This window comes from Oenanthe melanoleuca, chromosome 7 (assembly GCF_029582105.1).
Source record: "Oenanthe melanoleuca isolate GR-GAL-2019-014 chromosome 7, OMel1.0, whole genome shotgun sequence".
NCBI classification, from domain to species: domain Eukaryota; kingdom Metazoa; phylum Chordata; class Aves; order Passeriformes; family Muscicapidae; genus Oenanthe; species Oenanthe melanoleuca.
The window spans coordinates 28364148-28505286 of record NC_079341.1 but is presented as its reverse complement, the minus strand read 5'-3'; the positions used below and the strand labels follow the sequence as shown (position 1 = coordinate 28505286).

The 141139-nt window shown below is 46.1% G+C and overlaps 6 protein-coding genes and 1 long non-coding RNA gene across 12 annotated transcripts; 3 read left to right on the top strand and 4 right to left on the bottom strand.

The window, feature by feature from the left end:
* Positions 1-25759: 25759 nt before the first annotated feature.
* C1QL2 (complement C1q like 2) lies at positions 25760-30891 on the bottom strand. The gene is made up of 2 exons (XM_056496780.1): positions 29986-30891; positions 25760-29590 (listed from the first exon to the last, which is right to left on the bottom strand). The coding sequence occupies exons 1-2, from the start codon at positions 30622-30624 to the stop codon at positions 29411-29413; spliced, it is 819 nt and encodes a 272-aa protein (XP_056352755.1). The 5' UTR covers positions 30625-30891; the 3' UTR covers positions 25760-29410.
* Positions 30892-56911: 26020 nt separating this feature from the next.
* Positions 56912-84050, top strand: STEAP3 (STEAP3 metalloreductase). 2 transcript variants are annotated; one of them, XM_056496773.1, is made up of 5 exons: positions 56912-57125; positions 71829-72303; positions 72757-73284; positions 74836-75000; positions 80723-84050. In XM_056496773.1, exons 2-5 carry the CDS (start codon positions 71830-71832, stop codon positions 81011-81013), a joined length of 1458 nt encoding a protein of 485 aa, XP_056352748.1. In that variant the 5' UTR covers positions 56912-57125; position 71829; the 3' UTR covers positions 81014-84050. The 2 variants fall into 2 exon arrangements, with proteins under 2 accessions (XP_056352748.1, XP_056352747.1); XM_056496772.1 differs by lacking the exon at positions 56912-57125 and adding an exon at positions 59853-59975.
* On the bottom strand, positions 60270-68954 carry LOC130255777 (uncharacterized). The gene is made up of 2 exons (XR_008840985.1): positions 60895-68954; positions 60270-60771 (listed from the first exon to the last, which is right to left on the bottom strand). It is a non-coding gene; the product is annotated as an uncharacterized LOC130255777 (long non-coding RNA).
* A 5191-nt stretch (positions 84051-89241) lies between the features above and the next one.
* On the bottom strand, positions 89242-100894 carry C7H2orf76 (chromosome 7 C2orf76 homolog). Of its 3 annotated transcripts, none has more exons than XM_056496783.1 (6): positions 100824-100894; positions 99174-99325; positions 97452-97502; positions 94962-94999; positions 94746-94827; positions 89242-91761 (listed from the first exon to the last, which is right to left on the bottom strand). In XM_056496783.1, exons 2-6 carry the CDS (start codon positions 99304-99306, stop codon positions 91685-91687), a joined length of 381 nt encoding a protein of 126 aa, XP_056352758.1. In that variant the 5' UTR covers positions 99307-99325; positions 100824-100894; the 3' UTR covers positions 89242-91684. The 3 variants fall into 3 exon arrangements, with proteins under 3 accessions (XP_056352758.1, XP_056352757.1, XP_056352759.1); XM_056496782.1 differs by lacking the exon at positions 100824-100894 and adding an exon at positions 100576-100807; XM_056496784.1 differs by lacking the exon at positions 100824-100894 and adding an exon at positions 100490-100660.
* A 179-nt stretch (positions 100895-101073) lies between these two features.
* On the top strand, positions 101074-104076 carry DBI (diazepam binding inhibitor, acyl-CoA binding protein). The gene is made up of 4 exons (XM_056496785.1): positions 101074-101179; positions 101263-101380; positions 103015-103077; positions 103781-104076. Exons 1-4 carry the CDS (start codon positions 101171-101173, stop codon positions 103852-103854), a joined length of 264 nt encoding a protein of 87 aa, XP_056352760.1. The 5' UTR covers positions 101074-101170; the 3' UTR covers positions 103855-104076.
* Positions 104077-112419: 8343 nt separating this feature from the next.
* Positions 112420-116661, top strand: TMEM37 (transmembrane protein 37). Its single transcript, XM_056496781.1, has 2 exons — positions 112420-112536; positions 113336-116661. The coding sequence occupies exons 1-2, from the start codon at positions 112516-112518 to the stop codon at positions 113906-113908; spliced, it is 594 nt and encodes a 197-aa protein (XP_056352756.1). The 5' UTR covers positions 112420-112515; the 3' UTR covers positions 113909-116661.
* A 95-nt stretch (positions 116662-116756) lies between these two features.
* Positions 116757-140495, bottom strand: SCTR (secretin receptor). Of its 3 annotated transcripts, none has more exons than XM_056496775.1 (12): positions 140282-140495; positions 136728-136854; positions 132466-132576; positions 128498-128601; positions 128106-128203; positions 126995-127127; positions 126036-126189; positions 125887-125947; positions 125319-125388; positions 122400-122725; positions 122180-122221; positions 116757-121230 (listed from the first exon to the last, which is right to left on the bottom strand). In XM_056496775.1, exons 1-12 carry the CDS (start codon positions 140321-140323, stop codon positions 121188-121190), a joined length of 1311 nt encoding a protein of 436 aa, XP_056352750.1. In that variant the 5' UTR covers positions 140324-140495; the 3' UTR covers positions 116757-121187. The 3 variants fall into 3 exon arrangements, with proteins under 3 accessions (XP_056352750.1, XP_056352749.1, XP_056352751.1); XM_056496774.1 differs by having other exon boundaries at positions 121138-122221; positions 122400-122538; positions 122634-122725; XM_056496776.1 differs by lacking the exon at positions 116757-121230 and having other exon boundaries at positions 122129-122538; positions 122634-122725.
* Positions 140496-141139: the final 644 nt, after the last annotated feature.

Genomic DNA, 141139 nt, shown 5'->3' with positions numbered 1-141139 from the left:
CAGACAGCTGAAAAAGGAAACTCCATGGTGGCTCATCAAGCTGCATTTGTCTGGAAAGGAGGAAAGGTGGGAGCAGGGGAAGCTGGAGGAAAGATGTAACACCAGGGGCTGATGGAGAGGTGGTTGCCTGTAGCTGCTGTACAGAAATAGCACTTAGGGCATAGGCATAGCCTGGATGCAGAAGGATTGGGCTGGCAACCAGACATCCACTAGGACATGTCAAAAAGACAGGCTGTGACTGATTTGGGAGAGCAATGCTGGAATGCAAGCTGCCAACTTTCTCTGCTATGGAGACAGGCTGAGAGAGTTGGGGCTGTTCAGCTGCAGAAGAGAAGGCTTAAGGGAGAACTTAGAGCAACTTTCAGTACCTAAACAGGCTACAAGAAAACTGGTGAGGGGACTTTTTATAAGGCCTTGTAGTGATAGGAGTGGGGGAATGGCTTTAAACTGAAAGGAGGCAGGTTTAGGTTAGATATCAAGAAGAAATTCTTTGCTGTGGTGGTGGTGAGGCACTGGATCAGATTGCCCAGAGAAGCTGGAGATGCCTCATCCCTGAAAATGTTCAAGGCAAGGTTGGATGGGGCTTTGAACAACCTGGTCTAGTGGAAAGTGTCCCTTACCAGGGCAGGGGGATTGGAACTGGATGATCACAGAATCCACAGAATTCTGTGAATTCCCTAAGGTCCTTTCCAACCCAAACCACTCTGAGATTCTATGATTCCCAGTGACATTTCATCCTCAATGGAATCTCTTCAAACTTGTATTTTCCTGTAACAGAAATACTCTCCAGAACAGTCATTCTTGCTCTGTCTTCTTCTTGGACTTGTGTTTTCAGCATCTCTGTTTAAAATCCTGTCTCAGAGGTTTGACTTGCCTGTGGTGAGCCATGCCCAGGAGCACTTCACCAATTGCTGTATGACCAATGGTCCTGGTAGTACAGCACAGTTTCAACATCCTTGGCTCAGGTGCAAACACAATTTCGTAAGTCTTTTGATTTTAACAGCACGTTGCTGAAGTGGGGAGGAGGTGGGTAATTCATCAGCTGCAGAATTCTGAGCTGTAAGACATTGCTCTCTTCATGCTCAGTGTGAAGAACAACGTCAGCACTCAAGCCTTGTCTTGTGCAGCTCCTCACCCCAGCTGTCAGTGTGTGACCCCAACCACTTGTTTTTGACCTACTGAGTCTTTGCAAAAATTCTCCCTGATGGATGCCCCAAACTTCCCAAACCTTCACACACTGCTGTCAGATGTAGGCAGATTTGACTGTTATTGCATGAAACAAGATACTAATAGCTAATAGGCAATTTATTTGGTGCTGTCAGCTTCATTATTATCCACCTCAGAGACATAGCCTAAGAAAACATTAAAAAAATGTATGGGCCAGATCCTCATCTCTGCAAATCTGCCTCATTATCTCTATTTGTGCATGGAAATTTTCACAATCTGACAATTCATGTGAAGGACCAATGTGAGCTTCTGGGAAAGAAGCACTTCATCAAAAACAGGTTTGCCACAAAGCACTTTGGTGTGCAAGGTAGGAGTTAAGTGTAGAGGCAAAAGGGTTCAGAAATTACAAACTAAGCTTAATTTCTCATTCATATTGAAGACCAGCTCTCCCATGGGTAACACTGAGTGTAAGAGCAAGTCAGTGCTTGAGTGGCTTTTGACATATGTCATGTTGGGGTTTTTTATCAAACTCTGGTATAGGAAAAGCTGGGCACTCAGACACATGATCTGTGTTTGCTCAGGTCTTCCCAAAATGATGCTGGCCTGTGGCAAGGATAGGGTGGGGCACAGTTTTCCATCAAGGACCCCAGCATGTTTTGGGTCCCTTGAATACCAACATTCTGGATGTTCCTCAGAGCTGGAGGTCTGGTGGTCTGTTCTCACACAAAGCCACCCAGTGACAAAAACAGTCAAAAATTAGCAGTCACCCCTCACAATAACAACATATGTAATGGGTCCAGGAGTCATAAAAGACATAGCACTGCTGAAATCCTGCCCATCTTCTTTCCTTCCACCATAGAGTGGGACATTCTTGCACAGGCAGCTATTCTCAAACATGCTTCATCTTGCTGGATGCAGGAAGGAGCATCCCCAGTGTTCCACTCCAGGACAGGGAATGCTTTGTCACTATGCACCTACCACTAGTGTAAAAAGGCAACCTTGTGGACTAGCAGGAACTTCACCCCATTCTTCTACATCCATCAGCATTAGTTCATTACTTCACGCCCCAAAATTTTCTGCTTGTAAGTCTCTTTGAAGAGGTCTAAGTAACTTTCATGGTGCTCCATCAGAGCACTGGGTTTCAGGGCTATTCTTTTTTCCAAGCCTTTCTGGTTTTGCATTCCTGGTGACAAGGGCTGGCGCAGTGCATAAAGACAATTTCATACCTGTTTATTATGGGGAAGGACACATGCATCTGTAACTGATTTGACAGGAGACAGCATGACAGCTGTTTTACAGGATTCTCCATTGAAATAGCAAATGAGAGGCTTGCTGGCATATATGGGGCATATTTATATCCTAAACAAAAGGGCAATAACATACATAGTGACAAGCCTTGTTTGTACACATCTTTCAGCAAGTTTGTGCCAAGCGCTGGCTCCCAGCCAGCTCACAATCTGGCACAGCCCCTCCGACTCCGAGGCAGCTGCATCAATTTACACCAAGGAAGAAATGAGGTATAATTTTCTCAGTTACACACCAGAATTACAAGAGGTGGGGTGTGGGGAGGGAGAAAACAGTGATGTGCAGGAGGGCTGGGGGCGAGCAGCATCTCGGGTTGCCACGTGCTGGAGAGGGATAGTCTGAGCGTGTTCACCAGGCTGGGCTGCTGCATTTCTGGGGGGCTGCAAGAAAGACAGAAACATTTTAGAAACCACCCATTGCTGCATCCAGCTCTGGGTACAGCAGCCCATTGTTTTCAGCCTGTTTAAATGGGAGGTTAAGAGGGGAAAGCTGCACTTCCATCGATGCTTCCACACAGGGAGATGGAGACGGGGCTCTCCCAAACCCCAGGGTCTCCAATCGTTCTGCAAACAGCAATCTTCTCACGCAGGGAAAGAGATATGAAGATCACCTCCAGGCCTCACTTAGTCCCTGACCATCTGTGTAATGCCAGAGGATGCTTCAGGGAAGAGGCTGATGGCCTGTGGAGGCTGAAGCAGGACATTAGTGATCACGCCACCGAGCTGGATTTTGGCTGAAACTAGCAAGTGAACAACCTTTGCCATACCATTAGTGGGGGTTTTTAACAGCAGCACACTCTCTGGAGCACAGTAAGTATTAATGTCATTTCCAGACACCAGTTCAACATGCTTTCTAGAGGTCTTCTTTTAAATTGATTTTCATAACTCAATGAGCAAATTAAAAAATAGTGTGGGTGCTTAGTCCTGCTCTTTAGGGAAGGCTTTGCTTCTCCATGGGTGACTCCATAGCTCCTTGCTGCACCAGGCTGTTGTCTTGGCTTAAACATTTCACATTGTTTCAGCAAAAATAGAAAGAAGTATCTGTTATTGTTTATAGCAATTCCAACCATAATAAATAATGCCCTGCCTTTTAGTAGATTAGTACATCTGCTAATAGTATATAACTATACCTTGTCACACCCAGCCCTGCCCAGAACTGCTATTGAGTGTATGGGATTTTCTGTATTTCCAACCCAAACCCTGGTATCAGATCCTCACATGTAGCCAGAAAGCTGCCCAGCAGATGAACACTGTCAGAAGGTTAGAAATTATAGTGGCAAATTCATGTAATTTTGCTTTCACTCTGTCCAAAAAAAAAAAAAAAAAAAAAAAAATGCATAACACAGGAAAACACATGGGACATAAATCTTAGCAGGAAGCTCCCACAGATCTATGTTCTTGTTTACATAACAAGTTTTATGATGATCATTTTGATGTTGGCTTGTTAGTCAAAGATAGGTATGTTAAGAGAAAGGTTTGGCTTGGTTTGTTGTAATTTCTGTTAAAGCAGGAACCAATACATAATTAATTTTAATTTTAGCCTTGTAATACTAAAACCAAATTTCTTTTCAGAAAACTGAGGTGGCTCTGCCTCCAGCTATTACAGGCAACAATATGGGTATTGTATGCTAAAAACATCAGGAACAATGGCAAAACAAGGACTCAGTGTAAACAAATGGATGAGGCAACAAAAACTGAGTGAGACATTTTCAAACACTTAATGATTACATGTCAAAACACAATTTAAATATCACAGCACCTTATGTGCTCATGAAGAGGAAAACAAAATGACTGAGAACTCCTGGCTAAAATAGTCTTGTTCCTGGCACTGATTGATACTCTTGAATGGAAGACTTGATGGATTATGATTTTTGCAAGAGAATCATTACACGCCAAGTGCACAAATAGAGAAGTACAGCTTGTTGACACCTCTGTGCAAAATAAAGCCATTCTAGAAATTTTGATTCATTATATCTCTATTAGGAATCAATCCACCTGACCTAAATTTTGCATCATAAATCAGATTAAGAAACCCGTCTGGATCTCAGCAAAGGCTGTACGCCCTTGGTTTAAAATCACTCCACTATATCCAGCACACCATTATTATTCTAAATGCAATAATCCATACTGTATAATTTAGGTCAACTTGATTTCAGACTAGGCAAGAGCATTTCTACCCACTCACCTGTAGAAGAATTTAATCATTTTAGGGACACTATTTGTCTTTTTGTATATGGGCTATTTGTTGGGGTTTTTTAGTTCCTTATTCACTTACTGCTTGAGGTGTGGGGAAAAAAATTAGCACAACATTGATAAAATACTACGGGAAGATCATAAAGCAACTTTGGAGAACCTTAAAGTAGAGCCATATCGTTTTCTTACATGGGTAATTACAGTAAATTGGATTTACACAGCTAAGTAGAGAGTCATTGATTTTTCCTGGCTGGCCACAGTGCTGAAGAGAAGCCAGGTGGGTTTGTGATGCTGCCTAAAAAGACTTTGACAGCTGAAAATCTTCCCCCCTGAAAGTGTTTAAGAGTGTATAGGTCTGGCTGAAAGTCAAAGGGAGTTGCATCCAAGTCTGAGATGCTTTTTAAACTATCCCCATTGGTATCAACCTGGAATTTGGAGTGAGTTTTAAAAGGAAAGCCGGTAGCATTTTCTGCATAAAATTAGACAAGTTCATTAAGCGTGAGGAATTTTTGTTTCACTTTGAGGAGCTGCATGGCTCGCTCCTCTTTGAGCTGCACGAGCAAACCCAGGGGTCCAGCAGCAGCCTTTGACGATGAAAGGGCCACGAGCAGAAACAAAATGGGGTTTTGAAAGCTTCAAGCCCATGACAGCTGTGAGAGAGCAATAATTCAGGAAATGTCTTGGGTAAAATCAACTCGAATGACTTGATGCTTTGTTTTATCATTACGAACATAAAGGAGTTTCTTTTAGTTATCAACCAAAAATCTCAAGGGGTTCCCCAAAGATTTGCTAATAACATGCCTTGAATAGAAATGACTGCAAGTGACAGTAAAACAGCGATTGGAAAGGGACATTTTGCCCACAAATGTCAGTGCTGTCACTAAAACACGAGACTCCCCAGCTACACCTACACCCTGTTCCCACAGACTGCCTCTAAATCCAACAGGGCAAGTCCCTCTCCAGGCTTCAGTCTGCTCCTCCAGAAAACAAGGATGTCCATGCTGGCTGTCTGCATTCCTGTGGAAGTAAGTTCCTGGGAAACCTTCAAATGAGGCCATTTATTGCTACAGCCCCATGGTTTTTATACCTTTGTGTGTGTGGGAGGTGGGGAATAAAATGTGCTGTTAGTGTTGGATGCTTTGCTAACTTTGCCAAGGGGGAGGCACCAGTGGATGGGAGCTCAGCCCTGTGGGCATCTCCCTGCCTGGGGAAGCTGGTCCCCATCCAAACACCATGCTGCCACCAGGCAGAGTCAAAATGACAAGTGCTTTTCTATAACATTCAACACTGAGTTTGTGTAGACTCATTTCCAAAGGAGATGGCCCCAGACTCCGATCCCAGGACAGGACCAATCCCCAACCCCATGGATGGACAACACCCTGACCCTACCCTTGCCCCAGCAGAGCCCCCTCAGCCTTGAGACAGCTCAGCATGAGCCCAGGAGAGCACAATTAAGTACTAGGGAAGATGTCAAACAAGGAGATTGTCAGCTGTGCTAGCTGGTTATATTTATACCTGCAGTGGAAATAGACTTTAAAGGGAACATAAACGTTCTTGGCTCCTTTCTCAACCATTCTTTTACCTGCCACAGTGGTGTGAAGGGACTAAATAAACACTGAAAATCTTACTTAGTCTGTATTCTGCTAAATAAGACCCTACTTTTTATCTTTCTAACACAAGACAATGAATTCTCTTAAGACTTTTCTGACTTTTTCTAAGTCCTCACACAGACTTTCTTAGCAAAGAACTAAGTTATGCCTTTCTTCCAGAACATTGGGACAAATGACAAGACTAGATAATAGGTCGTCCATATCCCTTAAGTATAAATGTATTCACTGACTGCCTATGAGGAAGTTGATGAAAGCTTTAAAAATCTATAAACAGTAAAAATAACATTTCTGCCGTGGGGAGACCTGTGACAAACAATTATCCCTGCAATTTAATAGCATTTTTTATCTAAATGGTTAATGCTGGAGAAGAAAAACTGCCAGTGTCACACTCCTCAGTTGCACTGTTGCTGCCTCCCTGAGCACCCAGTTTAATTTTTTAATCCATTCCCAAACTCCCTCATGTTACCAAGGTTCCATGAGGGGTGGTCTGAGGATGCTCTGGGAGCATCATGTTCACATCACCTAATTCCCCTGTCAAACACTGCAAAGCCCCATTGTGCCATGTCCCCATCACTGGAAATACCAATGTTATTTTCACAGAAAATAAAGACTTCCTGATGGACACGATTTCAATAATAAGGTCTTGGCTTTTTTAAAGGGGAAGAAATAATCCATTCAAATGTAGAATGATTTCTTTCTCAGAATGTTTCAAAGTCATGTCACTCTATCTATTACCCAAGACAAATTACTTTGACAGCACTATCTACTCTTGACATTTGAGTTGTCTCTCTAGCCTATTATATTTTAACACAGGCATAAAATATTGTTCAGACAGTATGGTTAGTCTAAAAGAGTAAATCTAACTGCTTTGAAATGGCCTATTAGGAGACGAACTCTCAGTTTAGCTGCAGGCAGAGAATTAATCCAGTGCTTTTCTTAGTTCTTCAATGGCAATCTTTTCTTCCCGCTAACTAAACGCTCTTTATTTGGAGGGATGTAAAAAGAGAGTGATCTTCAGAAGGAGTGGGAGCAAATTAAACAGAAATCAGAGGGGAAAGTGTCATTAAGGAGGTCTGACACATGACATCGTTAGAGGACATATCTGGGCTCTCCTGTTGTGGCAGAAATGGAGATGGGGTTGAATTTTCTCTTCAGTCTTGAGAACAACTATGTACACAACTTACTCAGCCTCCTGCATGCCTTAAAATACACCACCTGCCTCTGCTGTCTGGGCTGGCACGTTGCAAATATCCAGTTATAAAAAAGAATAGCCTGGGGGACGCCTTCCCAGGGCACAGCTGCTCCTGAGTCCTGAGCAGGGGAGCACTGGGGGTCCCAGCCCTGCTCACTCACACGGGCTCCAGCTGTTCACAAAGGGATTGTGGCTGTCTTACAGCTTCTCCTTCGGCCATGGGAGTGGTGTGAGCCTGTGCTTGGCCACATCATCCTCTTATGCATGTGGAGATATGAGGTTTGTAATAAACAAATGGTTGCAGCTGCTTCAGAGGAATTAATTTCAGTTCTTTCCTCGAGCTTCTCCTCTCCTTAGAACCTGCCAGGGCTTAGGCAGTGCTTGCCTTTACATCACAATTTTAATGTTTATCTACTTAATGTCTGCTATTCAGCAGCTCCTTCTGTTGCCACTCAGCAGCTCCTGCAGGAGAGAACCTGGAATTAGAGCCACACACATACTCACAAAGCCCAATTAAACACCAGTATCTTGCTGCCCTCCAAGTGTGTGATGGGGGTTTTGCACAGGTCAGAGACATCCCAGCTATGGACATCTTCCACCCGGTGTGTGCTGCTGGAAGCCGGGGCAGATGGGCACAGAGAGGGGAGCGTGGCCGGGGAGCGACCAAAAGCCACCGCAGCGTGCAGGTATGGGCACGGAACAGTCCATGATGCTGAACAGGCACCAAGCCGGAGGTGCCGGGGTCGGCCAGGTGCTGCTGTCCCCATGTCGCTGTCCCCAAGGTTGACCCCATGGCTGTCCCCATGTCACCATCCTCAGCGCTGTCCCCATGTCGCTGTCCGCAGTGCTGTCCCCAGCACTGTCCCCATGTCGCTGTCCCATGTCGCTGTCCTCAGCACTGTCCCCAGCACTGTCCCCATGGCTGTCCCCAGCACTGTCCCCAGCACTGTCCCCATGTCGCTGTCCCCATGGCTGTCCCCAGCGCTGTCCCATGTCGCTGTCCCCAGCACTGTCCCCAGCACTGTCCCCATGTCGCTGTCCCCATGGCTGTCCCCAGCGCTGTCCCCATGCCGCTGTCCCATGTCGCTGTCCCATGTCGCTGTCCCCAGCAGTGTCCCCATGGCTGTTCCCAGCGCTGTCCCCATGGCTGTCCCTTGTCGCTGTCCCCAGCCCTGTCCCCTTGTCGCTGTCCCCATGTCGCTGTCCCCATGTCGCTGTCCCATGTCGCTGTCCCCAGCACTGTCCCCAGCACTGTCCCCAGCACTGTCCCCAGCGCTGTCCCTTGTCGCTGTCCCCATGGCTGTCCCTTGTCGCTGGCCGCGCAGGGACCCCGGCCGGGGCTGGGCGGCTCCGCGGGGCTGCGGTGGCCGGGCCGGGCTCCGGAGCCGAAGGCAGCATTGCCACCCTGTGGAGAGAGGAGGGCAGGGCCGGCCGGGCCGGGCTGGGCAGGCTCCCGGCGCTGCTGCAGCCTCGGCGCCCCTCGGAGGATTCCGGGGAGCAGTGAGGCTCCCCCAGGCCGGGGGACCGCGGTCTGTCCCCGCCGGAGAGCTCAGCCCCGGAGCCCTGCAGCAGCCCCCGGCTCCAGCAGCCTCTGCTGCGGGTGTGCATTGCCCCAGGGATGCCCAAAGGGATGGACATCCACTGAGACCCCCGAGGTTTCCCCGTACTCCCGAGGAACAGCTCGGGGTGAGAGCACGGAGTCCTGGCAGCGGTACATCTGTGCCCTTGGCAGCTGTGCCAGCCGGGCCCGTCCAATGGCTCCAGAGTTTGCCAGGCCCTGTGGTACATCCACCCGGAGCACTGCATCCAGGTCTGGGGTCCTGAGCCCAGGAAAAATGTGGAATTGTTGGACTGAAGCCAGAGGAGATGCCCAGGGGGCTGGAGCACCTCTGCTGCAGAGACTGGCTGAGAGAGTTCAGCCTGGAGAAGAGACAGCTCCGGGGAGATTTCAGAAAACCTACCAGTACCTAAAGAGGGTTGTTATTAAAAGGGAGAACATCTTTTTACACAGGCAGACAGTGTTAGGTCTAGGGAAGATAGTTTTCAGTTAAATACTGGGAGAAATTGTCAGTGTGAGGCACTGAACAGGTCCCAGTCCTGAGGAACAGGAACAGGTCACCCAGAGGAGTTTTGGAGGCCCCATGCCTGGAAGTGCTCAAGGCCAAGTCGAATGGGGCCCTAAGCAATATGATTTAGCAGGTGGCATCCCTGCCCATGAAAGGGGGATTGGAATGAGATGTTCTTCAAGGTCCCTTCCCCTTCAAACCAGTCATTCTATGAAAAAACAAACAACAGTGTCCAGAGATTCTGCACATCTCCTGTGACAAGTGCCAGCTCCATTTGCCATGTGGTAAATCTGCCTTCATTCCCCTCACTCCTGGCTGATGGTGAGGTTGCAACTCTTCTGTGCTTCCTGCATCGTTAAGTCACTTATTGCCAAAACACATTTATTGTTGTGACAGCTTTGCTTTGTGTAATTATCTGTTTATCAGCCACCAGCCTTGACGCCTTCTTTTTTATTCATCGTGCCTGATTAGTCTTGAAGATAGATATCAGGTTAAACGAGCTTCCTGGGCCAATCAATCAGCTCCGGAGACAGTGCCTCTTGTTGCTCAATGAAACTCCCCTGCTGCCCTACCTGTGTGGGGTGATTGCCTTTCCCTTCCCCCGGGACTGCAGCAAAAGGATCCAGGAGGCATTTGTTTTGCTTTTGTTAATTGAAAGGTGAAAATTCTTCTAATTAATGATCCTACTACAGGGCCTCATTGTGTCATTATTCCTTATTGATGAAAAAGGCATCAGATAAATTAGGGCAGGCACGTTAGGACCTTCACAGCGTGCCTAAATTGCATGTGCTGGCTGGTGAAGGACTGAGCATAAAGGGGTTCATTAAGAGTGACTGGGTGACCACAGGGATACCCAGGATTACTGTCCCCTGCTATTAGATGTGTCTGAGCTACACGCCCTGTTGGTAAGCCAGGAGCTCTTTGTGCCCTTCCTCACGTCCTTTCAGGAGCTGACCCAGCTCTTTTGCTGGTAGGTAGAAAATCCTGACCCCCCTCATTCTTCATGGTTATAGTTATATGATGTTCTATCCTTCTTTTTTTTCTCACCCAGCATTGTCCTCTAACTCAAACAGTTCCTTCTGTGCCCCCATGTCTTTGTCAGAGAGAGCACCCAAAGACAAGAGCTCCTGTCCCTGCTCACTGAGCACTCCCAGCCTCCTCTGCAGGATAACCTCTCCCCTCTGCTCTCTTTCTATCAGTCTTTCTCTGAATTCCAGGCTAAATTCATCTTTCTTGCAGATGTGTGACCCACATATGCAGTATTCCAGGCAAGGACTTGTACAGACCTTGTGTGCTGGCAATGATATCTCATTTTACTGTATCTGGGGAAAGTCTGGGTTACTGCTGCCTTTCTGATAACTGGGCCAAAGAGGGTCCCCAGTGTGTACCAAAAGCTCCCAGCATGGTCTCCAGTGTCCAAACATGGGACTTTGCACTTCTCACGTTTCACTCCATTTCTGCTGCTTCTTGGGAAAAAAAAAAGAAAAAAAAAAAAAAAAAAAAAAAAAAAAAGAGAAGCAAAAAAAAGGAAAAAAGAAAAGAAAAGAAAAAAAACCCTAACCAAGCTGTGATTCTGCTGTCCACTAACCAGATCTCCTGAAAGTATCTCAATGGCTAATGAAATAAAGAAAATGTTGGCTTTTTGGGTCATTAAAGAAATGCCCTTATGTCCTTAAAGAAAAATCTGTCCCAATCTTTGAGGAAAATGTTTATTAAGTTCCTTGCTGGCTGCTGGCTGCCTGTACATGAATTCCCTATCAACCTTATTTGTTCATCTGTTGAGAAACAACTTTTCTAGTTTCACCAATGACTTCTTGTAAAGTACTTTCTCAAGACTGTATTTTCAGGGAGGAGATTTACTGCCCTTGTGTTGAGGGTGTTTGTTAACTTAGCCAAGAAGACACAAATCAGGTTAATCTGGCACGAACTTCCTGGCAACACCTTGCAGGATTTTGCCTTGCCAGCCTTCCTTTTAAACTGTTTGGGAGTCTGAACCTTTGTCTACAGAAATCAAAGCTGCCTTTCCTACTGCTTGAATAGTCCATGAATCAAATGTTCCTTCTGACAGCAGCCTCTGAAGTGTCAAACAATTCACCATGCTCAAGTCTTTCCCAGATTTCTACTCTGCATGTTCCCACCTCCCACCCCAGCGTTTTTTTCCCCCCAAAGATGAGGCAGACACTTCACTTAACCAGTCAGAGGTTAAGAACAGAATGTGAAATGACACTTGAATTTTTTAAAAAATTGTATTTGAAGGGAAACTTTCTTCAGCTGCATGAAACCCACCTTTCTGCACAAAACTGAAGAATTTAAAGTCTTTAAGAATTTAAAGACTTATGGAGACATTTCCTCTGAAGCATCGATCCCCTTGTCCCTGCTCAGCGTGCAGAACAGACTGGGCAAACACTTCTGCTGTGGCTGGGGTGGCACAGCACAGGCTACAGCCAAGTCAGCCCCAAACTTGGCTGAGATGAAGATGACACCTACTGCTGTCTGCTCCCAGCAGTGTGAGCAAGACAGGCAGGAGACATCACTGGAGCACAAACTGCAGTCACGAAGGTGTCTTCAGGGCACGCGAGCTGTGCACGCACGCAGCTGCTCAGTGCAGAATGTCTCACCTTCTGAACCACTCTGAGCCAGGCACGGGGATTCTGCAAGCCAAGCAATTGTAGGGGAGGGAGATCCAGGGAAGACTGGCATTTTTATATAGGCAATAAATCCTGCTTCATGAAGAAACACGTTGAGGTAAAATTGCCAGTGGCTGTTTTAATAAGTATTTATGATACATAAAGGGATTTGATTCATAAATGCAGTAATTATGTCTTTACTACAAAGCAGTACAAATATAAAGCCTCCTACCTACTACACTGAAACTGTAATTGCATCTCATTAAAGAATATAAGCAAATCAAAATTAAAAACTTGAGCGGGGGGGGGAAGCTAACCAAGGTCTTGGTAGTTAGACATTATTGGCTTTGTGTTGTGCCATTCAGCCTAAATACCTCGTAAAATGGGGTGAAGCCCTGAAGAACTGGGTGGTGTTTGGGCAGCCCAGAAGATGGCTTTGCTCACCTAGGCAGCAAGTTTCCAAGGAGACCCATCCACATAAAAGGCACAACAGAAACCCTGGGTTTAACCTCAGACAAATGGGAATTCCATCAGAACCTTACCTGTGGCTGCAATTGCACCATGCCAGCCATGGCAGAGCCACAAAGGAAGATTAAACCCTTCCTAGTGCAAACACAGCTGAGGGACAGGCTGAAATAAGCATTTCAAAATATTATTGAAGTGCACACCTCTGAAGACAGATTCTTTTGTGCTGTGGCAACAGAGAGGTGTAACATCACAGTATTCCTCTACTGCAGGCACCAAGTGGGTAGAGGGTAAATTAATGTCACACAATAAAATAACAGCCCTGAGGTTCAGGCACTGGTCACAGAGGTGCCAGAGCCTAGTGATGGTTTTGTCCTCAAGGATAACCTCACTACACCTGGCCTTTGCCAGAACTCCATTTCTGAAGGCTCAGCCTTTTACCCTCTGCTCCCTCCATCAGTGTGGTTTTTGGGGTGAGGGTTTCTCCTTCCTCCCATCTGCATCTTGTCCCTGGGCAGTTTGGGTCCCTGAAGGCACCAGGCTCTCCTCACTGTGTTCAAAACAAGCTCCTTGTGGTCCAGTACAGCTTTTATTGCCCAAATCCCTCCAGGCCCAACACTGCCCACCTCAGTGGCCACCCCCCAGCACGGCTGGAGTAGTGTCCCAGTTATCAATCCAACTTTCCTACCAAATGTTCTTTGCTCTAATCGCTTTCTTAAACTACACAAACACAATCTCTGCACCACGATCAATTATTTAACAGAAAATGATGCATTGAGTTAGAAACTAAATACCATTTAATATGCTTCAGGAATTCTAATTGAGAGATTTCACTGTACTGCTAATGAAAACTTTAACTTTGCGGTGTTTTCAAATCTTCCTTGAATATAGATAAGCCAATATCTATATACATTCTTTTAATGTCCAGAATTATTTTGCCATTTTAATGTAATCAGTCTTTCTATTTTGAAGAGGATGCCCTTGTAGGTTATTTGTTTTCCTTCTGTTTTGCAAATTGTTCCCTTTTCAGGATTGTTTGTTTAGTGTCAAGAGGTTATTAAACAAACCAAGCACAGTCCTTAAACTAATCAGCTAGAAGTGACAATAGAGATCAGGAATAATTCAATATTAAAGAGGTTACTTTTAAATTTGATCTGAAAATGTAACGCATTGGGGGGAAGGGGAAGCACATGCACATCTCTTATTAAAGTAGAAAAGATGATCTGGAGGGACCAGATGCCTTAAAAGCATGAGCCAGGAGCCTCCATTGATGGGAAGAGTTGAGTTCCAACACACCACAGCCAATTTCCACACTCATACATGTTCTCCCCACTAGAGTGACTCAAGGAAAAAGCTCCACAGGCCTTGCAAGCAGGTGAGAGCTGCCTTTCCACCAGCTTTTGTTATCAGTTTTTTCAGTCTTTGGGATCTTTCTCTAAGTATGCTGCCACCACTTAGGGTGCCTCCTGACTCCTGACCTCAACACTGCAACTGGTCTTTCTACCAGGTAAAGGCTGAGGGGTCTGTAAGTCTGGATGCCCAACAGACTGCTCATTAGCTAATTAACACAAATCACTGTGGATCTCTGCCCATGCAAATTTTGGCACTTTTCTCAGTGCCTCCTCTGAAGTTCATTTAGCACGCTGCCTTGGGCACAGTGATGCTCCCCATTCTTCCTCTCTCCTTCCTCTGGCCCACAGCTGGCCAAAACACAGAAAGGGGATGAGAAGAAAACCATCCACTAACTTCTGAAGGAGTTTTAGGCTGAGTCATTTTGGCTGGGTGCTAATTCTTATGTAGTGAGGACCATACCTCTGCCAAGGACTCAGTGAACTCCTGGCACTGTAAGTAATATTTTCCATCCCAAGGGCTTTACATCCTTTCCACAGATTTCTGCCTGTGGAAGGCAGTGCAGGAATGAGATCCGTGATGGCCAAGGGTCCTCTTGCAAACACAGTTCCTCTAGGAGCAGCAGCAGGTCACTGTGGCTGCCAGCCTGCCCTGCAGAGCACCTGGAGGTCAAGCCCAGCAAACCAAGGCACTGCTGGGCTGGTCAGAGCCAGAGCCAGGCTGCTGCTGGGCATTTTCAACCCAGCTGGCTGGTCCATCCTGATGGGACAGGTCTCCCTTGGTGCCTCATCACAAGGTCACAACCACCCCCATGGTTCCAAAGGAGTGCTCATTATCCCAGTTGTATCCACACAGCCTCTCCTCATGCATGAGGACACAGCAGGCATTTTGTGAAGTACACAGGAGCTACCTGCCCACCACTGCCCACCCCACAAGCCCTAGTGCCCACCAGCCATGAACAACCCTCCTATTCCCAATGTTCAGCTCAATCAGCCCAGTGCTCCTGATGAAAGCAGAGCAGAGAGCTCTGGTGTCCCTGGTTCCAAACACAACTGACAGGTTGAATTAACATAAAATCACCCTTTCATCATAATTTTGGGCAAAAGATCCTCCAGCCAGGCTATTTATACCAAAGACACAGCACAGACCATGGCGTGAGTCCCCTGGTGCCCCTCGCTCCCGGTGCTAATTGTTGGGAAGTGTCAGCAGGATCATGGCTCTGCTCGTGTTGTGACTGACTTTGGGAAAATTCATTTAAAGGGAGCAGCTGGTAACAGTCCTGATCTTTCAGAGGCAGCAGCACTGTGCCTTACAGTGTCTTTCTGTCTTGTGTAAGGATGCAACAAGCAGTGGCAGAGTCCCCATGCAGGGGAGTGACCTTTTGCATCTTTAAAAAAGAGTAAATACCTAAATTCTCACCTCTGTAGTGCAGATGCCTAGAAATCCCTCTCTGCACTCTCAGTGTGCCCATCAGCAAGGGGCACAGCAAACAGCCTCCAGCAAAGCTGCTGCTGTGGAAACTGCTGTCTGGACACTTTCACAATGCTGTTAGTGGGCTTTAGGGGCTTTTGAATATTTTTCTTCTTCTTGATGTCCCTTGAAATCAGATTTAAGCTGAAGTGAAAAAAAACAAGCCATTCATAGGAGGAGATTTTGTAAATTTACCAGTCTTATTGAACTTAAAACTTCCCTGTTCATTTAAAACAGCTGAGGGGAAGGAAGGAAGGGCAAAATCAGGCAACAAAGCTTCTGTTGTAAGCCTGGGTAGTGAGAGATTCTGTCTACCACAAACAGGGACTCCTAAAAGCAGAAATTATATAACCATTGAGGTTAAACCAAAAACCAAATGCCACTTTCCCTTTTTAAGATATTTGTGATAAAGTTGTCTTCAAAATAGGGAAATAATATATGCACTAAGAAAATCCTGCAAACCCAGGTGATGAATAGGACACTGAAAAGAGGACAAACACCACAATCTAAGTCACTTTCTTTGTTACAAACCTGGGATAAACAAAGCTGTTTAATAAATATTGATATTGTTTGTACATCCTGCCTTTGGAAATGAATAGCAAAGTGATGCTCTAGTCCCTTTCCCTTCTGAAGAGACACTAAACTCAACACTGTGCATCTATATGCACCTCAAACTGGTTTTCAGAGAAAGCTGAAAAACAAGTCCACAGCAACATTAAAATATCCATACCAGCTTTTGGAAGTGTTTAGCTGACACCACCCTTTACTCATCTGTCTGTTTAATGCCAAGGAAAATTGCTTTCCCAGCATGGAATAACCGTGACAATTATGCTGGGAACCAAGTGTTTAGGGACCAAGGAGTTATTGCAAGGTGGCTCTGAGGGTTCCCTTGGGCAGGACAGGGCTACTCCCAGTCAGGGTCCACTGCTGTATCTCTAAAGACTCCTTGGAAGACCTAAAGCCAATTCACTTTATCTCCAGAAACCAGTCTTTGTTTTCTTTGGGACATCTCCTACACAGCCTTTCAAGTGGGTCTTGGCTTCATGTTCCACTCTGCTACCACAGACCTGAGCATCCCTTCTCTTCCATGTCTCCCACCTCTGTCCTATGCAAAAGCTCATCCATTGCTACAGACTCAGCTTCCCTTCAAAACACTGCCCTCCCAAAAGAGCCCTGTGCCCCACAGCCAGCCCCCCACACTGTCTCTAAAAACAGACACAGTGACATTCCCACAGCAGTGTTTGGTCTTGCTCATTCCAGCTGAAGCTTTTCAGACATGTGTCAATGTGTTGTGCAAATATTGAAGCAAAGCTCCAAGGCAGGGAGGCACATTCCCTGCAGTCACAGGGCTGCAATGAGCTCACCCGACCACCCCACCTGGCATCCTACAGCACCCCTTAATTCACAACACCCCCAGGAACACAAGAACCCACCATGGCGATGGCAAAGGCACAGTTAAACCACCTCCAGGCTCCTGCTACAGTCAGGAGCCATCAAGCCAGCCCTAACTCTGGCCGGCATCTCCAGCCCTTGGGAGCTGAGGCTTTTTTCCCTCCTGTCTCCGCAGGCAAGGACGATCTCCCCCAGCACCAAGGGTACTGCTGCCACATCAGGCAGCTGCCTGCTGGACAGATCCTGCCTCTCCCCAGCCCACCTTCTGCACAGCCCCTGCAGCAGAAACCTGCAGAAGAGGCCAGGTGACATCAGGGGGTGCCTCTTGTTCTGCAGGTTTCTATTTGCAGGGGCTCTGCAGAAGACCGGATGAGGAAAACACAGTGATCCTGCAGAGGAATTGCTCATTTCTTCAAGGCTCTAAAAATAATGAGCATTACCCTGCCAAAGCCTATTGTCCCAAACTCTGTGAGGTCCCAGCAGGTCAGCACCAGTGCAGTAGTGCACAGGGGATGGGCACCAACAGGAGGGTCTCCTGCTCCTTGCTGGAGCAAAAAGGCAGGCTTCAATATGTATGGAACAGGCTGCCAGCACTTCCATATGGTGTTTAGCCATTTTGAGTCTTACCAGGAGCTTACAGTGCTGTAGGTAAACTTTTCTTTCCTCGTTTTTGGCTTGAAATTGAATTCCAGAGCCTTATGCACATTCTCATCAGATACTCTCCTTGGAAATGCTCAAGGAGTCAGTCCAGTGATTAAGCTGGAGCAAAGTAACAGCTCTGACAGGCTGGGCAGGAAGGCAGCTGCCCCTTCAGCTGGAAGGTTCTTCTTCACACCTGCTGGGTGGTAACCATGTGCAAATCCTATCATTATTGTAACAACTCAAAGTCTAGATCCAAGGGGCTCAGGCCTTGAGGAAATCACCTCCCTGGAGGTTCAAGTGAACACATTTGCCTTTTCAATCCAACAGCCCCACCCAGGAGGGGTGAGTTCCCAGCTGATGGGAATGTGTTGCCTTCTAGAACACCCTGGTCCAGTTGCTCACAACCACCAAGCCCTGACCTCCCTCAGTTGCACCTCAACCATCAGCTGCAGCATCCTTGCCAAGACAGTGAGAGCAGCTTCAGGGGCCAGGCTTTGTCTGGCTGCTCTTTGCCAAGTGCCAGCCCCCATCAGGAGAGGCAGGTGCAGGTGAGTGACGTGCTCTGGACCAAGCCCAGCTGCCCCTGTCACCCTGCCCTGATGGAGGGAGAGCAAGGGGTGAGTTACACCCACCAGGACAGGGAAGGAGAGCAGAAAGCACCAGCCTGAGACCCTCTGACATCCTTGCACAAGCACAACACACTGCTGGACCCACAGCCATCACACCCTCAATATTCACTGTGCAAACAGTGCTGGAAAGTACAAGCCACAGCTGTTTGTTTTCTCTGCCAGTCAGATGATGACATGATCTGCTAAAAACTATCTTCTAAATGTGCACGTCTCATTTCAACTACCTGGGGGTGTTTAATTATGGCTTAGCTCTAGCACACACTGCTGCATCTTATTTTATATAAGGGCCTGGGTGAACCCCAAGGCTCTGTGTCCTCTCTTGCACTACACCACTGGGATTACATAGGGATGTGCATAAAGGATATTTACAGTGCCCTCTGCCTCCCCCTGCTCTCTCTAGAATAATGAAGCACTTAGCATCATTTATTCTGTATATTTTTTATCATCACCTTATCAGTTTCTCTGGTGGTGGAGAGGTAATTTGCATTTAGCAGCTTCCCTTGAAGAGAAAGCAAAAATTAACATTCTGGTGTAGGTAGACAAGAAGATAATATAACACTCTTTGCTCTCACACTGACCATGCCTCATTCCTCCACAAGTTTTTGTCCACTAAGCTTTGGCAGAGGCAGCATGAAGATTTCCTCTGAGACAGCAGCTGGGGGCAAAACCATTGAGCCCAGTCAGTGTGAGCACAAACCACTACACGAGCAAGCCTGGTGGTGTCTGCACCAGCTGGTGATGCTTGATGCACTCCTCTTCCCCATCCCCTTATATGTTCATCAGTGTTCCTTACACTCTGATTTTTGCAGCTCACAGACCCTCACAGCTCTAATCTCTTCAGATTACACTGGTTTGCCTCAATTTTGATGTTTTTCATCTCTCTAATTTTTGGGTGACATCAAGGATGAAGTTACACCTGAGAGATATCCTTCATGAAGTGTAGCTGCTGAATATAGGGGTGGGCTTTTTCTGGTTTAGTTTAGTTGGCTAAAAACCTACTAGGAATATTTTAAAATACTTTATGCTGAGGGTTGCTATTAGCAGAAGTTTCCTCACTCTGCACCATAATTTGAGAATTAGAAGGCTAAAAGAACCATGTCAAACCATTTTCTTTTTTCTCCCTCCTTGCTTCATGCAATGTGGAACAGGCTAATGTTGATTTGCATTAAAATAATTTTAATCAGCAGACCACACAGACCCCTTTTGAAGAAGGTGGGAGTTTGTGGTGTGGTGAGGAGGTGAGATGAGTAATCCCACCAAGGAAGGGTGATGTGTCTTCCTGGAGACACATATGGGTCATGGTCTGCTTCAGTTGTAGAGGTGGAAAGTCACAGAATCACAGAACAGTCATGCTTGGAAGGGACCACTGGAGGATCTCTTGTCCAACCTCCCTGCTCAGGCAGGATCCCCTAAAACACATTACTCAGGATTGTGTTCCAGCAGCCTTTGAATAAAGTCCAGATAACCCCATGAGTCACAAATAGCTCTGCAGCTCTGCAGCCCTCCATGCCATGCATATCACCAAAATAAATGCAGTCCCTGTGAGCCAGCATGGTGAGAACACCTTTGCACAGTCATTCAGCAGGACTTGGGGGGATCCTGGACATCAAGGCAGTCTGGAGCTATGATAACAGATCTTAGCTCTAGGAACTTTAACTAGAATCCTTCCACTATCATTACCTTGCCCACACACCATCACCCCAGGTACCTCCACCTGCCCCTCCAAGAGGGACCTAACAGAGATGGAGTCACTCTGGTGTGCAGAGAGAGAGTTTTTGGGGGCACAAAAACACACCAGACTTCATTTCTCGGGGGCTCTGTTACAGGCAGGCAGATGGGTGTAATATCTCTGCAGATCCAGGGAGAAAGGAAGGGTGATGGAAAATCAATAGTGCATATGGTGTGAGGAGTCTGGCTCAGCTCCCCACCCAACACAGCTATGTTAGCCAGGTCTGATGGATGTCTGGCTCACTCTTAGAGTCCTTCTGTGCCAGAGACCCACAGCCTTCCCAGGCAACCTGCTCCCATGCCTCACCATCCAAAAATTTCCCTTTCTGTTTGACCTTGCTACTCAAGGCCCTCACTCTCTCCTGACCAAATTATCTCAATAACACATTTCCCTTCCTCTCCTGTCCTTAAGGACTATCCCTTCTGACTTTCCAGCACATGTACTGCCTCCAGGTGGAGGTAACTTGCATCTCTTTAATTCTCTCCTGGTAACTTTACATCTATTTCGTCTGTTTTGTCAAAGCCACTTTGAGGTTAATCATTTTCTCTGCCTTTATGCAATCTGCAAATTTAACAAACAGGTTTCTGCTTAATGAGTCCCATCACTAACGATGGCAGTGACCAGAGCAGAGCACAGGACACACTTTGGCACTGTCCCACACAGCACTGCTCCTCCTGGCAATGTACCATCCACAACTGCTCTCCTGGTACAATACCCAGCAGGCTTTGACTTCACTGTGCTCAACAATCATATGATCAATATTTATAGTATTTCCAGTTGTTTTCAAAGTAATCTGCTACAATTGCAAATAATTTTCTTATTTATGAGGAAGAAAAGAGAGAAAGGAAGGAGACACATTCACATCTGTTAAATCCATGGTTTTCTCTGCATTACCTGATGCCAACTCTGATGCTTGCCCAAGGAATTGCCACCCACAGAGAAGCCTACAGGGAAACACATGGGAAATCACCAGGCCACTCTGCTCCTACAAGACTTGCCCTTGTATTTGTGCCTTGTAGAAAGGTCTGAGGACAGAAATGGACCTCATTTTGCAGACAGAGATGATTGCACAATCCTACCCCAAAATCATTTCACTCCTCTCACTTCACTCCTCCCACCACCAGCTTGTAAGAGCTAAGACAAATTTTTAAAAAGTCAGCTCTGCCATTATCCATAGTTTCATTTGACAGCACAATTAATGGATTTTTTTAGTCCAGAGGGGACTGTTATATTCACCTTGTTTGACCTTCTTAAGCAACTCAGGCTCCTATATTTCACTTGGAGATTTCCAGAAGTGAACCAAGTGATAAACACATACAGATACCTCAAAAAAATCCCTGCCTACCTGACAAGTTTGCTTCTCTATTGCTTGGAGTGAGTAGTTTGAGAAATCTAGTATGAAGAGCAAGCTCCATTTTTCAATTTAAAGTCTGCAGAAGCACAGAGGTTTCCGGTGGCTACAAGCTGGCATAAATTGATTCCCCAAGCATCTTTCTTCCATGAAACAAACTGCTTCCCATTTAAGACCCATCTAGAAAGTAAAGCTTGGCAGTCCTATTAGTCCAGTAATAGAAAAGAAAAAGCAAAAGGACAGCTTGTGGTTAGGTAGGTAGTTAGTGCACTAACTCAGAAGAAAATCAGCTTGGACAAGCTATCAGGAATTCTGCTTTATTCTTGTGCCTGAAATCAAAGATGCTATCTTTGAAATCAGAGTTAGCATCCTGTATATTGTTCATCTTCCATTCTCTAAAGCTGTCACAACCTCTGCATACATGGGGATCAAATGCATCTACAATTGCTCCAGTTTTACCCTGATTGCCTCCATTTTTTTTTTTTCCATTGGAATGACGGCAGTGTGAACAGGAAGAGCAAATCTGAACTGCAGCTATCAGAAAACAGCAACCACAAATTAATTCAACAACTGTGTATTTGATTTGTGCTGCTCAGAACTAAAAGCACACCCGTGCCACGCTCTGCTCCAGAGGCTGCACATATCAATACAGAGGTTTATTGATTATGCCAAGACCAAATTGAATAATTTCCTGAGAACTGAAAAAAGCAACAAAAAGACCACCACCACAAAACCCCAGCCCAAGATTAAGCTTAACCTGGCTCCTGCTTCACCAAAGCCACTGAGCACCTGCCCACCTGCTTCGATGGGGACCAGATCAACCCCATGAAGAGTATTTACAAACCACACCCCTTCTCTTGAGCCCTTCCACTTAAGAGCAGAGCTGCCTCAGACCTGGGGATGTGGAGGAGTCCAAATGTAAGAAAAAAACAGCAACAAAGCCTCGTGCAGGCAGCCCTCTCAATTAAATATTCTGAGACTGAGCGCCAATCATCCCTTACAATGCCCTCCTGATTTTGCTGCTTTAGGGAAGGATGCTGAAAAATATTTGGGCAGAATTTATTCTGATGCTGCAAAAGGCAGTTCTAGGCAGAGAGTCAATGCAGAGTTCAGTGGACTGAACTCAAGGACTCTTCTTCTGTCCTAGGATGCCAAAACAATGTTCCCCTGGAAGAGAGGAAGTGTTCCATCTCCCAGAAGCCTTCCTGTCCAGTCTCCCTTTTCATAGCTTTGAACAAACCTTAAGGAAAGATTATTTAGATTGCCCCATCAGATGCAAATTAAAGCTAAGGCAGCTTTAAAGAACTGCCTTGCTTGGATGGAAATACATATTTCCTTTACAATCTATTTGCATCAGTTTCAGCCTTCTTTTTTAGGATCAGCTGGAACATCTTTCCTATTTTTTTTTCCCACAGTAATTCTGAAAGCAATATGAAGTGCAAATAGCCCTTGAGACACAGCATATGCTCAGCAGAGACACATTTCTGTGTGGTCTTCCCACCCCCACCACTGACAGCCAAGCTTTTGGAAGAAGCTGGTGGAGTGCTGTGACTCACCCAGCCTGTAACACTTTACCTGGGATCACAGCAGGATTCTTACTATGCACAGCAGTGTCTTTTGGATGTTTCACAGGGTACACTGTCAATATGTAATAACACTGCACCGTGAATTATGCAGTTGCTGGAATCAATGGGATTTTGCATATTAATTGCAAACACACCCAAAAAGACAAAGGAATTTATTGGCTTAATTAGTGTTTCAGCTCTAATAGTATTCAGGCTTCATTCTCACACAAATTGATAAATAGCAGCAGTGTTACTCCTCAAGGATGCTTTGCCTTTTGAGAGGGAGGCTGGAGTTTACGATCGAGCTCTCTCAGCTGCAGGGATGCACTCAGCAGGGGCTTGGAGCAGCTGAACTTCAGAGGTGTTTGACAGCTCTCCTTCCTCAGCAGGTTGCTACACTTCGGCAGAAGGAGCTGCCCTGCCCTCTTGGGGTGGGTTTTTTTTTTTTCTGAAAGGCATTTACATAGTGACGCTTACTGGGCAGGACCAAAAAAGGAACCGAACCATTTCTACCTCTAGGGTACAAAAACTGAGATTCATCTTACATCCCCAAACACTACTTAACCAGCTGCCACAGTGGCAATCCGAGGGAAGATACAGGTAATGTACTTAAGGATTGATTCTGACTCCAGTGTGAAAAAAATCACATAAGTGTACCTGCAAGCAAACTTTGGCCCTTGGGCTCCCAGCTCCCAAGCAACACAGCTCCGTGAAAAATAAGGTGCTAGAAGAACAGGAAGCAAATGTCAAGAATTCAACTGTATACCAAAACAAAACAGAGAGATCCACCTGGATCTGATCTCCATCACCCCCAGCATTCACATGCTGCAGCACAGCATGACTGACACAAAGCTGCAGGAACAGCATTACAATAATGAGGGAAGAGCAAGACACCACCTGAAAAGCAGCTTCCTCCCCAAGGACTTAAAACATTTTCTGCATTATCATACCACCAAAATTGCACCTTAGAGCTAAGATCCAACAAAGAATCATTGTTCATAGAGCCTGTGCTCGCATTTTCAAACAAGTTATTCTCCTGGGCATCCCTCCCCCCCATTCTCAGCAGCAGACCTCTCCTCTTTGGGATGGGGATCACAACACAACACTTAAGTGATAAGCAATTTGTTGACAAAGAGAAGTGTCACCAAGAAAACATTTCAGCTGCATTCAAGACTGGGCTGGATACTTTTTTTTTTTGTTTGTTTGTTTTTCTAGACATGATCTGGCAGCTGGAAGCAAAATGAAGAGCCAGGATCATGTGAATGTGCCCTCGCTGGGGGAGCGCAGTCAAAGGCTGCAGGCAAGCCATGCTCTCTGTGTCACCGTGCTCACAGAGCACTGCAGGAAATAATCCTGCATTAATAGGGCAGCAGATCATAGAGATCAAGCAGGCCTTTTCTGTTTCTACCCTAGTTCATGCCAAAAGAAAACAAAATGGGAGTAAATGCACAGAGAGAGGGATATGCCATCAGCTCCGGTGAAGGAAATCCACTCCCATTTATCAGAATATAAACAGAGCTGTGCCACACAGCTGAATGGTTAATTCAGGCTACTTTATAATTGGAAGGACCCAATTTGTGGGCATTTGTGGCTTTTTCTGCAAGGAAACAGGATCATCACTCATAGCTCCCTCTGAATTATGCTCTGCAAAACCTTGAGAGATCCTGCTGAGCACTCTGCGGCAGGAACCAGGACACAACAGTGGCTTGGCACCCTTAAACTTTTCACCTGAAACCACCAGCTCTCAAGGCTCCAGCCTGAAATGCAAGTGGAAATAAGGGGAATTCCAATATATGTTCAAGCCTAGAACACCAAGTCCTTCCCCAGCCTCAGCCTGTCACCCACCCAGGAGCAAATGCCCTGTTCCCCTGGCTGATCCAGGGAACAAGCCTTGCCCTTTACTGGTCTCTTTGCAATTTACCATTGAGGCAATTAACAAACTGGTCCTAAACACAGAGGAATCAGAGCTCAGCCCCTTTGGTCATTAGTGCCCCTGCTGCAATGCCCCCACAACCTTCAAAACTGAAACTCATTCAAGAGCAAGAGGGCTCAAGAAATAGTGAAGCATCTCCTCCACTGCTGCTGTGGCACTGCTCTGGTACCAAGGGATTCACTTCTGGACTGGCACGGGCTTGGTCTAGAGAAATGGGTCCCCATTTGCATGTTAGCCTCAGTTTATAAACAGGCTGAACCTCTTTCTGCCATTAAACGTGAAAACAGCTGAGAGCAGGCTCTCACCCAAAACTGACAGGGTGTGCACACGGTAACAATTTACCTCTCTTGTCTGTAATTAATCTTCCAAGTCTCTGCATCATGTAGGCTTTCACACTAAAAAGGACAAAACTTCTTGCAGTCTCAAAGTCAGTGAAGATTCAGTTAGTCTTTATTTTATTCTGACAGGCTTCTTTATCCCAGAGACAATACTAAGACACATGATTTTACCAGGATTTTTTCCCAGAGTTCAGTCCAATCACAAAAAGGAAAAGAAAAATAGCATGTTACAAAAAAAATGTATTTAACACAGATTTGAAATAGATTTATATGTCATTTTGCCTCTATTGTCACAAACCCTTTAATATAATTAGTCTGTGCCATAAACAGAAAAAGAACACATGAGCATCACCAAAACCCATCTCTATACTTTGAGTTCACAAATTAAACCTGTCCAGAGCCACTGAAGAGCCAAGCAAAGATATAAACAAGCATTAAATCACCAAGAAAAATGCCCAGAGTGAATTTCAAAAGCAGCAAGGCCAAGACCAATGTGTGTTTCAATGCATGGATGTAAAGACAAGAGGCACAAAAAGCAACACTTTGTTTCTCTTACAGCAAAGGGGAAAGAGGAGAACCCAACATGGGACTGTTCTTGCTGCTGCAAAACAGGGAGCCCAGGCTCTGCTCCACAAGGGCATGAGCATCAGGGAGGAAATCTGCAAGCTGAGATCCTGGAAAACACCTGGCACAGGACACCCAACACCAGCTGCTGTCACAGCATGGATTCCTCAACTCTACCCTGGCTGGAGAAAACTCAGCACCAGCAGCTCACCCCCTTACCCCAGACAAAGCAGGATTTCCTCACCCATCTCCCTAGAGACTTGCCAGGAGTTTCCCAAACCAATGAAGGTCAAGACAGGAGAAAACAAGTGCCCAGCCACAAATGCACTGGCCTGTGGAAAAGCAGAGTAACCTGAACACCTTCCTGCAGGGAACAAGCACAGACCAGGGGGGGCTGGCAACCCCTCAGGGCTCTCAGCAGCATCCCCATTTCCCCTCTCACCATGTTTGTGTGCTCCAGCATCTCCCTGCTCCCTTCCACAGCCAGAACTGATCAGGCACAGGGCAAGGGTCAAGGTGAATACTGGTAGCACAAAGGTCAAGGATTACTTTGACAGCATAAACACCTGCCTTTTTTGTTTTAATCTTAAGTTTTGTATTATGATTTTAACTTAAGCACATGGCTGGGTGCAAAAACAGAGAGCACCTTTTGTTGAAAACTCCAATCTTCCACTCCTTCAGGCTTTCCCTATTCACATCACACTTGATCAGCCAATTGTTAAAAGCTTTTGCTTAACTCATCAAGTAAACACCACCTCTGGGGGGTCAGACCTCCAGAGTAGACAATGGCTGATGTGTGAGATGCAGTGTCATTTGGGAATCCCAGAGAAAGCTGAAGCCAGCCCCTTGAATACACTTTAATTCTGCTCTTCCCATCCAAACCAGGGGACCAGGGCATGCCCCTTGCAAACAATCCCTTCCCTTTGTGACATGAAACGTGCAGAACCCACAGAACATTCCCAGGGGCAGGAAGGCTCAGGTGAAGCCCAGAGGGTTACAAGGCCATCTCAGGCTGTTTGCTGGACTGTGTGTGACCCTGCTCTCACCCACAGCCTCTGGCAGCACAGGGACCCCCGGCCCCATCCACAGCTCTGCCTCTGCTTTTCTGGATAACTGCACCACTGAGCACTGAAGTTTTTCATCTCCCAATTGCTTTTCCCTGTGTTACTTCAGAAAAACACAACCCACACACTGAGCCACCACCGAGCTGACTGGGACAGAGGAGCCTGTCCAAGCACCACTGCCACAGATGCTGGGTGAGAGCCATCACCCCCCCACAAAGGCAATCTGGGAAGACCCTGCAGTGAGGAGAGGCAACAAAAAAGCCTGTGAGCAGCTGAGGGAGACGTTCATTCTATCGATTGTGTAAACTGTCAGTGGAGTGGCAATGAGCAATTTTTTTTTGTTTCTATCCTGGGGAATAATCCAGCCTGATAATTAGTACATAAGAGATAAGTGGAAAATGAGACATCTAGCGAGGGTGGTTCAAGCCTCCTGATGACATTGATAATGTGCAGATACATAGATCACTGTCGGGGCAAACTGCCACTGTGAGCCTGTGTCTTCCCATTGCCTCATCAATCCATCATCCTCTTAGCTACTGACACCTTGGCAGGCACACACCACCAGCCCTGCATTTGAATTGAGAGGAGCAGGCTCCACTAGGGAATACAGATTTAAAAATCTAAGATTCAAATTTGTTTAAGTATTGTGAACAGCAATTCCCTTGCAAGGCATCTTCATTGCCCTTTTGCCAAGGGGGAACAGTTGGGTCTTTGTTAGAAGTACAAATTGCTTCTTAATGCAAAGGATAAAGCACAGCCCAGGCACCTCCTTAGAATTCCTCCTGGCTCCTGCTAATGCTGCTGCATGTCAATTTTAATTTTTTGAAATTTAAACCAAGGGCTTTGTGTCTAAGCTCCATTTCATTGAAGGAGGGGGGAGGAATAGTCAAAAAGGATTACGGATCCGGTGGGAATTGAGGATCCATAGCAATTATACTTCATTTGGATGGTCTCAGACACTGGTTTTAATCATATTCTAAATAGTACAAATCGACAAGACATAAGAGATTGATAAGTGTCTAACACATGTACCTGGTTATGAACTCTGCCTCCCTCAGCAGGGGTTGTTAGAGGACAGGATGGAAGATTGCTCTTTCCCTCTGACCCTCCTCTTCCAGCCAGCAAGAAAGCAACACCCACTGAGGACCAGGTAGGAGACAGGAGTGACCCTAAGAACTTGCTCATCATGGGCTGCACCAAAGTGGGGCTGGAACAAGCCCATCTGACTGTGGCTCCCCTTCCTTCTGCACCATCAGGGCAGGGGCAAAGCTCCAGCCTTGGCAGAGCTGTCCCAGACCAGCTCCTGTCTCTCTGCAACTGCACTAATGCTGTGAAGGGCAGAGAGCTGATAGGGAGCTAAGACCTTCAGGAGGGAAAAATTAAATGGCAGCACAGTAAAACGAAAGCAAGTGCTCAATCTAGCTCTTTTAACTTCAGCAGTCCCAATTTACCCTAACTGAGGAGGGTAAATGATGAAAAATGGGGTGATGATGAAAAATGCACCTCCTCCACCAAAGGCTCAGAACCACATGCACTACTGACACACCTGTGTACTTTGAAAAAGACCAAGGGTGACTGGGGTTTACAGAGGACCATCAGGAGAAAACCCCTCTAAATGGTCTGAATCCATCAGTCCTGAGTGAGCTTTTCACCAGCCCATCTCAGGCACTGTGCAGACCCACCTCCAGTCAGGTGTGGCTTCCAACCCATACACACACTGCAAGTGCAAGGGTTTAAACAAGCTCTCTCCCCTGCTGCCTTCTTAGCATTTGTCAAGCATGTTACAGAAACATGGCTTTCCATAATCACTGATTAAACTGCTTTTCCTGTACTTCCCTAACCTCTGGATCGGGTTTTAACCCAGTAAATCCGTTTGGGAGATTCGCTCCACACCCCCAATTTCACCTCTTGGCAACTGTGTGCCTTATTTTCACAAAACTGTGTACAGGTGAAGCTTTTTTCCTCTCTCTCTACTTATTTCCAGCCCCCCTGAACCATTTTCAAGACCTAGGCAACAAACCCCATCCTAACTTTAAATGTTACTAAAACCTAAGGGACTGAAGTGACCCCTTCCTTTACTTCCCACCCTCCTGTGGCACCACCACAGTGCTCCTTTGTAGCACTGGAAGAGACAGAAAGCAAGAAGGCATTGTCTAAAAACATAATTTAATGTAGTATTTGGGTGACTGTGGTCAATGACCAAATTCTTTTGCAGACAGAAACAGGTTTGACGTTAATGACACCACCATTCACACGAGCATTGCATTGCACAGAAAGAAAAGTTTACACTTGACCCCATACAAAGCAGCAGAGGAAAAAACAGTTATGATCCAGTCCCACTTTGTGAATAGTTGAGCTGAAAATTCATCATCGTAATTAATACTTATTGATGAGAAAATGCGACCTGTTCAAATTCCGTGTGTGACACAGTCCAAACTCTGGGATCTTTTAAACCCTCCTGGAACCACTCGAGAGTTTCAAGCTGCTAAGTTCCTCATGTGACACATGAAACACTCAGGCAGACAAAGGGAGTGCGGGGGTCAGAAGAAAAGGGGAGAGTAAGGAAGGGGTTCACTTTGTTTCATTTCTATTTCGTTTCCACAAGGGTGAAAATAAAAAGATACAAACTGATAATGAAGCTAAAGTGACCTGCGGAGACAGTGGACACCAGCAGGAAGAGCAGCACGACGGGGTATGGAATTGCCAAACAGCCCCATGTGCATCAGTGGCAGGGCCAGTTGGGTCGTGTCACTCGTGTGTTAATCAGGGTATAAAAGAAAGCCAGAGAAAGTGCTGTACTTATTGTTGTTGCCTCCGTGTGCTTTGCCTCCATCCAGCTTGACATACACTTCGTCGCCGGAGTCCAGGTGCAGCACCACGCTGTTGCTGGCATAGTCGTAGTTCTGGTCTGCGTCTTGGGCGATGGCACTGGCCCGCACCTGCCAACACAGCCGCTGGGCACATCAGCGCCCCTGCCCCTCTTCCCCAGCATCTCTGTTAGCCCCCCGAGCCGCTCTTCCGCAGCCCTCCCATCAGTCGCGCCCCTTTTCGGGCCCCTCCATCAATGCCCCGAGTCCCTCTCTCCCAACCCCTCCACTACGCTGTGTCCTCCCTCCCGCTCCTGCCCTCGCCTCTCCCCCTCGCCAACCCGGCAGTAAAGTTTGCAAGCGGGAGTTCGGAATTTGTCGCGGCTCCAGACGCGCATCCCCGGCCCGACGGCGCGAAGGATGCTCCCGCCGGATCCCTTCCCGGGAGCGGCGGCGGTGCCGCGGGACGGGAACGGAGGGAGGGGGACACCGGGGGATCCCGGGCGGCGGGGAGCGGCGGAACCCACCTGGCCGTTCTTGCAGAGGTCGGCCCACATGCTGGTGCCGTCGCCGCCGCGCATGAGGATGTGGTAGGTGAAGAAGTAGATGCCGCGCACCTGGCAGGTGAACTTGCCGCTGGCCGGGTCGTAGTGGTTGCCCAGGTTGGTCACCACGTCGTCGAACTTGAGGACCTCGTAGCCCTCGTGGGGGCTCTTGAGCCCCACGTAGAAGGCGATGCGCGGCCCGCTGAAGGCGGCGCTCAGCCCGCCCGCCGCCTCGCCGCCCGCCGCCGCCCCGCCGCCGCTCCCGCCGCCGCCCGCGCCCGCCAGCGCCAGCCCGGGCAGCCCCGGCTTCCCCGCGTCGCCCCGCTCCCCCGGCGGGCCCCGCGGCCCCGGCGGCCCCGGCTCCCCGGGCGGCCCGCGGGGGCCCGGCTTGCCCGGCCGGCCCGGCTCCCCCTTGGGTCCCTGCACGAAGGGCGGCGGGGGGTTGGCGCCCAGGTCCTGCAGGGCCTCCACGGCGGCCGTGCTGCCGGGGCCGGGCGGCCGCCCGCCGCTGTACGGGTCGCAGATCATGCGGCAGGTGCCCATCATCTCGTAGTGGGCGCCGGTGTCGGCGGGCGCTTGCAGCAGCAGCAGGGGCACGGCGACCAGCAGCGCGACGGCCATGGCCAGGGCGAGCCCGGCGGCGGCCAGCAGCCGCCTCCTCCGCTGCCAGAGCCGGGCGGCGGCGGCGAGCAGGTCCTCCTTGCCGTGCGAGGCGATGGTGGCGCGGGGGGCCGGCCGCTCCCTGCGGGGGGACGGCAAGAAGAGGCGGTGAGACCCCGCCGCCGGCGCCTCCCCGCCCGGCCCCCGCCTCAGCCCGCCCGCCGGCCGGCCGGGAGCCCCGCCATGCCGAGAGCCGCCCCGCTCCGCTCCGTTCCGCTCCGAGGGGACGCGGCGCCCCGTCCGCCCGCCGGGGCTGGGCGGGCGCGGGGGCGTCGCCTCGGCGGGCGGGAGCCCGGCTCTACCCCTCGGTCCCGCGTGGGGGGACGGGCTCGCCCGCCCCCGTCGCCGCCCCGACGTGGGGGCCGCGGGCAGGGCGGACCCACCTGCGGGGGCCCGGGGCGGAGCCGCCTGGGGGGCTGCGGGGCGCCGCCGTCGTTGCGGTCCGCGGGGCGCCCGTCCGGCAGCGCCTCCCGCCCGCTCTCCGCAAACAGCGCCGGTGGCGGCGCGGCCCCCGGGCGGGGCGGGCGGAGGGGAGGGGAGGGGAGAGGCGGGGGGCGTCCCGCACGTCCCGGGCACTCCGGCTGCGGGGAGGACCGCGCCCGCCCCGCCGGCACCGGCGGAGTCACTGCTGGTGCCGCCCAAACTGCGCCCCGCTGAAACCGGGATGGTCGGGGACGCATCGCCGTGTCCCGTTCACCTGCCGCCTGAACTGCTTCCTCCCCACATCTTCGCATCCCTCCGTCCCTCCATCCCTGTGCCCGCAGCGGGACGGCCCCTGCGCGATGCCCGGCGGGGCGAGCTCCCTGCCGCCCCAGCACGCACAGCTTTCTGCGGGAGGGGCCCGGGAAAGCCCCGGCCGGGCAGCAGGTCACCTCAGAGCGCTCCCCGCGGCATCCTCAGGCTCCCCGCGTCCTGCCTCGGCGGCCCAAAGGCGAGCGGGACAACATCGCGGGTGCATCTTGCTCCTCTGCACATGCAGGTGTATCCACAGCCCGTTACACCCTTCCCGCTTTTCCAAAGGCTTGCCGAGTGAAAGGGGAGCCCCAGGAAGAAATGCCTTTAGCAGAGTTCAGGTTAGGTTACAGCACGGTATTCTGTAGTTTCCCTGCGTAATGACGGGTCCAAATCAAGTGGGTTTTCCCGCGAGAAAACTGTGATTAATTGCCTGTGATTTTCCGAGTAAACGGTGGTAGCACCGCGGGAGCTCTGGCATCGTAACCTGCCTGCGGAGATCTCCCCTGGAGAGAAAGCTGGGATCTCACCCGCGTCTCTCCGAGCGGCGGGTTAGGCACCCGTCCTGGAAAGAGAGAAAAGAGAGGTACAGGGATAACACAGATTGCCTCGGGGCAGCATTCCGGTGTCCCCTCGGTGCGTTTCTTACGGGTGAATTCCCGGCGGGCTCGCTGAGCTGAAGGCAGTCTGTTTGCTCTCAAAGCAGGCAGAGCGGCAGGTCGGAGGAGCGAGCCGCCCGGTCTGATCCAGCGCCTGCTGAAGCTGATGGCCTGGAGGCATCCTGTGCAAATAGGGACATACAGGCTTCTTCCAAGAACTGTGGAAATGCCCTAAAAGGATTTGGGACTCTTTTGATAGTTTTTCTTGAAATGTAAGGAGGGGACATCAAGGTTTTTCTATCTGAGTGCAGTGCTTCAGGTCTCATCTCAGTTACATCCCTGCGTGCATCCAGAATTTTTCTTGGAGTTCCTCGGGCTTTGCTCTGCCGTTGCTGAGATCAGGGTTCTGCTCCATCCTTTCGAGTGTCTCTGATTATTTTCACCCACATCTATATACTTGAAGCTGGAAGGGAAATTAATTTTGTAAATTAAAACCTTTGCCTGAAAATTGTGTGGATACTCACATTAAAGTAACTATGTCTATTTCTTAGCACAATGGAGCTAAATGTTTTAAGACACGAGATTATGAGGAAGACGTAAATCCTTTTCCTCTCTTCTGAATTGAGTTGCATCCCACAGAGTTATTTTAAGCCCCCACACGTGTCTAAAGCCTTGTAAAATTATTTCTAATAGTTGTTTCTGTTCCAGCTTTAGTATAATTTTCCATATATTAACTGTGCTAAATACAAATAAATTCACAAATAAATTACACTGCTTTGCTGCTCATCCCTACTTAAGCTTCTGTTAATTTCCCTTTTGTTCTGGTATTTGTCACTCGCTCTGTTCTTCCCGTGTATGTGGATCCTTACTATTCCCCCAGAGCTCTGCAAACCCCCCTAAAGTGGCTTTTTAATCTCCTGTTTTCCAAAGGCAGCAGCCACACCGTAGCTTTTCTAAACCTTTTCTGAATAATTAAGTTCTTGCATCATTTGGACTCTGTTGCAACGTCCCAATTTGCAGCAACTCACTTCTCTAATGAGGTGACAGGTACTGGGAACCATATTCCAAACAGAGGCTCACCAGCCCCTTCTGCAGAGCCAGAATAATTTTATGTGATGGGGTCTGTTATTACCATAGACCAACAAGGACAGAAGAAGAGGAAGAAATATATTCTAACTTTCTGCAGGACAAAATCGGCGCTGTTCTAAATAAGGAGGGTTGAGCATTTGAACAAGTAGGAAGAAAAGATTACAGAGATATCAGCAGTTAGATTAGGGGCCAAATTCTAGCCATTTTGTTTGGGAATAATTGAATTACTCCTCTGTGATGTGGTGAGATGGACTGATCATCCAGTTAATCCCTCCTCAGATTGCTTTAAGGTAAACACAATGTGACTTTAATGTATAATTCCAGTAGGATCTATATTCCTGGAGACCTGGAATTACTGCCTGACTGATGCAATGCATCTTGTTCCCCAAGACATAGCACTTGTGATCCTGGAGGCAGCTGGTAGCATTTACTGAACCTACATTAGTAAGTTGGAATACAGTCACAAAAAGGTACATGGCAACACTTAGGTTATAATTTTGATACAGGCTGCTGGGAGCCTGCTTTCCTTGTGCAATGGGATGCACCACAGCAGCACAAGGAGCAGGGAATTACCAAATCAGCTAGTGAGGCAGTGTCTGAGGCACTGCCACCCCTGCAGGGAGGTGCCTTTCTTCAGTTGGGGTGACAAGTACCAAAGTCCCTCTGAGAGTCAGGCACATTTCCAAAAGTGAGTCAGGCTGGTGCTCCATGTGCCCCAAGAGGAATAAGCACCTCAGCATTAGATGTTGGCTGAGCAGGAGCTTTGGTGATTGCTGTTGTTGGCCAAAGCAATGGTTAAGCATCTAAAAGTGTGTATGGATCTAATTTGAAGCTTCAGATGTGGTGTAAGGACATGGGAACCTGACTGATCAGGGAAGCACTTGACAGTTCAGACACAGTTCCCAGATTTGGACAGGCAAAGAACCCAGACACTTTGCATTGAAGCTCCAAAATCCCAGGAGCACAAGAATTTCCATTCCTTAATTTCTGCTTCAAGGGACTGTCACCCACCCACCTCAGGCTGTTAATAACCTTCAAGAGATACTGTGCTCCATCAGATCCACTTCCCACAGTCATTCCAGAGTGTCTGCTGGATTGGGCCTCTCACAACTATTGCAGGCACTCACATTCATACAAGGCAGTGGTGAGGAGACCAGCCTGGGAGGTTGGATGTTTCTTCCAGTCCATTTATCAGATTTGGAACATATTTTTAAAACTCTTCCCAATCTTCTAGGAGAGTAGTCTTCCAGATGTTGGGTGTTGTGACTTGGATTTTCTTCAGCTTGTTCTCTAGGATCTATTCTGCTGTAAAATGGTCTGTCCCACAAGACAGAAAGAGAACAATCTGATGACTGAAGGAGTTCATGGCTGAGCTTCCAAGCCATGCCTGAGCCACCTTTCAGGATATGGGCAGTCTGTCCACCCAGAGGCAGACACAGGACACTCCTGCAGGCTGCAGCTGGCCATCTCTGTTTCTCAGAGAGGTTGTCAGCAGGGTGACAAGGAGGAGGTCTAGGTTCAGCTTGATTTGCTGCCTGAGAAATACCTATCTGTGTTCCCTGGGGAGCTACAACAATCTTCAAGGGTGGAAGAAACCCAGAGAAGGTGGAGAGAGCAGAGGAGAGCACTGTATGCCCTTATGCTGAACCTGTTCTTCTTTGCATAAAAAGAATTAAAGATTCATTAAGCTATAAGAGGAAGATCAAAGGTGAGTATAATTTTTAGTTTAGTGGTGAGAGCACCTACCTGATCTGAAGTTTCAGTCTTCCTCCAGAAGCTGTTTGTGAATTCCAGCCAGGAGGACACAATTCCTGAAATATCAATCCCTACTGCTGAACTAAAGAATCTTTTGCACTTGCTTTCTTTTCTCTCAGAAGGTTTACTTTTTTTTTTTTTTTTTTACCTTCTCAGCTGCACATCCTTAGTACAAGCTGAGCTCATGAACTCAAGCATGTGGTTTGTTCCAAGCCCAAAAAGAGCTGAACCATCTGTAACCCTGGCAGGATACAGCAGGATGCAGACCATGGAGGAGTGGAGGTTCCAGGCACAGGTGCAAGGTGACTGTTGTACATTTGAAGACTGAAGGTAGGTAGCACCTCCTGAGTTAGGTGCTTCTAGGATTGGACTGGAGCTGAGACAGCCTTTTCATTTCAGTGCTGGATTTAGATGTTTCTATTCTGCTTTAATTCCTTCTTTTAGCAACTTTTTGGATTTGGACATTAACTTGAAAATGTAAGAGCCATACCAGCTCAGATACCCTGTTTAGCAAAAAATGCCAAGAACAAAGTAAGTCCATGCTGATATGATACCAGTTCCCTGGTATTTTCCCTTAATCTCCATCAACCCATGTCTTAAGGACTTCCTGAGCCATGGTAGAATACTTCTAAGAATCTGAAATCAAGATTATTTTGAGTGAAGGCACAGTACCCTTAGATCAGTACCCTCATTCATCCCAGTGTATAGCTTTGTTGTGCTGTCTTTTCTCATAATTGATGGAAGTTATGGATAGCATTACACTCTGATCCTCTGAAGTCCTTCATTCATTGTCTTTATCATATCACAAGATATTTCTCATTGCCAAAATTTACTATCTGGAACCTGGTGTATTCAACAGCTAGTAAAACATAATACATATAGTCCTTAGACATTTCTTGCTGAAAGCAAATTCATCTCTGTTAATGTTCAGAATGTATATAATATCATTTTCATTCATTAAATATAAAATGTAATGACACTGATTATTTTTGCTTCATGGAGGGGAAAAGTTAGAAATGGTTAGGTTTATTGTATTAGCAGCCATCATTCCCCACAAATATTGTGCACTTCTTTATGACCTATGCCAGGGTTTCCAGCAGGACTTGTTTTAAGAGCACAAAGCTCAATTTATTCCCATTTGATGGACCCCATGGGCACATGAGGTCCTGCACAGCAGCAAAAGCCTTTTATTACATAGAACAAGGAGGGAGCTGGTCTTGTCTGGCTGTCTGTAAGGCAGAGTTGCAACAGCCCAGAGGCACTTGAGCTGCTGTAGCAATGTATAAATTTCTGTCCATATAGCCAGAATCATCCCCCTGGACTGGCCCAGTGTCCATGGGAGATCCTGCACAAGGAGCAGCTTGCACACCCCCCAGACAGACACTGCAAAGCCCAAACTGCAGCTGCATGGGCTGTGCTGGGTGTACTGATCCCTGTGAACTGCTGCTATTTGCATTTTGCCACATGCACGTGCTGCACAGGGAAGCTGCTCTCCCTCTGTTGGACAAATACCTTTGAGTGTTGACAAGAGAGCAGCTTTCAAACCCCAGAGCTGCCTTCAGGGCACTGCTTGGAGAAATACCAAAAGGTGTGGAGAGGATCAGTGAGAGGCAAATGCCTTCCTATTCCTAAAATAGGTGCTGTTCACCAAACTCAAAAGAAATCAGCCTGTGTTTTCTGGAAAAAATCAATCAGAGCAACTGAATCTTCCCCCTTTTGTCCCACTGGGACTTTTGTCCTTGCCTTCTCTCACAGCAGGGTTACACCCTGAAGTTAATGCATCTAAGATTAGATAAATTCTGTGAGAACCGAGCAGCCTCAGACAATGACTAAAACTGAAGATGCCTGGTCCAAGAATATGTGGCTTCTCCTGTGCCCAGGAAACTGTCAGGAGCTGAATTGGGAGCAGCAGCTGAAACCTGGCCCCAGCAGCTGAGGTGGTGGAAGAAACATCAAAGGAGCTCCAAGCTGTTTGGGAGCTCCCTGCTCCCAGAGCAGCTCTTCAGTTGGATGTAAAGTAGGTTTAGAGAGAAACAAAACTGTCCTGAAGAAAAGGCAGGATATGAGCATCATCACCTGTCAAACACCAGCTTGGAATGAAGTCTTGCTTAGACACAGTAAATTAAAATGAAGCTTGCCCTTAACCAGCTGAATCCAGGTCACAGCAAGAGCAAGTTCAGCTCTTTCCTAATTCTGTGCTTCTCAGTATGTGTTTACAAACTTGAGGAGAAACAGGTTGGCCCTAGATTTATCTTATTCAATTTGTCTCCTTAGATAACTAATGCTTTTCCAGTGTGACTGCTGCAGTAGCTCTGCACTATATATACAAATAACCATCTGTTTTTAATTGAGCTAGGGCCTTCCAGACAAATACAAATAATTAAGTAATAGTTAAGCATAATTTTTTAACATGATTTGGGAGGTCTAGTGGAAAAGAGATCCTCCCCTTGTCTTCTGAGTACAAGGTGTGCACTTGGCCAAGCTGCTCAGTAAAGTGTATGTGCATAAAACCAAACCCCTGGCAGGTTCTCCAGCTGAAAATCACCCATCTCTGTTCCAAGCCCTCTGAAATTCCCAGCAGGACTCAGCTCTCAAGCCTTCATGACTTCCTTCAGAAGAGTTAAGAGGGAGGCTGGAAAGTCAGAATACTGAATTCAGTCCATTTATGCAGACCCCTTGTCTCAATTCAGCAAAATTTCCATACCTAACCATGAGGCTGAATATTTCTATTCCATGAAAGGAAAAATTGCTGCAGGGAATTGATGTGCATGGACAGCTGGTTTCACCAGGATGAAAGACACACATTAAAAATGCTTTTGAAATGCATTTGGGCTTCCCTGGGGGAGTTTGCTAAGCCTGCAGTCAGGTACCAGAAAGAATTTGTCCCCTTAAGGCAAAGACAAGATTAAAATTAGTAAGAAATAATAGCCAAAGCCACAGGTGGGACAGATGGCATTGAATGGACATCTGTTGGAATAACACTGAGTTACCATGATAGGCTTTTACCCTGCATCCCCCAAAATCAAAGGTGCTCTTCTGCTAATCAAGTATCATGAAAAGGAAGATGTGTGGGTTGGAAACCCAAAGCTAAGGATGGCAGGAACTGGCAGTGAGTGGGGTGTGAAGGCTGGAGAGGGGCAGATGGTTTGGCTGCCTGATGCTCTGCTCTGGTTTATTGGTGCCCAGGAGAGGAGCAGTGCTGCTCTGAGGCAGCTGTAAGGTCTGTGCACAGAGAAGGTGCTTTGTTACTCTCAGGCAAACAATGAAGAGGTTTGAGTGCCACCTCTGGAGTAAGGGCAGTTTGGGGTGTTGCAGAGAGGAGACAGAGAGCTGGAGACAAAGGTCAAGGAGAAGCAGTCCAGTGGCATGGATCAGCCAGAAAACCTCCTGCACCTCTGAGACACCCAGGGAATTAATAACCAGACTAACTGTGACAACTGCTATTGCAAAAGCCCCGCCAAGCTGAAAGAGTAACTGTGAGAGAAAAACAGAGATTTCTATAAAAATGAAGCTTTAAATAAGCACCAAACCAAAGTAGGCAAGATGACTTTGTGAGATTAAAAATGTCTGATTAAAACATGGTGAAATTGTCTCAAAAATATGTAGCCATGTATAATGTCTTCAATATAAACCCAAATTAAAAGCATGACAATAGGTTTTATTTAGAAATATCCTGACCTTTCTCGTACGACTCTTGTCCTGCCTTCTCGTTACTTGTCATTCTCATCACTGTATCTTGCTTAAATGAAAAGTGTAAGCTCTTCAGGGCATAGGGCTGCATCTCTGGGTTTTCTCATCCACTGTGTACAACAATGAATGCAGCAGGGACATTCTTAAAACCGTTAAACAGAACACAAATAAAACATTTCATCTCCGATTTTGCAACTTGACTGAATTTCTTCACAAGGAAACAAAAAAACCCTCTAGTGTGGATATCAGTAAGAAGCTATTTGCTCACATTAGGAGCACTTAGGGTAAATAATAATCAGGGGAAAGCAGCTCTCTCGTAGGTAATGATGTTTATTGAATCACAGAGCAGCTCCTGGGGAAGGGCAGTGGAATCCCATTGCTCGGGATTTTGAGAGCAAGGCTGGGCAGAGCCAGAGACTGCACTGCAGGGCTCGGTGCCCCGCTGGCAGGAAGACGAATGAGAAGCCCTAAGAGCCTTCTCTATTTGTTCTTCTATGATCCTTATAAGAGAGATTGATGCTGACAGCATCCAGGTGGTGTGTCCGTGACTCAGCTGTCACGTCACTGCTTACGGCCGAGAGCCAGTGAGTCAAGGAATGAAAAACAGGTGCGAGGAGGAGGAGAGCCCTCCCCACGAGCTCACCTCCAGCCACCTCCTCCTGAGCAGGCAGGGCCAAGTGCAGAGCACAGGCACACAGGAGAAGGAGAGGCAATGACAGAAGGAAGGGCTGGTCACCTTCCTCCAAGGGCAGCAGGGTTGCAAGCCCTTCTCCACACCTCCCGTGGTGTGGAATAAAAGCTTGGTGTGAGTTAATGGACTTCTGTGAGCCAGAAGTGTCCACCCTGTGTGGTAGGTCTGAAGCCCACTGACTCTTGTAACTGTGCTCTGAAGACAAAGCTGTGGATAACAAATATTAAATCCATCTGTTTTAGCTCCAGCTAGACAGAAAAGGTAACATCACAGATGTCTGGCCACATATTGTCATCAATACAAAGTTTACTATTATGGATCTGATTCCACGTGACACCCAAAATTCTGTTCTGAGAATGAGTCCTCAATGGTAACTTCAAACAGTGACAACAGACACTAATTTCTCTAAAAATCCAAGAATTCCTAGAATACAGAAACGAGCCACCTTGAAAGCAGACTCCTAGGTTCAGGTGGCTTCTGAGACAGTGTCTTTCTGGGTGGGTTCACAAAAGAAATCTGCCACACCTGAGATCTAAAATTGATGGGATTTTTTTTGGTTTTTTTTGCACTGCCTTGATTGCAAGGTCAGCTTCTTGTAATTCCCAGTACCAGAAGGTCAGTGGCATCTCCAGAGGTGGGTACTCCACCACTTTCTCTGTCTGTGGGTATGATCAATGTTTAACACATGGAAATCTCTCCAGGGATAGAAACATCTTAACTTCCTCAAGAAATCTGCTGCTATGCTTCATAATCTCTACCATACACACAAAAAAAAAAAAAAAAAATGCATAAGGATCTGACCTTAATTTCTTTGCTGCAGTTTAAGCCTCTAATTCCTTGTCTTATTCACCATGGCCAGAGAAAGCAGGTGGTTCCCTCCCTCTTTGTGACAGCCTTTCACACACTTGACACAGTTGCCACCTTGATTCCCTGGTCAGTCCACACTCCAGATGCTCAGTCCATTCCACATTTCTCCATCACTTTTTTTCCCTAGAGTTCTGTTCACTCCCACTCCTCCCCATGGACTTTCTCTGATGATTCACATATTTTTTGATCTGAATGACATTGTAGTTTACTCATGCAATTCATGATTTACCACTATTTGAACTTCTCAGCCTCTCCTTCAGCCTGCCAGCTGTCACCATGTGCTTGTAAGTTTAATAAGTGTTCCTTATCCCATCATCAGTGCCTTTACTAATGATCTAAGTAGTACCAGACCCAGACACATGTGCTGCCTGTCACTTATCCCTATATCACACGAGTGTAGCATGGTTTGATAGCTGCCAGGAAGCATGTTATGCATTGGCACCCTTTTGTGCAGAGTGCTAGGCAAAATCAGAAATGAAATATGGATCCTTCCCCAAGAAATTAACTTTTTTTTTTTAACCCCAAAAGGATGTGCCAACTCCTTCCTTATCACACTTTGCATCTGGGAAAATAAGACCATTCATTCTGCACACCCATTTTATCACAAAATGAGATGACCACTTCTTTCTAGAAGTCCCAAAAAGGTAGTTATTAGCAGCATTATCAAAAGCCACATCTAAGCCTTGGTTTTAACTTCATTAAGCCTTGCTTAAGTCTAAAAGACTTTGTCTGCATCCCTCTTGCTGTCTGCTCACTCACTGCTCCAGCTCGGATGGTTTTCAAACCCGACTGCTCCCAGTCTGAGTGACACATCTTATGGTGCCACAACTGCTGCAGGGTCTGCAGGAATTGTCTGAAAGCCAAGAGCTCTGTCCAAAGGAAGGAAAAATGGCAAGGATACAGTTATGAGAAATGAATGAGTAAAATGCATCAACTCCACGGCTGCAAGGCAAAGTAACTGAGACTGTGGCATTTAGCACTGCTCCTGTTGTGCAGAGTAAAACAATTTTTAGAAGTGCTAAATCATGGCACTGGTTGTGGTGAGCAATGAAACTTCATTTTATTTTATGGAGCTTTGATCTGCACAGGCCATTACCAAGGTAAAGTATTCCAGCCAGAAATTCTGTGACTGTATGTTTGCAGAGCACCTGTGACAGCAAAACGTGGGCTCTGCTGTTGCTTCTGGAGCTGAAGAGTTACTAACAACTTCTGCTGTTTATACATGCAAAACATTTGGAATTAAGCACAGATCTGTGCTCCATTTAAGTGTGCTTTTAATTACTTTTGATTAGGATAAAGAGGATAATTTTCTTTTACAAATTCTCAGGATATTCAGAACATCTGGAAATTAAAGCAATTCTTTGCATGCCAGGTTATTAGTGTCAACAACAGAGAAAGAAGAAAAGAGAAGAGAAGAGGAAGAGAAGAGAAGAGAAGAGAAGAGAAGAGAAGAGAAGAGAAGAGAAGAGAAGAGAAGAGAAGAGAAGAGAAGAGAAGAGAAGAGAAGAGAAGAGAAGAGAAGAGAAGAGAAGAGAAGAGAAGAGAAGAGAAGAGAAGAGAAGAGAAGAGAAGAGAAGAGAAGAAGCCAATGCAATGGGCTTATTATCGTGGGATCACAGCAAGGATGTAATCTTTCATCATGGAAAAGCTCACTACAGCCAGTGATGTAGCCAGACAGGCTGATTTTGGAGCCCTGAGGCTCCACACAGCATCTCTCACCAGCACACTGCCCAAACTGATGGAATTGGGAAGCAGGCATGGATGCTAGTGATTTACTGGGAGTGCAGGAGGCTGCTTGTTTTAATATATGGTACATATAGCATGAATGTGTTAATGGAATTCATACTGGAAAAAAATTATGTCCACACAAAGTATGGAATTACTTGGGTAGGATTTATGCAACAGGCATAAAATCCAATAGAAACAGTCTAACCTTTCTGAGGCTTATTAAGTTTCCTTCTTATTTATGGAAATGTCTTAATATATGCAAGGTGAATGTCAGAAAAAAAATACTATAGATTTAGTCAAAATCCAGCTCTTGTTATTTATAAACTTTCACAGCTCTATTCTGCTCTTGTTTACATCAGGAGTAAAATTATTTTAAGTCACTGGGCCCAATCCCAAATCATCTGCATGACTGTTGAATGGGCACCAGCACTGTGGTGGTATCAGCTGACCCCAAAGGGATGCTAAGAATGAGCAAGAGAATGTGAAGTTAAAAATGTAATTAAAGGCATTAAAAATTTGCAATTTTCCTGCTCACTCTTGTTGTATATGTTACATTAAATATACATCAAAGTAACACTCTTCCATTCTTGCCTGCCTGCAAGGAGGAAGATGCAGGGCTCCCTGAGGCCTCCCTGAGCCCCCTAGGACAAGGATGGTTTTCATTCCTTGGTGGTGAGGAGGATATTTATCCAGGTTACTAAAAAAGGGGTGACACTTGAGTAAGCACACTGTCTCTCCATCAGTGGGTAAGGCCCATATCACAGCTTCAACCAAACTGTGGCAATGCCTTTCAAAAAATTACATTCCTACAAATGTCATGAAAATCAGAGAGGCAGAAATCAGTGTCCTGGTAAAAGGAGACAGAGTGTCCCCAAGGGTTACACCCCTTCTGGCAGGACAGGCCAGCCAAGGAGGCCACTTTGGGCCACCAGGAGTGTCACACACAGGGTGGTGTTTGCAGTGCAGAGGGAGGAGGTGATGGAGGGAGAAAAATGTGCAAATCCATGGGAAAACAGGTTTCTGTTCTTCATCACTCTACACATCTTACTTGGTGCATCGAAATCCTGCACAAATTCCATCCTGTACTTTTCCACAGCACTGAAGCATCTTAATTTCTTACAGACACTAATGAATGCAACCTCAAAACACCCCCTGAGGTCAGCTGGGGTTACTACCTGGAGGTGACAATAAATGAGCTCCAGCAAACTTTGCTCTGGTGGTTTCCATCACCACCTCAGTCTGCTTTTTCCCCAAAGTCACTGCTGCAGGGCTGGCAGAGAAGAGCTGGGGCTGGCTACCCACTGCCCTGGCTCCCCAGCCTGCCTCCCAAAACCAGGAAAAACAGCACCAACCAAGGCTGGTGTCTTGGCAAAGAAACTTGTACACCAGCCCACATCCCAGTGTGTAATGCCAATGCAGGAGGAGATCAAATGGCACCAGGCAGAGTCTCTGGCCTTTGGAGACCTTGCCCCTGGAAATGAGTTTGAAGTGAAGCACTGTGTCTTTTCATCTGATTTTTAAAAGCAAAGGGTTTTTAAACCTTCCTGATGAGGAACTGTCCTAGTTCCATGAGTCAGGGAGAGTTCAGGATGGGGGCAGATCACAGGCAGGAGAACTGGAGTTCTAGAGCCCGGATTTTGCCACCCTGGATGATGCTGATGAGCTAAATGCAGTGCATCCTGCTGGGAACCAGCCCTGCAGAAAACCTGGACCCAGGCTTTGCCAGGGTTCTGCCTCACACTGGGGTCTGTCACCTCCTCCAAATCCAACCCCCATCTCTCATGTAACACTTTTAACACTGCACTGCACAACAGCAACCCAGCAAGGTCCATCCCTCACCCTGGGAACAGGAGACACCCCCAGGCTGTGCCCAGCATCCCAGTGGGATGGGCAGGACCAGGGAGAGCCTGGTCAGTAAAGCTCTCTCCCATCCCCTCCAGAGCAGGGTATGCAGCACTCAGAGGCTCTGCTGGCTGCTGGCAGAAGCCATGGGGCCCCTCTGTGCTGTTCATCTCATTGAGATTTTTCAGGCTTATCACTTCACCCAACCTGGTGTAAATGGGGGTGATTCCACCTGGACAGCATCCCTGCTCTCAAACTTAGAGCTTCCACTCCAAAGCATGGAGTTTCTTCTAACCAAAATATTCATAGCAATTTCTATAATGTGGATTCATTACCTGCATTTCTCTAAATTTATTCCCAAGAATAACTCTATTCTCTATTCCTGAAAATTTGCATTGATACATATAAGCAAATATAAAATTACCATGTTTATAACAACTACAGGCTGAAAAACTTCCATCAAAAGAGCTAATGTTTAGTAAAGTTACTATCCAATGAAAACCTTTATCTTATCATGTTTAGACATCTTAACTAGACATCACAGTCTGTATTACTTATAACAGGGTAAGGTTAATTTCTACATCTCTCTGTATCACAGAGAAATCTGAAAGCAATGCTCATATTTCGTTTATTCTTCACTCCACTGAAACTCCCTATCAAATCAAATCAATGTTAGCTGAAAATTGTGCTTTGCCACAAAAAAGCACATTCAGATTTGTTCTGCTTCCACCATTTCAGTTATACTTCTCACAATTATTTTGAATGATGCCCTGCAAATCCTACCCTGTCCTACAAAACTGCATCAGCATCTCCCATCTCTCAGAACTCGTTTGTTCTTCCTTTGCCATTATCCCATCAAACTCTGCAATGTGGTTATCTCTGCCTCTTCTATAATGCACACTGACCCAGAATAACAGAGGGAAAATATTAGCAAATGTGATTCTTTTACCTGGGATCTTACATGTACTCTCTAAATGGTGTCTGATGCAGTGCACATGCAGATCTGACTTTGAAAGTGTCATTTAGGGGAAATCCCTGGAGGATTCTCATCCTCTGAGTTTGCCAGCACTGACAGAATCTCACTACAAACACATTTAAACAAATGGGAGGGGAGAATGGCTTTTAATATTACCTTTCAGGACTTCTGCAAAAGCTATGTTTGCCTGCTCAACAGATATAAAAATGGGAAAGGAGAGGGTGGAAAATTTAATAAGTGATTTGTCTGCCTTACTAAGCAGTTTTAATTGCTTGTGGATTGCAGCTGGCACGGTGGTACAGCCCCACGTGGGGAAGGAAGGGGCTTTTCCTGCAGATGCAGCATTGCTGAGCCTGCAGAGCCACCACCAAATCCCACCTCAATTCCTCTCCCCATTAACAGCAAAATATGTAGAACAAAGGTGCTGAAAGGATATAGTGGGCTTTTCTTGCTGATCTGACAGAGCAGTTGTGTACAACACAGTGCAACACTCAAGTTCAGCTGTTGCCAGGCTGTGAGACCAGGTCCTCACATCAAGTCCCTCTTGTCCCCACTGCTCTGCTCCCAGTCCCATCTGATGTCTTGCTTGCTTGCTGACACCCTGGGGGAGTGTGGAGACCTCTTGGCTGGTTTCAGTAGCATCACCCAGAGTCTGGGATCTAGGCAGTGTTGGACAGGACACAAAGCCAAGGCAGGACCCTGACACTTCAATTTAGATCCATGAGGTCATGCTCAGCCCCACAGTCAGGCAGACACAAGACTGAGCTGGGCCAAAACTGACAGCAGGACCCTCAGGAGGAAAGGTCCTAATGTTTTATTGTCCAAATCCCCCCGTATTTTTTCCTCCTGGCACACTGGTTGTCAGTGGGGGACTGAGGGACAAGGAGCACAGAAAACAATGCTGCAGGTGGGGGCGAGCTGGGCACAGCTAAACACAATCCATCCAAGCAGTGGCTGCAAGGTGCCACAGAAAGACAGGATCCTGCTGTGGAGCCAGCACTGGAGAACCTCTCCTGGCCACTGTTTGAGGTAGCAAAGGGCTGTGTGGCTGCTCAGGAGAGCGTGTCGTGTCCGAAGGCTGGCAGCAGCACCGGCCGCACGTCACAGCCCCTGCTCAGAGCTGCTCCAGGCTCACTGTGAGTGACAGCTCTGCCCTGAGACTGGGCTCACAGCCCCTCCTCAGCACACACACTAACACAGAGACAAAGCACTCCAAATTTGGCACTGCCTTTGCTTCATCTCTGCCTTGCACCTTGCTTGAGCACGGTGATATCCTCCAGGGTGTCCTGATAAACCTGTGCCTCCCCACTGCAGGGACCCTGCCCCCAAATCCTCCTCCCCTTCTCCCTAGTGCCCAAAAGAGTTGCCAGCCTTAAATCAATACTGACTTAAATGTTTTAATCACCCGTAGGAAGCTCCTGCTCCTGGATTTTTTTAATTCATTGACAATTTGGGATGCTTTGCATACCAGCATCAGCACTGCCTTACACAGTGGCCATCAGAGGTTGAACCTGTCACAGATGCATTCCAGTAGCACACCAGTAATCCTTTTCCAAGTTAATTGGCCAGGCATGCTGCACACAGCACTGCATAAAGCTGTGGGTTTACCTCTCTGGCAGTGTCAGCAGAAGCTGGCTTTGCTCCCGGGCTGGTGTCCCCAGGGGCAGCGTGGAGCCCCCCCAGCCCATGTCAGACACCCCGTGACACTGCCACCAACAGAGCCAGCACAGCAGGCAGCCTGCAGGGCTGCGTGTCAGCCCCAGTGCACACAGCTAAAAATAGTTCAGGAGCTGTGAAACGGGGCATCCACCTGGATACCAAGCAAGAGGCCTTCTTCCTTCCAGGGATCACATGCAACCAGTGTCTGCAGAGGCAGAGGGAAAAGGAGGGTAGTTCAGAGCACCCACAACACTGCTGTGCTCTGGGGGAACACCTCTCTTGGTCACTTGTAGAGACACTCAGACACCAAGCCTTTAAATCATGTATTTACCATCACTTTAGCATGAATATTCTGTATGTCTTAATCTCCTGTGTCCACCAGTTTGTTATCCAGTAAATAATTTTACTACATAGCTCATGTTAAAAAAAAAAAAAAAAAAAGTTTTATATAAAAATAGAGCCAGAATACATCTTTACACATTTCAGGCTACACTGCACGATAAATTTGGCTGGCTAAGCCTTCACCTCCATCTACAGAGACCCCAGCCTTGCTGCTGGGTCTCCTGGGGTTTGGCTAGAAGAGCTGCATCCTAGCTGGGGTGGGCTGGCAGGGTTGTCACTCCCCAGTGAGACAGCCCTGGTATTACACCTGCTGAATACTGTACTTTGACATCACACCTCTACTTCCTCAGCATCCCTGAACCCATATAGTGCCAGGCAAGCTGATTTAAGCTTTTAAGTGTCTGACCAAAATGGTTTCCTCCTCCCTTTCTGCAGCCTTGCTCCCCATAAAAAGGCACTGAGTGGTATATTTGAAACACACTACTGCACATCTATAGGTGAACTGCATATTATCCTATAAATTGGGAATTAAAGATTCTTAAACTCTATAGCAAAAAGAGAGCAAATCCATGAAGAGATATATCCCCTTTTCTGTTTCTGAATACATTATGCTTGCTTATATCCCAGGCAGTGCCTGGTAATCACCCCAGCTGTGTTCCCAACGGAATCAGCATGAACAGTGCTCATGCAAACACACAGAGCTGGGCTCCCCAAATCTCCAGGTGTCTGCACAAGGACTGACCAACTCCCCTGGCACCAAGCAGCAACATGGCCTGATGAGTTTGCCACAGCCATGAAGGGAAGGATAGGGCTGCACTGCATCCCTTCCATTCCAAACCCAGGAGACCTCGAGTGAATTCCCTGGTCCCTGTCAGTGCTGTGAGACCCAGCACAGGGAGCTGGGAGCTGGAAGGGCTGTTTCAGTCACTCTGTGCTTCTGATGCTCAGCCATGGGGATCCTGAGTGGCACAGGTTAATGGGCTGCACACATTTCCCAATCCTCGTGAGCAAACACTGCCAGGAATGATTACTAGCCCCTGACAAAGGTCATGCTCTGCCAGGGCTCCAAGCTCATTGCATCGGGATGTGTTTTCTTTACACTTGCATGTAGCTGCTGAAGATCCATTATTTTCATGCATTTTATTTCTGACACAGCTTTTTTGTTGGTAATACCCAGTGCTTGGTGCTGAGCATGGCTTTCAGCTGGAGAGGAGAGGAGAGGAGAGGAGAGGAGAGGAGAGGAGAGGAGAGGAGAGGAGAGGAGAGGAGAGGAGAGGAGAGGAGAGGAGAGGAGAGGAGAGGAGAGGAGAGGAGAGGAGAGGAGAGGAGAGGAGAGGAGAGGAGAGGAGAGGAGAGGAGAGGAGAGGAGAGGAGAGGAGAGGAGAGGAGAGGAGAGGAGAGGAGAGGAGAAATACAATCCTTCAAAATGGAAAGCAAAGTTGAAGGAATTAGTGCTTTTAAGTTACAGCCTGTAAAGCCCAGTGCTGTGGTGCCAGGGTATCCCAGGGACCAGGATACTGATGCAGCTCCACCTAACCTGCTGCTGACCTCACCTTCCCTATGATCATTTTTCCAGGAATCTCCATTTTGTCCCTTATCACCTTCCTCTCAAGTTTCTTCCCTATCCTTTGCTATTTTTCCCTCCCCTGGCTGCAGGATGTGATGCTTTCCCTCTCTGCCTGCTCTCCAGCAGGAGCAGAGCTGTTTGTGTGGAGTGCTGGTGACATATTGTGGCTGGGCTGGTTAATCACACATATTCCCAAGAGCTATCAAAGCTGGTTGGATCTGAGCTCTGAGCTAACACAAAATACTCATTCTGGCCCCCAAAATCTACACAAGCCAGGGGGGTTGTGGCTATCCACGTGCTCTGGGCTCAGCCCTTCTGCCTGCTGTGGTTTAGGGTTGAAGTCTGAAGGGTTTTACACCACTGATATGTACATACAGGCATAGAGTATTATTTAACACACAATCTTGACTTCAAAAATATTTAAGCTTGAACTTGATGATATTTGCATATAAATATAAATCCTGGCTTTGTGTTTAAACTGTATCATTGAACAGAGTGGTGGGCCAGGCTCCTAGGCACTACAAGATAATTGTTTAGCTGACATCATTACACTGATTTAAGGCAAGAGTAATTCCTGCATGCTAAAGCATATGCAAAAATTGCTGGCTGTTTATTTATTAATTGTTATAAATTGTTCAAGCCTGCATTTATAAATTTTACAAACCCAGAGCCTAAATATACCTCATGTCAGCAGGTGGAGGGTGGTGGCTGCACCTGCAAGTGCTTCCAGCAGATCACATTCAGGGAACAGAATAGCTGCACAGTGGTAGCCAGAAAATATTCAAGTCCTTCCTTGTGCCAAATGACGTTTCCAAACTGCGACATCGAGTAATTCAAATTCTGTCAGTTTATGCAGCATCTCAGTTATCCTTTAATAGTATAGTTACTCTTCTCTCAGAAAAGAGTGGTGTCTAATCACGTCAGGATTTTCTTAAGTAATTCTGCCTCAGGGTAAAGAATATTTTTTATACAGCAGCAGTGGATCTATGTGGCTTTAAGAGGCAGATTCTTCTAGCACTCAGGGCCTGGCTTAGAGGAGGCTCCTGAACTGATTCTGTCAAAAAGTGTTTGCATTTTCTTCAGGGCAAGTTAGAAAAGGGAAAAAACCTAAATGCGTTTTGACATTTGTATTTGGAGTGTTATCTGTCAAATATGCCAGGACCAGATCACAAATTTCCTCAAGATTGTCGTGGCTCTCCTGCCTATCAATAGCAATCTGGAGCTCACAGAGGATGCAGGCAGAAAGGCACCCTGACAGATTTCACATTAGGATGGAGGAGGAACAGGGAGCAGCCAACGGCATCTTAAAAACTGCACATGGGTCTTCTCAGTAAGTGAGGTCTGACAGGACAGTTTGCAACAACCAGAGAGGAAACAGAAACCAGAAGGCTGCCCAGGGCCAGGGCTGCACTACCTGGAGCTGATCAGTGGCTGATCACCATCTGAGTCTTCACCCCTTTGCATCTCTTATGTCTTCTGATGCTCTGGGCTAAATTATTCTGTAGGAAGTCTTGACCTTTCACTTCCTATTTATGTGTTATTTTGGAGCAACTCTTCCAGTCCTCTCTGAAAGCAGCTAGGGGCATAGGGACTGTGCAGAGAAAGTCAAGCAATGCCACCAGGGCTGAGGGATGCTGAGGAGCAGAGAGGCCCCAGGATGGGCATCCCCTCCTTCAGAGCCCCAGTCCTGGGAAGGGCTGCAGCATTGGCCTGGTACCTGCTCCAGCAGGACAAACAGCACTCATGCAGGACATCCAAGAACAGCCTTGCATGTGCCTGTTCAAAATCAGTGGCAGCAGAGGACAGAGGCTGCTTAGATTTTACATTGCTTCATCTATTTAGTCCCACAGGTTGGTTATTGATTCTACAGGTGACATTACACAAAAGCCCCCATGGACTACATGACTGTTTAGGACAATTTCTTGTACTCCAGCACATCAAGTTAGACCTTTTCAAGGTGATCTGTCAGCTCTGCTCCTCCATCACACAGCACATGGCTGTTTCCAAAACACCCTATTCTAAATTCTGGTTTAATACCACATGGAGAAGAGACCTGCAGGTCCCATTATCATATGAAAATAAAATTCACTCTGTGATGGTTGCATTCCTAGGTTTAATGCATTGGCACTGCTAGCAAAACTGAGGTACAGATGTTGTCTTAGCTACACAGATTCGTGGATGAGGAATGCACAGACTGGTGGCACATCACACTCCAACATTAGAGCAGAAATGCCAGTGAAATGTAATACTGTGCAGAGATGTGAGCTGCTCCCAGGTGTATTAACAGTCAGGCTGAACTGGAGGGAAAGGTGTTGGTCTGTTTGCTGCTGAATATTCTTGAAATCCCATGTGGTAAGGTGGTGCTGGTCTGTTTGACCACCAGTGATTTATCCTTAGCAAGGGCATTCTTGTCCCAAGGTTTTTCAAGGATCATCAATACCCTGAGTCCTGCTACAGTTACTGTCAACTATTTAATTATGGATGTTTAATCACTGGTGGTGAATTAGCCCCTGCTCTTCTCCAAACACCAGCATGTACCTGCAGCAGAATCTGATTTTCATCCCAGACAGTGAGCTCCCAGGTAGCTCTGATTTCCATAAGTTTGCCCCCAAACACACCTGTGAGATGTGTGCTGGCCTCTAGCTCACCACACCTGTGAGATGTGTGCTGACCTCCAGCTCCCCAAACACACCTGTGAGATGTGTGCTGGCCTCCAGAGAGATGTGTCAGTGGTGGGGAGTGCACAGCAGCCTAAAAGAAAAATCAGGGCCAGGGCTGCACATTGAGGACTCCTCACTGTCACTGAACCCAAGTACCATCTCCTCCCAGGCACAGCAGTGGCTCCAGGGTGCAAACCCCAAGGAGCACAGCTGATCCCATAACTTCAGGAATTCCTTTCCACAGAGCATCAACTGGGCTGAAAACGATGCTGACCACCATGGATGCTCCACATGTGCTTCTGTCCACCTGCAAACACACACAGTGCAAGTTCCCTTCAAGTATGAAATTATGTGAATAAGATAACTCCAGAAAACCTCAGCAAGATCATCCCAGGACAGGCCATAACTATCTCTAGTGCCTTACTAATGGTCAGAAAAATATTTATATCATGTAATAGCTTTTTCATCAGCTACTTGCAAAACACCCAGATCAGTGGGAAACCTGGGCTCTGCAGCCCATCAGGGGGATGCCAAAAAGCACAGAGCATTTTCCTGCTAATGAAGAGGAGGAAGAGACACCATAGGGGATGTCACCATCAAGCTGAGCTGGGGACTCACAGAGGTACTTTAGCATCTGCTTGAAAATACATAAAAGCCCTTCCCCTTGATGGACACATTTGCAGTATAAATGGTTGTGTCCTCTTTATTTCACTCTGAGGTTTAATTAATATATAAATCAAACGCTTATAAAACTCACAAATGCTTGGGAAGATGTAAAATTTAATTAGTTTGCCCACACAACTCCATATGTCAACTGTTAGCTCAATTACTCTTTGCCATGAAATACTGACTGCACTTTCCCATATTACTAATTTCCCTCTATCTCAAGTCATGCTTAATCAACACCCTGAACTCAACACGCACACACTTGTGCTAAATTAAATATTGAGCACAAGGAGCAAGAGCCTCTTTAATGAAACCACAGCTGGATTTTGCTCAGAAATGAGATCCTCATGCAATATTGGGGCAGAGGATATCTGGGGTAATCCCTGGGGTGTGGGGCAGGTTTTCACCTGCTCTGGGATGTGCTACCAGAACAGCTTGCAGGACATGCACTGCCCTGCTCATGTTCTTCCATGGAGCACTGGAGGAAATACATCCCTGTCTGTGTTTTCATGGGATGGAACAGATGCTGTGGGGCAGGGGCTGGAGGAGGGGAGGGAGGCTGGGAATGAAGGGATGGGCAAGGAGGGGCAGGCAGTGGATGCACTGTGACCAGCCCAGGTGTGTGGTGTCAGAGTGCAGGTGTGCAGCAGCTAAAGGTGGGGATGAGGGACCACTGCACCCATTAAATATTCATTAAAAGCATGCTCAGGTCAGCCCCCAGCCTGGCAGTGACAGCCAGTACAAATGAGCACTGACGCTGCATTTATTCCTATTTCAAAATCCTCAAGAGACAACAAAATGTCAAAATTATCATCTGGAAAGAGTCCAGATACTTCTGCATCCTCCTGAAGCCCCTCCCTCTCCCCCATCCCCATCCCCACCCCTGGGATGAGGGCTCTGAGAGCCCCTTGGCCAGCTCTGTGCCACGCTGTGCCTGCAGCTCTCTCCTGGCCAGCCGTGCCACAGGGTGACATGGAAATGACCTTTGCTGGCTCATGCACAGTGCCCAGCACTGCTCCCAGCACAGAGCCAGACCGTGGTCCCCATGGCTCCCAGATGACCCATCCCACAGAGGATGGATCCTGCCTGCCTCTGGGGAGCAGGGGACATGGCCACAGCAGTGTCACCACGGCCAGTGGGACTGTTCAGGCAGGAGGAGGATGCTGTTGGCTGGAAATGCTGTGGCAGAGGGTGTAGCAGCCAAGTGGAAATTAAAAAAGCTGCAGGAGGATGCACTAAACCATTTTGCCACCTTGAGGAGAACTCCCTTGGAATAAAGATGCTTATAACTATACAAACATACTGTAAATTAAGCTCTTATTTTCCACATTTGTGCTACTTGCTGGTATATAATTTTCCTGATTGTGCTGTGAATACAGACTATTCATTTTCCCTATTTTCTGGCTGATTTTGCTTTCAGGAGTTGGTGTGGGAGCAGAGCCTGGCCATGACCACTGCACATGAGCTGCCAGCACTGCCTGCCCCTGGGGCTCCTGCTCAGAGCCACTTGCAGCAGGCTTTGACAGTCCTGGAAATGTTCCTTCCACTGTCCTTCCCAGGCAAGGATCCACTGGCCCCTGGCTTGCTCCCAGGGTTTGTGTTTTGCTCCCTTCCCTGTAAGGTGGAGCTGTAAGCCTTGCTGCCAGACCTGAGGTGATGCTGGCAAGCTCTAAGGCTTGGATCAAGCTTGGATCTCTCCCATTTACCATCCACAGCTCAAATCTCCCCTAAGCCCATGAGATCAAGTAACACCCCCATTTCTCTGTGACCATCTCAAAAAAAATTGTCATTTCAATGGTAAAACCATTCTGAGGGTGGAGTTGGAGATTTTTTCATGAGCTATCCTATATAAGCAGAGCTGGAGCCCATTATACTGGAACTCATATTATACAAAATTTTTTAATTCTTGAACTTCTTTCTTCAGGCAATCAGCTTGTTTCTTTAATTCAAATTAGATCTTCATATTCAAGTCTCATTCTAGTTAATCATATTTTTCAATTAAATTCAATTGTCTGTGATCTCCCTAAGTTCCAATGCTTCCCTGCATCTCTAATACAGGCAAATTTTGCATTTGTCCTTTTTTTTTTTCCCCCAAGCTGGTAACATTTTGCTTAACAAAACCAATTTCCAGCAATGGGATCAGAGCAGAACCATGGTTTGGTCTGATCATGTTTGCATTGTTTATACACAAGTGATGGCTTACTGAAACAACACTGCTGGGAGGGAAAACATGTTTTTTACAGGCCACCAGCCTCTGCTTGGTGTCAGGATGCTTGTGCTCCCCATGGTCAGGGAGGAAACTCAGAGTGACAGTGGCAAGCCTGGGACAGGCTCCTGCATCAGCAGGTGGAGGTGGAAAACCTTATTGTTAGAGGGCAAGGAACATCCCTCTGCTTTTTTAAGTATCCCTTCAAAACAGCCTTTTTGTATTTACCCCTTCTAAAGGGAGAAGTGTTGCATGGAAAGCATGGTGTTAAACATGGGTTACAAGCACCTGGGAGAGCTCAGAGCAAGTTCCAAGTGCTGATTCCAAGTGTCTGTATCCAGTGCAGCTCAGCACTCCAGACACACGAGCACAGCTCAGGGCCCAATATTGGACCCAAACCCGTCCCTCCTGCTCTGAAGTGCAGTCAGACAGCACCTGCTGGTCAGGATGGGGAGACCTGGGCTAAACCAGGGCCATTCAACACTCAGGGAAAGCAGCTGACAAAAGAATGGAGAATTTTTAGGACAGTTTTGTGCACAGCTGTGAAGCACCCAGGGAGCAGAACAACCTTGGTGGTGAAGCTGACACTCATCAAAAAAATTGTTGGTAGTAGGCAGACCTCAGATAGCACTTAGTAAAGAGGTCATAGAAGAGAAAATTACAGAATGGTTTGGGTTGGATGGGACTTTAAAGATCATCTTGTTTCAAACTCCCTGCCATGGGCAGGGCACCTTCCACTACACCAGCTGGCTCAGAGCCCCATCCATCCTGGCCTTGAACACTTCCAGTGATGGAGCACCTACAGCTTCTCCAGGCAATCTGTTCAGTGCCTCAACACCCTCACAGTAAAGAATTTCTTCCTAATATCTAATCTAAACCGACCCCATTTCAGGATAAAGACAGGAAAGCCACAGCAGCCCAAGGATAAACCCCTGCACACAGAGGTGATGTGTATTATCAGCTACATCTTTACCTGGCCAGTTCTCTGACACAAGAGTGCAAAAGGCACTCCTGTCCTGCCCAGTAGCACGAGACCTGGCATTTGCAGGGAAAATGCTTCTGTGGGATTTACTCAGTTATTGCATTAGGGGTGTTTTGCTGCTTTTGTGCTATAGCAAAATCTGTCTGTTTCACCACCAGTGTCATAATGATGCTTTCAGTGCTTCTGGAAAGGTTACAGGAACCAGAGGACCAGAGATCAGGTGAGAAATGAAGTTTCCACCACCTTTTTTAAATACTAATAAAATACTAATAAATGCTGGTTATGGTAAAATAGTCAGAAACAGCCCCCAAGTGTATTTTGAAGATGGAAAGACCAGCAGGCAAAGAAAAAAAGGCCCCCAGTTTTATTATTTTGTATAATCAGACTATAATTGGAGAGCAGACGCTGTCTGTAGCACACTGCCATTGGGGACTCTGCTTTTCTAATAAGAAATCCATGAGGGAATTAGATGCTGCTCCAGTGGTGTTCTGGCTGATTTAAGGGATGCACCTGGAGCCAGAAATCATGCCTTCAGTTGCTGTACTTCACCAAAAGCAAAAAATGTAGGTGCCACTTGTAAATCCCTGCAAAAACTGGGTCTGCAGTGGCAACAGTGAGAGCCCCTTAATTATAGCAGTGCTTTTGGGAGCTGTGATAATTAGGAGTTTCCGGTGCTCTGGAAATCAAAGTGGTTTCTATTCTCTTCTTTAATTAATCCAGGCTTTTATCTGTGAAAGTGGAGATGAATTGAGGTTCTGCTCTAGGCAAAGGGCAGTGATGCTTGTGCAGTCCCTGGCAGGGTGAAGCCACTGGACCCCCAGGATCTGGGTAACATCCCTCACACTGCAGCATCCCTGGCCTCCAGTTATGGATATTTTGGGGGTATGAAGGGGAAAGACCAAAGGGTGACATTCCTGGAGCAGGACTCACCACAGCATGCACATATCACCAGAGACCTGCTGCACAGGGGGGACAGTGCCTGCCTGCAGGAATGCAGCAGATAACACACACCCAGCATTTATCACCTCCCCACATGGGAAAGGGTGAGTCAAGCTGCACAAAAATCGCTAGATTGGTATAAAATCATGATTTTTTTTTTTCTTTTAAGGAAATTATTGTTATAGACCCCTTTTATTCCACCCTGAGAAGGGTTGATTTTGGGAGGTTTTCTAGGGATGGGAAATCACACTGAAAATCCATGTGACTTTTAAAAGATGACAACAGCAGTATGAGATTTGTGGCAAAACAATGCAATGTGACCAAAGTTAATGCCTCCATGATGGGAACTGCACATGCATGGATGGCAGAGAGAGATTCCAGCTGTAAGTAAAGCCTCCAGATGATGGGATGTCCTCAGTGCTCAAAACAGGACCATCTGTCACCCACCAGATCCAAAGGTAGCATAATGCAATTAACCCATACAGATAATTAATCAAATCCAGCCCCGACAATGTTACCAAGGAGCTGCCTGAAAATTATTTTTTATGCCAAAGTCTATTTTTAGATCAAAAAAATCCAGACCCATCCTGGACAAGCTGTGCTCCAGTTTGGGAGCATCTCCACATTTCAACATTTCCCGGCAGTGAATTCTGCAGCTTTGTCTTGGATTAAACAGTTTTCCCAAAGAGAAACCGAATTTCTACATCCACCTCCCTTGACTTTGGTCTATTTTCTCCTTTTCCTACTAGATGGCGCCTGCGCGACAGGCGGAGCCGAGTCCCGGCGGGGAGCATCTCTAACAGGTCTCCCCCGTGAAGAGCCGATAAATGACATTTTTCCCCGAAAAGCCAGGCAGCTGAGAGAGCGATAACCTGCCGGGAGCTGATGATAGCACGAAGCCGTTTTCTGGTGGCACCACGTCAACTGGGTTAATTTCCCCAGGGGATGCTGCCTGACCCCAGGAGGGAGGGGGATAATGGAAGTTCTTCCAGGCAACCCTAGCAAGGTCGAGTGACAGCATGAGCTACCACTTCTTCATCCAACAAAGCCACTGTGTGCCCAGCTCTGCCTTCACAGAGCCACCACAGCTCCCCATGTTCCACTTCTGCAGTCCCCAGCTCATTCCCCTGCACGAGCTCTCTGTTTCACAACCGTGCCAAACAAACTCCTGGCCTCTGCTTGCTGGCAATAATTAACCAGATGTTATCTCCACACTCCCCCTCTGCTGTACATGTACATTGTACATCCAGCCTCTCAGCTCCTTTCTGAGCTTGGCATTTTCAGCAGCCCCGGGCCATGTGCCAGTCCAGAGCAGGCAGAACCCTGTTGTGCTGATAACCCAATTTCCCAACCCAAACGGTACCACCGGGCCCTAAGAAAGCAGATTCCACCTCAAAAACACAGCTTTGGGACAGCCAGAGGAGGAGCTACGTTTACTGACTGCCCTGCCAAATAGGTTTGGTTTTCCAGTGGTAAGTTTGCCATTTACTACCCTGGATTTCAGGGGAAGCTGAGCCATTCCCTTGCTGTGACATTGCCAGGGGCAGGGTGAGGCGGTGTCCCCAAAATCTGCTTTTGTCACAGCATCTGCTCAGGTGCTGCCCTGCACTTCTGCATCCCCAGTGGCCTCTGGCTGCAGAGCAGCCCTTGGGCTGGCACATGATGGGAGCTGGCAAGGGAGAAGGGGCACGGGGAGGGTCAGGGACCACTGCCTTTGTGACTTATTCAGTAAAACCAGGGTCATCCCCTGTTGGAGAAGATGAACCCCTCATTGAATGGGAGTGGGGCAGGAGCTGAGCTGGTCTGGTCACCTTGGATGGCTCCAGCCCCCCAAAAGCAGTGTGGGAGGTGGGCACTCCCCATGGCTCCCTGGCCAGGGGAGCTGTCAAGGTTCATCTGCTCACCACGCTGTGCCAGACACAGGCACTGGAGGAGCCTGGCAGCCCCAGCCCTGAGCAGGTCCAAGGCAACTCCCTGTCCCCATGGAGGGGAAGGACAGGGAGGAGGGGGTGCAGGTGGCACTGTGGATGAGGGGACAGCAGGACAGCCAGCTGGGCACAGGGACACAGATGGTGCTGCCAGAGAGCTGCAGCTCTGGCCAGAGACTGATGGGCCAGGAAAGATGATTGCAGAGAGAAGAACAGCCCAGATGACACAGAGAAAAGCCCTTAGTCAGGACCAGCAAGGAAAAAGGGGGAAAAAACCCAGGAATACACATAGAAACACTGGCCAAGTTTAGCACAATCCTGTCACATTGGGACTCTTTGGGTAGAAAAGAAATTAAACCAACTTGCAAGCTCACATCAGATCTCCCATCAGAAACATGGTTCCCAGGGGAATCTTTTGAGCAACCAATAAAGCCAGTCAAGGTCTGGGAGCTGGTGAGGCCTCAGCTGCCTACTGAGATGGCTGCAGAAAAAATGGAGCTGCAGGACTCAAACTGTCCAGCAAACAGGTGGCCTGGACGGGGCTAGCCACAGGTTTAGGAAGACAGGTATAAAATTGGTATTAATTCTGAGGCACTTCTCTCTGTGACATAAAGGTGGAAAAGCAGAGGGTGTTTCGGTGAAAAGTTTGCTAATTTACAAAAAAGGAAGTGCAATCTAAAAAAGGAGAAGTAGATTTCAGCCCTCCAGAGGGTTGGTATTACTCACAGAAGTGATCATACTGCCATGCAGCAGCTTTGCCCCATGCAGGGAAACAGGTACAGGAAGAGACCCACACAGTGCAGAGACCGGAGAGAGCAAAGAGGAATCTGTAATATGAATTGTGATGGCCAAGGCAAACAAGGCAATGACTGTGGATTCTGTAAAAAAATTTAAAAGCAAAATTTGTCCTTTACATTATGTGGGAGAGCAGGTAAGAAGATACAGCAGGTGTAGGAGAGTTCAATGGCTTCAGTCCTTCTTCTCCACAAAGAGCTGATTGTGGCATATAAATTATCAGCGTGATAGGCATGAGGAGGCAGGGGCCACTGCAGGCAAGAAGGGGCTAAGGAGTAATCTCATTCTTCCATATGCATTTAGTCACAGATGGCCTGTGCAGAAGATTCTCCTTCTCCTAGCCATGTCAATAGGTTTTCACACCTCTCTAGTACTGTCCAATACCCAGGGAACTCACAGCATCTCCAAGTTTGCAGCTTGAACATCCCAAACCGCCGGAGCTCTCTCTTGTCCAGTGTCCAGCCACTGGGAATCACCACGGGAACTTTCTCCAGCAATCCCACATGTTTGCTGAAGCCTGTCCATATCTGCAGGTTTCTGTATCTCCCACCCCGTGGATGTGAGAGGTGGCGAGTACCCTTGCAAGCTGGGACAGTCCTGGCTGGAATCTGAGCCCGTTTGCAGGCAGCACAGACTGGAGAGGGGGAACACAGGACAGCGGTGAGAACGGGCTGAGACAGTTAAAATCACAGCCTGCCCGGGAGAGAGGGAAAAAGTGGGACTTGTTTCATCCCAGGAAAACACATCCCATGTGCAAGGAGGATACACAGGGCAGCTGGCAAAGATTAGGAAAACTCTCCTGACTGCAGGGGAGGTGGAGCACTTAAGGCTGGGTTCAGAGGGGCTTCAAACACACACTTTAGCCACCTCCCCACGGTTCGGAGCTGGATGAGACAATCCCTTCCCTCCGTGCTCCTCTCCCCTACCGAGTGAGCAAACCAAAGCTCCGGAGGGATTTGTTTTCAAGTCCCTGTGTGTTTGCCCGTGCTTTTGCCCGCAGGCTCCCTTCGGTGCCAGCTCCTGGTGCGGTGTTTGCAGCAGGACAGCGCTTTCCCAGCACGGGAGGAAGAACCATTATCAGCTCCGCGCCTGGCGGCACAGCTTTTCTGAACGAGTGCGCGGCCCCTGATAGCACAGGCAGAGCGCAACAAGCCGCACCCGCCCACTAAAATAAGGCACCGGCCGGCTGTGAAACGCGTTTATAAATAGAGAATTAAGGTCTGCTCCGACTCCTGTCTGTAATGGACACGCGGGCAGCGATGCTGTCCTGCCCGCGGGTGTTTAACCTGGGCACGGCAGTGACGCCCGGGTAGCGCTGCGGGGACGGGGCTGGGGTCCCACCCTGAGCCGGGCAGTGCCGGGCTGTGCCGGGCTGTGCCGGGCTGTGCCGGGCTGTGCCAAGCCGGGCTGTGCCAAGCCGGGCTGTGCCGAGCTGGGCCGGGCCGGGCTGTGCCAAACCGAGCCGTGCCAAGCCGAGCCGCGCCGAGCCTGCGGGCACATGGGCAGGAGGGCGGAGCCCGCGGCCTGACATCACGGCTCGGCTCCGCTCCCCGCTCCCCGCTCCCGGCCGGCGCCGCTCGCCCTCCCGCCGCCGCAGAGGTGAGGAGCGCGGGGGGACGGGCACGACGGGCGGGCAGCGCCTGGAGCCGCGGCCGGGGCGGGGGAGGCTCGGCTGGCTCGGTTCGGCTCGGCTCGGTTCGGCTCGGCTCGGTGCCGGGGAAACGGTCCCGGGGCCCCCGTTCCGCCGCACCCCGGCCCGGGATCCCCGCGGCGGGGCCGGGGCTGCTCCTGCCCGCTCCGCTCCTGCTCTGGGCTCCCGCCCCCGGGGGGATTCGGCCTCGGTGCGAGGGCTGACGCTGGGGCTGGGGCCGCGTCCCGGGCGGGGATTTCTGCGGGGCCGCTGTGTCTCGGGAGAGCTCGGCGGGATGCTCGGCCCCCGCAGGGGCTGCGTTGCGGGATGCTCGCGGGAAGCGCTGTCCCCTGGCTGGGGCATCCGTGCGGGTGCGCGAAACTCCCTGGCACCGGGCACGAACCCCGGAACGGGTCGGCTTCACTGCTCCAGTGATGCGGTCCGAGTGAGCATAGCGGGGATGGATGGATGGATGGATGGATGGATGGATGGACGCACGCACGTTCAGGCTTTGCTCCTCAGGGAGCAGCACTAGGCGCTTAGGTTTCACTTTTTCTTCTCACCTCGCTTAATGCTTTGAGGAAAGGATTCCTTCCAGCCAGGGAGATATCAGCACCGAGATATAAAAAAAAAAAAAACCAAAAAAAAAAAAACAACTTGGGGAAAATCTTGGCCGGGGCCCCGGATCCCTCAGAGGAGAGCAGGGAGCAGCTATGGGGTTTCTGAACCGAAGTAGGGACTTGTAAAAGCTACAAAGGTTGGATGCTTTTTTGGGGGAGCTGCAGCATTTGATCCTTGTAGAGTAACAAGGGATGGAAGCTGTGAAGGAATTGTAGAGGTGACTTTGTAGCAGAAACATCCCACAGGTGATGGAAGCTGGGGTGGGACTGTCCCTGTCCTGTGACCCTGTGCAGGGTGTGACATCTGCCCACTGTGGATGGACACCAGGGAGCTTGGGGGAGTGTTTGTGTTCGTAAAGCCTGAGCTGGGCACAGGGGTACAGAGGTACAGAGGACCCCAGATGATTTCCATCAGAGTAGTCTAAATAAAACTAACCCATACAGAATTGCCTCCTGTGGCAAGAAACCAAAACTGAGAGACAGCAGGAGAGGAAGGCTGTCGCCTACAGCATCAATCCTCCTGTGGGCTGAGGAGATGCAGGACTAATAAGATTTAAATACTGCATCAAACTTTCATTTTCTGTTCTTCTAAAATCACATTTGCTATGAAACAAATGTACAGTAATATAAGATGCCACAGTCACTGCACATATTTGATTTCCTCTGTGATTATAAAGGAGAAAATGTTGATGACTCAACAAGTCTGTGTTTAACAAAACCACATCAAACCCCAGGAAAACATGCTCTTTGACGGCACAATAATTTTTTTGTTGTTTATTTTGCTCTTTATTATTGTTTCAGGGTTGTTTTGCTTTTTATTGTTAAGAACTATGCTTTGACTATGACCTTGTAACATCATACCCATAAATAGAAGCAGGTTTAGATTCAGGGGAAACACATTTTTTCCAGTGATGGAAGAAGTAGGCCATGCTGGCTCTCTTGAGAGGTGGGAAAAGCAGTGGCAGCTGTGATAAGAAATGTCACACACTAGGAATTTAAGCACACCAATTTCTTACCTATAGGTTTACCATCACTGATTAGAGTTAGTTTTTAGTCAACATCATAATGGAACAAAATGCTATTTTCAAATTTGAATTTGCTGCTTCTTCATAGGTTTTCCTATGAAGACCTACAGTGGATTAAGCAGCTCCCCATCTTCATCAAAGTTTAAATGAACTGTCACTTAACTGAAAGTAAAAAGCTCCTGAAAGTATGTCAGTGACATGGGAGCTTCCAACACATTTCCAAAAGCCTTTACATACTCTGGGGCTTAAACATTTTGAAAATTTTCCTGGAGTTTAAGGTACAGAGACAGAAATCCTTCCCATCCTTTTTCTTAGATTTCAGTGAGTCTCTCTAAAGCCTTGGTTGTGGCCAGACAGGCATTTCCATCTAATATGAGTACACCACTGTAGTCTTTGGAAAAAATGGGTGTAGGCTTCAAGAATCAGGGTCTGTAGATAACATGTCCACCACTGAAGGAGGCTGATACCAACTGCTGATCATGTGCATGACCAATAGGTCATAGAGCTACACAGTGGTTTGGGTTGGATGGAACCTTAAAGATCATCTTATTCCAGCTCCCACCATGCTCAGGGCCACCTTCCAATAGACCATGTTGCTCAAAACTTGGTCCAGCCTGATCCTAAACACTTCCAGGGAAGGAGGGAAGGGTCATCCACAGCTTCTGTGGACAAACTTGCCAATGCCTCACAATGCCCTCATAGTGAAGAATTTATTCCTTATATCTAATATCTAAACCTGCCCTCCTTCACCATGAGGACATTCCCCTTGTCCTACCACTACAGCCCTTGTAAAAAGTCCCTCTCCAGCTCTCTTCAGGTGCTGGAAGATGCTCTTAAGATCTTCCCAGTGCCTTCTCTTCTCCAGGTTGAACAACCCCAACTCCTTCAGCATGTCTTAATAGGAGAGGGGCTCCAGCCTTCTGAGCATCTCTGTGACCCTTCTGTGGGAACTCCAGCAGGTCCACCTCCTTCTTATGCTGGGGTTAGATACAGGGCAGAACCTGTGTCAGTGCAGCTTGAAATACATAGTGTTTGTACTTGTCCTGCACACATGGGTCTTGCTAACTCATTGGGGTCCTGGGGGGAGGCATGTTGTTCACACTGCATGTATTTGTCTCCCTGGGCTGACCTGCATGACCCCTGCCAGTGCAGGGGAACAGGTGAAGCAAGCTGGATCTGCTGTGCAGGAGCTGGACTGAAGGCAAACAGTGTGAGAGGAAGGGAAAGGCAGAATGCTGTGGGGTCCTGGCACCTCAGGGCAGTGAGTCCATTTCCAGCAAAGAGCATCTCTTTCCCACCCCTGTGGATCCCCAAAGATCAGCCAGTTGTGTTTGCCTCTCTCCCAGGAGCTTCCCAGAAGAGGCAGAATATGGTTCTGCATTCCTTGCCTTTCCTGTTTTCCCCACTGTGCTTATTCAGGGCTGGCTCAGAGCTGCCTCTGTACTGTGTGTCATGCCTGTGCTCCATGGAGGGGGAAAACACATCAGCAGGAGATGGGCTGGGCTTCTGCCACAGGCTGTGTCTTCCTTCCACCCCACACTGCCTCCCAGGCCACCTTCTGCCCCTGGTCCTGTGCATCTTCTGAGTGACTGGGTGAAGCAAAATCAGAAAGGCAGGAGAGTGCTGATCTTGGAGACCCTTCTAACAGGCACTGCAGCACGGAAATGGCCAATACAAATATTTCCATGCACACACAGTGCAATTCCTCTGTGCCTTTCCTGGAAAGAATCAAAGAGGTTTCAAAGAGCTGGAGCCTGCCAGCTCCCTGTGGTGACTGCTGCAGTCAGGTCCTGCCATCTCTGTTGGCCTGGAGAAGGGTGGAAGCCCCAGCTCATTTTAGGCAGGAACATCTCCACCCATCGTGTCTGGCTGCAGGGAGTTACTAGATCTGCTTCCACCATCCAGACTTTGGGTGGCTTTCCTGCTCTTCTCGCACCTGGGGAGGGGAAGGCTCAGAAATGGGTGACTCACTGAATTGTTAACTTGGTAAGAACAGCAAAAGAATGAAAACCCCAAAAGAAAGCAAGAGAAGCCATACAAGACTTAAGTACAGTGCTTGTTGTAAACCATCCCTTCATGTCACTTAAGAACTGTGAGATGCTAATCTGAGAAAATAACCTTCTCCTTCAGTCACATCAGCCAGATGAGCTCCCCTGTGCTGTGTCAGCATCTGCACTGCTCTAGCAAACTCTGTCTTGCTTCAGGTCTGTGCCTTCCACAGTCTTACAGTGAAACCTCAGGATTTCCCAGACTTTCAGATTCCCATTTAATGATGTTTTATTACAGGGTAGGTCTTTCTCAGGCTTCTCATTACTGTGTCAACACAGTGGGCACAGGCAGCAAGATGTTTTTGCAGAAGAGCAGAGGAAGTTCTTCAGACAAGGACTTTGCTGCAGAGAAATGGTACTGCAAATGGAGGCAAATTTGGGGGAGAAAAGTTTGAGGATATCTATGGCAGAACCTGTTGGTAACTGTGCTTTAAAAGTACATAGTTTTGATGAAAACAGGCCAAAGGTTTGTTTTCCAGATGTTTATTACAGAGAGATAGTTTTTCTGCTCAGGATTAAAATGGAAGGTTTATCCTTGGGGAGGGAAACTGTCCCTGCAAAGTGATCACAGGCTGGTGTAGTTCTATAGGAGAACTGCAGCCAAAATGTCTTGAGCTTGTCCTGTGGGAAAAAGAGGTTAGTTTTTGTCCTGTGGGAAATTCTTGTTGTCCTTTCTCCTCTACTTTCCCCTGTTCTAAAATGTTTTGGAATTTTGGTCCTGGTGAAGAACATCTTGTGGTCAGGGACATGGACATGCCTTAGGCTTCACTTCTGGCTTCCAAAAACAACATTCTCAGTATTTTTCAGTGTATAAACCTGAGGGTGTTTGGAGTTGGGAGGGTCAGAGCCTGTCAGCCCATGTTTTCATTAGTGTGTGATGGAGTAGGGAGGCACATACTGAATTTGTAGGTGACACTGAGCTACGAGGGACTGGAAACATTTTAGAGAAGAGACTAGGAGTTGAAGATTGTGACGAGCTGGAGAGCTGGTTTAAAAAGCCAGGGCACATGTCCTGCCCTGTGTGGCAGGACTGACTGACCGCCTGGACAGCAGGTGAGTGACCAGCCAGACAGTGGCACAGGGAGCCAGAGGACAGGGACACTGTGCCCCATGAGTCAACAGGGGCACACAGTTGTGCCAAAGCAAACAGTCTTCTTGGGATGGAGAAAGAGAAAGGCTGCATTGGGGAAGTGGTGCATTCTGCTCCAGGTGGTGCCTGTTAGGGGCTCAGTTGGAAAATGCAGCTCTGGGCATCCTCCAAGAAAAGTGAGAGGAAGGAACAGAGGCTGAGTTGTAAATTCGGTAAATAACAGCTCTGATAAAAGAGTTGGGTTTCTCTTGTGCAGGGAAAACCGAAGGGAGATGTGAAACCTGTTCTTCAAATACAGAACGTCTGTCTGCAGAAGAGAAGGCAAATGATCTGCCATGTCCTTTGGGGGTAAAAGAGGAAAGGGATAATGTTAACTGGATTGAGAGATAAAGAGGAGAGAAAGCAGGGCTCTGCAGGAGCTTGTGGAAGTGGTTTTAGCAGATAAATACCTGATAAATGAGGTAATCAGATAAAGAGCTGCTCTGGGGCAGGAGGAGGGAGGAGGACCTGTGAATGCAAAGTGCATCAGGGTGGAGAGCAGTTGCAGGGGGACATGTGGCAGCTCCTGGAGCAGCCCTGCAGGTTGTGGGGTCCCAGCAGTGCTTGGGGGCACAGCAGGTGTGTCCCCAGTCCCCTGCTGCAGGTCCCTGTCCCGGCTCCCCAGCCCAGCACAGGGTGCACAGCCTGATCCCTGTCCCGTGTGCCTGCAGGTGAACGGGCTGAAGGACAGCAGCAGGGACAGCCCAGCTCCAGCATTTCCTCATTCTCACATCCTGGCTGGCAGCCAAGCTGGATTTGCAATATGGCTTTTCTGGAAGGGTGATTTACATCCTTTGCCAGTTCCTGGTTTGCTCCATTCGGGAGATAACTGTGCTTTGGAAGGAGAAAGAAGAAAAGGAGCAAGCCAAAGGGCAGCAAACTTGGTTTCCCTGACTCTTTCTCTTGCAGTCATTTCCAGTCAGCCTGGGAAGGACTGAAAGGTCTCCAGAAATGTGCACCAGAGCTGAGATTAAAGCAGCTTTGGATAAGCTCTTTTATTACTTAAATCTGTTCCAGTTCCAACAAGTTCAGGCTCATGGCACTTGCTGTGCTCCTGGGAGGGATGCTCTGTGTGTGGGAAAGAGTCTTAAACATTTGATTTTCCCTGGAAATAAAATGGTGGCAGCAAAAAGAAAAAGAGAATTTCTGCTCACAGCAAGACCTGAGTGGGATGCTTCAGGTGCTGAATGCTCCTCTCCAGCTGGGGCTTCTGGAGGGTTAACACAGCAAGAGATGCTCTCCAAACAGAGGCTGGAGGGCTTTGGCTTCATGGTTCAAAGGTCTCTTCATGCAGACTGGAAGTCCCCTGGGGGCAGAGATCACCCCTGTCCCTGGAGTGTGTGTGTTTGTGGGACCATTCCCAGGCCAGCCATGGCCCAAAGGGACCTTCCAGTGCAGAAATCAGGATGTTCCTCTGCAATGACCTGACCAAAGGCTCTGCTGCATCATTTGATTCCTCATGCTCCTTGCTGGTCTTTCAACCCATGTGCTTGTTAAGGAATGTGTATAATAATCATGTGCTTTATCTCCAGTAACACCCAAGCAGAGCTGAGGCACAGGGCAGGCTCTTTGATGACCTGCACGGGTTGAATCCACAGCTTATGGAGACTCAGTCGTGGTCAGTCTAAACAAACACTGACTTTGGGGGAAGACACAAAAGCAGTTCTTTTAGCCAAGGTGGTGCAGACTGGGTATGTGGGGCTGAGCCCAAAGATGAGTTTCTGTGCAAACAGGAACCAGTTTGGCTTCACTGGACAGGACATTCATTGCAGATCTGTATGAGATTGCTGCCATATTCTTCAGCACAGTTTGATTTGTTTAAAGCACTGCCTTTTTATTAGTTATGGTAAAACTAACTTGTTTTTTATCTGATATATCTGAATACCAGGGCATTGAAATGAATCTTGATTTTTTTTTGTCCAGAACTGAAGCAAAGCTCGTGCCTTGCCACCACAGGTTCATCCTTCTTCAGGGTATGCAACTCAAACGTGAATTACAGGAACCAGCTAGGCTATCCTCCTGCACCAGAGGATGTGAAAGGGGCCCCAAAAGATGGTCTCATTGTTAAAGACATGGTCAAAGATATCTGGGTCATCCCAGACAAATTTTCTGGAGTCCCATCATTGTTAGTATCTCCTTCCCCCACGTCTGTTGAAAGAGGATAACAAATGTGCCTGTTCCCCAGTAGCTGTGGGGGCTGATCTGCTCAGCAGATTGACTCTGCTGTGAGCCCAGGGACACCTGAGTGGGCTCCTGCAGCCCAGCTCCATCCAGAACAGCTGTCCTGCTGCAGAGCCTGAGTGAGGCCTCTCAGTGCAGGCAGAGAGGCAGAAAAGCCTTGTTTGCCTGGCACCAAGCCTAAGCTAACAGCCTCTGCCAAGCCTCAGGTGCAAAATACATAGAATTATCCCTGTTTGTCTTCTGTGAGAACCCCTCCCTCCCTCCCTCCCTCCCTCTGCCTGGGCAACAGAGATTTGACTGCTTCGCTTCATGCAGCTGCTGTCTGTCTGATCCCACTCCTTGGGGCAGAAGTTGCCTTCTGGACAGTTTTTGTAGTGCCCAGCAGAGGGGAGCTCCTCATCTTGCTCACTGCCCATCACTGCCCTGCAATTAACAGCAGCAATGGCAATGAGGTTGCTGAACTGCACATGGGAACACGTGTGCTACGGCTGGACACAGCAGTGATGTAAAGGTGCCATTAGCAGAAGAGCTGAAGGGCAGCTGTACACTGAATTCAGTATTTTAGTTAGGGAACTGCTGCCCAGTTAGAATTGGAGTTTGTTTATTCCCACTGGGCTGTGCTTTAAATCATCTTGGAGCTTCCTTGGTAAGAGACTGTTCTCCTTGAATTGCACATGCTGCAATTCAGCAGAGACACGGTTTACTTGATAAGGAAGATCAATAAATGGGGTTTGTCTAAGTCTGGAGGTGCTAAAGATGTGTCTAAGTGCTGTGATATTCACTCATGACCTCCTGTGCCTCTGAGTGACTCTGCAGCATCCTGGCCTTGGTGCTCTGCACCGACTCTGGATGGGTGACCTTGCTGTGGTGAATTAGCTTTGAGAGAGAGTTTCAAGCAGGGCATGTGGTCCATAGGTGCAGAAAGTGCAGTGTGGACACGGTAAGTCAGGGGTGTGGTGGGAGGCAGGGGGTCTGTGTGCTCCCCAGAGATACAGAGGTGAAAAAAAGCTGTTGCCTAATCAGACAGTCCATTGCCAGGCATCTGTTAGGCAGAGACCACAGTGTTTGTCTGAGTGAAATGTGTTTATGGTGAAAGAGGGATGTTCCCCTCCTTTCTCTGGAGGATTTCAGTGCAGGGCAATGACAGCAATGCAACCCACAGGCAGGAGCCAGCACCAGGGACCATCCCACCAAGGGCTGGCAGCAGGGATGAGTCCTGCTCCAAAGCCCCACCAGCCAGAGCATGACTGAAATAATCACACCAAAATTCACAGAAAAGATTTTGAGTCTTCTGACTTTGTAACTATCCTGCTGACTTCAAAGGCTGTTTAATTCTGTCATGCCTTTTAATCAAAATAACTGGAGACAGCAAAGATGTTTATCTCCAAACATTGCCAACATCTCTCTACATGTTCAGTGGCAGCTGCAGGACAGAGGAAACACGCTGTAAGAAAAATTGCTTGCAGCAACATTTTAATCCCAGTGGGACCACAGAGAGAATTTTTGAGGTGCCTTAAATCGATTATGAAATGAGTTTGTGGGTAACAATCACTCTGTCACCCTGAATGCTGATTTCTCCCTCTGTGGCTGAGAGCCAGAGATGTGTTTCTTTATTTTGGGGTAATATTTTGTGTGCACAGGTGGTGGAAAAGGGGAGGGGGAGTAAGGCAGAGCAAGCTATTTGTTCTGAACAATAGCATTAGCCCTAAAACAAATAGTTCTGGACATGAATAAATTTAGCAAGAAGCAAGTGAAGCAAGAAGGTTTCTAAAAAGTAAAGCTCTGAATGTGTGATAAAGCTGCTGATAAGAAGGGACCAGGAAAAAAAAGAAACTCAGCATCTTTGCAGACAGAGATCTGAAAGTTATCCCTCTCACTTTCTCCCTGTGGCCCTTTTCTATGTTTATTCTCCCCCACCTTTTTTTTTTTTTTTTTTTTTTTTTTTTTTTTTTTTTTTTTTTTTCTTTTTTTTTTTTTGCAGTGGAATAAGCAGAACTGCAGTGTGGTGTTTGATCTCTGTATTTATACAGTGGACATGTGTTTTTAAGGGGCAGAAGTCACCATGCACTTCTTTGGCACTTGTTTTCCCCTGACAGCACTTCCTGAGCACATATTTTGGTCCCTGGGACAAGGTGGTGCTTGGTGAGAGGCAAGGAGATCAGACAGACCTCTGCCATAGAAACAATATTGTCACTGAAACCATGGTGGGTTTGTACCCAGGACAGTGAATTATAGTTTCAGAGTCCATCTGCTGAAAGTGTTTTGCAGGCTTTCAGTGAGGAGAAGGATTGAGATCATGGTTGCTGTGTGAGAGATCTCCTCCAGTAACTTGGCTGTGCTTGATGTTTGTCTGCCAGGGACCACCAGGTTGGTGTTTTTATAGTAATGTAACCCTTTGACCATTTTTGTGAGTGATTTTAACAAATTTACAGCTCACTAAAGTGTATATATGGTATGGGGAGTTTATGCCCACAGGCAGTTTTTGCCATGTCTCTAGCATCTGTAGTGAATTTTAGTGGTCAGGCACTTTGAATGAGGAGATCCTTTTGCAGATTCTTCACAAGAAAGGTTGACTATCCTAAATGATTTTGAGTAGATATTAGGAATAAATTCTTTAGTATAAGGGTGGTGAGGCATGGGAACAAGTTGCATAGAGGTGCTGTGGATGCCCCATCCCTGGAGATGATCAGGACCAGGTTAGACAGGGCTTTGACCTGCCTGGTCTGATAGAAGGTGTCCCTGCCCATGGCAAGGGGTTGGAAGTAGGTGATCTTTCAGTCCCTTCCAACCTGAACCATTCTGTGATCACTATGCACGAGTTCCATCTTGTCAATATTCACTCCCTTTCCCAGATCACTTATGAGCATGCTGAACAGCATAAATCCTCAGGGAAATCCCTTGGCAACATATTCCCATTATGAAAATCATTTATTTCTTCTCACCCTTTGTTTCCCATTGGTAACTATTCATGCAGAAGTGTCCTTCCCCTTTGCACCACCACTGTGCCAATCCCAGAAGAGCCTTGGGTGAAGGATATTTCCAAAAGCCTATGAAAAACACACCTGTGCCAGGGACCAGGTCACCCCATCCAAATGGTCACCTTCACTTTGAAACAACTTGGCCAGGTACAAGGCAAGACTACTCCACCAAAGCCAGTTTGTCTCCATCCCCAGAATACCACAAGTCTGTTAATTACAGTTTATTATAATCTCTAGCAGTGTGCCAATACAAAAGCCAGATGTAAGAGCTGTGTAAGTTCCAAAGGCTGAGCCCTTTTAAAATCTCACCCTCAGGAATTTGCTGTTCCTTCAGGGTAGGTTTAGGTTTGCTGTTCCTCAAGTTGGAAGGCTGATTTGAGCCACTGACACAGCCCATGAACAGTCTGGCAGTTCCCTGCTCGAGTTTCTTCTGACCTCCAGGTTCAGCTACTGTGCTGCCTGTGAATTTATTGATCTGCTTAAAACCTCTCCATGCCCTCAATATCTAATCTGTTACAGGGCAAAATTCATTAACGTTTGTAAAGCTCATCAAGATCCTTCATGAGCAAATCTCATCATATTTTAATATATTTTTTAAATGTCAGGAGTAAGTTCTCATTACTCATTAAAGAGCTGAAGCAAACAGAGCTTGCCAGACCCAAATATTGGAATAGGCAAGGGCTGAACTCTCTTTGTTTGCCACTTTTAGGACACTTTCATTTCAGTTTGACTTCCTGCCTTTGTTCTGAAGCACCCCTCCAGGTTTTTCAAGTGTAGTCTCAGGGATCTCCATGGACCCCTTCTTTAGGAGATATCTGGTAGCTCCATGGGACTCTCAGAGTTTCTGGTCCTGGTTGCTGTTAGTGTTGGCCTGGCTTTGCAGTGTGAGGTACCAGCATGAGGTACCAGCATGAGGGACAGCAGAGGATGGATGAGTGCGTCCAGCAGGTGTCAGATCACACAACCCTGGGAAATCTCTGTAAAATCTTTCACCTTCCAACCCAGCATGGTGGTTTGTGCCTGTACATTGCTGCACATTTCCTGGTGGGTTTGGCAAGTGGGTTGGCTATTGGGACCAAAACCCTGTGTTTGAGTGGCCTGAGTGGCATTTTTCCCTGTGACCTCAGGCATGATCTGGGTCTCTGCTGTGATCAGTGACGTCTCTTTGAGCCTCAGATCATTCACTGCATGGTATTTGGTGGTTTTAGAGTTCTTGTTTTTCCAGCTTGAGCACCAAAGGAAGAGTCAGAAGCTGTTTTCTGAGCTTTCCAAGGTTGTTTATCTTTTCATATCTAAAGAATTCTTTCCCTGACTAACAGAGGTCTGTTTAGCAGGTCAGTCAGTCGGAGGCACACTGCCTGCCCTCTGGGCAGGTCTTATCTTTCATACTATAAATTACGTACATAATGTTTACAATTAATTTCCAATACATGACACTTACATTGCACTGTCCAGTTTCTCCCAAACCAATCCAGAAGTGCCATCCTAACCCAAAAGTTGGATACCATGAAGAAGAAGAAAGAAAGAAATATCATGCCAAACTTCCTCCATCTTGGCTCTAAGTTCCTTATTATAACTATTTTATAAATTCACTTTTCTACCTTCTAACAATCTAATTTATACTCTACTTATTTTTTGTGACATGTAATTCTTGCTGTAATGATGGTAATTTTTCCCAGGGACTGAGATCAAACCCACAGTGGTCTTGGGCACGGTGCCAAGGCCTCTGAGCCCCCTGCCCGGGTCTCGAGGCGTGCAGGGAAGCCAGGGGAACACCCTGGATTCGCACAGGTGTCGGTGAGAGCTCCCCAGTGACCATTTCTCCTTGTTCTTCCTGCCAGGATGCCCGGAGGAGACATGGCCAGGCCGCTGCTGGGCGGGGGGCGCGCGGAGGGCGGCCCCGCGCCGGCCGGCCGGGCCGTGGGCGTGCTGGGCAGCGGCGACTTCGCGCGCTCGCTGGCCGTGCGCCTCGTCTGCTCCGGCTTCAGGGTGCTGGTGGGCAGCCGCAACCCCAAGCGCAAGGCCGGGCTCTTCCCCGCCGCGGCCGAGGTCACCTGCCGGGCGGAGGCCGTGAAGAGGGCGGATGTCGTCTTTGTGGCCGTCTTCAGGGAGCACTACTCCACCCTCTGCGACCTGGCTGACGTGCTGGTGGGCAAGATCCTGGTGGACGTCAGTAACAACACCGAGATCAACCATCACAAGGAGTCCAACGCGGAGTACTTGGCCTCCCTGTTCCCAGCCTGCACCGTGGTGAAGGCCTTTAATGTGGTTTCTGCGTGGACGCTGCAGTCGGGTGCCAGGGATGGAAATAAGCAGGTATTGTTTTCTTCCAGCAAGGGCTAAATCCCAACTGTTTCAGCAGCTGAGGTCTGGCAGCATCAGCAAATAGCCTTGGGCTCCAGGAGAAGGAGTCTTGAGTGCCCAGAGACTATCCCTTAGCTTCTGCATTTCTTTATCCAGAAATTAAGTACCTTCACACAATTCACACTTTGTAGTCTTAGAAGCATCTGCCTGAGTGGAAAATATTATTCAGTTGTTCTGTTTATCTAAACAGAGCCAGTAAAACAAACTGGTGGTGCATGCATGAAAGCAAACCTGTCCAAGAGAGGGGTCTTTGGCAGCTGTGGTAAATCCCTGTCCAAAAGCCTGCCAGGAATAGTGATGCTCAGTGGAATAACATAGGCTCCCTGTGACACAGAATCCTCCCCATGCACTCAATCCCAGCAGCCTGATTTCTTTGCCCTATCTGTGTATTTCTGTTTGTTGCAGGTTCTGATCTGCTCAAATAGCCAAGAAGCCAAGCGCACCGTAGCAGAAATTGCCCAGGCCATGGGCTTCACCCCTGTGGACATGGGCTGCATGGCATCAGCCCGTGAGATCGAGAACATTCCCCTGCGCCTCCTGCCAGCCTGGAAAATCCCCATCTTCTTGGCTCTGGGGCTTTTTCTTTGCTTCTTCACCTACAACCTGATCCGGCAGGTCATCCACCCGTACATCAGGGAGCAGAAGAACAAGCTGTACAAGATCCCCATCGAGGTGGTGAACACCACGCTGCCCTGCGTGTCCTACATCATGCTGTCTCTGGTCTACCTGCCCGGGGTGCTGGCAGCCTGCTCCCAGCTCTACTACGGCACCAAGTACCGGCGCTTCCCAGACTGGCTGGACCAGTGGCTGCAGCACAGGAAGCAGATGGGTCTGCTGAGCTTCTTCTGTGCAGCCCTGCACGCTGTGTACAGCCTGTGCCTGCCCCTGCGCCGCTCCCACCGCTACCTGCTGATCGAGACGGCCGTCAAGCAGGTAACGGGGCAGCTCCCCAGCTCAGCTCCTGCTGAACTCACACAGGTGCTGGGTGGTGGGCTTAAAGCAGGTGTGGGGCAGTGGGAAAAAGCTGTTATCTCTAGGAGCAATTCCCACACATCACTGACTGAGCATGCACCTTTTTTCTGGGGGTCAGTGCTTGTTAGTACAGGAAGTTTAAAATTTTCAGTGGCTGGGGTTTCATCATCTGTGCTGAGGATCTGCCATCTCCCTGGATACACAGCTCCCTGTGCATTTACAGCCAAGGCTAGGATCTACCCCCTGAGCCATTGCCCCCAGAAACACTGACAAGTCTTGGAAACCAGCCTTGCCTGGCAGAGATTAGTCAGAGGCAGGAAAAATGCTAGGAGAGGGGAAATCCAATGGTAGGACGGGCAGAGTTCCCTTCAGCTCCCAAAATATTGGTAGATCCCTGTTTGTTCTCACTGATGATCATAATTGTGCCTGCTGGAGTAACCAAGTCATAACCCAGAGCAGGTTGTGTGTCCGCATCACAGTGTGCCTGCAGGAGTTTAACAAAATGGTGGTGAAGAACTGGTTATATAAGAACAAGGAAATGGAAAAGGACTTTATTGTTTTATGGACACTCTCAGCAGTGTTTATCCAGTGTGAGATTGCTGCCTTCAGGCAGTTCAGCCAGCTCTGTAACTCAGCAGTACCATGGGAGGATGGGATTTGCTCTTTCCTTCCCCTTCTTCTCACTGCTCCACACTGCTCCCTCCTGGGTTGGCACAAGCTTTGTGCAGCTGAGGGGGGAATGTGATCAAAGAATTACCCCACAACCGCTCTGTGCTGGGTTATTTGTCCAAGTGATTTCAAATATTTGCCCCAAAAAGGAGGGAAGGGGCTGTTGGGGCAGAGCGGAGAAGATGTCTGGTTTTGGCAGCAGTGCCTGTTCAGAACATCCATCAAGCACCATTCCCAGCCACTCAGCTCCAGCCTTGAGCAGCTTCTTCTCAATTGCCATAGTTGCACATTAATCTCAGGCAAGCATCCTGTGTTCATTTCCCCTCTGCCTCCTGTTTTCTAGCAACCTCTTTGTTTAGTAAATTAAACCTATTTAATGGGCTAAAGAGGACAGTTCTAAATGTTCCTCTTTGCCATGCAGTATAAAACCCATCTTCCCTTCCATTAGCATGAACAATTTCCCCCTTAAATGCACTTAAAACAAGGGTTATTAGGAGACTACTACATATTCAAGCATCTGTATTTGTTTTCATGGCTTTAAACTGAGTTCTCATTGTAATTATCTTTCCAAATGTGACTTTGGGGCTTGCTGCTGTGGTTACAGGCATGGGAGCTGAGAGCAATCAGCACTTCTTCCCAGCAGGCTTCAAATCAGGTCTAGCTTTGGCCAAATGGCTTTGGGATAAGAGAGCATTTCCACATCTCCCAAACAGGCAAATAATGCTAGAGGTGTGAATAGGACCCAGTGCTCATCCAGGAAACCTGCTTCCAAAACCAAAACATAAAATTCAGTTCCTCTGTCCCTAAGAGCCCCATTTTAACAAACCTTCATTGTCATGCCAGGCTGTGGAGAAGAAGATGACAATCTGGGTAGAGGAGGAAGTCTGGAGGATGGAGATTTATATCTCTGTTGGAATAATTGCCCTGGGCTTGCTGTCGTTACTTGCCATCACTTCACTTCCATCCATCGCAAACTCTCTCAACTGGAGGGAATTCAGTTTCATTCAGGTAAAGTCGACATTTGCTGATGCCAGAGAGTGATTCTGCAGAATCAGTCAGGCCCTCACACAGGCAGGGCAGGGGCTGACCTGCTTTCCCAGCACATCCTGCTCTGCTGGATGTGTCAGCAGCAAAACCTCCCCGTGCACCCCAGAGCCACAGACCCCTGGTCCAGGAGGAGAGACCCAGAGGCAGAGAGGGGCAGAAGGCTGTGGTGTGTCCTGGGGTGTGCTGCTCTCACACAGGGCTTGTCCTGTCCAAGGAAGGTGCTTTTCTCAGGAGAAGGGGAAATGCAAGGTGTCATGGGCATCCACATGGAGATCAGCAGCAGCAGAGCTGTGCAGGGCAGGCAGGGAGCTGCTGTGGAGACAGCTGGCTACAGGACACAGACCTGCCCTTGCTGCTCAGGGAGCTGCTGAAAAGGAGAATGCCTGGGAGGACAGTGCAGGGGAAAGACAGGTTTGGCAGAACCTCCTTGCACCCACATGTTCAATAGACAAGTTCAAAAAGGCTTAGAGTGGTGTGTAAACTGCCAGAGCCCACACAGCACAGAAAACTGGGTATGATTTCAATGAAAAGGACATGTCTGATTCTAAAAGCTGAATTAGTAATGCAGTTTTCCTCCAGTGGTTTAGGAGCCTTCCTCCCACTTGCAGTGATGGCCAAGCTCCCAAGGGCCAAATTCCCTTGGTGACCTGAGTCTACCCCATGGGATGTTCACAGACATCCTATTCAGCTGCAGCTTTTTCAGGAATGCATTTGGAGCCAGGCTTAGGGCTAATTAACAGAGATAGCAGAGAATGAACTTTTCAAGTATCTCCTGCACATTAGAGCTGATTTTGAGGCTAGATTCCACTCACTGTGTCACAGTCATATCCCACAGCCCTAAAAACCCCTTGTTACCTGTGCTTCCTCCACCAGGGCTGCTTAGCATGCAGCTCTGTGGGCTTTGTGTCCCACTGCAGTAACCCCTGTGGCACCCAACATGTGTGAGCCCCCCCAGGACCCCGTTCCCCTGCAGCTCCTCCCTTTGCACCACACTGGCACACACCTAACCCTTCCAATGGGGAGGGCAGGGTTCAAGGATGCAGAGGTGAATATCTATCATCCAACCTCTGTTAAGCTCTGCTGAAGCTCTTCAGTGGTACATAAATAATTCAGTATTCATTAGAGCAGGAGTTTGAAGTCTGCTCCCCTGCTTCTCCCACAAGTGCCCCGATCACCAAACGAGCAATCCAGTTTGTCTTCTTTCCCCTCTTGCTGTGGGCTAGCCAGTAATTATTTACACTGAGTAGAAGAGCTGCACCAGGAGAGCTTGACCCCAAGAGATCATCCCTTGAGGAAAAGGGAGACCTCTGTTTCAGACTGGACAATGGGAGCATATTAATTCTCACCACCACGTCTCAGGAGAGGGCTGCAGCTGCTGGGACACTGGATAAATCAGTCCTGACTTCTGCATGTCATACCAGGGATCCCAAACGAAGGGAAGTACCTCCTTGAGCCTGGGAGGAGGCTTTGGAACCCCCTGCATCTCCCTTTGGCTGCCCAGGCAGCCTGGCAGCTGTCCTGCAGGGTGTTGTGTCTGTAACAGGAACGTTGTCGTGGCAGGTAGTGCGTGTAACACCACTGTCCCTCCTGCCCTTTGGACCCCTTCCCCAGCCTTTCTAAGGGCATGTCAGCACTGGGACCAGACAAATTCATTTCCAAAATAGCTCTTGGCTGTCCCACATGGGAAGTGGCTGGCTCAGTTCATGGAAAGATACTCACACCTATTTCTGTCTGCATGGAATAAGGCGTGACAGTGACACGAGCTCCCAGCTGATCACGTGCAGGACAGGCATGGCTGGTATTGTGCCTTACTGTGGAAATACCATGCAAAAAGAGGTTACAGATCTCCTGACATGTTAGCTTCCATTTTTATTTTTTTTTTATAATGAGGGATATCTTAAGTTATTTACTCCTCCAAATAAGTTGGTGGTGCCTTTCTTGAGGAAATTAAAAGAGCAGCTACAGCTACTGCTTCCAGGCTCCAGAGGTTACATTCACATAGCTCAGTGTGAGCCTCCTAAATTAATGCATAGTGGCACAGTGTAAGTACAAGGGGTAAAGCATGAGGCTAATTTCTCAAATATTTGGGATTTCTAGCACTTTTTACAGCATAGAAGAGGTGAAGTGCAGAATTCAGGCACCCCAGCCAGATGCCTTGCAGAAAATGTAGCAATTTGTTCCCATGTCAGTTGAACTGGATGGTGTTTGAGAGATGCTGTACCAAAAGCCACATATGAGGGAAATTCAGGAGTCACTCTAGTCCCTCCCTTACCCAGAGCTTCCCAAGTCTGACATTTTCCAGCAGTCAGTGTGTACACCTGTATTAGAGCCATATACTGCCACAGTATTAAAATACACATCTGTTGCCTGACAGGTCAAAAATCCCATTTGTATTGTTGCCAGAGTTATAGGAAAAAAGATTAATTTTCACAGTAGCTCCTGCACATACACAAATTTCTGTTAAATATAGTTAAATTTGATACACAGTTCCCTGTGTGTCCAGTTTTAACAGAAAATGTACAGGATTGAAACACAGACTAACAGGAATGATTTGTATATAATTCAACTTACAGGAGACATTTTTAATGTTCCCCAGTGATTTACAAATCAATTCTAATTGCCTGAGAAGTAAAAATGTGTATGATTGCCTTTACCTTCCTATCCTGAGAAGCCCTCCTGGAATGTGAATGTTGAATTGACCTGGTTTCTTTCATAGTTCATGTAGCATAAGATGTGAAGAATCTGCAATCAGACCTTTTCTAACCCTCCTGTCCAGGCAGTGAGAGGGGCCAGAGCTGCTTCCACTGAGCTGATAATTTCATAGTACTGATGGCTGCAAAAGTCAGAAACATATCTGGGTCAGGAAGGGGCTCTCTGCTTTCAGTGCTGCCCAAGCATTTCTAAGGGAGCCACATGTGATTGCATCACCTTTACTGATGCATTACAGAGAGCCTGCAGGCACCAAGGAAATGGGGGAGGTAAAATAGTTAATGCAGAATAGAAAATACACACAAAGCCTGCATCAGGAAGATACCATCCTCATACAGCATCTTTCAGAGAGTTTTAACACCCTACAGGGCTGCTGGCCCTACACTCCCCATGTTGTGACAGTACAGAAGAATCCTCTGCTGCTGTTTAAAACAAAACCCAGAAATATTTCATAGCCAGAAACTGCACAGAGAGGATCAATGAGAGCAAAAGAGTGGCATCAGGGCTGAGCACTTTGGCAAATCAGCCCCCTAGGGTGCTTAGCAAGCTCTGCATTGTACTACATTGAGTGTAGTGAGCTGTAAATATGGAGCCCAGCTGCAGCAAAACTTTTGGTTTTGTGCACTTACAGACCTGCCTGTATCCAGCTGTCTGTGCAGCCCTGGCTCCTTCAGCCAGCAGCAGCACCAGGATCCCCTCTGCTCACCCCAGCCAGCTCCTCCTTTGTGTTCAAAGTGCACCAGGCATTGCTGCTGTCAGAGGAGCTGCCAGCCCTGGCTCCAGCACCAGCCCCTTAGCCATGTGCTTGTTGCCATGTGCTTATTGCCAGTCAGCCTTTGTTTCATCCCTGCCATCCACTCACAAAGGTGGCTCAGTCAGCAAGTGCCTGTGATGGTTTGTCACCTTTTGTCTTATTAATTCCTCTCCTGCTCTCCCCCAGTACCAGCAGCTGTTTAGAAAGAAGCTGTAGAGGAACAAAGTAATCATTATCTGCAGCTCTGACATCTCTGCCATGCACAGAGCCCTGTTGGGCTGACTGTGAATGCACCCCCTGCTCAGGGCAGAAACCATCTGCTCTTGGATTCACTCTGTCCCCTTTTCCCTTCCCAGCTTTGCCAGATGAGTCCTAATCTGGTACTTCAAACCTTTTGCCACCCTGGGGTTTTTGGCCTGTTGGAGAGAATCTTAACCTATAAATGATGGATGATCTGCAGGTCAGGTCCTGCTGTTAGGTTCAACTGTGAGCACAGCACATTTCAGCAAACTCCTCCTTAATTTTCCAAATGCAACTAGTCTGGACTGTTGGGTTTGCTGCTTGTTACCAATGATTTAGGAGATGGACATGGCTTCTGGTAGGAGGGACATCTGTGCCTGAAAGAAAGGATGAGTGTGGGGTTGCACACAGGGCTGAGGTTCAGTTCCCAGCTCTGTTCCCAGCTCCTGGCATGACCTTGAGTCATGCTCAGCTGTGACACAGAAGAGTTCTTCCTGCGTTGGCAGGACTCAGTGACACCCACATGACTGCCTGATAGATACTGTAAAAGTGAAGTACCTTGATCTGGTAGCACATTTTAGAGCTCTCCTTCCTTCACTTGCCCAGTCCCTCAGCTGTTTAAAAGATTAGGTCTGAAGTTTAGAGGACTCTGGTCTGGATTTTGGTTAACAACATGGTACATTTTTAAAGTTGTCTGTTTTTTAATTGTTTCTCAGCAATCAAAAATAGAAGGGGAAGCTGTGAATTGAGTGATTCTTTGTCTAAAACTGTTTTTTTAAAAGATGATGAGTCCTTCCTCCCATCTTGTCCTGGTTCCTTATTTCCCTGCCATGTCCTCTTTCCTAGACTTACCTTCAGGAAGACCTTGCTGATCTCTGCACCAAAACAGATAATTTGGCTTTTAAAGGCTTTCTTCCCTAAGTTAGGGTCATAAGCAGCAAAATTTGTCTAGGCATCTTGAAATTTGGTTGTTATTTCAGGCTTAGACCAAGCATTCAAAGTAGGGCAGCAGAGCAAGGTGCTACAGCTGTGCTTTTCTCTGAAAACCCAGCAGTAAAGGCGTGTACAGAGGAAAACACAGTGAGTGCCCAGTGCTGCTGAGTGCCAGCAGGCTCTGGGAGCTGGCAAGCTCAGGAACCACCACCTCTGAGCTGCAGGAAGCCATCAGTGAGGGAAAGAGTCTAAAACCTATCCCTGAGAGCAACCCTCAGAGGGAGCTGGAAATGCTCAGGAGGAGATGTTGTCTCTGTGGGTGCTTGGAGCGTGATCTCAGCTGAAAATGGGGGCAGTTCTTGCCTGTAGAACAGGGGCTGCCTTCTTGCTGCCTCCTGAGTGGATAAAGGGCTCTTGACTCCCCTTTCCAAGGGCTCAGCCTATCACACAGCCTTTGAACCAGCACACATCTCTAAGGCAGAGGAGGAAACCCTTGAGGGCTGTTGCTCACCTCAGAACAGAGCATTTCTGCTTGCACAATCTCATTTTCCTGTCGATGACACCAGTCACCAGAAGATGTCTTTGCTCTGTGTGGAGCTGTGGCTTCACCCACTTCCAGCAGTGGTCCAGAGCCACACCACTGATGCTTCATCCAGCAGATCAGAATCCTGATTCAGCCAGGGACTGGCAGGAGCAGAGCTGGGAGCCTCGGCTCGGGAGGAGCTGCCTGTGCCCACCTGCTCATCAGGGGCTAGGGATGCTTCACAGGATGCAGGAGCCCTCCTCTCTGCTGAGTCTGCAGCACCTTCTGGGAAATTCCTGCTGAGCTTCTAATGTCACACTTAACCTCTGATTAGGCAAAGAAAAACACAGCCTGGCACACTACCCAGGAAAGGTTTCCAGCCATGCTTTATTCTGTCCAGGAAACGCAGGAACACCCATTGCTTTCCCTGTGTCATGCACACTTAGAAAATAGTGTCAAAAATACAGGAAGACAGCCAGGCACGAGGTGCTCTGCTAACTGGTGTGTGTTTCTCTTCCTTTTAGTCCTCCCTTGGATTTGTTGCCTTGGTGATCAGCACTCTGCACACACTCACGTACGGCTGGTCGAGAGCCTTCGACGAGAGTCAGTACAAATTCTACCTGCCCCCAACCTACACCCTCACACTGCTTGTCCCATGCACTGTCATCATAGCCAAAGTCATCTTCAGTTTGCCCTGCATCCAGCACAGACTTCTGCGGATCAGGAGGGGCTGGGAGAAGGGCAGATACGTCAAATTTGTTCTGCCCAGCGCGACGGGGGAATTTTCCAGCGGGGAGACCTCCAGTAATGTCTGACAGCCCCAGCTTTGAGGATTGCAAAGCACTATCAACGTTTCTATAAAGGTGTTTCTTTTTCTTAAATATATGTATGTTTTGGTATAATGGTATTGTGGATAAAAAAAAAAATAAAATTTGGTGACTTTAGAAAATGGATGGCCATCAAACTAGGTTAGACAGTAGAGGTTAAATTATATTGCTGATTTGCTAGGACAATTATTGCCTTAAAAATGACTGTGAGAGCCAAGCTAGCAGCACTAACATACACAGGAAACTGATGGACTGTTAGTCAGATCAGTCACTTGATGTGCTGGCTGGCAGCTCCCCAAACCAGTACTTCTGGGTTGCTTTCCTAGCTGCTCTCATAAATTTCAATGCCTTTCTTTTTAATACAAGGTTGCACAGATTTTCTGGGGTTTATGACTGCAAAGATACCCTGCCTCTTGAGTGTATGGATCAATCAAGGCAGTGAGGTTTACAAAGATCAATTGCCTCTGGTTTTGTTCTCTTCAATGAACTCTGCGGACAAGTCAGAACAGCTATATTTATGTTATTGTGACAGCAGATGTTACTAAAAATCATCAAATCTGACAGCAAGCCCAGTATCCCTGTTCTCTCAAACACAGACAGCACTTCTGGTCCTGGAAGCAGTGCCTGATGCATGTTTATAAGTTGAGGAAATAAAGCACCTTTACCAGCAGTATAAAAGCATTTGAGAGAGAGACATCCCCAATACCAGACGTCTGGTCTGCACTGCTGGCTCTGAGATGACAGCTACTGCTGCATGTTCTCTGTTACACTGAGCCAAAGTTTCAAGCAGTATTTGATTGAAATAGAGCGAGGATAATTACTGGAAAGGCCTGCTGCTTCACAAAATTACATGGAGAAAACCAAGGCCTCCCAACTGGCTTTACATCAAATAATAGGGTGAAGCTTTTAGAAATCGCTGTCACCTGAACATTCCCATTTAAGCAAACAAAACAGCAGCTCTAAACCCACTGGTTTCACTAGCAATAAGAAGATCTTTGAACAGTCCTGCAAAGGAATCATCAAATCTTGACCACAACGTGAAAACATGGTAGTTGTATATTTTAGGCACAATCCTTCATTGCCCTAAACCTTAAAAAGACACTTGTTAGACCACAGAGCAGGTATGAAATACTCTTCTGACTTCATACCCACTGTGGACAAGGCAAAGAAGATTTCTGTCCTCATTTCATGCTTCACCTGTCACTTTCTATGAAGTTCTTACTCTTTATCAGAATAACTCTAGGTTTTGGACATCCAAATCACCCAACAGTGAATGGACAGCCATTCACTAAAGGTCATTTAAAGCAAGCAATGGGGGTGACACAAGAAGACTACCTCAGTAAGGACAGGCACAAGGACATTCCTGGAACAGCCTCATTTTCCTGCAGTTAAGGAAAAGACACTCAGTGTTCAGTATTGCTTTGAGAAACAAGAGCTGTCAGCAGCAAATGAGGTACAGCTTGAGGGACAAGGAAAGACTTGTTAATATAAAGGGCAGGGGGAATTATCAGCTTTGGGGTACATAAGCCCTTCTACAAGCCAACATTGCTCCCATAACCTGGAAGAGTTCTACACAGACAGAGACTCATAACAATTCCCTGTTTAGTCTCAAGTAACTACAGTGAGTAATATTCTCCAAATATTACTCATGTGGCCAGTGATGATACTGAGTGTTAGTTCTTGCATAACACTTACAGTAAAGTCTCCAAATGCTGCTTCTTTTTGCTGAATAATAAACTGGCTTAGGGGAAAGCCTAGATTTCATAGTCAGGTGATTTTCTTGTTGCTGTTTTGATGGGGTTTGGACAACATGGTGAAGGTGCCATTCTTTACCACTGTCCAAGCTGACTTTATTAGGTTTCCCCATCCACCTCCAGAACTTAGCCCAGATTGGCACCTGACCAAATCACTCTCCAAGAAGACTGATGACCCAAAGCTATCTATTTCATGGATTTGAGACAGTTTCACCTGAATATAATTCCACCCACTCCAGTTTAACTCATCCTTGAGGGAAGACTGGATTCAGCAAGCCTGGTTTTTTAGTGGTCTTTGCCATTTCATCATCAAGCAAAGGCAACAAAAAAGTTTACACACTTTATAGCATATTTCAATGCCTTTTTTTCCCATGTAGGTATCTTTTCACATCTTTAGGTCAGGCAACACTACTGTCTGGCAGACAAAAAAGATTAGGAGGCAAGGAAAGAGCATTACACAGGCTCCCCTTGTCTTCAAGGGGAAAAGAATAGTTTATTTTGAGTCACTGCAAGGTCAAAGACACCTTTCTCCCCAGCAGAAGGTTTGTACCCTTGCTTTGTTTACATGACTTTCATGCCTGCAAACCCTTTCCCATGGCAAAGGGACAGTTTCCATGAGCAGAAGGGGAGTCAGTGAGTCAGCATGGTGCTTTTCAGATGGACACAAGCCCAAAGGGACAGACAAGCCAGCTCAAAATCCCCACAGCTACTGCAGCTCTGCAGCATCTAAAAAAAAGCTGGTCAGCTGTCTCCAGGTAATGCCTGTGCCAACAGGCTGGCCAGACACCCATCATCCCCTTTGAAAACCAAAACAAATTCTTTTAAATGCAGAACAGCATTGCACATGATGCCCTCTGTATTCATCTGGTCCTTAAAACATGTGACACAGCAGTTTGAGTCATTTCTTCTGATTCTGGAATGCTGAAAATGAAACTAAGGAATTTTTTAATTATCTTTTCTCTAAGCATTTTTGATGTGCATAGGATATTCAGTGAGATTTGCTTAAAATTTACCATTTACCTGGTTTTGTACTTGAAGTTTTTCTCTCTGTATATATGTATACATACACACACACACACACAAATATATATATATCTTATTGCAGAATATATAGCTTGAATGTAAAAATCTTTGTATTTTTATTTTCTGTACTGCCTATGTGCCTCTGGGATATGTAAAAACCAAATGAAAAGCTGTAAGAGTAAGGCCAGTTTTAATCACTGGCCTCTGTAGTTATATAAAGATATTCTGAACAGGTCTACATAATTATATCAGAACTTGTGTGAGTCTTTTTTCCCACCTCCCCCCAAACAAAACCATTACTTTAATGGCAATAGTAGAGTAGTGTGATTATCTAGAATTTAACCACTAAGAAATAAAAGCCACTACAGCTAGCAGCTTGTAGAATCTCATTATCAAGGCAATAAAATGGTCATTGCTGTGACCCATGGTGCCAGGCTCAATTACAGAGTTCCTATCTGTGTGAGAGGGCACAAGTGTGTACAGACATATTTCATTACAGAGGGCTACTGATACTACACAGCACTTGTAGCACAGGATCAAACAAGCTTAATTCACTAAATAGAAAGTGCTGTTGATACAGAGTCCAAGGAAGAAGGAGTTCCAGATGGGGACTGCAAGGAAAGATGGAGTTTTAATACTACAGATTTGTTCTCTGCTGCTTAAGTCACTTTTTCATACAAGTGGTATGCCAGTTCAACCAACTTCTGGATCTGCAGCATGGCATTTTAATGAGCTAATTTGTAAGTTGATTTTAATTAGTTCATTTAAATTCCTGAGCTGAAGATTAACCTCTGCAGGTACAGTTCTCTCACTTGTTCAGTTCTATAATGCAAGGCTTTGAACAGTGCAATTGGTTTCTTGCTCTTAAGGGATTTACTCACAAAGGAATATATCAAACTGTAGTTAAAACTTTAGGGGGATGCCCTTGCTTCAGCACCTCTGTGCAATATATTTCCTCCAGTCTCTCCAAGATGGCCAGCACAGCTACAATCAGCAACAAAACCTGGTGTTATTCTTGAGCTCTAAATTTCACACACTGAGCTAGTGGGATTTGCAGATTCTGCTTTGGGTTTGAGGAATGAGATTTGTTACACTAGGACAGTTTTCTTTTATCTATTTATTGTGCCTTAATAAGCAGCATCAGCTTTGCAGAATATCTGCACAAGGTTTTTTTGTGTGTGTGAGAACCGCACACATTTTAAAGCTGGGCACAAAATCCACAGATACCATCTATGATTAGGGACAGTTCTTGTTAGCAGAGCATGTACAGAGCATTCATAATCAAAGACTAAAAATAAGCATTGTCTGGGGCCAGCCAGGAGGATCATATACCACAAGCCATAGTATTACTGAAACCTTTCAAAGACCTAAAGTGGCACAAGTGCATCCTCCTAGAAAGATAATCTGCTTTAGATATAGAAGTCTCAGCACTGGAGGATGCACTACAGCTGCTGTTCAGCTGGTTAGTTACTCTTGTTACCTGGTTTCCCAAATCTGATCTGCAATTAGCTACCTTCAGCTGCTGCCTTAAAGAGCTGTCTGCAGCCAGATGTCTGCTTTCAAAGTAGCTGTCTTGTTCAGCACTCTAGAAAACAAAGTTTCTGTGCAAGATTCTGTGTTCTGCAAAACCAGTGGTATTTGATTTGGGAGGGATGGGGCAGGGAAATAATTGGGAAGAAATGGCCATGATGGTAACTGCTGGATACAAAGCTATCATGGCTAGATTGGTCTTTGACTAAAGCCAGCTGATGCCCTCCAATTGGATGGACATAATCACAGAAAAAGACCTCTAAGATCATCAAGTGCAACTATTATCCCAGCACTGCCAAGCCCATCACTCAAATGTGTCCCCAAGTGCCACACCTACAAATTGTAAAATTGTAAATCACCCCAGGGTTGGTGACTCCATTTCCCAAGGCAGCCTGTTCCAATGCTTAACAACCCTTTTGGTGAATAAATATTTCCAAATATCCAGTCTAAACCTCCACTGGCACAACCTGAGGACATTTCCTCTTGTCCTATCACCTGTAACTTGAAGGAAGAGATCAACATCCAAATGCAGAGAGGCAAAGATGTGACTTCAAAGTACTGTTGAAATCAGACCAACATTTTAAAAATCCTGGTTCACTGATGAAAAAGGGCTTCCCAAATTGTTCTTAAAGAATATTTTCCATGGGCTTTAGGTTAGAAAGCAGAATTAAACCTTCTCAGGTGTGGAATGAGGGCAGACAGCAGCAGTTCTTGCAATACTCACATTCAGTACAGGCATTGGTACATAACACTGTAAGTCACCTGCCAAGAGCAGGAATGGACAGACAAAGGTAAATTCTTATGTTAATCTGTCACACTGAGCCCTTTAATTTACTCACTACCAAATGAAACTCCCACTCTTCTGGCTAGCTGCTTCTGTCCCACTACAAAGGAGTGAACCTATTGGTATCAGAGGGAGAGGATGGTAACAAACAGAAGTTACAATCCATATCTGATCAAAAATACCTCATCTACAGGGACATAAAAGCCCAGTGCCCCATCCTCTCCCCCACTGCATCACCCCCCTAAACACCCACCCCTCCTCTCATCTATCTGCCAGGTGTGCCAAGCTTCCAGACAAGGTCCTGGTCCCTTGGTGCTGTGCAGAAGGGACAGAAGCCAAAATAACACCTCCCAAACAACCTGCACACCACACTGGCTGCACCCATGCACATCACAGTCTTTCCCTGCACACAGCCCAAGACTGCACAGCTGCAATTTCTCTTGCATCACCTCCAGATGTGAACAGTGTTTGAGGGTTCTAGTGATGGTTTGGAATTGAGAAGCAGTTCCCATTCACAGCAAGCTGTGGCAAACCCCTAACATGACACCAGTGTGATGAGGCTAGAAGAAAGGAACTAAACAAACAGCCCAAAACAGGAGGAAAGAATATTTACATCACCCAGGCTCTACCTGCCACTTTAACTTCCTTCTCTTCAACACCTCCCTGGCACCTGCAAGCTGCTGCAAGAAAAGTGATGGGAATCTGAGCAGAAAGCTCTGTCACACCTTGTCCCTGTGCAAAAACTCAAATTCAGCCTTTTAACCAGGCAGCATCTATGCCTGCTCTAATCACTGACAGCACAAAGCTGTGCACAGTGCTTGGGTTTGGGCTCTGAAATTCATATCCCACCTCAGCTCATCCCAGCTCAGGAAGCACAGCCCAGAGGATGCAGCAGCAGATTCCCCTTAGCCCTTGCACTACAAGGAGGAAATAGTGGGAGCTTAGGGTCAGAAGCATGGAGGATGCATTTGTTGTGTGTTTAAGCTGTGCTGCTGAAGATGTTGTGCTCTGCTTTGCATGTGTGTCTGTTCCAGATGGTTTTCCTTGTGTTTAAAATAGGCATACTTAAAATCTACTTTACAAAACCTCAGCAAATGAACACTGATCTTTTCCAGACAATTCTTCAAATGAATGTTATGCAAAGATTTAGATATGCTGGGAACTGGGTTCACAAAGGATGCTCTTTAACAAGAGGAATTTAAGCACTGAAACCAGTTCAATTTGCCGCTTTTTGGTTTTAATATAAAAAGAAATACTTTCTGCAAGGAAAGACTCAGCTTTCAACACCAGAACCCAAGCACAGACTTCACAGGCTAAACCAGTTCACAGATAAGCACTTTCCATAAACATGACACATCTCTTGGCTTACAGAAGTCTGGAGAAGCAAAGAACAGGCTGTGCTGACATCTGGTGGCTTTCACTGCAGGCAAAGAGTTCATGACAAGAGGTCTTGGCTTTTCACTGCCCCCTTTTTTTTTTTTTTCTTCCTGATGTAACTCTTTCATTTCTTTGCAAGATCCAAAGCATTTTAATGAAAACATTCTTGTTTCCACTGACTGGTGGACAGTGCTGTCCTGTGCAAAGCAAGAAAAGAGCCTTTGTTGTGCATTATTAGTTACAGTGTAGAAAAAGTCTCCATTTCAAAGCATATTTTTTCATGAAGAAATTTTTTTAAATGTATATTCACTGCCACAGGAAATGCTGCTATTGCATATCAGATGAGGTGCAAACCTCACCACTAAACAACTGCAGATCAGCAGAAGTGGCAGCAAGAAGCAAAGGGAAGTGGTTGGGGAAACGTTCAAGGCTGTGTCTGTTTCTCTGACTCAATAGGAAACGGGGAGTAGAGAAAAGTCAATATCCTGATAAAATGAAAAGCAACAAAAGTTGTCTGCAGAGTGTTTCTTGACTCATTAATCACTTACAAAGCTGTGCCAAGTAGTTCTATGGAAAGGAAGCAGATCAGGTGCCAACCAGGAAGACTGACCTCAGTCCAAACTCTTCAATAAACAAAAGTGTGCATTTGCCTTAGGCATTTGTAATGCCTCCAGTCATTCCTGCTCTGTATCTGGGATCTTATCAGTCACAGGAGACCAAGAATGAGAATCCTATATTCTGTTTTTAGCTTCTTGATCTTTGGACACTCAGGATTTCTGTTGCTATTAGCTTGCAAGGAAAGGGCCCATGGATGTCCCATCATGGCTGTGGGAACTCTTGGACTGCTACTTGCAGGCTCATTTTTAAATAAGTGATCTGTCAGGGGATGTTAAATACTGCCAGGGAGTGAAAGAGAACAGCTTACAATATATTTGTGGATCACCTCTGGATCACAATGTTTACCTCAGATAAAGCAGTTAACAGTAAAAGTGCTTATCAGATCTTTGAGTTCTCCTTTATGCCACTGGTCAACTCAGCTGTCCACATCAGCAGATTTTTCTTAACTCTTGCTTCTTCAAAAAGCAACATAACCACCTCTGGGCAGAAAAATAATTTAAACTGTTGGATGCAGGAAGTATAAAGCCAGAAAAAACAAGATGCTTATTGGAGCAGTTCATTAATTCAATTCCAATTGAATTATGAAAAAGCACCATTTTTATACCTTTAGTTCTATAGAAAGCAGCACTGCTCTGGTATCTCTGCACCAAGAGTGTTGCATGTGCAGATTTTTCTGTTTATTCATTACACTGTTACCTCCTCTTCCTATTTATGATCATGCTTTCCCAAATTTCCTCTCTTATTCTTCAGTAGCAATGCTTTCACACCTCCTAATCAAAACTCCAGTCTCTCTCAAGTTATTTTTTTCTTCAAGAAACAGCCAAGGCTGACACACTACCCCAGGGTTCCAGTTTGACTGACTTTCCCTGCTGCAGTGTTATAACCCAGGATAAATTTGCTCTTTAATTCAACAAAAACATGGTGAATAGTTCCAAGAACATCCCACTGTAACATGAATTTTTATTAACCCCACAATGCCTAAGACCACTGGCAAAACTGACTTACCCCACCACACCTCTGATTAAAAGCAGCTGTAAACCAATGCAGTTCATGATTTCTGCCAGAATAACAAACCACAGTACCAGCTCTGTGATTTCCTTCAACAGAAAGAGGATGTCAAAACAACATAGGCAAAGACATCTCAGTCTTTACTAATTTATTAGCCAGTGTTCAGAGATTTCATTCAGTACTCAATAATCCTGAAATCTAGCCTACTTTGATACCAGGCTGTACCATATCCCACCAAAAAATTGTTGGAACAGCAACTTTCCTAACAAGTTTTCAGTTATTATCTGTGGTTTTGTGGGGTTTACTTGAAAGAAGCATTACTGAAAGTCTCATTAAAAAAAAACCCACATAAAACAAAGAAAAAAATACACAATAGAAAAACACTTCAGGAAGAAACCAGTTTACAAGTATGGCCATTGAGAGCATTACAAAAGGCTCCACTGTGCTGCTGGAGAAAGAAGCCAATGAAGTGCCATTGCCAGAGCAAACTGAGCTCACAAAGAGTAGTTTAACTCTTCCCTTGGAAACAGAAGTTAATCTGGAGTGCCAGACACATCATTCTTGAACATTTGCAGTAGAACATTTACAGTTTTTCTCATTGATGCTGTAGAATTGCTCTTCCACTGTACTACACTTGATGTGACACTGCAAGTTTGGAACTGTACAAGCCCAGAAAGGATAATTGTTGAAATGTGGGGACTCTTTCAAACACAAATGCTTTAGAGAAAAGGGATCACAAAACTAATCCAAATCTGTCTGAAAGGACTGGAGACCAAATTCAAATCCCCAGAACAGGAGGAAAAGAATGGCAGTGCTTGCTCAGTCTGAGAGCTTGCATGTGCTGGCAGACACCATTTAGATGCCTTGGCAGGCCAGCCTGAGACACTGATGTCTCTGGTTCTTACTCTGCCCTTAAAAGTTACCTTCATTATTGTGAATCTGGCTGAACAAAGATGAGATAGTCTGGAGTGCAATGCATCAGCTTGAAAGAGAAGGCAAGAGGTAAATTCTCCTCATAAATTCATCAGGGCATGCATAACAGCATCTACATCCCAGGAGAACAGAGGTGGCTTCAGTGACACAGGACTCCTCCTCACAAGATAAAGATACAATAATTTAATCACAGTTGAGAAAGTAGTAGAGTTTTTTTCACTAGAGAATAAAATTCTGAAGAAAAGCTGTTGATGAGTAAAACAACCTAAACCACAGAGTTGTCAGGAAGGATAAGGAAAATGAGGTGGGAGCAATACACAGAGAATTCTTTGGCCCTACATCTAAAAAAAAAGGGAAATTTTATGAAGATACTTTGGAAACCACACATGTCAATAAAAACAACAATCAAAGCTCTAGGAAATGGTAGGGTTACCCCTCCAGAAAGTCTCATGGATACAGCACTGTCAGCTCTCACCCAGAGCTCAGTGTAGATGTGTAGGTCTAAAGCAATTGCACATGAGGTCTCATTCCATTCAGCAGAGCCTGTGCCCAAGAAGCCTGCTAAGTAAGAGAGCCAGCATCAGTCCTGTTTCTGTGAAGGGAGGCTTAAAGGCACAGAATCCCATGTTGGTACCTCCTAAAAAGCATTTCATAAGTGATGTCTAACTAAAGGTACTTTATTGGATGCATGATTATTTCCTATTATTCTTAATTTGGTTCATGTAGTAGGAAAGCCCAGCTTTACCAAGAACAAACACATAGCAACAGAGTCTTTGGCTCATGGAAAGCACAAAGGAATCAATTCCAGCCTTGAAGACATGTGGCTCACAGACTGGGCCTCTCCTCACAAAAAATGCAATCATTCAGGTTTTATTCTTTAAACTGAAACCATGAACTTTCACTCCCCTTGGAAAAATGCCCAATTCCTGCTTAGGCACACTGATGTCCTGGAGCTGCTCCCCCTATGTGAAGGTGTCCATGAAGTGAAGCTGGAGGCAAACTGGTTCCTGGACACAAAAGCCTCCCAACAGACATTTGTGCCTTTCAGCATGCTAAAGAGGGCTGGAAGAAAGGATAATGGAAAGCATTCACCACTGAAAAGCATGAAACACTGGCCAGTTTGCACTGCTTAAACAAAAGAGACCAAACATAAAATGAGAGAAGTAAAGCTGTGACTTGAAACACAGAGGTTCTCTTCTCAAGTTCTTTAAAATACCCAGTGATTTGGTCATAAAACATTTCATTTCATTTGAAGGAGGTTTCACTTCATTTTCATTAGAAGTCAGTAGTGTGATGGGATCACCCTGTGCATTCTGTAATTTCCTCATGCAGTTACTGTCTGCTGTGGGATCACACCAAGGACATGTGTCATGGGTCAGGGATGGCACTGCCTGAGGCTCAACAGCCAAGCACAGCAAAAAGAAAAGGGAGGGAGAAAAAAGTCATTTCTGTCCCCCAGTTTTTCTTCTCTCAGCCTTAGCATATCGACAGAAATTAATTTCTATAGGAAGGGAATTGCACTGTTTGCAAAGAAATCCTCCAGGATTTATTGATCTTTAAGAAAAATCTCATTAAGCAGAATAAGGAAAATTTACAACAGGTATGGGAAAACAAAACAATCTCTTGGGATCTTCACCAGGCTGAAACAGGATTAGCTCTGTAGTTTCTGTAATCTTCCTCACAGAAGAATGCTAATTCCGTCTCATTTGCTAGAATGAATAAAAAATTAAATATTTAGCACACCAGTAAATGAACCACCAACAGCCAGCTATTTAGAATCTTAGAAGACAATTAGCAACTTCATGGTCAAAGACAATTATAAGTCACCACACACTTTTTTTTTCTTCCTCATCATATTTTTGGAAAAGGTTGCCAGTATTAAAGAAGTCATTTAACCTCATTAAAAAACAACACAAAAAACCAAAACCACCAGGAACATGAATGTATAGAAGTAAATATGTACATAAAACTCCTCAAGATTTGTTTAACACAGTGTTCACAATTGTTTGTATAAGCATTCAGCAAATTAAGTGATTGCATTTCTTACACCTTCAAATGCTAGGAAAGTAATGAAGCATGATACACACAATTTTTGTGCATTTTTCTGTTAGGAAAGGGAGAAAGAAACTTCTTTTTTTCCCTTGAATTAGCCTGTAGGTATAATAATTTAATACTTAGAGGATCAGTAGAATATTTTACAGATCACTTTACATTCTCCCTCATGACCCATCAAAATATGTGTCTGAAGAAGTTAATTTTTTGCCCTGCTGATGATTAATTCATGAGGCTTCGACAATATGCAAAGTGAAAGACACAAATTGGCTTCTCCAGCAATACCTTCAAATACCTCTAATTATTCACAGGGGATATGGCAGAGCTAAAGGACCCACAAAGGTTCAGAACAGTCACAATTCTTTCAACCCAGTAGGTCAAGGACTTCCTCTTCTAAAACAATAAGTCAGCAACATTACTAATTCAGAACAGAGACAAATCTGATGGAATGCCTTCACAATTATTAAACATGGAATTCTTTAAGGTGCTGAGCCAATAAATTCCACATTCGTTTTTTAAATTAAACCTCAAGTTAATGAAGTCTGCCTGTCTTGTAAAAAAAAAAGAAAAAAGGAGTAGAAGGCATTTTAGAATCTCAACTAGAAAACAGACAAGACTATTTGTAATGAATATTGAACACTTTATTAACATACACCCTGCTTAAAAAAAAAAATAAAAAAAAGCAAGCATTAACTTTGCTGACTGGATAATAACTGTAATAATAATCACTACTACAGAGGCTTTCCTGAGGATACTTATCTAATGTCCTCATAATTTATAACTCTCTAGCCCAACCCTCTATAGTGCCAAGGGCAATCAACTGCAGCTCAGGAAAAATGTTCTGCATGTATCAGAATTTCCCAGATTTTCTAACAGTGATTCTGATTGTTTTATTCTAGTAAGTCCTGTCCAGACTAGATATTGGAAAAATTTCATATCTCAATAGGAGATTTCAAATTTTCTTACTGATTTAAAGAAAGTGTACAAAATTATCATTGTGTACAAAATGAGGACCAGTGATACATGATACTTACTCTTACTCTTTTCTCATTCCTGTTGAAGGAGAAAAGTAAAATCTTCAAGATTTTACTACAAAGACCCCACTCCTAACTTAGCCAATTTTCACATCAACTGGAACATATTCAAATTCAAAATGACATAATGGCACATTGCATATTTCAAAGAATGGCTTTTCCTTTTCTATCACAAATATACTAATGACTAATAACTGCTGTTATTCAGAAAAAAAAAAGAATAAAAAAGCAGCTTTAAATCATTTTCTGCCCTAAATGAACCACCCTTTATACAGAGACACAGAACAGGCTGCTGCATTTCTATTCCCTTTCAGTGTAACATTTAATCTGATGATTTGACACCATTTTTTGAGATCACATCCAACTGTTTCACTGCTGTAGCTACAAACCCAGTTTCAAAGACAGATAATATATACAAATACTTATCCATACCTTTTTGAAAGAAGACAGCTTTGTTATTTCTAATTCAACATTTGGCACAGTCATCAGTCCCTCTCCTGAACTGCACTGCCTCTAACGCCTTACAGAGATAAAGATCATGGTTAAACGAATCTTCTGCTAACTAAATTACAAATCTGCAAGGCTTGGGTGCCAGTAATCCTCCCTTCCTCCTCCACCCCCTGCAGACAAAAAGACCTGGTGTAGTAAAAACTATGATTCATATTACAGGAACACACAAAGACCTTCAGGAAAGGTATATTGGGACCAATTGTAGTTCACACCAGAGAAAAACATTGAAGAGACATCCCAAGTCACCTAAACCCAGGAAACAGGAGAGCCAAGTAACCTAAGAGAAAGAAATCCCATTCAGCAGCTGGGGAGCAATCAGTGAGCAGCAGGAGCAGGAGGGAGCCTCCTCTGTGAAGCCCCTGCACTTAGAGCTCAGGCACTTAAAGCTTCCCAGCCAGGAAAATCAGATTCAAATGAGCAAATGTCCATATCAAGGTGGAATGCAACCACATCCCTTAAGTGCCCTGCTGCCACAAAGTCATTCAGACACACTTATGAGGAAGCCCAAAGGACATCCAGGGACCATCAATTTCATCATGACAGACATTTCTTTACATTATTACCCAAAGACATGCCCTGTATGTAGTCTCCTGTCAAAATGTGAGAAATCAGGTCAAGTTTCAACTCTTTGCTATGTTCAGCACATTCTCTAAATGAGACTGCTCCAGCTTTCCTGAGCAATCTGACTATCAGGCACTGTATGCTGCACATTAAACAAATCTAATCTTATTTCATTATTCCATGCTGGTTCCACTACTTACATTTCTAACCAAAACATCAGTTTAAATGTTACTGATAAGACTAAGCAGACACGGTACTAATAACCTATCTGTCAATCATTTAAAATTACTCTCAGCAGAATTATAAGCATACCCTCTAAAAATCACAATTTGCATTCTGAATATTTGGAATGCAGATACCTGCTGCCCTCAGACCAATGATTTGAATAATGCTTCCCTGAATAATTATCAAGTCATGTAAAGAGCATCAGAAATAGCATTTACTTTTCAGCAGCCTGTCCAAACATAATCAGCCAGTTATCAGTTTAATGCTACCACAAGGAACAGCATCTTCAGTCAATACAAATGTACTCCTACCTACTCCAGCTGCTTTCAGTGTGCTGTCTTCCTTCAAAATCAGTTTGTCATCATCTTCCAAACTCACTACAAGCTCACCAGTCTACAAATCAGAGAACCAGAATACAAAGATAAGAAGAATTTACTGTTTGCCTCTGTTCCTGTCTAATTTGACAGTGCAGAGATCTGTCTGCATCAAAGCATGCAAAAGGGGAAGAACACAGCTAATAATCTTACCTTAGATTTGTGTGCTTGGTGAATAATTTTCATTGTATCTGAAAGAAAAAACAGTGTTTTTCTAAACTAAGGCTTAATAAGGACAACACTGAAAGCTGCACTTGGGGAAAGAAAAACAAAGGGGGAAGTTTCAAATTCTTTTGTTATTAACAATTTTGTGTATTCAACCTGAAAGTGGAGAAAACATGTTAATCTCACAGTCCTGCAGCCACAGTCTTAAAGCAGTCAATGCAACATTAAGGTACCACATCCTATTGGGCTTCTGTCTGCTGGCTGAATTACAATAACCAACTAATGACCATCTCAATTGCCAGTCAAAACACATCAATTTAAATGCCACTTAGGGTGTTTTAACTTAATAGGTTTTACACATGCAGTTGGGGCAGGACCAACAGCATTTATGCACTGTCAACTGCTACAGCTGAGAGGCAGCAAGTGATTTAAGACACAGTAACCTGATCACTTCAGATCATCCCTTGAAGTTTTCCTTCTCATGAATACAACACCCACCATCCACGGTAGAAATTTTGTTAAGCAAGTTCATTTTACACGAACATCTCTCTTTAATGCTATACCTTCTTCAATAATTTTTATCTTACTTTGTGCAGTGTAGTGCTTACAGATTTTTTTTTTAAGTACCACTTTCTTCTGGCAACATGGGCAGGGCTTTGCTAACAGAAGGGAAAAACAGGGAAATAACACAGTCACTAAAGCAACTGGATGAGTGCAGAGATCCAGAGGGAATGGCTTAAAGCCATGCAACACTAAAAAAAAAAAAGAGCTCTGTAGAAACTGTGTTTGAACAATTTGGGGTAACACATCAGTCCCTTCCCAGCAAAGAAGAAAAACCAGTTCTGCTTGTCTGCTCATCTTCTGTTCTAGTTTATTTTTGTGCATTGAGTGAACATTACATGTTGAAATAGTCTGGTAAGAGAAGGATGCAGCAAAGTTTACTATTGCCTAAACCAACATTCTAATTACCAGGAGCTGGTAATTCAGATGTTCAGAATAACAGAGATCACATTCCCACTCAGAAGTTTGCTTCCACACCATTCTGGCCCATTCTGAACACTGTTTAAAACATTACACGAGGTAAGAAGTACTCTGTATTCTCACTGCAGAGGTCACTGAGAAGGCAGCCTTGGTATGTTGTAATAACTGTTGTATCAGAAGCAAGACAGACACTAAATTGCAATCACCAGGATCCATCTTGCATAGAAACATTACAAAAAGACCAAGCAATCACAGAAAAAATATACTGCAATCATGAAACCTTTCTGCTACAACAAATAAACCCAGCCTGTGCCTGTTAGTTTTAAGCTCCTCTGCCTACTTTGATACATTCCATTTTCTCTAGTCTTTGTGCAGTCATGTCTCAGTTTTACTAGCTCAGAACTTCACCACTGGCACCCAGCACTTCACCATGGTTTCATCTGAGCTATTAAATGGCTTCAATAACTCTTTTACAGAGATGAACCTATAGTCTCTTCTCATAAGGTAACTCCTCTGACTTTGTTATTTCATCCCCATTTTGTCCCACTCAATCACACCGCCAATTTTTAACCTTGCCTTTTCTGATAATAGGTCTATCATGGAGATTGATAAGATGAGCTTTCCACTTTCACAAGAAAACCACTTTCTAAGTGGTTAAGGTCAGGGTTGGGGTTAAGGGTTGGGGTTAGGGGTTAACCTAAACCCTAACTCTAACCCTAACACTAACCTAACCTAACCCTAACCCCGCCCCCCAGGAAGGGAAGCCACACCTCCAGGAACTTTGAGAATTACCAAGTTTAGGAAAAGACATGTGACTGATATCTGAGTTTACAAACTCCAAGAAAGCAACTTAATCTATTTAAAAAGCTTTCTCTGTCCCAAAGAGACGAATTGGACATGTTTATGCCAACTTGCACAGAAAGGAAATATATATAAAGCTTTACATTAGAGGATAAAGTCAGCTTAAATTTCACACCAGCAGCTTGTACCTAAGAGCTTTCATAGCTACTTAGAGCAAAGTTCCCCTGTTTCTCTTATATTGTGTAAGCTATTTAAGTATATGAGTCTTAAGCATTTTCAACTTCTTGCCTTCTGCTTCACCATCAGTAAATAGATATTGAAATACATAAGCACACAGATAACAAGCTGCTCATTAGGGTAAAGACAGTTAAAAGTATACTTATAACTTATACACTTACAAAAGTAATAAAAAATTAATACCAAAACCTACCAGTTCTCAGTAGCAAATAATGTAAACCATACAGCCTAATTCAAAGATTAAAACAGATATTCAAAATAATGTTCAAATTCTGCAGACAAGATCCCAGTGGCATAACTCCAGCTACAACAGCTGGATAGAGTTGTAAATGCAGGCAGGCACTGGCACCAACATTAGCATTGTACAGCAGTTATCTTTTTATGTTGTTCAAAGGCTGGTGCAAAATATTATGTGGTCATTTGACAGTAATTACAACAAGAAAAATAAAAAACACCTACCATACTTGTAATTTTTAAAAGGAGGAGGAAGTCCTGGCCTTGAAGACACATCTATTGAAATAAAAACACAAAGTTAAAACAAAGTTCTCTTTTTAAATTATTTCCAATACTTCATTTTCCATTATTGTGCCATGTATGTATCCCCTGGGCAGCCTTTACATCAAAATTAATCTGTACACAGGAAACTTGTTTGAGGATCAAATGCTAAAACACAGCCTTTGGCTCAGATTCTATAGTGACTCCATATGTGAATAACTTCATGTGAGCATGAAGTCCCTCTGAACAAAACACTCCATGAGGACAGTGAGTCAGTGCAAGTGGGGTATGACCAAGAGAGTCTGATCCTTCCAAAATCTGCCAGGAACATCCTTTTAATGGTTTGCCCAGCATCTCTCTTTACCTTATACAACCAGCTGACAACTGTCATGACAACTGAATCCTGCAAATATGCCATGAAAACCAGCCACAAAAGGAAGCCAAACTGTAAAAAATTAACTCTTTAGCTGCTTGCAGGACACAGCCCATATGTAGCTGCAGGAACATTGACACCTCCCCTGGTGCCAGTGCTCCCTGTGACTTAAACAGGACCTCAGAAGGCCCAGCTACCTGTGGGGTACTCAAGGCAGCATTTCTTCAGTAGTTTAACTTATCTTAAACTGCCTCTTCAAAACAGATTACAGTAAAGAAGGAACAGGGCTTTTGGATCCCTGTGGAACGAGGTTCTAAAAAGTCTCGTTCAAAACACTGGTTTTGTCTCAAATAGCAGTAAGCTGCAATACTGCACACATCAAAAGCAAGTTTCATAGCATTGTTTTTTATTTTCTTGTTCATAACAACAGCTGTGCCATATGTTGTGAAAGTGCTTGCAGTTTTCCAAAAGCATCCTAAGATCTTGTCATGTCTATCACTGTCTAGAAGTATGGAAATTGCCAAACACAAGACTCCCATAAATCCCAGGGCAATGTCCTAGGAGTTGCTCAAATGTTATCATCTGTAACAGCTCAAGACTTGTTTAAGCTGACTTCATACCAAAAAAAAAAAAAAAAATGTTATTTTGTACCCTTTGAATGTCTTCATTGAGGTGTGTGGAAATACACCTGCAGGATTAAGGGTAACACCCTAGTTACCACGTCCCTGTGTGGGCTGGTCTGCAGTACTTAACTTTTAGATTCATTGTCACTTTCAGTCAGGCTTCTAAAAGAGAAAGCCCAGAGATGAATAAAACTGCAGCACAAAGCTCAAGATGGAGACAGAAACTCAGAAACAAGCATGCACAGTGAGACCACACAGTGTCAAAAACAAATTTTCAAGATTCTCTCTTCTCACAAATAGCAAACAGACTTGAGTTCCCACATTCCACATACTTGTGTAGTTAGGATCAAAGACTTTCTAAATTATATTAATTTATGAGTATTTGACTGACAGCACCACTCAAGGAGCCTGAGGGACTGAGCCAAATGCAGCAATGCCCTTGTTTGTTTCTTTTAGACTAAACGTGGGGATAAGGGCAGGGGGAGCAGTCCATCCAAGCATGGCACACTGACCATGGAAGCTCTCATTAACTTTCATCTAAGGAAGAAAAGCACACAGGGCACGAAAATACAGATTTGGCATCTTTAACAAAAGCCACAGAATTGCCATTAGTTTGCTCCCCTCCACTTTCTTGTGCAGGGACAGCAAGACGTGGGACTGAAGCGAAGGCAGGAGCCCACCCCACCTTACCCTTGAGCACAAAAGCCATGAAGTCCCTGACTGTCTGGTCCAGGGGAACCCCGTGGTACACCACAGGTCTGAAATTGCGGTGCTCAAAGGAGCGCACGAGGCGCACCGTGACGGTCGAGCGTCCTGCTGACATAGAGCTGGCTCTGAGCGACCTGGGAAACAACAAAGGGAGGGATTATTGCCTTTGCTCTGCTCACCAGCACAGCTGGAAAACAACGTGCAGGTGGGCTTCATGCAAAGAATTAAAGATACTGAAAAATCCAACAGCGCTGTGCCTTTCAGGATTTCACTTCTGTGATTCCTACTGCAGCAGTAACAGGGTCTCAACATAAACAAGGCACTACTGACACTGCACACCACTCCAGTATCTGTGCTGAAATGCCACACCAGACTCTCTACTAAACATGCAAAGGTGCTATGGATAAATGCAAATGTGCTGTGTGGGTTTTAAGTGACTGAAGACTTTCCCTGCCAGGCAACTAAGCCTGTGCTGGAGAAGAATGTCCTAATACAAACAAACCCAAAGACTTTTTTAACATACTTATGTTGCAGGGAGTGTAATACTCTGAAAAATGCCTAAGCTGTTACAAAATGCTCATTATCACCTCCCCAGGGAAAGTGAAAAACCGCCCCCACATACACAGGCAAATAATTTTCCTGGTGCACTACTGCATAATTAAGGGATTTAATTTTTAATAGTCAGTTTCTAGAATGGCTCTGTGGGCTTATACTAGAGAGCAGAGCCTAAAACAGAGTGGTCTTCTCAACCCAAAACCCTCTTCAAACAAGCCAACGTATTGTTCTGTTGGGTTTTTTCTCTCCACAGGAAAATAAGTTATTTTCTACCTTGACAAACCTCTCTGTTTTTGGCACTGGGCATCCCTCAGCTTGCTGGCCATGTGCTCAAGTGCCATAGCTGCTGCAGCAAGGAGCAAGGACTGCAGCCACATGCTCCAACATCAGCACGACCTTTGCACCTCCCAGCCCGAGCAGGCATGAACCTTTCACCCATTCATCCCCTCATGCTCGTTCTCATGTTCTTTTTTGTGTGTCTTTTTTTCTTTTCCTTTTTTTTGCTGCAGGGTTATTTAAGTGCCCCACCATATGCAGGTGCATCCCAGCCTTGGCTGTATTTGTCCCAGCCATAGCCTGGCACAGCAAACTACCAATATTTTCATCAAGTACTATCTGCAACTTGCTTTTACACCACCTTGGTTCATAACCCCCCGAGTTCCAATTCCATTTTAAATGAGCTGTATGTGTCACACACCACACAAGTAACACATGCCAATCAACAAAAAAGTAACTCGATTTACACTAAACAGCGAAGATGGATGTTTTCTTGGTGTTATTCCACATGGACTGGTGGGGGGTGCAGCGAAGGGCACAGCATTGAACTCACTTGTCCCTAAGCAGCGTGTTAAAACACTGCGGGATCAGAAATCGCCAGTTTTTACCTTTACTACTCAAACCGGTCGCACGTAGGGCTATGACCATGTGCTACCCCGCGCCTCCACGGGGCAGGAAGGCAGGTGCTGGCGGCCCATTCCTCTGGGAGACAGAACCGCCCCCGGAGCCGCAGCAGCACCGGGACCCGCCCGCCCCAGCGCGAACCCCGGCCCGGCCCCGCCGCCCGCCCGGGCCCGTTACCGCTCTCGGCCGCCACTTCCGGGTCTGCCCGCCCGCTCCGCCAATCGCGTCCTTCCGGCGGCACCCCGAGACACGGGATTGGCTGAGGTGGCTCCGCCCCGCCCCGCCCCGCCCCGCCCCGCTCCGCCGCTGTCTCCTCACGCCCCGATGAATGGGAGGCTCCCGCACCGCCTCCGCATTGGCTCCTTGCCCGCCCTGCTCCCGCCCCCGGCCCGCGCTGATTGGTGCCCACGGGGCCCGCGGCGCTGCCATTGGCCGGTGGCCGGTCTGGCGAGGGGTGAGGCGGGCGTGCGGCGGGGGCGGCGGGGCAGAAGCGGCGGGGCCCGGACCGAGCTGTGTTCGTCGCGATGACCGAGGTGCGGGGGGCTGCGGGGAGCCGGGGGGCGCTGGGGGCACCGGGTACCTTCCCCTCACTCACCCGCTGCCGCCTTCTCCCCAGGCCGCGTTCCAGAAAGCTGCCGAGGAGGTGAAGCAGCTGAAGTCGCAGCCCACGGACCAGGAGATGCTGGAAATCTACAGCCACTACAAACAGGCCACGGTGGGCGACGTGAACACGGGTGGGTACCGCCCCGGCTGCCCCCCTTCCTGAGGGAAATCCTCTCCCCCATTGCGTTCCCTCAGCGAAAGTGACTCGGTGCCGACCTGGCACGGATTTGTGCGGGAGGGCACAGCTGACCCGATAAGGCTTTGTGCAATTCGTGGTTTTTAGATTAACCCGGCTGCCGCCGTCAGTGAGGGCCTGAGGATGCTCTGTTGGGATTGGGATTTTTGGAGACTTCTGTCAGTAAGTGGCTGCTCAGGCCGAGGGGTGCTGCTTTAATGCAAACCCTTCTGGGTTATACAGACTTGAGCGATACGAGGGTGGAATCGCAACACTGAAGGGCATGACACATGCAGTTTATTTAGACTGGATTCGCTGCTAAAAATAGTACTGGAAAGCAAAACCAGAAGAATAGGAAAAAACTTTTATAGCAGCTGCAATTAAATATACTTCAGAAAGACTGTAACAAAAATATGTCTGCAAGTACACAGTGCAAAATGTTTCTGCTGCTTCTCTCGCTACAGTGCTGTGGATGGCAGCCCAGCCTTTGGAGTAGCATTTAAAGTGAAACGTGTCTCTATCGACCTTGTGTAACTCTGGAGTAGCTAGAATTAGAAAGGGAAAAGGTCATTTCTTTGCAGTGCTGGCCTCCTAACCCAGTAGCTGGCAAAGTTTATTGAGCAGCCATTGATTTAAAAGCTGGCAGTGAAGTGTACAGGAAATGGTAATTTAATCTTTTTCCAAAGCTGGCAGCGTGAGGGAGAAAAGAAGTGACTTTGAGTTTAAGATGTGATCCTTTTGGTGTGGCTGGACATCAGCATTATTAGTGCTTGACAGGGTGAAACAGTGCTCCAGAGCTGTGAATACACCACCATTCCTGCGAGTGTCTGCACTCCGTGAAGCAGCAGCCAACGTGAGCTGGCCAGAGAAGCAGCCTGTGGGAGGGTGACATGAGAGAAGGGGAGTGCCAACTGGAGCTGCAGGTCACTGTGCCATGGGAGCTGCACAAGGGTGTTCTGTGCACACTGCCCTGTTCCATTTGTGAGTTATGAGAATTATCTTTAAGGAGAGAGAGGAAGTAAAACCACAAAGGGGACTTTACACAAAGATTATGCATATACGTGTCATTCACTTTCTACTTGGCCACACCACAGCCTGCAGTGAAGTGAGTCAGATTTCCAAGGTTTCCAAATGCAGGTGCAGAGCTATAGGTTAGAAACACAGCACTAACTTGATGATACTGAGTTCTGAGTTGTATGTTACTACAAACAGCTGTCTGTTTTCATGTCTCTGCCTGTAATGGACCTCAAGGTATTTCTGCTTTACTTTAGAGCCTTTCTTCTTTAATTGGATAGCTCTTATGTGACAGCAGGCTCTTCAGAAAGTGCAACTAAACCAAATCACAGTCGTTGATCTTCTGCTCAAATGCTGCTGTCTCAAGGGAATTTGAAAGAATCTATTTCTGTTGTCACCAACCATGGTGTAACATATTCCCCTGAGGTGATCTGCTTACTACAGGTTAGCAAGTAACAGCTGCAGAGATGAGCCATTGTATTTAGTCACCGTTAAGAGCTAACTAAGCCTTCAAGTGAGTATTACCTGCAGCCAGATCACACAAACTAATCCTGCTGCTTATCCTGTCTCTCTCAGAGCGCCCTGGTATGCTGGACTTCAAAGGCAAAGCAAAGTGGGATGCCTGGAGTGCACTGAAAGGTAAGTGTGTGATTAAAGAAATGAATTAAATTACCACTGGCAAACTAGTCAGAAAGACACATGTAGTTCAGCAAGAAACAGAATAGAGTTGCCTTTTAAGACAAGAGTTCTAGAAGTTCAGAGTGCCATGATAATAAACTTTAATTACCTCTGCAAGTCAGAAGTAATCCTAAAAAATATGGTCTATGTGAAAGGGAATTAGGGTGCAAAATGCACAGCTGGCCTAAGATGTTAAATAAAGAGGAACAATAACAGCAGCAGAAATCTAAGTTTGTTTTCCTGGTCCCAGCCTGGTACCACAAAAACTGAGCTCTCCCTCCAGCTGTTGAGAATCTTGCAGTTAGGAAAGCTTTGGAGGAAACAACTGACCTCCTAACTCTAAATAAGGAGCCAAATAAGTGCTCTAATCTATGACAATGGGTCTTTTTTTCTGGTTTTAAGGAATAAGTTTAAGTTTCCAGCAATAATTGTCAATTACATTAATAGAATTAATATACTGCTTAGTTGCTGTCTGCAAAACCAACTTTGCTTGGAAATGTTGTTTTTCTATGACTGATGGAGCACATTTGTTTAAAACTTTGGGAGTGACCTTCCTAGCTCCTTTTCTGTCTGGTGGCACAGGCTATAGCAAGGAATTGTGGCTTGTAAAAGGCATCTCATTCTGTGGAAGGTATCTGACTGTTCCCTGTGTTCTGTCCTTCAGGAATGTCCAAAGAAGATGCAATGAAAGCTTACATAGCAAAAGTGGAAGAACTAAAGGGCAAATATGGCATCTGAGGACTGACTAAATCAGCTACATGCACGCCTGAAACCTGCCTTATTTCTAATAATGTGGAAAACTGGTTTCTAAGAGTAACCTTAGGTACCTAATATGTCATAGCCGGTTCTCCTCATGCCTGTAGTTCAGGAGAAATTATGTACCTGCCTAATGTACTGACACGGTATAAATTCCTTCTGGGAACAAAATCTGGAACTCATTAAAGTGCATTTGGTACTTTAGCTGTTGTGCTGGTCATCCCTGGGTGTTGCTGTGAGCTCCTCCCTCTGTGCTGAGCAGAGCCGCCTCCCCTGTCCTTGTGCCACTAGAGGGGGTCGGTCACCTGCGTTCGGCGCTCCTGCCGAAACACTCCTTCCCAGGCAGCTGAGGGGCAGCCCACAGAAGCTGGAGCACCACAGAGCTTAGCTGGAAAATATTCTCTCTAGTGCTGTGTGTGCTAAGAGCAAGGTGCTTGATTCTTGTTGGCCGGAGCTTTCAGAGGCTTAGTCAACAACTGCCAAATCATCTTTCATAAAACACTTCTGGGACATGTTATTTCCCAACAACAATGTTGGGCTTCTAGAGAAAAGGCAAATGCTGAACACAAAGCTTTCCCTGGGAAAGGTTCCACAGGCAGTGGAGTTGATTTTCTTGATGCTGTAAAAGCAAGAGAATCAACTTGATATTGCCATGCAATGGCTGCAGTGAGGGTGAGTCACATATAGACTGCTGAACACTGGCAAGATTGCTCAAAGAGAAAGACATACAGTGATCATGAGTAAAAATTCAATTGCAAAACACACAGTTGTGACTGTCTCCAGTAGTGTTGGAAAATCCCAGCTCTTCAGAGATGGGGTAACTGTAATCCTTTACAAATCCATCTCTCATACACTAGGCTAATTGTTTTAGTCTGCCTGGTGTAGTCTCTTGGAGCTGCTGATGACAAAAAGGGAAGATTTTGCTTTAAGAATGTGGCATTGAACTATTCCAGCATAGAGCATTTGAGAATGAAATCACAACCTTATACAGGAATAAGGCATTATAATTCCTGCTGTACTGGTTAGGATCTGAATAGGTGAGGACTTCAAGCACTCTTCAGATAAGAAATTGGTTTATAGAATCCCTACATAGGGATGAAAACTATCATTATGTATCTGTCTAGGTAAATACCGTTTTATAAATAGTTTACATGATGAGTAGTAGATTTAGAGATTGCTTCACATGCTTTCAAAAATTTTAACTTTCCCCTCTACTGCTTTTAATGGGAAATGCTCTTTGAGCTGCTTTTTGTCCTTTAAAATGTGTTAGGATGAAGAGGAAAAAAAAAAAAAAAAAAAAAAAAAGACAGTTTATTCTTGTTTATCCTTGTTCTTCTGCTTCTGGGTAAGTAAAATAATTTGGGGTTTTTTACCTGCTCTTGTGTCCTCTGTTACTTGAGATTGTCTTAATTAAATTCACTTTGCAAGAGAGAGGTAAGAGCAGGTGTTCACCATAAGAAATGCTTTTACCTCTTCTCTAGCCCCTAAATTCCACATCATCTTCAGCACCCTCTTGGAAGCTGGTTATCCTTGAAGGATTCTGCCAACCTTTACCAGAACAGAGCTCACACCAGCAAATGCTGCCCCACTGCTCTTGTTTGCTGGCAGCTGATGCACTGTGAGGACACTGTGCTTTGCCAGCATGTTTTCTGTCAAAACAGGTGTAATCAGAATTTCTGACTGCTAAAGTAGTGGAGTTGGGTCTAAAGGATGGGCTGGGAGTAGCAAGTTCTATATCTCAATCTTGATTTGGATTACTTTCCCCTGTGACAATTAATTGTTACAGTGCTGCTCTCCTTTCTCATACCTCTAGCATTAGGAAAGCATCACTTTGTACAATGTGCTTATCCCAGAGAGGGTTTGTTTTTTGCCAGGCTTACAAATAATGCTATGTGCCAAGTAATACAAGTGACTGACAACTCTACCTTGTATGTCTTTATTTGGATACTTAATTTTGTATTGTAGTAACACCTTTCTCCTTGCAGCTTCACCATCCTTGAGAAAGTGACATCAGTGGTCTTGCTGTTTAGCTTTACTCTTTGGCAATCAGCTGTGTGTTTCAGGAGCAAGCTGAAAAATTCAAGATGTGGTAATAGCTCTGCAGTAAAGGCTACAAAAGGCACAAAGCCAGAAGCAAAGGTACTGGTGGTGACTTCACACAGTATTTGTGATAAGAAGCAGCAACACAAAATTTGGCTGGAGGTGTAATAATTGTTGAGTTGAAATATACTGAGCTAAGGGGCTTGTTGTGGTTGTCTGGCAGCAGGATGAATGTCTGTAAATTTGTAAGATGCTGGGCTGCCTGAAACTTGCTGGCCTGGCGACTGCCTAGTGCTCACAGATAAGGTGTTGAGGCACTGAGCTGCATAAATAACACTTGGGCAGCAGTGACACCAGGGCAGTGGTGGTTTAAGGGCAGATTTCTAGGTAGAGGTAATTGCTTTTATTAAACTAACAAGGTGGTAAGGCAACCATTATTGTATAAGCCTTGAGATTAGAAACAGAAGCAGCAAGCCTCATACCAAAATATAATCCAGAGCCCTTGGTCTGCATGCACTAAGGTACTTCTGGTGGAGGATCAGATGCTTTTGATGGCTGAGCAGTGCTGCAAAACAGGGGATTGTTCAGACAACCGCTCAGGGAGTTGCTGCTATTTCCTCTTTGTTAGATCAAAGAAAGGCCAGCAACATCCTGATGCTGATCCTGGCAGTGCTTGGGAAGGAGGGGAGGCAGAGACGTGCACTGAAGGCAGCCCAGCACGCAGGAGGTCAGAGGCCAGCTGGCACACACACTCTGCTCTGCTCTGCTGAGTTTGCAGTGTGCAGGACAGAACCTGGACTTTGGATATGGCAATAATAAATGTTAACTCCTGCCTGAGATAAGACAGTGTTCCTTCTATCACGCTTCTATGATTAGCTCTTGCACAGAGCAACACAGAGCTAATTGGCACCCAACGCAGGTAGAGATAAGAAAGGGGATGATGTTTTCCTTGGAAATATCTTTCTGATGGGTTCTGCTTGTTTTTAACAAACATGTGAAGGTGCAACACTCCTGGTACAGATTTAACAAATCAGTATTGGTGCATTGCTTAAGGCCCATAACAGATTTTTTTAGCCCTGTGAAGTAAATTTTTCAGTTTGGTCAAAATGCCCTCCAAGGCCAACTGCAGTGTGCAACAGACTCAAAATTCTTCAGTACTCATCTGAAATGATCCTGTTTCACATTGGAAGCATTTTAACCTTTGAACTTACTTGACCCTGATGATACTGCTAAAAATAAAAGACAATTGCATTTGCTGCTGTTCAAAATATTTGCTCTTCCCCCTGAGTGTTCAGAGCAAGCAGTATTGGGCAATACTACTTTGGGGTAACTGGCCATCTAAGCCATCTTGTGAGATTGATTATAAATTGCAGAGACAAAAAAGAAAGTGTATTTTGGTTGGGAGAGTTTTCTAAATACCACAGCTCTCACCCCAGAAATAGATTACATGGTCTTCCAAGTTGTCAAAACTGTGTAGAAGTAAGACAAGTTGATACTACATTGAAATAAGTCATTTGAGGGCATTCACAGGAATAATCTCAGAAGGGTAAAAGTTAGTAGAATGAAAATAGAATCTAATTTTTTTCTCCTCCCCACAATCTATGAAGTACCTTCCAATCTATGAATTAGCCAATTTTCAGCTGCTCAATTAAAGTGCAAATACCATCAATCCATTTTAGATGAGTCTTCATCATTTATAGAACAAGCTTGTATTTCTTCTAGAATCAGAGTATCTGTGAAAGTTTCAACTTTTTGAAAGTAAACACAGCTCAGTTGTGTTATCTTTAGAATACAGAATTCACATGGAATTTGTCTGCAGTGATCTTTTAATTTTCATTCCCAGTTACTCCCAGTGCACATATATTTATGAGCTGCATCAAAGAAGCATCATCACACATTTTCTTTCTGCACCTTTGAAAGAAAAACAATTACATTACTTGGCCAACACAGCCAGGCAAATACCTTGTTTGTCCCCACCAAAATGTGCAAGGTACCAACTTGTATTGTGTTCCCCAGAAAGCTGAAGTAATGGTGTCATCTCCTCCTAACAAACACTGCTCCTTTGATTAAATTCTGAATCTGAGAGATAGACTCACCAGTTTAACATACTTGTTAGTTTAAAAGCCATTGATCTGACATTGATCTGAGAGAAAAAATATGTATGTGACAGCTGACAAACTGAATTATTTCCCCCAACTTACGTAGTATTGGAATATGGACCCAAATTTTTCTGGTAGTGCTAAAAGTCTTAAACTTGGGGTGGGTGTTCTGGGTTGTTGTGGTTTTTTTGGAAGGGGGGGGCAGATTGTGTGTTTTGGTTTTTTTAATTGAATGTATATTTCAAAGCAGGATTCTCAGAATGGTCAGATGCAAGTATTTTGAGCTATTGCCAGAGGTCTCTGAAAAAGCCTGAATCTGAAGCAGAATGAGTGAGCACCCAGTGTTGGATCTCTGCAATGTGATGCTGAGATAGGTCCAAAAACTGATCAGAAGTGAAAACACAAGTCTTTCTGGGGTACAATATCCATTCCTTTAAGCCTGTCCTGCTTAAAATCTCTCTTCTTAGACTTAACTGAGGTGGGGGATAAAATCACTGTGATGGACTCCCATCTTATCAGCATGTTTCTAACCCAGCTCTGAGTCCCTCAGCAAGTACTGTTTGATGTGGGTGGGCAGCAGGACCTAGACCTTGGTGGTGGGTATTGCTGGATATTTTCACCACGTGCAGCTGCCCAGGCCTCGTGCACAGCCAGCACTGAGTGGGAGAGCCTGGGGCTGCAGGGACATGTGGTAGCCCCTGGCTGGTGGCCAGGCCTGTCTTCCTGTGGCACAGAAGAGTTGTCCAGGCAGGAGGCAAAGTGAAACCATCTGGCCCAGGAGCTTTCTCCTCTTTATGTGCTTTTACACGCCAGGATGAGTTTGTCCGCTTGGCTGCGATAACTTGCAGCCATGGGAGGAAAATCCTGAGGTAAAGTAGTTGTGATAAGGGGCTGGTCTGAGCTGTGTGGGCCTTGGCACAACCAAAACCCCCTTTTGTTAAATGTGCTGCTGCCTGGGGCACGATTCACCTAGGATGACTGCCTGTGTTCCCAGAAGTGCTGGGCTGGAGCAGCTTGCCAGCAGCTTGCTGACTTTTTGCCCCATTCCAAAAGCTCTGTTTTAGCCCAGCTAGGCTGAGCCCAGCCTGAGCTCAAGGCAGCTTCTTCAACCTAGATTTTCAGTCTACTGCCAGGAAAAAGAGAAGGTAAGAGAACAATGGCAGGAGACAGTTAGCCTCTTCCTTCTTTCTCATAACACTTTCTACATGCTCACTGCTTTGGGAAGATACAAAAAAAATACTAACATTCTTCTCTCCATGCAGACCTTGAACACATTCCAAAGTCTCAGTCTGCAAGATACTCAAGATCTCTTTGTCTCAAAGATCAGGTCTACTTCTGTCTGCAGAGATACCTGCAACTAGGGATCTGATAAAAGTGGAGGTTTTAATGCCTCATCAGGTGAATTGCTATGCCAAGAATTAAAAATGTGATCAGAAGGAATTTTATTAAACAGAAAAATACATTTACAGAAGTAACCAGCTTCAAGACCAGATGAAGCTGGACTGTGGTGCCTCAGTCACTTGTGTTCTGCTTCACCTCTAAGTGATTTCACTTCATTGGGCAACTGTTCCCTAAGCCCCTGGTGATGCTCAGATTTCAGTCCTGAACCTCCTCCAAGCTTCTGCAGGAGAAAAACTGGAATAGATTCTTCAGTGTTAAACTTCCCCTGATTTTAAATGAACCAGATTAACCTATTTCTGTTTTGTGCAGTCTCTGGTATTATTTATGAACACATTTCCCCGAAAACTTTCTCTCCAGGGATAGGATGTGAAAGGCCTACTTAAACAATAGAGAAAAGGGACTTTCTAAACAAAATAATGAAACTGGCAATATACCAAGAACTCCACATTAACACAACCAAAAATACTTCTAGAGTGCTTTAAAGGTCCTTTACTCTCTTGTTATTATATAGGTGATCTATTTTTCAGACAAAAAAATGTTTTTTCTTTTATGGCACTGTGCTCTTTTTATTGTAAAATGAAAAGAAATTTAAAATATTTTCACGTATGATTTTCAAAAATAGTATAGAGGCATTTTCTCACTTTTTTTTTTCTTTTAAAGTCACATAGTATGTTTGGCTTGTTTTGTAATGGGAAATGAAGCTAAATTCATTGTATTTGAAAAAGGTGCAGAGTTCTCACAGGCTTTCTAAACCCAGACAGTTTTACCAGAAGGTATCTCGAGCCAGGCAAGCGCAGAAATGAAGCACTCACTGCTACAATCAACATCTCGGGGTGACTTCAGGAAATTGACCCTAGAAGTGCCTATTCAATGCTGATTATAATTCCAGGTCTAGTTTCATTCTCATTTCTATTTGGAGAAACAAAATTAAATACAAAACTTTAAAGCAATTTCTCGTTTGCAGAAAAAGTACCATCCCCAACCACCCTTTTTCCACAAAGACCAGGCTTGGCACATAAATATATATTTACTAAAGAATCCAAGTATGACAGGGGAGCATTTTTAATTTCAAAATAACCACTTTAATTTCCTCATTCATTAAAGCTTTTTATGCATGTGTTTACTCATGTGACCCGTACAGAAAAAAAAAATTATCTTGCCCAGCAGAATGCCCCGTTAAAAGTTAAGATTTTTAACTGCTGAAATCGTTAGGATTACTCAGACGTTTTAAATGCAGATCTATGCTTAATGATTTTGCTAATTATGGGCCAAATTGCCTAATGCTTTGCAAGATTGAGCCAGATAAAGGTTGGTATATTCCATTTGGTCCAAGTCTGCATTTGCAACAAATAAGACAATACCTGTTTGAGCTTTTTGAGCCAAAAATACACATATATTGTTGAATTTGGAACTTTGAAGTGGAAGGGTATAACAGCAAATGCATGTCATCAGTCTGCACGATGCAATGCAGAAATGCTGTTTAACCTGTGGATTAAAGATCCCAGGATGTTCATAAAGATCTATCAACTGGTGAACCTAAGATGAAAGGGATGTGGCAAGCATCAAGTTTTCTAGCTTGCATTGCACATTCAGAAAACAAAATATGTTGCTCACCACAAACCCACAAAATAAGTTTTAACAACCGACCTTGCCAAGATTTCTGTGGGTTGCAATAGGAGAAAATCTCAATTCTGTGTCTGATAGAAATATAATCTAACATTGTATACAACTTTGTAGAGAAACATTTAAACAAAAGATTTTGCAGGAGGAGAGAAATAAAAAAGGTCAGCATTTATCATTAAAATTAAAATATGAAAACGAAAGTAAATGTTGTTCAGAACACTCAGTCTTGGTAGAAATAGGGTTACAGAAAACACCTCCAGAAGATCACAGATATAAATGGTGTTTTAAAGGAAGCACAGTAAACCCTTATGAAATTGCATATAGAGATTATAATAATGAGACAATCTGTATAGACAGATGATTAGTTGAGAAGTGGAAGCTGCAAGAAGAGTAAAGTAACAATAACTTCTACCACCTCGTATTGGAGACAGATCCTTCCAACTCCTTTTGGCTAGAAAGGGAACGGCCAAATTCTGAGCCCTGTGAATATGAGGGAGGCCCAGAACAACAACCCGTGGGGCTGTTCACTGGACCTCAGACTCTCTGCTGGAGTCAAAATTAGAACTGGCAATAAAACAAGAGTTTCTGATGACACAGCAACACCCAGCTTTCTTAGGCTTTTTAAAAGCTGTTTCAGACCAAAAAAAAAAAAAAAAAAAAAAAAAAAAAAAAAAAAAAAAAAAAAGTAGACCAGTCAGTAATTCATTAGAGGATGGCAAAAATGAGTGAGAAAAAGAGCTAAGGTGTAGAACTTTATGAGCAGAGAGGTTTTTGCTGACGGTACAGGTAGAGAGAGGTGAGGTAGAGCAGGCTGGTGAGCGATAAGAGCGCACACAGCCCAAGGTGCGAGGCCACGGCGGCAGCGGGGCAAACACGGGCACGGACACGGCGGGGAGCGGGCGGCGAGCGCAGCGCGGGTGTTGCGCACCCACAGGCTCCTCTGGGCTGGCTGCCACCGCACACACTCCCGGGGGCTCCTGCGGTGCCCCGGGCGGGCGGGCAGGGCTGGGGCAGCTCCCCGTCCACCAAGGCTTGGCAGCGGCGCTGCACCACCAACTGTTCTGGCGGCAGGAGCGCTCCGGCAGCCGGGGACACGGAGGGGACACAGAGGGGACAGCGCGGCTAGAGGCATCGCCACCGCCCAGGACACCCCCAGCCCGGCAGCCGAGCTCTACAGCGGCCTCGGGCGAGTCCGTGCCCCGGGCAGAGCAGCGCTGCGCCCCGCGGGTGCCGGGCTGCGGGGAACAACCCCGCTCCGCTCGGTTCGGTTCGGTGCCGGGCTGCGGGGAACGGCCCCGCTCCGCTCGGTTCGGTTCGGCCCGGCTCCGCCCGTCGGGCCGCGCTGCTGACTCAGCCGCGGGGGGGCCCGGAGGGCGCCCCGGCCCCGCGGGCGTGGCGGGCGGGGGGGCTGCCCTCCGCCCTCGGGGAGATAAAGAGCGGCGGCCGCAGCCCTCCCGCGCCTCTCGGCGCCGCCGGCAGCATGACGGCCATCGGGGCGCAGGTACGTGCGCCGCTCCCTCCCTCCCGCCGCGGGGCTGCTGCCGCTCCGACCCTTCCCGGAGCAGCGGGGCGCCGCCGCCCGCACTCCCTTGCCCGCATTCCCTTTCCCTCCTTCTCCGGCCGGCGGCGGCTCCCCCCTCCCCGCCGCACGTGGCTCTTCAGGGGCTGGGGGCTCTTGGCCCGGCTTTCCATCACGTCTCGTGTCACTTGGAGCGTTTCGGTGGGGAAGGGAAGTGCGTTGCCCCGCGGGTCCGCGGGGGCTGCAGCCGAAGATTTCCCCCCTCCCCAAGCTCCGGGGTAACCGAGCCGTGCGACCCCGCGGTGAGAAGCGAGGTCCGGGCTGCTGCTGCTGGGCCGGCCGGAGGAGGAGAGACCGGCTGGCTGCGGCTCAGGAGGGCAGCGCTGAGAGCTAGGAGTCCCTCCAGCCCCTGCTGCCGCCTACCCCGTCCCAGCCACCGGCTTCCATCCCCCCAGGGGCCAGTGACTTCTTCCAGCCCTGCCACAGCAGGAGGCTCTGCCGCAAGCCAGCGGGGCAGGGACCTGCTTCAGTCGAGAGCTTTTGCTTTTGTGATCCCGGTCCCAGCCTTGACGTGGGAGCATTGTTTGTGCAGCCAGGGAACAGGCAGAGCTTCACCCACCCTTCCTTTCTCCTGTGTACAGCCTTCCCCTGCGGGAAAGGGGTTTGATGTGCACAAGTAAATATTTTCAAATAGCGAATCACACAGCTTTTTCCCTTTGGCTTCATTTCACCCTGAAGTAGCACTGTTAACTCTGTTTTTTTCCTTGCTCTCTCCTTTCAGGCACAGCACCTGCTGGCACACCGGCGACCACAGAAATCCTTCTTTGAGACGCTCATCAGGAGCCTGATCATCCTGTGCGTGGCCATCGCCGTGGTGCTGTCGTCCATCTCCATCTGCGATGGCCGCTGGCTCTTTGCCAGGGGGCAGCTCCTGGGACTGTGGCACTTCTGCACCATTAGCAACGACAGCGAGCTGAAGTGTGTCACAGACCTCAGCCTGGCCCAGGTGGAGGGGCTGAGCGTGGGGGTCATTCCCATCAGGAGCATGGTGTCCTTTGCTGTTGTGGTCGCTATATTTGGGCTGGAGCTGCTGATGGTGTCCCAAGTCTGCGACGATGCCCACGCGAGGCGGAAATGGGCAATGGGTTCCGTTCTCATCCTCGTCTCTTTTTTGCTGTCAGCCACTGGTGTTCTGAGCTTCTCCATCCTGGTGAAGGATCACCTCACCTTCACAGGCTTCACGCTGACATACTGGTGCGAGTTCATTGCTGCCTTTCTCTTCTTCCTTAACGGAATCAGTGGACTTCACATCAACAGCCTCACACACCTCAGGAACGGGATAGGCAAAATCTAGGCACAAAGGATGTACCTCTGCCTTTGTGTAATCAGCTTTGCCAATTAGACTGGAAAAAAAAAGAGTCTAATGAAGTTTGAAAAGGATGCCCTGTGTTAATTTGTGTGCAAGGAGGGGAAGCATGAGTCAGTCTTGATGCCCATAGAAGATGTACCCACCCACTGGTCAGCATGGAGAGCTGTGCAACACCAGCCTAGCAGAGACTGGGACTGGCTGCTACTGCAATGTGGTTTTCTGGAGGAGTGGATTAAAGCAGAGAGTGTCCTGTTAAACGTGCAGAGATTTGGAAGACAGCAATCTATCCCACATGTTGATCTGAGGCTTACACAACACCTGTACTGTGGGTTTGGTGTTGCTGTGCTTTTCCCCATATTCTGGAGCCTGTGAAGAGTGTGATACAACTTTGGTGTGTCTCATGGGTTTGTTTGGCTCAGGGACAGATGATTTCTGCCTGGCCATGCTCACTGGTGTGGAGTATTGAAAGTCTTCACTGAATCTTACTACTTCATCTTGCCTTCAAAAGAGAAGGCACACAGAACTTGATCTGGTCACAGGTTTCGTTTCTTTCTGGCACATTCCCTTTATCTGTTCTTTTCTTGGTCAGTGTTTTGGGGACACTTCAAACAGAGGGGCTGATCTGGGGCCAGGGTAGGTGTTGGGTGATGCAGACACACAGGGAATGGATGTGATACTTTGCTCAGGAAGCTGTGCATATCCCTGTGTTTGTGGCCTCTCCCTGGTGTCACCACTCTCCTGCCATCCCTGAAGCACATGTGCCAACTGGTCAACCAAACTGGCTCTCTCATAACCCTTGCAGAGTTTACGGTAACAGGGCATTGCTGGTTTGTTTTCTTTGTTTCTTTGGTGCAAGAGGGACAAGCTCTGTGGAGGCTTCATGGGGTGTTGTGGCTGGGCAGACCATGCAAACCACCACAGCTTCTGGGATGTGTTTGGGTTATCACTGTTTCCACTGGGGCAGTGGGAAATCTGCTTATCCTGTAGCTGAGTCTCCTGCAGAGTTCCTTTTGGAGAGGAGAAAGCCCTAGATCCTCCCGATCAGATCAGGTCCTTTTCTTCCTCTAACAGTGAGCCTGGGAGGAGAAGCAGCCCGTGATTGCCTAAGGAGGGGCTGATGGGTGCAGCTCTAATCTGTCACCGCTGGTAGAAATGTTGAGAGACCTGGCCAAAATTATTATACTAAGGCTGGTCTTCCTTCTGCCAATGTCTGAGTCAAGATCTCTAAAATTACTGCAGCTTTACATGGTGTCTTATGTAAAAGGAGAGAAGACCTCATTTGTAGAGTAGATTGCCCTACACGTGTTCTCCCTGTCCAACATATAGCACTCAGTTGCTCACAGTTAAAAATGTTTTCAGAGTATTTCAGGTTTTTTGGTTTACTGTTTGCTTTGTATCCACTGGTAAAGCTGCTTACATCCTTGTTTTCGAACAAATGTTTCTGCATGTTTCATCCCTGTACTTTGTTGAGCAAGGTTTTAGTTTCCCGTGCAACAAGTTTGACACAGTTTTGCACTTGAAACAAATGCATCACAGCACAAAGACCAAAAAGCCCGTGTAGGTGAGCCATGAGTAAACAGCTTTGTCTTTGAAAGCTAAGAATCTTAATCTGTGCCTGAGCTGAGTGTGCCACACTTTGATGAACATGCTCCTGTGGACTCGCTCCAGGACAGTCTCCATGCCTTGTTGGACTTCTGTAACTTAAGACAACACTCCTAAGCCCCTTTGGCAATGCAGGTTCAGACTTGGCATGTTCTGGATGGTGCCAGTTGTACTTCACTTTCATACATGAATCTGCTCATCCTTCTGTCAAGATGATGCAGAGCTGTGCTACCCAGACAGCTCCTGAAGCTCTTGTGATGTCTGGGGCTTTCATGGGGTTTCTTAGCCCATTCTCAAGGACAAGGACTTGTGTCCATAACTTGTCTCTGGAGAACTGCACTGTGACTGTGTCTGTTTGTGAAGGTGCTTTTGATTTGCTGAATTTGGCACTGTTGAAAACATGTTGCTGGGCTGAACTTGCAGATGCTTGTGTGAGCTGCTGCTGTTGGCTTCAGCAGAGTCATTTAGGCCAAAGAGACCCTGCAAGGTCTGGTCCCAAACTGCTGCACTTTGGTGTTACCAGGAGTATCTAAAAATACCAATGATAAAGTTGTGGTGCCCATGCCAGGCAGGACAGATCCCTTACAAGTGAGGCTGTCTGTCTATGGCCTGTCTAGAAACATGAATGTAACTTCAGAGTGACATTTTGGTGACATTCAGACTTGGAAATCACTTGTGTGTACATCCCCTCATGCTAGTGAGGGGCTGTGCCTCCATCCCTTTCCTTGGAAGGCAGCCATGGCCAGACCAGGTTCCAGGATGGTGCCTCCCCCTTGGGTTAGAGGGAGACTGGACAATTGGCCATTGAGTTCACCCTAGACATGGTGCAATTTGGAATGATTTTCAGGATGCCCTCTGCTAGCTGAAGAAGAGGCCTTTTGTTTGGGGTAGGGAATCCTCTGGGGAAAATAGAATAACTTTTTTTCCCAACTGTTTTTTTGTGTAGTACTGTTCAGTTATGGTGGTAAAAGATGCATTTTGACAGCTAAATATTACAAAACAGTTGATTGTCTTGGAGACATCCTCTTCTACAGAGCAAGCTGTGCAGCAGTGGGTCACTGTTCATTTTCTGAAGTGTGTGGAAGTGTCAAGCAATATTCCTGAAGTTTGTTAAATAAATTTATTTGAAATAAGAACTATAATTCACTCTTTTTATCTTTTGATGTTGGGGTGCAGATTTAAGGGGATGAGCAGGGTTTTATATAATCTCCCAGGCACCATTCTCTGTGTTTACCCAGCTAAACTGATGAAGAAATGACTCCTTGGTGCTCTGCCAAGCTCTGACCAAGGGAACTGAGGCCACTACAGGCTCCCTTCTCCTTTTCCCTCCCCTGTGTCTGCAGCCCAAGAAGCCAGCACTGCTTTCTTGCAAAACAAGAGGGCCAGTCAGCTGTGTTGCTTCGTGGGAATTCGAGATAACCTTGTAGGCTCTTTAATGATTTCCTGCTGTTGCATGTGCTCTGTTTACCAGCTAAAGAGCTCTTTCCTGTGTCCTTCACCTTCCTGTTCCCACACTGCACCCCGTGTCTGAAGCATCCTTGCTCTTTTCCTCAGCTCTGATTGTTTGGCCTGCAAGAAGAGGTATCTGAGTACAAATGTACTTGTGTTTTTGTCAGAGCTCACTGTATTAGCAGGTTTAGTTAAACGTCAGGAAAATTGCTTCCCAGCTACACCACTGAATTAGTTTATGCAATCCCAAGTTAATTAGCACCTGGAGTTCTCTTTCCAACAGGAGAGGTCGTTGGTCTGTCTCAGTTTAACATCTCTTAAAAGCAGGGCAATGAACATCACTTCTTGTTAATGAGCCGTTTAGACTTAGTAACTAACTTTAATTGGACACTTGTACACAAGCCATTGCCTGTGGATAAGAATAAGGAAATGTTGACACAGGGCATGCTAGCTAGGGAAGTATCCTGCCTGGACTGTATTTTTCCAGCATCACAGAATGGTTAAGGTTGGAAGGGTGCACTGGAGGTCATCTAGTCCAGCCTCCCTGTTCCAGCAGGATCCTCTAGAGCATGTGACTTTGATTTTAAATCTCCAATATATTCATCAGCTGTGCTTGTAGGGACACCAGGAATGGGGTTGAGCCTTGCTTTTGCAAGCCACAGGAAGGTGATTACAAAGATGTATTACATGTCTGTCCTCCCCTGCTTTCTCTTTCCCTCTGCTAGGGCCTATGGTAAGCTGATAATGGCCGTTCTCAACCTTCTAAGTCAGCTGGCACATGCAAGAAAGGCCTCGTTTCTGGGTGAAAACAAGGTGTGCCCCAGGCAGTGTCCTGGAAGGGGTGTTGCCTAAATTCCTGCGGCCTCTTACCTTCGCTGGACCCAACCCCACTGAATAGGTACCAGCCCTTCTGAAACAGCCCATCTCAGCTCCCCTGCACCCAGGCGTTACACAATGTAATTATTCACGGCACAACTATTGGTTTTTGCTTCTGGCAGTTTTGCTAGAAACTTCCTTGTTGCTGTGTTGGAGAGAAAATCCATTAACGATTTCCTCTTAAATTCATTAGCTCTTAGGCTGCTGATGCTCAGGCTGCTGGAGTTGCTGGCTTGCACAACTGGCTACTCAGGGCAGCTGGGCTGAATAGCCAGAGGCTGTCTCCAGTGTCCCTGAATAATGATAACTACTTGTGTGAAAGGTGGTACTCAGGTCCTATTTACTGGTAAAGCCGCCTGCTTTACATTGAATACCTAGGAGCAAGTGCACTGAAAGGGAAGTGGGTGGGCTCTATGAATATGGAGTTTGTGCTCACCCTCTGTCTTCATCTCCTGCTTTTGCATTTCTCGCTGAGATTTGCTTTCCTGTTCCTCTTCATCTGCTTATAAACATGTCAATAACCCCAGAGTAAGTAGCTCTTTTCTCTAGTATCCTCCAGCACAGCTAACAGCAAGATTCTGCAGCAGTGCAGGGAGCCTTTGCAGTGCCTGCCCAGGAGATGGGGGAGGTAAGAACCCATTTCCCTGGTGGTGTTTGGCAGCAGCTTCCTACACCCAGCAGAATGCAGGGCAAGGTCACAGCATCATAACTCCAGGGGCTGCCTGCTCCTGGTGCCTTCCCGAGTGGATGTGCTCTTCCCCAAGAGCTGAGGACTCCAAATTCCAGCTGACATCCAGGAGTTTTTATGGAGCCTCAGCTCTTCATACAAACAAGGCTTGTGCTTGATGCCTGAAGCAAATATGTTATAGGGAATCTGGGAATACTTCCTTTTTCTTGGTTGTTTGAGGCAAGACAAAACTAAAACGGCCATGTAAAACAACAATTTATGCTGGGGGTTTTAAAATATAAAAACGAGCAGCATATTTTTCTGGAGCATATGGTATGCCCCTGCATCAATAGGTATCATGCTCAGCCTGGGCTCTTCCCAGTCTTGTGGAGCACTGGTCTGGAGCACAGTGCACTGCGGGGCTGAGCTCTTACACTGGCTCGTGTGAGAGCCAATAATTGCATCAGATCTAATTAATTGCATGTTATTGTATCTCTGAATCTGTATTTCTTCATTCCTGCTGGAAGGAGGCATACACATCTAGAACAAACAGCTGCTTTGGGTAGAAGGATGAATGTTTAATTCTCAGAGAGGACACGTACAAGTTGTTTCACCCTTCTCAGTCTCATTCGTAGGTCAGAGAGAAAATTAAGGTTACATTTTTTTGGAAGTATCTGACTTGCTAAATGCACTGGGACAGAGTGAACCCCGAGAAGTTCAGAGGCTCTGCTTGGCCTGGGTGAGTCAGCAAAAAGTGAAATCTTTCATTCCAACCTTCATGGAGGGGCTTTCACTTCTCCTTTGGTCATGGGACTGATCCTGCTTCTGTTCCTCCTTCCATTTGTTTGGCTGGTTTTTAAAGGACAAAGCCAACTCGAAAACTTGCCATTTCCAAAAATAGGAGTTTAAAGTAATTCCTTGAAACACTTGTTGGTTTACAGATTTACATCTCGTTAATTTTTTCCTGGTCATAAAGTGGTTTGACTCTTCTACTGTTGGGTGACCTGCATGAGCCAAGAAAGCCAGGCAGGCTGGAGCCACCAGGAGCTCTCCCTGCTGCTGAGTGCCCTTCCTCTCCTGGCTGCCCTCCTTGTGCTTCACCTGCTGCACCAGGGAGGGTGGGGGACAACTGTCAGCACTGACAGTGAAAAAAAGACACTTTTTCCTGAATCTCAGAGTCTCAATCAGAGCTAACAGCACTCCAAAACTTGCTTTGGTACTGGTAATTTAAGCTTGAATGTATCCTTTGAACTTCTCTGCATGTTTGTCTTCTGATAAAATGGCAGAGGCCTACCAAGTAGGCATTTGGTGTGATTTAAAAGGTTGTTGGAGCAGTTTTGGCAGAGGGGGTTGGGGAATGCTGCTCAGGCAGTATTTGACATGCCATGCATGTTTTGCCAATGTCTTGTAGGTGATTGGAAGGAGGGAGAAGTGATAAACACCATTTGCTTTCGGTTCAGTCATCTTTGCCCTTGAGGAAACCCAGCCAAAAATTTCCCAACTAGGGAAATCTGGATACAAATTCAAGTAGGAGATTTGATTTCTTTTGTCAGATGAATTATTTTATCCCTTTCTCATTCAAAGCAGGAAATTTTGCTTAATTATGTCCTTAAGAGCACAAAGCTGTGATAGCTCAGATACTTTTAGACAGCATATTACAGTGCACAGCCATGCAGATTTCAGTACACTGAGGGACTGTTGACCCTAAAGAGATTTTTGGTAGCCACTATGCTATTGTTTTTCACCAGAAAGCTTCAATGGAGCTTTAGCTGTCTTAAGAGCTTTCATTTCTTCCCTTCAAATACAAGCTGGTCAAGTCTCAGAGGTACAGACACAATAGGGATGAGCTATCTTACTGAAGTTTTTTTTTGGTCACCCTTGGAATATGTTGTAATAACTTTTTTACCATTTCAAGATGATTCAAATACCCAAATTGGACCACTGTTTTTTCCAAGGTCTCCACTGTTAAGAGGCAAAGGCAAAAACCTGTCTGAACATGCTACTGTCCCTGGAGCAATAGATATGCAGTCAGAGAGGAAACTGGAGCTCAGCTGTGCCTTATGTTCTCAGTATCCACCACCACAACAGAAAGGATTTGAACCTTGATAAATTAATTAATTTTGCATTTCAAACCCATGGAGGATGGCATGTAACATTCTTCATATAAAATTCAATGTCCTCCCAGCTTCTGCAGCAGGAGTAATAGAGAACATCAAAAAACCACCAGCCTGACTTAGCCTGGAACTTGTTGGAGAGCCACGTGGAAAATGAAAGGTCACATTTAAGGTAGAACTAGCAGCAGGTGTGGAAAGAAACACAAATTACTGTGGCTCAAGGAAGAGCATAATATTTTGGCCCATTCTGCTTTGCAAAATAACCGTGGTGCTGCACAGGATATACATGAACAGATGTGCTCCAAGGGCTGCTGATCTACAGCCAAGTCCCACTTTGGATGTGGACACAGGACTCCCAGCTCAGTCCATGGGACTCAGCCATGTGTATCTGAGCATGGAGGAGGTGCCCTCAGGTGCACAGGTTAAAGCACACTTGACCCTTGGAGGGTTCCTCTCCTGTGCTCTGCTGGGCTGGACCTCACCATCTGCATCTCTTGAGTCAAGGCGCTTCCTCCGTTACTCGCTGAGGTGCTGAGGTGCTGACGCCAGTGCTTGCTCAAATGCCACTGCCTCCATTTTCTCTGAACTTCCAGCTGAACCTAGGTAGAAAGGTCACAAAATACTTAGTTCAGCTAGTTTATGTTGGAACCCTGCACTGCAGAGAGCAGTGTAACAGGAAAATAAGAGCAGGTCACTTTTGCCAAGGCTTGGGCTTATTTATTTAAACCCCAGTTCAAGGGATTAAGATAGGGCCTGTTTCTTGACATTTCTAGTGATACTGTTGTTGCAGCCACACAACTCCCTATTTAATTGCAGGTGAAACTGTTCACAGAATCTAGCTGGCCTTAGGAAGTGTTTGGTTTAGATTTTTCCATATTTTTTTCTGAACCCTACTGAAAGATCAGTCAGAGTATTTCAAAACCCTCCTTCATTTCAAAATGACTTTTTCTTAGGCACTGGATTGCTTTTTTTTTTTTTTTTTTTTTTTTTTTTATTCCTTCTCTTCCCCTTCCAGTTAGCTCTAGATCTTCCAGGATTGTATGTTTCCCCCACATTACAGCAGCATTACAGAGTGCAAATTCTAGCCCAGAAGCTGGGAGTCATGCAACAAGGGAAACAGTCCCTCTACCAAAAGCTTTACTTTATAAGAATCCTAATAAACTTGGACTGGGTATAGCTTTTGATAAATTCCCTCCTAAGGATTGAGTAAATAAAACAGCCATGGATGGGATGGCAGATAATGGTATCATACGTCAGAACCAGTCAGCTGTCAGTGTGACTGTGTGAGGGATGGTGCTCCCAGTTCAGTTCCCAGGCAGTAATAATGTTATCTGATTTATGAAAGGGTTGCAGCAGCTGAGAGGTGAAATTTGCATCTGGCATACAATTACCTAGGCTTGCCAGGTCTAGGAGGAATTTCACGAGTGATGTTATGTAGCTGGGAAGAAAACCCTCAGACAAAAGGTGTAATTCATTGGTGGATGTATCCCACTGATTAATGAGGCATGCTTCAGCAATAAAAAAGAATGTTATACTCACAAAACTCACCTCACCATTAAGAAAACAATAAAGTACAGCCACAACAAAGCCCTAAAAGATAAAAGAACTGTGGTCACAGGACTGCAGTTTCAGCTTTTCAATGGGGATGAGGCATCTCAAGGGAAATCAGACAGCTTGGTTTTGCCATTGGAAACTCAAGTCTGTTGCAGAGTTATATGTTCTACTTCTTTTTCTTATTTTAAAGAAATAATAGCTTGTCAAATTTTACCTGGAATGATCCAAGAGCCAATTCAAAAAACAGCTGAATTTCCATTGTGCCGCTGCTTGCATCCTCAGGGAAAAAAGCAAAGATGATATAGTGGACCCCAAAGAGAGGGATGAGGAGGAGTGTTGACTTTGCAAGTCTCCTGAGAATGAAAACAGAGGGAAAAGCTGGTGTAGAAGGAGCAAGAAATGCTCCAAGGTGGCCTTGAATGTCTTATAAGGGATGTAAGGGACATACTTGTATTGGTTGAAATCACTGTTCCGTTTTTCAGGAGAGCTGAGCTTCCTCATCAGGATTCTTAAAATGTTGACAAAGAGAATGAAATTAATCTGAAAAAGAAAAGACCAAAATAAGGATTCAAAAGCAACCCACCAAACAACAAACCTGGTATCCACTTATGTAACTGGCAGGTATCAGCAGAGCCATTCTGGGGAGTTTGGACCAAGCAGAAAGAATAGAGGGGTTGGGGCTGGCCTGCCTGTGTCCATGTTCCTGTCCCAGTCTCTGTTCCTGCTTCTCCAGCCTGTTTGGCCACCCTGGGCTTGGCTGCTGGCTGCTTTCCTTGCTGGTTTGCTGCAGTTCTGGAGATGGTCAGGGCTTGTTATCCAGGCAAATCACCAAAGAGCAGGGAAACCAGGAGCATCGGTTTGGTCCTGCTGCCTGTGGGGTTGTGACAGCCTCAGCACAACCTTGCCCCACTTTGGATGCCAGCAAAGGGGCAGCCCTGGAGCTATCACTTGCTAACTGGGACTACTGCACTTTGCTCCCTGCCAAAAACACTCCGTGTGGTTTGGGATCACGAGGCAAAGTTGTTAAAAGTGAGGAGAGGAGAGAGCTGACATTAGAGTCCTTCCTTTTGCATTTTCCCCCTCTCGAAGGGTGGATATCAGATAAAAATGCTGATCTGCTCAGTTTGGGTGCAGATGAGGCAATAGCTGTTTCTGCTCGTTTGACCCTCAGGCACAGAGTGGGAGTTGCAGGGGAGGCAGAGCCGCCTGAGCGTGTCTGTCTGTCTGTCTGTCCGTCCCTGTCCGGGGCGGTGCCTCGCACCCCGTGGGGAGCGACCTGGGGCTGAGCTGCCCTTGGCTCGCACAGGCTGCAGACCTGTGCCCTCCTGCAGCACCCTGCAGCCTTCCCTGAGCCGGGAAACACCATTGCTGAGCGGCATCCCCTGCAATGCCCACGGCGGGCATCGCGGCAGGGCGCTGGCGTGGTGCGTGTCCCTGAAAGAGCCGAGTGCCCTGGAGATGGGGCAGACACAGCAAGCCCCTGAAGTTCTTTAAAGTTACTGGGTGGAAAGGGAGCAGCTGTGGCTGCTGAGGGAGTCTGGAGAGCGCTGGAAGTTTGGGGAAGCTGGGGAGGGAAGAGGAAAGGAGCAGAGCTGGAAGGAGCTAGAGGTGGAGAGCATGAAGGAAAGAAATACTTAAGGGGTGGTGGGGAGCAGAGGAGGTTCAGGTCTGCGAATTCTGGGATTTTTTACCCATTAGGCCAGGGAAGAGCAGTGTAGGCTGAGCAGGACTTTTACTGATAAGAACCACAGGGGGAGGGAGAGCGTGGGGATTTCTGCCTGGAGGAATTGCCCGCAGGCAGCGCAGGAATGAGCCTGGGAGCGCGAAGGTGTTTATCGGTGCTGGTTTTCTGCCCTTTGAACTGCTGGAGGCTGTGAGGAATACAGAGATTAGATCTGGCTTCTTGAGATCTGACTGCTTGTTTGGTTATGGGCTTTAGTAAAGCCTCTTTTGGGGAAAACCTGCAGAGTCATGCAGGCGGCTTCTGCCTTCAGTAGCTAAACAAAGCAGGATCAACACTCTGAGGACGCTTGGAAGGCAATAGGGGGTGGGGACCACCAAAAGATAAATTAAGATTGTACTTTCTGTCTTGTAGAATGCCTGTGTCCTTTTGTCTTTTATGTATTGCTGAGTGGCTCCTAGCATGAGAGTTGTTTCATAAAGAAAAATAAATGCCATGGCCTCATTAAGTTGGTCCCAAATCACTCGTGCGGTCTGCTGCTTGTCTTGTGGGGATGCAGGATTGCTCACTGGTCAATAGGAGCAGAACTTTAACCCACCACCTCTGCTGCCTGGTTTCCAAGAAGTGTGCAAGTGTTGCAGTTTGTGTTTTGCAAACAAAATGGTTCTTACTGGAAACGTGAAAACCTCAACCAGCCCTTGGGGTCTCGCTTGGAGTGCCAGCAGGTTACTTGAGAGTAACCAGCAGTTCACATTTCTGGGCTAGGGTTTCAGACATAATTGCAGCATGGTCTGACCCAGAGCATCTTCATCAGGCAGAACAACAGTCCCAAGCAGCAGCTCCAGCCCCCGGTACCTAAGGCTCTGAAGGAAAGTACCAACAAATGCTCAAAGCACAGGTGCTGAACATTATACATACACACCAATCTGCTCTTGTCATCACAGTGCCTCAGTGCTGTTGCTAATATGTGGTGCATGCAGCCTGTGAGCTGTTTTCATTCCTGGAAACAAAAGCCAGTGGTCGTGTAAGGCAAGTTGGTTTTGGCTTTGCTGAGAGAGGCATTGACCAGCAGACACAAAAGTAATTGTACTGAAATGTACAGCCACTCATTTCTCCTCCAGAGCTTTCCTTGAAACAGTCCAAAACAAGCTCCCACAGAACAGCCAAGTGCATGTGAAATCAACAGGATGTGGAAACCTGATCTTCTTCAGGCTCTTGCTTCTTGGGAGGACACTCTGGCTTTCCTTGTGAACTTAGCTTTGGGGCATTAGTTACTGACTAAGTCCTGCTGAGCAGAAGTTGCTTAAGCAGTAACTCGTGGGTCACACCAGTTCAGACACATGCCTAAGATCAGTTCATTAACCCACTTCTAAAGCATGTTGAGTAAATGAGCTCTGACTTCACAGTATTTGAAAATATAGTTTGAATCTGCTCGTTCCAGAAAAGACTTACAAAAATAGACAGAACTATGGGGCCTCTAATGATCCACCAGGTATTGGCATCAGTGTTAATGTCCCAACACCTGTAAAAATAGAAGGTGCAGTCAGTTATCAAAACATTGGTTTCTTTTCAAACAAGTTTAGTCTGTTTTGCACCTTAGATTTTACTCTCTTTCCTACAAAACTAATTTCCTGTTCTCACTGAGTGGTACAACATGTCTGACAGAAAACTGCCCACCTGCACTGGACAGAAAAAGGTCCTTCCTTTAAAGAACAAGCACTGTTAAAAATTTTAAAGGGAGAAGAGAAAGAAACAAAGTTTCACTGTTCAGAAAGTTAAATATAGATACTGAAAACATCATTGTCTGAATTCATACCTGAAGGCTACCACCTACCCTTGAAAACTCTCAAATAGAAGCTTTTTCTCGTGTTGCTCAGCTGTACCTCTACTCACACCCACTCCAGGATCCAAGCTCCCACCACAGCAGGATGTTGACGGATTTACTTGCTCCCAGCAATTAGAAATGAGCATGGAACATCCTGCAAAGGGGGGCTGCAGGTTCCCCCCCCATACCACTCACCCAATATTTTCATGGAGTTGCCTGGCAGTCGCCCATGCAGCCACAAACACTGCTGGGGCACCTGCAATCAGAAAAACCATTTAGTGCTTCACAAGTCCATCCCAAAGGCAGAAAACCCCAGTTATTCTCACTGAAGGGAGAGCCAGTACCCCATCCGAGGGCAATGAACCACAAGAGGAACTTCCTTTCCGAGAAGAAAGAAATCACCAGGAGAGTGTGGAGGTACAGTCCTTCCACGAGGAGCCAGCTGTAGTTAGACATGATGCAGTACTGAAAGAAGACCATGGTGAGCTTACAGCCAGCCTGAGGAGAGAGAGGGTAATTAGCTCCTGCCTGGGTTTGTGCCTACCTTCCAACAGAGAGAGCGAGCTGTAAATTAGTCTTGGCAAATAGAGATTTTATAGCAATTAGGGGACTAAATGAGTGTCCTCGAGACAGGGCTTCACATGACAAGAAAGCAGAGCTGGCACTCCCAAATGCATTAATCAACTGCTTCACTAGAAGAATTGAATGTGTCACAGACACTTGGATTCAGGTTACTGTCTCAGGGGAATTTCACTCTTACCACCTTCTTAGTACCAGTAACACTAATATCACCTTAGAGAAACACATGAATATATTGTCAATCCTTTTTTTCCCAAGAAAAGCAGTTGATAAAGACAAGCTAAAATGTTCCCAAAATGTTATTTTTCTGCAACAAAATCCAGCAAAACCAGTGGGATAAATCAAAACAAAACAAGGGTATTTTTGTTCTTCTACCTAATTCTTATCATTTAGTTTAAAGCATTGACCATCATCTGCAGTGTTGCTCATCCTTCCTCACACCAAATTTTCAAAATAATTTGCTGCCAATAAAAAGAAAAAGGCAAAAACCTCTCAAAATTTGGGAGGTCCCAGACTCTCTGAGTGAAAGCCCTTGTCTTACTATCTTATTATTGCTTGTAAGTCAGCAACATTTAATGTGTTCTCAGAGAAGGGGCAGAGCATATCTCTCTTCTCCCATAACCCCTCATGATGAGTATAAAGCTGGGATGGAGATTTCCTGCCCTGTACACTAACTCCTGCTAGGATCTTGCTGGGAAATTGAGGGGTGGAGCAAGCTGGTTACCGTGTATGCCCCACAGTAATTTATGTCTTCGGAGGAAAACAAGACAGCATCCTTGATGAAGTTGGATGAGGCTCGCAAAATGAACGATGTGAAGAGATGCATGTGGATGTAGTTCCTTGTGCAACGAAGCCTTCTGCAAAAGAAAGAGAGAGAGATGCAGTGAAGTGACATTCCTGACCAATGTAAAGAGCCTGTGGCTGTAAACAGCAGGTTTCAATCCTTAGTAATGATAAACAGACGAATGAAGGACAGTGTTGCTCTGTCTGTGAAAAGAAGACTAGTGCATCTCCCAAGAGGGATATCCTAGAGAAGACCTTAAAAAGCTACAGTCATATCTGCTGCTCTCAGGTACTAAAACAAGGTGGATGTTGCCAGGAAAGTTGTGATTTCATGCCAATATGCTTGTTCTAGCATCCCTTCTTCCCTCCTTTCTGCAGTAACATGAACCCAAGGTGTTTATTCACACCTGGATGAATTTATTTATTCTACCAGCACATTGCACTTGTGCCTGCAGTATTTTCTGTATTAAATCTCCACATAGTCTGTGTCCAGAGGCTGTGCAACCTGAATATAAATTTGCAAAGTAGTTAGGTTTCCTTTTGCCCAGAGGTGCCGCCCTGACATTTACTGTAAGGGAAATGAATTTCACTGAATAAGCAGCACAGTACAAATTCCAGGTTACAGGGATGAGTGAAGATAAGCTGAATGTCAGCTTGCTAATAGAAACCTGAAGCACCTTGCCAGAAGTTAGTGCAGTGGCACTTGGAACAAAGTTTTAGCCACAGTCTCTAGTGGGGAAAAGAGCAGCAGGGGAAAGACACTCAGCCCAAGGGACACATATCATGGGAAGACCTCAGGAGGGAGTTGGTACAAATGCCATTTGTAACATGCATACAGCTATAATTGGAAAGAAAAAAAGAACACAATAGAATGAGCAGCCCTGATATTTTCTAGGAGACAAAATTCAGAGATAAATTTTGTCACTGATTTCTGTGAAGGTTTTCAGATATACTTCGATTTCTAGTTTGCCCAGAAAGTCAGTAGAAGGATTTTTGTCAGCTGAGATGACCAAAAGTCCTGGCCAAACACAAACCAGAGATGTTTTCCTCACCTAAAGGAGGCCAGGACCACTAAGGCTAGCATCAGTGTCACAAGGGAGGTGCAGTATCCGACAGTGTACATGGTCTTCAGGGTCATGAAATAGGAACGCTGCAGGGGAACATATAATCACACCTTTACCTTTCCTGCCTGGTAGAGATCAGCCCACAGCAAAAGAAAAATCCCCCCTCCTATTTAATGAATAAATTTTCTTGTAAAATCAGCTACTGAAATTTCACCCTGAGCAACCCCTTCCAGCCATTTGCAGGAAGTATTCATGCTGAAAACCAGCAACAGCAATAGCCCCACCTGGGTTAAATCACAACACCAATCAGTCTCTCCTAAAAGTGTTTCTCCCCAGGGTCCCAGAGCAGCAGATCTGTGGTCATGGGCACTCAGACTCACTCTGGCCTCGTTGGTTGTGTCGTTGACGTTGTAGCCACAAGCAATGTCAGGTCTCGGGTACGGCTCTGACCAGCCCTCACTTGTACAGTTTCGGTACACAAAACCTGTGTGGTGGCAATAAAAAAAGACAGAATAGGGTATGAACATTTCCAGTTGTATCTGTTGTCCTCAGGTTCAGTCACCATGCAGGATTGCTCCAGGAGCCAGGAGAGTGTGTTACCCCAGGCAGTGCACTCTGCATAGCTGGAGGCGAAATGCAGCTGACCTGATTCTGTTGATACTTGCCCAATGTACTTGTGTGGGTCACAATATTGTTTACCCACTCAGGGGTGACTGTGATGGATGTGTTTTTATTAATTGCAACATAAATAATACTGCTCAGTACATCTGGTGTTTCTTGGCCACTATTCCAAGATCAGCAAACACATGACTTGTTCAATCACAGATTCAAACTCCTGCAAATCTGATACTCTGCTGAATATTCCCACCTCCTTACTGTGGTTTGTCATGCTCCAAATAGAACACAAAACTGTAGATGGTCAGGGATTTTCAGTAAGATTTAAATGAATATTAAAAGGCTTTTCCCCACACTGGGCATTATTTTACACTGTTGATTTCCTTGCTTACTTGCAAATTAAAGGTTAGGAAGAAATTCCCATCACTTAAGCTCAACTTCTGGAAAGCTGAGTGCTTGAGTCCAACTGTGTCCCTTGTGGCTGTCTTCGGAGAAAAATGGGCATTTGCAGAATTCAACTCATTTTTTGGACTAGTATCCACAGAGGGAAGTTTGTCCTACCCTCTTCTGCTGGGATGTCTGACTTTTAGACTCCTAATGCTGAGGGAGATGAATGCCCAGCAAGCTGCACATGGCTGAATAGGATAGTTTTGAACTTGTCCATTTTAATGTTTGGCCCTAAAGTGGAAATGGGAAGTCCTGCTCAGTCCCACTTACAATATCATGGGGAGAGATGACCCTAGCAGGTGTGTGTGTTACATGCTGAAGATAAACTTTTATGAAGAAGTAAAACCACTGCCCACTGTCCTGATCACATTGATCTCTGTTAAGAATCATATTTTGGAAATATGGAGTGAAATCCTGGCTTTGTTGTAGTGATGGCAATGTTAGCAGGTATTTAAAGGGGACATGAAACAGCAGTCCCTCTTAGTACAAGCCTTGCCAGAGGGCACCATAAAAGTCTACTTTTCTCCCACACATTTAGCCGTGAGGACTTTAGGGTGTCTGGCTCTTGCAAAACATCCCTGCAGTGCTGAGGGAACTTTGTGCTGAGGGACATGCAAATGCAGCCATGTTTGGCAATGGTTTGTCCTGTTGGCACCCTGCTGGAATTGTCAGGACAGAGTCAGGGCTCCTGCTATCTCTGGGCTAATGCTGGTGACCTGACAGCATGTCTGCACTTGATTTGAACTCACCTCTGTAAACCTGCAAGGCACAGCAAACATGCTTAGAAACCTGAGTGGGAAGAGCTCTGGGTGTGTCCTTATCACACTATTATTCTGATGCTTTTTTGAACAACTTGTTCCATCTTAGCATCTTTGAAAGGGCCAGGCTTGCTTTATAAGCCAAGTTTTCTATGTTTTGCTGCAGTGCAGCAACAACAGGAAAGAAGCAGCTTTCCCAAAAGGTTCTCCCCAGCCTGTCTTGGCACCCAGCAAGGAGGTGGTGTAGTGGCAGATTCTCTACTTCAGCATCAACTATTAAGACACACTTAACTTGGGGCAAAGCACTGTGCTTGTAAACCTGCCTGTGACTGTTTTGTGCTCAAGGCTGTCAAAATAGATCAGACAAGAAGAGGTGAAGTTCTGTGTTGGTGTGCACATGCTATTGCTTTATATGCAAAGCACAGGAGATTATGCCAGGCACATCTTATGGATGGAATTTTAGCATTTTAGCATGAGGAAAATTTTAGCAATGCTCCTTCATTATGGGTGACACCCACTCTGGGGAAACTGCAGCATGGCCCACCCAGGGCAGACTAGGGGTCTGCAGTCTGTCTAAGGATTTGGTTTGGTGTTTACTGGTACTTTGGAATTGCCTAGGCAAGAAGGAACTTTGGCTAAAGGGATGGCTGTGGAACTGGGGCCATCTGATGTGACCTTTGCCCCTGAATCCTCATGATTCTCACACTTCCTTCATTCCTTGCCCGACAGATCATGGTCAGTTCTGTTACTTGGTCCCAGATAATTTTGTTTCTCTGGTCTGCTATGTAGAAAAGGACCAGACAGTCTGGGCTGCAAATGCAAGTCTAGATGTGACACAGAGCACAGAGACAGGGTTTGGGCAGAGGTCAAAGACATCCACATGCAAACATATGGGCCTTTGGCATTTCTGGCTGCCCATCTGCTTTGTAAGTGGTGAGGAGACAAAATCTTTGCTTTTCTTTTGAAGCAAGCAGATCTTTCTTTTTCTTTTTTCAAAATTGTTTCAAGCAGGGCAATGACTGTAGCAGTAAATAAACAGAATAGTCACAAGCCAACCACACTATAAAATCAAAAAAGAAGGTGGCCATGAGAATAAGGTTAAACTATTGCTGACTCTGACCCAAAATGCCAGATGCAGAGACTGAAATAAGATGCTAATGATGATGGACCAGGTCTTGGGTTCTGTTTTGAACACTGTCACTATTTTTTATCAATTTCTTGATAAGGAGGGCAACTAAAGTTTAAGCTGACTACCTCCAAGATAAGGCAGTGAACATCTGAGATGCAATTATGACCTTTGGAGGTACAAATTCCTGCTTTCTTCCCGTGAGAAGGCCTGAGGCAGGGAGCAGTTCCCTCTAGTGGCTGTATCAGCAGGAATTTCAGTTACTGTGTTTAAGGGCTGGGATCACTACGCTAAAGATATGGATGCCAGATGGATGGTTTCTTCAGCGATCTGTGCCTTTGTGTAGTTTATCCTTTGGCTTTAAACCAGCTTAAAGGGCTCAAAGGGCAGATAATGTTCGTGTGTACAGAAAGTAGCAAGGTTTCTATTTTAATCTGAGTGGCTCATGTCTGATTTCATTTAAAGAGCACTAAGTGCTTCTCTTCTGAGTTATGTAATCTTTATTAGACAATCTAATACTTTGTCTCCTGTTCCTCCCATCATAAAATGAATCTGTCTGCTTTTCTGTAAGTACTGGACCTCATTAATCTGTGCCCTATAACTGAAGAATGCAAAACCTTCTTCTCATTTGAATCATCTACTCCCTAAAGAGAAATGTAAATGCATTTCTTAGGCATTACTGAAAAGCAGAAATGAACAGAAAGTGGGCTTACTTAATACCTCATGATTACTGTAGCCTACTGGGAGTAAATTTAATTTCATTTCTAGCTTAAATATTCCAGAAAAAGGACAAAAGGTGTTGCTTGAGCCCACCTCTGTTTGACTGAATTGTTTGGTGAGCCATGAAACCTAAATTCCATGTGCCAATTAATTGGATCCTGTCACAGGCAAGAGAGAAATCCCCAGTGCAAATTTCCTCTTAACAAAGGAAAAGAGGGGATATTTTCTGTCTGCCTAGCAGGATGTTTTGCCAAAACTCATGTGAACCTAATGCTGTGTGAGGTTTTGTCCCCATCAAGCTCCTCTGGGACCATACACTGATTCTAGGAGGTATTAGAAGATAAAGACAGAAATAAACACAGAACCTGAGTGGAGAAAACCCTTTTCCTTAAGAAACCATGCTAAAAATCTGCTTTTCAGAACAGCATTTAATTCCTGCACTTTTTTCCATCTGGCTGGAAAAAGCAAACACTTAAAAGATCTTGCTACTTTAATTCCAGGCTTTTTCATGCTTAGCTTAGTGTTGGAAACAGAGCTGCTAAGTAACTATTGTTCTTTAAAAGAATGAAAATTTCATTTCAGACCTGCTTGTGGTGTTTTTGTAAATAAATAAAAAAATTAAGTGTTTAATAAATGTTTAATAAAAAACAACTGTGCAAGAAAAGCATCATTTTAGCATTACCTTTTTTCCCAGTCAGCATCTGGAAGAACTCAGGGCAGTGAGCATTGACAGTCTGTCCCACAGTGGCTGAAGGCCAGCAGCTCATGTTATCCCACATTCCAGGACATCTGCCTGGGGGGGCAACAAGGAAATACATCTTGTATTATACAAGCATCTCAGTGACATAACACCATGAAGCTTCTTCCAACAATGAAACACTGGGAGACATCTCCAAGCAGCACAGCATGCAACATGTCCCATGGACCAAGGCAGCTACAGGAACAAAGATGCTCAGTGCTCTGAAATGCAAGATGGATGAGACAGAGCAAGTCCTGCTGAGACCTGGATAGGACAGAGCAGGTCCTGGTTACTTCAAACCAGCCCCAGCAATCTCCCAGACCTGTCTCATTCTTGTCACTGATCCCACTGGTCTCTACTAGACACCCAAATAGCAATTACAGTAATTCTGAACTTTGCATCAGGCCTTTTGCTACCTGACTGTTTTCTGGCAGCTGCTGGATGGCCCTGAAAAGATGAAGGAAATCACATGGGAATTTTTAAAGTTATTTTCAGTCTTTCTAAAGCTTTCACTTTGAGTCTTCCTAATATTTCCTGACATAATATTTTCAGAAATAAGAAAAAAATGCAACTGGATGACCCTGCCTGAGCAGGGAGGTTGGACCAGATGATCCATTGGCCCCTTCCAGCCTCACCCATTCTGTGATTCTGTGAGTAGGAGTTTAAACAGCTTCAGGATGATACTTAAACCACAGATCACTTAAATCACAGACTTTTCTGAGTTGCAAGGGACCCACAAAGAGCATACAACTTTCAAGTGAATGGCCAATTTGGGGATCACATCCACAACCCAGATATTATTAGCACTATGCTCTAACCAGCTGAGCTTATCTTGTACTGGGGAAAGGATAGAGAGGAACAGCATCCATGTTTTCCTTTTATCAACAAATGAATTTTATCACCATAAAGCCTCTCTTTCACTGTGCTCAGGCTGTGGTGAACAATGCCAGCAGACCACTCACTGAGTTTGGCTGCCCAAACTCACCCCATTTCACTCAGTTAGGTGCAAGGGCTGCTTATTTTAAGGATGGGCTTGTCATGGTCCCCTCTCACAGGCAGGGAGGAAGGGAGACCTTTCCAGCTGCACCCTCAGCTTGACTGCATTGCCTTCTGGCAGGGCTGGTAGAGATGCATCAGGGAGCTCATCTGGTGGCCAACGGAGCAGTGTCTCTACTTAGATATCTTTCTTAGGTGCTTGCTTAGGCATGGATTAATTTTGGCCTGAGGTGCAGAGTGTTAGTGGAGAAGACCTACATTTGATGCTCTTTGTACCAAGGAGCAACTGCAATCCTACCATATCTTATTTTGCTTTTCTCCAGATAGAGGTTGAAATCATTTAGACTCATTCCCTTTTCTACTCCCTGTCAATGGTTTTAGCACAGCCTTCTCTGAGGTTTCTGTAATGTAACAGGGGAAAAAAGGCCACTGGAGCATGTCAGAACTACCCTGTGCCTGCTGTATCCAGACATGTGGGGAGGAAGTGCTGACCAAGCAGTCTCCACAAACACTTAATGCTTTATAAGGACAACCTCCATTAGCCTGACAAAAATATTTACATTTCTAGAAATGTATTGATTTCTTCCTGTGCAACAGTCCTAGTGCCTGAAAATACAGAGCTGTTCACAGCCAGGGAGGCACCTCAGCCCTTGTGTCCTCCCTGTGCCAATGTTTATAAGTTTTGGAAAGGATTTACTTCAAAGCAAAAGTTTAAAGGCAAGGAAAACTTCACCTTGGGTGATATTTATGACTTAGCATGCTGCATTGTTTGGTTTATCGAACCTTCATGCCAACACCACAGGCATAAAACCCCCAAATCATTCCCAATGCACAGAAACACCTGGCAAAATTATGATGCTGGGAAAACAAAAAGCAGCCGAGCTATTCCTCCTGCCAGAGGGCTTCTTGCCACTCCTCATGGATGAAAGCCCATGTCTCCCACACCCAGCTAAGTAAAGAGCCTCGGGGTGGAGACAAAGCACAGCAGCATCTCCCTCACACAGCCCTGTTCTCTTTGGGATCTCCCTCAAGCTGCATTCAGAGCATTCTCCCAGCAGCAGCACACGCTGTCACCAGGATCAGGGGTTCCAGGTCTCCAGTGGCTTCCCTGCCCTGCTCCTTGCTTCCAAGAAAATTTTCTTGTCTTCACTCATGCACAATAAAGAGCATAACTGTGACTTGGGTTATGTTAATATTACACTGCTCCCTTTCCCAAGCTAATGTTATCATAAGAGCAGAGTCCCTTTTCTCTTTTACTGCAGGAGAACAAGAAATACTCACTGCTCAGGAATTTTGTGTCTGATTCCTCACCAATGAATTCCTTTGTGTGTGCCATCTTCACAGAGATGTGAGCACTGCAGCAGAGATGGCATGGTGGGAGCTTGTCCCCTGCCTTGTCTTTTTTCCTGCCTGTACCAGTCAAAGCTTCTGGGGCAGGTGCAGAATGTGGAATGTGCCCAACACCCTGCCATCTTTGTTACTTTTTTACTCCCTGCATGACCCACCAAGTGTATGCACTGAATTCCTCAACTTTGTTTCTCTCTTCTTCAAACTGAAATCCTTGTATGAGATTTTCTTCACATGGACTTCAGGGATGCAGATACTTTAAAGGCTGGAGGTATTTTCAGGTGTGTTATTTCTGAGAATAGAAGTATTACTCCCTAATTTACCAAGGTAACGAGCCTCTCTTAGAATTTGGTAGAATTTTAGGTACAATTACCCCATTTAAAAATTCCAATAAAAAAGGCCTTGGGTGAATTTTTACATGTGGATCCGGTTTAAAATTGGATTAAGTCTCTGCTGAGAAGCTACTATTTGACTGAGATAAAACAAGACTGTCTGTAAAATGGTACTGCCTGCAAATGCTGGTGTGGGTCCACACCTGCACAGTCCTGTGGAGTTTTACTTGTCTGCATCTGCTGTGGAGGTCTGGTGCCAAGGAAACACAGAGCTGAACATTAGAGCCATATCACAGGATCAAAGTAGAAAAAGAAATAGGCTGACAAACTACCCTCCTCTTCACTGAAGGAAACAAACAATACTGATTTATTCCTATCATCAAACTTCTTACATGCAATGAGACAGATCTGCCTTGTGGAGTAACTGGAAGCCTGCCATAAGGTGCCCTGTCACTGCTACATGGCTGTAATGCCCTGAAGCTGTGCTCACACCCTTCAGTCTGCAAGGGACAGGGATAAAACAGTGACAGAGAAAAATGCAAGACATCCTAACAAAACAAGCAATAGAGCTTCCCTCTGAGTTCTGCCCTTGGGCCAGGTCATAGTGAGACTGTTCTGTCTCCAACACTCTCTGTTAGAGGGGAAGGCTTTGAAACTAAGAAAACACCTTAACTCTAGTTCCACGTGGTAGCCTAACTGTGGCCAGGATAGCCTGCACACAGCACATCTCACAGGAGCTCCTTCTCATGCTGCTGAGAACCTTGCCCATGTTACTGTCCATAAAGGTCACCCAGAATCAGCTCAGTCTGTGAGATGCTGTGAGTAACACAACCCCATCCTTAGTGGCAGTGGCTGGTCATACACAAAAAATAGTCACATGTGTTGCCCACACCCAATGTTCTCTCTGAGATGCTGACCCAGCAGCTGCCTGGGGGAGCTAACACAGTTCACAGGCAAAGTTTAATACTCCCTTGCACATGACCCCAGTTGCTCAGCTGTGAAAGCAAAGCTGTCCACATGATGGGGACTCAGTACCACAACTTTCCCAGGCTAAAAAACTCCTTTATATGATGATAAATACTTGCTGAAATTCAAGAACTCTATTAGGTGACAGTAACTTGGAACAAGGAGGAAGCAATGAGGACCATCAAACCACGTGATTGAAATGTTGGCTACTGGTCTTTATTGATTTTTAAGATAAATATAGTTAAGTAAATTTGTACATGCTGGGGTGACTTTTTAAATTACCCTTGTCCAAGAAGAGATGATTGCAATTTGCAAGATTTTGTTGCTGGTGTCTTCCCTAGTTGTGAAGATTGCAGTCAAGAACTGCTTTAGAAGGTTCCCACAACTCTTCCTGTCACAGTATGGTCAAAATCCTGCTCTCAAAGCCTTATAAGAGATCTTACCTGTTTTTCTGCTCCTAAAGGAGAGATGTGCATACCTCCTATGGGAAGGGATGCTGGGGTCTCTGAGTTTGAGGCATCATGTGAGAGCAGCTTTTATCATGTGCATTTGTTCAGCCTTTACCTGAGCTCAGGAGCAGATCATTTTCAGTTGTTCGGTTCCTTTCCTCCAGGAAAAGAGTCTCCACACACTTTTCTTCCTCCCTTCTCAGGACGCTAAGAAGGTCACAGACAGGTGGAATAGCTCGGATCTACAAATTTTAAAAGCAGTGGAATCACTTTTCCTCTTAAAACTTAATAAATCTCAACAGAATCTACCATTTTTATGCTCATATTCTCATGCAAATCTATCATTTGATTGTGGGGAATATTTCCTTGAAATACAGATAATTTTCCTGGATAAGTCTGCATTTTTATAGCAGCAGCAGGCAAGCACAGACTGAGTTTATGTCTTTTGCCTTTTGCTGACATTACTAACATTGAAAAAAATGTGTTATTCTGCTAAATGAAGTACATGAACAGGATGCTCTTCCAAAAGACTGCAGAAACATCCAGGACACTGCTGGAGTCTCCTAGAGTAACAGAGAATTAATCACTCACCCATAGCAGTGTTAAACCATACACCTGGCAGGTCATTTTCCTGGGCACAAGTGATCCAAATATGCCCACTGGTTGCAGACCACCCAAGCCTGTTTCACTGCTACCATCTGGTAGCTGCAGGAGCCACCTGAAAGCAGAATCTCACCCAGATTTTCTTGAGAACCTAGATGGTAACTTGTTCTAAGGTCATTTTCTTATTTTCCCATCTGCCTTTCTCATAAAACCATGTGGAAATATTAGTGTTCACTCAATCCTTATGTAGCAATTAAATGTGTGTTTATGTTTTATGCAGCTGGACCAAAATGAATGAAAAAACCCAAACAGATACAGACCATTAAAATGACAAGTATTGAAAATCATTGCAAAATTGTTTGCAGGACAAGGTCATTCCAAAAAAAGGTGCTTTTACCCTTTCTGTTATTTTACCAGTGTCTATTCTTTTTGACACAATAAACCTGAATATAAGTGGATGCCCATTATAATGAATTAGATAATTTCTCTCTAATGGATAAACCTAAAATCTCTATAAATTCTTACTATGGTACTTTAATGTACATATATATAAATGCATATATATGTATACACATAATGAAGAGATTAAAAGCAAGTCATCAGGCTCTATTAGTTGAAAAATATCAGATAGAATTTGTTTATGTTCTTTGTTCAAGAAAGTTAATCCAGCAACATCACATTACTGCTCAATCTAATAAATCTTGTAGCATTGTTGATCACTTTCAGATTAAATTTGGGAGAAAGAACAATCCCTAAAAACCTTGTAATGGGAACTATTACTTTTCTACAATTTAATTTTAGCATACCAGACATTAGAGACCATAGTCCCACTATTTTGGTTGGAAATTTTTTGAGGATTGTATTTCTGAACAGAGTTTGATCTTTTCAACATCTTTTTTCACCTCATCTAATTGGTCTGGTGTGTTTAACTTCAGTATCTTTCTCCCTTGTCTTTGTGTATCATGGAATAAATGAACTAGAAACCACCTGGTTTTGCACAATGTAATGAATTTTCTGGAATCACACATGCAAAGGTTTTATATGAAAGAAACTCTCTTCTGATGCCAGGATTTGAATGCTGAGCATTTGAAGTGGCCAACATAACCATTCTGGTTTGCGTGCGGGTTGTTAAAATGATACTAAACATAATTAAAAATAAATGCTAGGAATCATGGCAACAATGATCTCAGGAACAGGGGAATACTCCATCTTAAAAAAAAAAATGTGTGGGCACCATTTTCCTTTAAGAAATGTGGGTCCTAAAAAAATTTCTGTTTTAGAAAGATTTAAATTCTGTGTTATTTCTTTATGGCTAGACTGAGGCCACACACTTTTAGCACACTCAGTTGTGAAGATCATCCTGATGATCTTGTACAGCATTACTTTCTTACCCTAAATGTGTTGTTCACAGCATAGGTAGTGCCTTACAATAACTGGTTTACCCCACAAAGTGATGTCCACCCTATTCTTCTAATCAGCTGGATACCACTTCCTGGTAATAGATGTGCAACTAACAGGATTTTAAGCCCAGGGAAAGCAGAGAGCTTCCAGCTGTGGTTTTAAAGACCTTGTTTTCACAAACACTGTCCCCGAGCCAGCCTTTGCCAACACTGGCATCCGAGGGGCAGGCTGGGTGTGAGCACTCAGATGTTTGCAGAGCGATGAGAAATCTGCTTCCCATGGCCGGATAACCCCACTCTGCTACCAGCTGTGCTCGGTCTCACTGCTGTTTACCATCCACAAGTGGGAGCAAACAGCCTGCCCCTGCTGCTTGAGAACGAGCAGGAAAAGGGACTCCTCTACGTGCGGTTTCTATGTCTCTTCCCAAACAGTTCCCTGAAACAGTTTTGTTCTTCTTGACACTTCACCAGCTACTAAAAGGATAATTAACTCTATCCCAACTGAAATCAAGACAAAGATATCTTCATATTTTGTTTAAAGATGAGATATCAAATCCATTCCAGATATAACTGTGATAAATAGATCTCCAGAACGGGCAAAAAGCTGCAGGATTGATAGCAACAGCCAACACAGTTTTTAAAGTGTGAAACGAATGGGTCTAAACGTTATTCAGAATTCACAGCCATTTCATTTTAAAATAAGTGGATTTAGTGTAATGAGAGGATTTAAGGAGCAAAAGATGCCTGGCAACATCAAAATAGGCATTTTGAAAGATTAGAAGAACCAATAGAAGGAGATGCTCTTGGGGACATTCTTAGCAATGACATTTATTTACAGAGTCCTTTAGGTAACACTAAGAATAAGAAACCAAAATCACAAGAAAACCATCACAGTCACAATTTTTATTGCAGAAGGTGATCAAAGATTGCATTCACTCTGAATTAAAATGTCTAGGCAGAGCTCAGGTTTTCTCACAGTTGGAACCAAATCTCCCGCTGGGACAAATAAATTGATTTTTTCATTTGTTGCAATGAAACAGTGATTTGATCCTTTCCTAACTTCTCACACCCAAGCTAGACATGTTTCACCCCTTGTTCTATATGCATTCAAAATCTGAATAACCTGGAGATCATAGCCCAGGTTCCACACTCCTTTTTGACTGATCCAAGTGCCCGGAGCTCAGCTGTGACAATCTGCCACATAAATCTCTGTAAAGTGATAAAGCTAAAAAGGAAGAAACCAAACTTTGTGGTATAAGCATCGCTTCACATTCCTTCAATCTGAGTCCAGTCTGAATGCTAGACATGGATATTGCTAGATGTGGCCCCTTAAGGGATTAATTGCTGGTGTAAATCAGTAAAGTGTCTCTGAATGGGGTCAAATCTTTTCTCCTTCATCACAGCACTTGCTGTGTTTGTCAAAGTGGGTTAGCAATACTTCTGTCTTTATAAAGGTGGGGAAAATGAGACATCCAGCATCTAGTCATCTGGCCACTGCCAATTAGTGCAGGAAGCAGCAGAAACAAGAATAAAATTTTAAAATCCCAGGATCTACACAGATCTTTTTAAACAGAGACACCACAACTTCATGGAACAGCAGTGTTCAGAATCACTCAGATAACATGTGATTCCATGCAAAAGGGAATAAATAGATCTGAGCACCTACCGGGACAGCTGAAATCCAGAAGATCACCCAGATGGTCCACATAGTCAATCACAGTCTGTTTTCTTCATCCCTCATGCATCAGAGGTTAGCAGGCTCTTTGTATGCTCTCCAGTGTGGTTCCTACCTCTTTTCACTTCATCCTTTTCCCTCCTTGCTTTTTTCCCTTCCCAGCTTTGACCATCCTTAGCCAATGTTTCTCTCCAGCTGCTGAGCTCTAGAGAGCATCAACAGTGACAGGACCCCCCCCCCATCCACCCTGCAAGCTCTCCTCCTCCTCTGCAGAAGCGCCCTGTCCCAAGAATTACAGCACCTCTCTTGAGCATGTTCCTACTGCTGTCTGCCTCCCTTCCTGGCTATTATTCACTGTTATCGATGGGTGTCGCTAGGGAATGATCATTCCTCATGCTCCCACGATAAGGGACCAGGCAGGGTCCCTTAGCCCTGTAAGATGTCAGCCCCACAATGGCAGGGCAATCAATCAAGGGGAAGCACAGCCCTGGAATAAGTGCTCTGCTGAGAAGCCGAGTTGGAGGAATGTGACTCAGGCTGCCTGCACTGCTTCTGCTCTCGACAGCTCTGCACATGCTTCCCGCAGGGAGCACACATCCCTGAGAGCCAGAAATCAGGAAGCTGGCAGATCCTGCTGCATGCATGTCCCACCAAGCCCAGCTGGGCACAGCTGCCAGAGCCGAAGACAACTTCTAGTCTGGGATGAATAGGGAATCTGCTCTTCCCTTCCAAAGAGGACTCCTAATACTCTCTAGATTTCATCCTCTTATCCAGCATGTGAAGAAACAGCCAGTCTGCATTTCATCCCAATGCTGTAGGCTGCAAGGTGTCATTTCATTTGGATCCCAC

Bases quoted from the DNA above. Each gene is read 5' to 3' on its own strand.
- C1QL2 (XM_056496780.1), bottom strand. From the start codon at position 30,624: ATGGCCGTCGCGCTGCTGGTCGCCGTGCCCCTGCTGCTGCTGCAAGCG. The intron at 29,591-29,985 runs GTGGGTTCCGCC...CTGTGTTGGCAG, and splicing joins ACCTCTGCAAGAACGGCCAG to GTGCGGGCCAGTGCCATCGC.
- STEAP3 (XM_056496773.1), top strand. From the start codon at position 71,830: ATGCCCGGAGGAGACATGGCCAGGCCGCTGCTGGGCGGGGGGCGCGCG. The intron at 73,285-74,835 runs GTAACGGGGCAG...TTGTCATGCCAG, and splicing joins TCGAGACGGCCGTCAAGCAG to GCTGTGGAGAAGAAGATGAC. The intron at 75,001-80,722 runs GTAAAGTCGACA...TCTTCCTTTTAG, and splicing joins GGGAATTCAGTTTCATTCAG to TCCTCCCTTGGATTTGTTGC.
- C7H2orf76 (XM_056496782.1), bottom strand. From the start codon at position 100,670: ATGGTCATAGCCCTACGTGCGACCGGTTTGAGTAGTAAAGGTAAAAAC. The intron at 99,326-100,575 runs GTGAGTTCAATG...GTTGTTTCCCAG, and splicing joins AACACGCTGCTTAGGGACAA to GTCGCTCAGAGCCAGCTCTA. The intron at 91,762-94,745 runs GTAGGAGTACAT...TATTCATTCTAG, and splicing joins ACTGAAAGCAGCTGGAGTAG to CAAATGAGACGGAATTAGCA.
- DBI (XM_056496785.1), top strand. The intron at 101,381-103,014 runs GTGGGTACCGCC...TGTCTCTCTCAG, and splicing joins GGTGGGCGACGTGAACACGG to AGCGCCCTGGTATGCTGGAC. The intron at 103,078-103,780 runs GTAAGTGTGTGA...TCTGTCCTTCAG, and splicing joins TGCCTGGAGTGCACTGAAAG to GAATGTCCAAAGAAGATGCA.
- TMEM37 (XM_056496781.1), top strand. From the start codon at position 112,516: ATGACGGCCATCGGGGCGCAG. The intron at 112,537-113,335 runs GTACGTGCGCCG...CTCTCCTTTCAG, and splicing joins TGACGGCCATCGGGGCGCAG to GCACAGCACCTGCTGGCACA.
- SCTR (XM_056496774.1), bottom strand. From the start codon at position 140,323: ATGTGGACCATCTGGGTGATCTTCTGGATTTCAGCTGTCCCG. The intron at 132,577-136,727 runs GTAAAGGCTGAA...TTGCCCCCCCAG, and splicing joins TGATCTGCTCCTGAGCTCAG to GCAGATGTCCTGGAATGTGG. The intron at 122,222-122,399 runs GTAAAATTTGAC...TTTATCTTTTAG, and splicing joins TGGCTCTTGGATCATTCCAG to GGCTTTGTTGTGGCTGTACT.